Source organism: Cinclus cinclus, chromosome 2 (assembly GCF_963662255.1).
Source record: "Cinclus cinclus chromosome 2, bCinCin1.1, whole genome shotgun sequence".
Taxonomy (NCBI): domain Eukaryota; kingdom Metazoa; phylum Chordata; class Aves; order Passeriformes; family Cinclidae; genus Cinclus; species Cinclus cinclus.
The window spans coordinates 53085286-53229464 of record NC_085047.1 but is presented as its reverse complement, the minus strand read 5'-3'; the positions used below and the strand labels follow the sequence as shown (position 1 = coordinate 53229464).

Below are 144179 nucleotides of genomic sequence, written 5' to 3'. Positions count from 1 at the left end.
GCCATGTGGTGGTGCTTTTAAGGTCTTCCAGTCCTAGCTCAGCATGTGCTCGTTTTCCAGGATAAAAAAGATATTTTTTTGGTTTTGTTTTTTGGTTTGGTTTTTTTTTTTAGAGTGGTTCTGATACAAGTTTTAAGGACCACAAGTACATCCTTCCTTGGCTCAGAGAATCAGAAAGCTTATGCTACCTGTGTTCACACCCAAGACCCTACTGGTCAAAGAAGTCCTGGGCTTCTCATGTCCTTGTACCAGCTAGTCAGGAAAAGCATGGATCATTGATTGAGAGCTGGAACCTTGGAGGACTCCAGCCTCCTTTAGGTCTTGTAGCATGCAGGTTGACCTTTTGTGGCTGCTTTTCACAACCCTGAACTGACATGGAAAACCTGTTTGCCAGCTATCAGGGTGAACCTGGAGTGTCTCTCTTCCTTTCCCGGAAAGAGAAGAGAGCAAACTATCCTCTGTATTTTGTCATCTCTTTTATAACAGGACAAGCGTGCTCCACAGGTGACTGTCTCTCTTTATTAACCATGCAGCAAACACCAAGACAAGGAACTTCCTTCTTAAGATGGATTTGCTGAATCCCAGCTGTGCAGAGCAGGCTATGGAAGTACATCATAAAGGTTGAATAAGCACAGAGGTCAGTAGATACAGGATAAATGGTAGCTATAATCGGCAAAAAAATGTACATTAATAAAAAAACAACAGCAACAAAACAAAACAACAAAAACATGCATACACATGCATATGCTCTGAGCTGCTGTGCTAACTTTTAAACAATATGTATGTAAATAGCATGAACTCAGAACTTCTGGGAGTTTGCCAGCTGCCACCTCTGCAATCCAGTTTAATTTCACAGAATCCTTCAAAACATAGAGTCTTACACAAACTCTCAGTAACTATTTAAATTTTTGTCACTTTTCATCTTAGGTGTGTGGTTCTCATGTCTATCAGAGAGAGGCAGCTGCTGCCAAAGAACCCAGCAACTTTCTCAGTGATGGTTAAGTAGTGGAGGTGACTATTAACCCAGGTCATAAAGCATGAGAGGAGCATTAATGCAGCTCTGTTATCCAGTCCAAAATGTATGGTGAGAAGTTGGCCTGGCCTGAGCCTCACTACTCCCTACATCTCATATCTCCTAGAGAGATGTAGGCATTCTGCCAGTAAGGACCTTCCTGCAGTAGGCTGTCTGTGAGATTCATGAGAATTCAAATTTCTTCTTCTTCTAACTATCATTTAATTAAAGTACCCACTCACATCAGGGTTAGCAGTTCTAGTAGAATCAATGCTTTCCTGTGTTTGTTAAATTAATGGATAAACTTTCACCAGTGATCCTACTGTAGTGCCCTAAATCAGGGGAAGAATATCAAAGATTTAATCTGTCCTGTTCCCTAGCATACAGATGTTTTCAACAGATCAGTAGTTTGATATCAGGCTAGAAAGTACTGGACTAAGATAAAGCACCAAATTTGCATTCAGTGAAAATTATATTTTATGTTTTTTCTTCAAAAATTAATATACTTTAAATTTATTTTTGTGAGTAAATATTGTATTCTGTTCATTGATTTGATAATTTTATTTGTATCATAAAAAGTAAGCCGGACCAATTTACCTCCTTTGAGTAAAGGAGTGAACAATAAGATTATAGCAGAAAATGAAGGGTCATATTGTGTCTGATTTAAGTTTACTCCTAGTACATTTCTGTATACCAATTTAAATTAAAAAAATATTTCAGTGGCAAATTTTGAAAAGTGCTAAAAAGGATTTTTGCAGGGAAGGCCTGTGGCTTTTTGTTTTTTTTCACCTAGGTTCCACAAATTTAATTGTAGTTGTAAACACCAACCACCTACATTCTTTGTATAGTCATTGGAGACAGACAGAAACCTCCCATGAATAGACTAATTAATCCAATTTATACCTGGCATAGAGGGGAATGTCATCAGATATTTATTGTTGCTGATTGTTGTTTGATTTCACATAGCCGAAGTAAGGCAATATGAACCTTACCCTAGTGGTGTCAAAAACCCAAAAAAACCCAAACAAAACAAACAGTTTCAGAGGAGACAATAAATGGACATTGATTTTCTCCTATGGTGTCTTAAGATCCTGTTGACTTTATCATAACAATAGCAGATGCCTGCAACATAATTTAAATATCCTGTTGTCTGTTCTCAAAATTTTTAGGAGTTTGTGAATGGGTTGAGTAGCTGAAATACAGCTTCTAGTTGTGCCAAGGGAAATGGGAGTGTCAGCTGGACTCTTGCAAAAGAAGAACACACAGTTCTGAGTGCTCACATCCTGCCTCCTCCAAGAGCAAGGTGTCTCTTTTCCAGAGAGAACACATTGTATCTGTGGAGCAAGGGAAAGCAAGCACAGATTCTCTCTCTTCAAATGTTCTCAGCATTGCCAGTGCCACTGTACCTTAGCCCACTGAATACAGACATTATCTCTCACTGATGAAATAGTTTTAACTGATGTCCATGTGGAAATGCTCATTCTTATTAAACACTTCAAAAGCAATCCTTCTGCTGCACTTCAACACTGATTGCTGAATGGATCCCACCTATCTTCCACTAAAAAAAGCCTCAAATGTCCCATTTCTGCCTTGTTTATACCGACAACTTTTTATTTTTTCGTTTGGGAGAGGTACTGGCCATTCCTATGGTAATGATTTAAAGTTATGAGAGCTGCAGTCAATCCCTTGGACTTGTTTATGCTGGCACAGTGAGTTGGCTTTTCAAATTTGGTGTGTTCCATAGCACATTTATACCTGCAACACCACATGTGCTTTCCCTATAGTGTCTTTAGCTAGCTAGCAGATACACTACAGCAGGAATTTTGGCTATGAATAAAACCAAGTCCAAGTTGCCTATGAAACCGTTGTCTAATTTGCCTTAAGCCTCTTAGCTGCAAAACTGTCATTCCAAAAGCAGTAACTAACAGTTTGTCTTTGAATTCATCTAGACACCATAGCATCAGACCTCTGAGTCTGTATAGCCTTTAGAAAGAACTTGGTAACTTCACAGAGTGATTCATATGACATATCTTGAAGGAAATTAATTGTTCTCTGCAGGGAGCACATTTCTTCCCATTTGTAATGAAGGAAAATTGGGATGCCAAACCAGCCTTAGATATCAGTGTTTTGGATTCCCGGCTTGGTGAATATGTGTCTCAGCTTTATTTTTCACATGTTTTAAATTGAAGTACTTTATTGTGTCACATAGTGATTAATAAAATTTCCTTAGTGTAATATCAAGAATGTGTTGCACTACTTTTTTTTAATCTGTTAAGGAGCCTGGTACCTATGGCACAGAGATCACGTATTTCAACTTGATGACATAGGCAGGTATTTTCACTAACTCCTAGTCTGCTCTTGTATTTTCGCATAAAAGGCATCATGCTTCATACAGAGCAATTACAAAATAATATTTTAGTCTGTCCACTTACATAAAAATATTTTATTCGTGATTGTTTAGCTTAGTGATATTAAATTTGAGCATATTTGTTTATGCACTGAGGCTAGTTGTACCAAATACTGATGTGATTTGAGATTATTACATTTATTTTGCTGCAATGTCTTTATGTAGAACTAAACTTTCACATAACTCTTTTTGTTTTTCTTTCTTTTTTTTTGTAATTTAAAATTTGCTTTTTTCAAAATACTTAAACCAAGCAGACTGAACAGACTGAAAATCCCTTTTCAGCGTGATTTTTCCCAAAGAGGAGGGAAGCAAGGGATGCTCAGTGAGCTGGGTTGCATTTCAGTTCTTGGCCACTAGTTCATCCTCAGAGCTGCACTGACTGAAATAGCTTGACTGCACAAGCTGGATTTTATAAGGATGGGTTAGGATCAAAGGATTTCTCATTCATTCCCTCTGTGCTTCCTGTGCACTCACTTCCTAGAAACCACCTTCCTTTTGCTACTGCTTGTACTGGCTTTAAACCAAGTGGGGACATTTTTTCATCTGAAAAATTCCTTTGGATTAATTGCAGACAGAATTTGGCTTTACAGGTTTTTTAATTAAAAAGATTCTCCAGTGTATAGAATCTAGATGTTATGTCATTTTATTTTGTCAAAGAAACACTAATATCAAAGGGTATTTCCTTGTTTGGCACCCTTAGTGAGGAGTTTTACCAATGTCTCCTTAACTTTTGTACTCCAATGTGCATTCACCCATGTCCAATATTAACTTTGGATTTCCCACTCACTTGCTCAGTACATTAAGTCCAGAAGTTGTAGGTGAGCTCTAGCTGAGACTGAAGAGGATTTCATTTTGCTTTAATGGTGCCAAGGTCTGTGGGAAAGAAGGGATGAACTGCCCCTGAGGAGAGGTTGGGCCAGCAGTACCTGTATCCTGAGCAGGGTCTGTAGGTGTGTGTGATGCAATGTGTTCAAGGAACTCATTTTCTGGTTAGTCCTCAGAGCCTCTAAAGTTCTTCCAGCCATTGCTACTAACACCTAAGAAACAAGTAATTTAGGATATAGTATCTTGCACTACTCAGGTTTCACATGTCAGGGTCCTTATTTCAGAAAGAACCATTGCTGATTAGTGATTCTTCTCAGCAATAATCTATGATTAAGCTTCTGTAAAAAACAAAGTTTGCTGAATGTGAGCAATATAGCCAGGGCAAGAGTGGGACTTTGAGGAGGATAGAAATAAGTTGACATTTCAAAACAAAATTGGACAAAACAGTAAGTGTTGTCATTTCAGAGCAATCAAGGAAATAAAGGACAATGAAGACCATGACTCTTGAGAGGCCTTAGCACACTAAGTCAGCTCATGCTCATCTTCCCATAATACTTCCAATGACAGTTAGATAATAGCCCATCTTTAAGGGCTTGATTTTCTTTTGGAAACATAATGGGTTGGTTGACATGTGTACTGGGGCAACATGCCACTTTAGTCATCTTACTCCATTAGTGCTTTCTTGCTGAGTTTCCTACTTACTGTTACTTTAACACTCTTTACTTAAACCCATTGCTGAAAAAAAAGAGCCTACAACAAAAATTACCTAAATCAAACCACCACTCATGACAGCAAAGCTTTATGGCCAGCACATGATGGAATTCATTTTATTAAATAATATGCTTCCTTCTAATTTAACTTTAATTCAAGATAGTATTCAAGCATAAGTTCTGGTGTTCTACTGAAAGCAGCTTCCAAAGGTGCTTCCTGTTAAGCATTGGCTTCATTCCTCTTCTCAGTATGAGACATTTCCACAATTTCCTTAATCCAGGTTTAAGGAGTATAATTTGAAAATTCAGATGAACATTTTATATGTGAAAACAAAGAAAAATATCAATAATACACAAACCAACATCTCTTGAGCAATTTCTCAGGTGTCAGAAATATATTTAAGATGTTTGTGCTTTGTATGTTTACATTCTCCCTTGGAAGTATGACTTTGGTTTAGATGATGAACTCATTGTTCAAAATTTCTCCCCATTCCTTTACCATAACTCTCTGAAAAAACTCCTTTTATGACATACTTTTGTTCTATAAGTACCTGTCATTTAAGAGAGCCATTTTATATCCAAAGATGACATGTTCAAAAACTCTTTTAGCCGCTTTTGCATATCACAAAGGTTCATAAAATCCCAAAAGCTTTGTGCTTTTTCATTTATTTGTGCATTTATTTATCAGACATTACAACAATGTGTGCTCTTTGGTCTAAGGGAAATATTAAGATCACAACTAAATTTAAGATGGCAATAATGGTCAAATTAATTTGAAATTTCACCACTCTTATATGAAATTTTACAAAATACAAAATAAAAAATTGTGCCTTCTCATCAATCCTACGTATGTAAAGATGATGTAATTTTAGAAAAATTGTCCCCTTAGTTTCAATAGAATTACAGTGCTTTAGCAGCTTCATGTTTCTTCTCAATAATTTAGCTGTTTATGAAAAATATATTGTGTTTACTTTCCCACTCTGATGCAGTTAATGCAATTATGAGTTGTGGAGAATATAATCCAAAATCTATTAATTGTTGAGTATTTTAGAAAAATATGTAGTCTTGAAACATTCATCTGTTTGCAATTATTGCCATGGTTGTAGCCAGCATTTGTTCTGTGTAATATAAAATGTTCTCCCTTCTCTGTCTAAATACCTTTTTCTGTTGCAGTTTACAGACTCATATATATGGAATATTCATGGAGGGAAGCAGTGAATATTTGTTTTAAATATAGCTGCTATAATTGACAAGGTCTGAAATCTCTCTGTGTGATTGAAAGAATTCCTGCATCTTTCTGTTGCTGGGAAATTGACTTTAGGAGAGAAAATCAAGTAGGGAATGACATGTACAGTTTTTCAACCAAGCTTCTTTTTTTAAGAGTTTGTAAAACATTGAGGAGCCATTCTGAACAGGGTTTTATAGAATTGCTAAAAAACTGATTTCCATTTCAAGGTTATAACATATCAAATGAAAAAAAAAAAAGAAATCAGTCTTGGACATCTCTACTACAAACAGAACTCTAGTGTGCTATTATATATTCAGTATGTTCAAGCTGTTATTTCCAGTAAATCCCATAAATTTCACTGAACATAAGGTAACACGGGTTTAACATTTTATCTACTTATGCCATCCGTGAAATCAGACTTTGTATTATGATGGAATGATTTCCAGGTTTATGGATGCTCCAATTGAATTCTGTGCCAAAATATTCACATTTATAGATCCTTACAGTTTTGTGTGTATATGCACATAGAGCTTTATACACACACATAAGAGAAGAACACATGCATATTTACATGTAGAGAGAAATATTTATGTGCACAGTGTAACTGGCACACCTGAAAAGTCAGTATTTGCTCTGGCCAGTGAAAGAGTTTCCCAGAGTTTGGAAATACAGCCTGTTAATGTGTCTATCTTGTGTGAGCACTCTCTTGTGTAACAGAGCTGTATTAGTATCTCGTTGCCTGGGAGTATTTATCTCTCCGCCTTTGTTCATAAGACTTAAAAACTATGAGTCCAGCTCTTCACCAAGTATGGCTTCTTTGCCACCCCAAACAGAGAAGTGCTGTGAACTTAACTTAGTGGCAACCTACCAGGACATGGAAAATGTAGAGGCTGTTATTTTTCTCATGAATTTAGAGACTCCCAGGAAGTGGAGGCTTCTTAAAAGCCAGCAGCTTCTGTCTGTGGAGCTGACAGCTTTGACACTGTGCAAACTTATACACAGCTCCTATAAAGGAGTTTTTTTCTCAAGTCTAGTAGCAAATACAGCTTGACTAGGATTAATCCATTATCTTTGACTTTGTTTATTATCCAGAAGGAATTTTTTTTTGGTAGACTTTTATGTAGAAGTTATAACTCATGCAATTAAAAGCACAGCAGTCTATTAATCAGATTCATGTAAGTTTAAAAATAACATTTTTAACTGATCCTTAGGTGAACTGCACATGGCAGCTGTCAAGGAAAGCAACTGAAAGGAGGCAGAATACTCTTGTTCCACACAGTTTCGAAACCTCCTCAGAAACCTGCTTTTGAGTGTAAAGATCAAAGTACACATAATATAAAAAGAAAATGTAGCTCAGAGAAGCTGTGTATGTCCCATCCCCAGATGCGTTCAGGTTGGATGGGGCTTTGAGCAACCTGATCTAGTGAGTGTTGTCCTCTGTGCAAGGCAGAGGGGTTGGAACTAGATAATCTTTGGTGTCGCTTTCAACCCAAAACTTTTCATGATTCTGTGATGTGGTACCTCAGAATCCTTCCTGCTGGATGTTTCACAAGGAGTCACTGCAGTGGCACAAGGCTGTTTTGTGATCTCCTTCATCTGAGTGTAAGAATTGTTGTGAGAATAGAGCAGGAGGATACCATCACAGTGAAAAAAAATGGGGTTTCAGAGTAAGTAGTGCATATCATCTAAGCCAATGTAGAAAAAGTCATCCTGGACTGACAGTTCCAGTTGCGCTGGGACATGCAAGTGCATGTTATGGTTGTGGTCCTTGTTGATTCATTAATAAAAACAGTAACTTGAAATCCCTCATGAAACTCCTTTTTTTTGGTAAATACACATAACCTAGATTTTCTCTTAAACCTCTTGATCATCTCTGCACTCACCTGTCTACAAAACACTGAGCAAGTTGCCCCATTTTTTTTGCTTGGACCTATGAAGTAGCTGCACAGGGTGGCTGAGCATAAAAGAACTGGAGACACCAAAGCCAGCCAATCCATTTGACTTCTCTAGGTAACCATGTTTGAGTTAGTCACAAACTGGTCCATAGAAATTGCTTTTAAGTTCTTGATCTCATACGTTTAAAAGAATATTTTTAAGTTTTCAGAATTGTCACACAAAAAAATTAAATTTCTCCTGAGTCATTCATTATTAATATCTGCCATCTGCAGATAATTATTCCAATTCATGCCAGTGCTAGCTGGTAACTTATGCAGTGGAACTGGTAAATTCCTTGATCAAACAAGGGCAAGTGCTAAGTCCTACCAAGACAAAATTGATGAAGTGTGAGGATTTGACTTGAGCTGCCCGGTCATAAATGTAGATGGCCAAAAACTGCACACTAAATAGATTTGCCAGCTTAAGTGAAACCAGTAGCAGCTGTTCTGAAGAACAGATAATATCCACACTCATGCTCATTGCAGTCAATAAAGCAGCTCATTTCTTCATTGCTTGGGTGTTATATTTTCACAGACATTTTAATTTCACAGTTCTTTTCTTTAACAGCGTAGTGCTTATCTCCTTTTGTTATATAATTGTATTAAATTTGAATACTTGTAACTCTTTTCTATGTTGTACAAAACCCCCCAAATTATTCAAGGCCTGTCCTAGCTCTGGATGGTAGACAAACCTGAGGGTATTGAGGTTCCTTCTCCAGATGTCTAAGCCTTGAATGCCAATACAAATAAACTGAATAGTCCTTTTCAGGTAAATAACTTTATTCATGTATACAAGAGTCTGTAACAACCTCTGAAAGTAATTTTTTAAGCAAAAGATCCATCAAACTTTATTATCTCTGGACTGCTGAAAATGGATCTGTTCCTAATCTGAGGGCTGAAGTTTCAAAAATTGTAGCAAACATTTTCCTCAGTTACCTTAAGGGGTTTCATTAGTGGTCAGAAACATGACTGCGATTTTGCTATAATGCTAAGACCAAGGAGATGACCAATATCCAAAATACCTATTTCAAGTTTTATTTTAAAAATATTTTCAAAAGGAAAGAAGTTGCTACAGGATTAAAGATTCAAACTCTTAGAGATGCGATCAGAAAGCAATAGTAATTAACACCTGTTTGAAGGAAGTTTTAACAGCTGTTTAATTCCAGAAGATTAAGAAACTGTTCAAGTAAAACACACAGACTAGGAGGAAGCACACTGCAGAATAGACAAATACTGGAAAGATTTCCAAGAGGTTTTAGGAGTAGATAAAATTATGGTTTGCTGAAGGGGAGAGGGATCACTACAAGTAGATTTTAAGATTGAGTAGTACAGTAAAGCTACATCACAGTGATTCAAAAAGGTACAAGAGTCACTTTCTCTGTCATTTCTTAGTGCCAGTTAGTGAAAGAGGTAGTAGTAATTTGGGAAACTGTAGTTTTTAGGCAATACCATAAGTAGAGCTATCTTTAGTGTAGCAGTACTGTTGTACTTATACACATTAACTCTTCATTTCTTTCTGACCTATAGTATCTGGCACATGTAAAGAGAAATCCTATAGTAACTATTTATTTATCATTTCCTTAACCCCAGCCTACCTAGCTAAGTCAAAGTTTGCTGTGGCACTGACTTCAGCTTTGGTATTTCTTAAACTACTGGGTAGTTGTAATGCCTTCGATATTGTAGTAGCAGTCAAGGTGGGGAGACACTGTGAGTGGTGGGAAAAACTGGCTTGATGGGGTGTTGGCAGTAGAGGATGGAACATTTTACCACATACCATTTTGGAGATTTCACATGAAAGAAATCAAAGGGGACATGAGAATGTGCTTAAAATTTCCTGGGAAAACAGAGAAAACAAAATATGATAATACCACTGGTGCCTTAAATAACAGTATCTGAGTGACACCGAAAGTCAGCTATGTAGTATTGTGGATGTAATTGCTGAACTGTAGCAGTCCTGGCAGCTTTTGAGAATCAAATGAATCATGTATTTGGGTGGTATAAGAATCTTAAGCCTATTTAATTTTCTCTAGCTGTTGAATAAGAAGCAACACAGACCAAGAGCTACACGGTGTCTTGGCAGTCAAGTAGGAGAGACTCCAAACAAAGAAAAAGTTGGAACAGATCCCTGAAAATGAATATACTGTACTGGAACAGTTAGATGAAGCTGGGCAATGAAAACAATCTCTTTTTTTTTTTTTTTCCCAAATAAAATAATTTGAAAGTGAAAGACTACCATTTGAAGTGTCAAGTGATCTTGATGATTGTGTCTTTTTGTGTAAAAATTGTGTTGGTATTTCCTCTAGGAAAAGTGTTGATTTTGATGTTGATGTTACTCAAACTGTTGAGTATCGGATATGTAAATCTCATTACTTGTGCGAAGTAACACAATGAACTTGCGAACTGCAGTGGGTTACAGTCTGGAGGATAATAACTTCAATGAAGAAAATAAGCTGTGTTGATGTTATTGGAAATTTTTCAACTGATTTGAATACAGTCACAGTCTTTTAAGCCTAGTAATATGTGTTTAACAGTGGCAGAAAAAGTATATCTATAGACAGGAGTACAGTAACAGAGTACCTTCACATGCTGTAGTACTTGGCAGAGTCTTTCATTGCCAGACACTGTTTCTGTGTGTTTTGCAAGTCTCTGTGGGTTTCTGTTTCATCAAGTCATCCAATCCTCTATGTACCCCACATAAAATGTTAGCATTGTCACAGTCTTTCAGCAATGAATTCCTCAAGTAATTGCTTGAAGTCTCATCAGCTCTTTCTTTTTCTTGAACCTCTCTTACTGCCTGTTTGATTGTCTCTGGATGTCATACCTGAAAAGCCAATGAACAATTAATCCATGTCTGTCCTTTTCTTGACGCCCATAATTGCACAGAGCTGCAGTACACCTTCCATCTGCCCTCCTTTCACAGAGCGAAGATTTGTACCTTATTTAGTCTTTCTGCTTCTGGAAAGTCTTCTGGAGATTTAATAATTCTTCTGCTCTTGTATGAAGGTTTTCCAGTACTAGTGGCTCGGTTTTTTGAGATAAGTACCCTAGAAATACATGTTCAGTCCTGCATGCCACTCTGAAACTACAGACACATGCACATTTGCATTGGTATGAGTGAAGCAAATTCTGTTTGACAGGAAATCGGCATGCTAATTAGAGAAAATTCTTCTCACCTTTTGCGAACTATGACTCCAAATTGTTTGCCTTGTCCCTTTTTATAAAAGAAGAGTTACAGAGTACTTATTTTCTTTTCCTGAAGCCAGCTTGGCAGAGGTAGCTGAGCCATGGAACTGGTCAAAACTCATTTGCGCATAGACAAGAAAGGAAGATGTATAAAATGTCTTGTGTTTTGTTTATGTCAGTCTATTTCAGTGCTGGGAGCATAACTTTTATTCTGCTAATTGAAATAAAATAAAACAGTGCTGCAAAACCTGAATCATTATCTTGTAGAAAAGTTTGCTAATGCTAGTAATCAGTCCTTTAGTTCCTGTACATGTGTTAAAATTCTGCTTATTACTCACTGAAACATATGGATCTAATGGAAATTGTTGAAAAACTTTTGTCATTCACTTGAATTTTCACAGTCTCTGCCCAGCTGAACTTGTTGTTCTGAGTTTGTTAAAAATGTGTCTCAGGCTGTGGAACTGTAGAATTTAAGAGAATAGGAATTTACTGAGTCATATAATACTGAAAATAAGAGTTGGGAGACTACTCGCTGAGCCATACAGAGCCCACTGGTCTTTTCTGCCTTTTGCGCTCTAATTGCACATATCACGAAGTAAAAATTTTTTCTCAGATTTAAGTTTATAATTTAAGTGTATGTGTTTCTCTTCATTAATGAGATTAAATGATGATTTAAGCTCATTTCTCCCACATCTACCTGAAAAAATTTACAATTTATATAATATGACTGTTGAGCTGCATTTATAATCAAGTTTCTCTCAGCTGGCAGTGACAGAAACATAACCCAGCCATGGGCTCGAACACTTCTGATTTTCACCAGAGTAATGTTTGAAAGCTCCACACATGCCAAAGGGTGAAAGGTGTTATCTTTGTTATTGTATATGAACAGACAAAGTAGAGGGAAGCCTGAGTAGGCAGAAAGCCCATGGTCAACACATTTCCAAATTTTGAGGAATTATTAAACGTGAAGGTGTTTCACTGTATTATAATGGATTTTTAATTACGAGAAATACAAAAATACTTTGATTCTATCATGCTTCTCTGTGACAGAGCATTAGAGATGATAATCTCAGAAATGCAACAGAGTCTGTATCTCGTGTCACTATATAGTCTGAAAACAGCACCATTTTGTGTTTTTCATTTTGTCATGTTGCTGGGTTCTTTGCTCAGCAATTTCACTGCAAAGCTTGTTCTGTTCTTGATGTCTTTTGATATGGGCTTGAAATATTCGCCTGATTCCAGCAGTGCTCATTCAGCATCTTGATCTTACTGACATAGATCACAACCTTTGACAACTTTGCAAACCCTTGGGATGTCACACACTTCCTCTTTCAGCAAGAAAAAGACTCAGCCTGCATCAGTTCATTTGGGTCCTTACCCAGGCTGCAGTCCTTCATGTACTATGCCAGCATGGGTCCCTTCCATGAGCTGCAGTCCTACAGGAAAAGGCTGCTCCAGTGTGGGTCCCTCATAGGGTCACAAGTCCAACCCAGAAACCTTCTCCAGTGCAGGCTTCCCTGAGGGTCACAGCCTCCTTTGGGCACATCCACCTGCCCCAGTGTGGGTCTGTTCCATGGACTGCAGGTGGTTCTCTTGCATCCTGATTGACCCAGGGCTGTGCAGCACAGCTGCTCCACCATGGTCTGCACCACTGGTTGCAGGAGCATCTCTGATGCAGAACCTGCAGCACCTCCTCCCCCTTCTCTCCCCTGACCTTGGTGTGTACAGGGCTGTGCCTCTCACTCCTCTGTCCAGCTGCTGTGGTGCAGCCATTTCCCCCTTCCTAAATATAATCTCACAGAGATGTTACCACTGCTACTGATGGGCTTGGCCTTTGCCAGCAGAGGGTCCCTCTTGGGACTGGCTGGCACTGCCTTCTGTTGGGCATGAGGGAAGCTTCTGGCAGCTCCTCAGAGAAGCAAACCCAGTGGTTTCCCCTCATCCTCATGAAAATCTTGTCATGCAAACCCACTACTGCCCAAGGCTTACCTCCCCTAAGCTCATTATGCTAGTTCAAAACCGGCATTTCTTAGATTGCATCTTAATGTCCCTCCAGTTAAAAGGTCTCAGTTCTGATTAATCCGTTTCTTCCTTTTGTTCTTGAGGTCATTGTACTTACCTCCAATGGTCCAAAGCAGATGTTGTTTACCCAAAGAATCACAGCTTCTAATGGCATAGTTATTATTAATAAAAGCACATTATAACAGATGAATCAGTCAGTGATTAATTAGTTTATCTAGTTTTATGAACATGAATAAAGAAATAAGCATCCAAAATTTTAGTTATTCATTGGTATAAAGCTAAAATAAGCATTTTTTCATTTTAAGGCTGGTTGGGGTGAAATATATACACATATATTTTGGATTATCAACAGAAATTATTAGCTGTTGCATGAGATTCAAGAGCGAGTCATAAAGAAAGAGGGGAAGAGAGAATTCCTATCAGCCAGTGTAAATAGAACTGCTCTGCTTCATGAATACTGCTAGAAGCGTATCTAATGAAGGAACAAAGCACAAAAGCAGACATTGGAAATATATTCCCAAGCAAGGCATCTAGATCTTGCAGTTGCCATGTATGGTCTGTTTACACTCATCATAAATGTTAATGCTATGACTGCAAGAGAAGAGGGAAGAGGGCAGGAAAACCAGCAGGAGTCATAACAGAGGCAGAACGTGGAGTAAGTAATTCTTCCTGAAATGGACTGCTTATATTACTGGATATGAGTCTGTATCTCATCCTCATTATCAGACTATGCATTTGCAAGGTGTAAATAATAACTACTGCCTTGGAAAAAAAATATCATACTTTATAAAGGGACATAAAAACTGGAGATGAGTATGGTTGGACTGCACATTGGATGTGGCTGGCAGTAACAAGAGAAAATACCAAAAGGAAGAGTCATAACCCATGCTGAGTTAATGGCGGGACTCAGTGATCTCATCTTCCATGAGTCTGTAATTTGGAGTTTTTGTAGTTCTTTTGGTACATGGTCAGAAAAGTTAAGAATTAAAAGATCACATATATAAAACATACTTCCTAGAGTTACTTCCAAACCAGAGACTGTAGCAGTCTTACAGCAGTGAACTATTTAATAAGCACTTTATTATGGGGGTGGTGCTTCTTCTGCCATTTATAGGCAATAAATACTATTCACTTTTGCCTGAGAAAGAATACTTAAAATTGCAAAATAGTTGTCATAGTGTAACCAAGAAGCTGACTTTTAGAAATTGTACAGCATTGCTTGTTTATAGCTAAAGAATCTAACGTTAAACAATTACTTTTTATGGACAAAATTTCTAGGTCTTTTAGCCCAAGGCATATTTAAATATGTGGGAAAAAGATTTCTTGCAATGAGAAAAACTTTAAAAATTTGCACAGCTTTATTTGAAAATAATTGCATCTGCACTGTTCACACAAGTGATACAAAGTACCAGAACATATCTACTAATTTTTCCTAAAAAAGAAAAAAAAGTAATTCTTTTTTAAACTGATTTTTTTTTCCTAAGGGAAGTGCAGGCTTGTGAAATTGATACCATCCAAGTAATCTGGGGGAAGACATTAATTTTGTGTAGAGCTTCATTTCCTTAACAATTGTTACAGAAGGCTAGCATTTTTCTCGCATAGTGTTACCTCCCAATATCTGTTTATCTCTGAATGTTTTCGCCTGATATTCAAAATTGTTTCAAACATTTCACAAGAGCATCTGGTCTGTAATTTTGAAAATCTCTGTGTGTTCTTTGTTTAATTCATATAATGATAGAATCACAGAATGGTTTGGGTTGGAAGGAACCTTAAAGATCACCTAGTTCCAAACCCACTACCATGGGGCAGGACACTTTCCATTAGACCAGGTGGATCAAAGCCTAGCCTTCAAGACATCCAGGGGTGGGGCATCCACAGCTTCTCTGAGCAACCTGTTCCAGTCCCTTACAACCTCATAGTGAAGAATTTCTTCCTAATACCCAATCTAAACCTACCCTCCTGCAGTTTAAAGCCATTAATTCTTGTCCTGTGGCTATCTGTCCATGTAAGAAATTACTCTCCAGCTTTTTCATAAGCTCCCTTTAAGTACAGGAAGGCTGCAAAGAGGTCAACCCTAAGGCTCCCCTTCTCCAGGCTGAACAGCCCCAGCTCTCTCTTAGTAGAAGAGAGTTCCTCACCTCCTCACATCTTGATAGCCCTGCTCCAGACCTCCTCTAGCAGATCCATGCCTTTCCTGTGCCTGGGACCCCAGAGTTGGATGCAGCACTTGGTGCAGTCACAGGAGAGTGGAGTAAAGGGGCAGAACCACCTCCTTCATCTTTCTGGTCATGCCTCTTTTGATAAAGTCCAGGTTTATCCCAAAATGGTGAGGCAGATGTAAATATCATACATTGTATGCAGTGTTTCAAAGCAAAATACTGCCTTATGAAGTGGCCACAGCAGGTGGTGTCATATGACCACAAGCATTCATAGTTGAACAGAAGCTTCAAACTTCAATAAATAACAGTAGATACAATTCGTAGAGCCACATTTTTGTTTTTGTTTGTGTTTGTTTGTTTTTTTCTTTTTTAATAGGTAGTACAAGTATTTTTGAACCAGACCAGAATGTTTATGTGAATTTTTGATGTATGTATAAGTAGGTCCAATGGCTTCATCCTAAAAGCTTTCTAATTTGTGAATTTTGACTTCCATTTGAGTTTTGAATCAGGTCAGTCTGCAGCTTCTTCATAAAGTTCAGCAAGGGCAGTATTGGCATAATTTCCACCAGCTGGAGTGAGACTAACATCTCTTCTGTATGCAGCTCTTGTCCCAGGTAAAATCAGTTTCACAATCCTAATTCTGTGAGTCACTGGGCAACGTGACTCACCCAGTATCACCCTATGGTATCTTGAGTTCCAGCCCGATGCTTTGCTCGCCAGGTAGCTGAACAGAAGTACAGCTATTCTGAAATCTTTTGTTCCCCTTCCTAAGAGTCTCCTAAGCATGTTACATAAGCACGTTCTCACCCGCACAAGAACAGCTGTGGCTATATATGACTGTATATACAGTTCTATGATGTGGAGTTGCTTGCAGTTCTCTTATTCAGTTTTGCAATACCTGTGGTGTTTTTGGCCCTTTCAACAGAGGTGAAGGGGGTATGACCAATTCTTCAGGAAATAAAACATATTTTTCATCCCTAAACAGGTGCTTGGGAATTAGTTTATGTTCCCAGTAATCTCAGAGCCTCCTTTACTTTTAATATTTCAGGATGAATGTATTAAGGAGGAGGAAAAAAAAAATAAGATGTTGTAATGTGATCTGTGAGTTCAACAATTCCACAATTTTTTTATGAGAGGCCAAACTTAGATTCACTGATTTATTTCCTTTTAATTGCCTTCATTGAATGTTTTTCAGATGAAATTATCTATAATTTATATTAGAAGTTGCTTTTATATGGTGGCTTATGAAAATAAGAAGTCTCCACATGCACAGGGAGAGATTCTCCTCTGAATACTTTAAATTACTTCATCTTCAAGGATCTGAAAATGTGGCACATTTCTTGACATCTTATACATAATTTTGTACCTAAATTCTGGAATGTATTATTCAGTCTAACTGAGATCCTTGTGTAGGGTAGGGTGTAATGTAGAAGTGAAACAGAAAGTTTTTAAGTAGATGTAGCCAACAAAATGACCTGAAATAATGGTCTCCTAAGAGGTTTGCTTCATGCAAAATGGTACAACTCCAGGAAATATGATAAGCCTTTGAAAAGCCAAATACATTCAATGTTTTATATGCCCTGTGCATTCACAGCAGGGAAAAGTCTTCAGAGTACTGTTAAACCCCATTAAACCTCACTGAGATTTAAGTAAGTGCTGGAGTGCTTGCTGAATCAAGGATAGTCTTTTAGCTCTGTCTGCAGGAATTTTTTTGTGAAAATACATTTAATATTTATAGTCATACTGATGTCCCTCCTCTAAATTTGATTCATCACAGGTGCCATTTTAGACCAAAAAAACACTGGCCCTACTCATAGCAGCCATGTGTGAACAAATAAAGAGATGGCAGAGAAGAGCAAAGTTAGAGTGCATGTCCCTTGGCATTTCTCCCCAAAGTCTTATACCCTGCCCCAGAAGATTGCACTGAGGTTACTTCACTCAGGCCAAAGATCTGCTTCTGTGTGAAGCTCGGAAAGGCAACTGGCACCTGTGGGCCATCCTTACCTGAAGGATACAGGCAGTAGAAGGCTCCGGCTCTTCATGCCATGCTCCTGTTCAAAACCTGCCCTTCACTTTGATAGACATAGTTAAGATAAAATAGGAAACATGAGAACATTCAGACAAACATTAGGCTTACTGGCCTGAAAAAGGACAGAGTTTTGTTGGTTTTTTTTTTCCTTTTTGGGAGAAGTGGAGGAAGGAATGCTTCCCTGCTGGGAGGGGATTTCCTTTTGTTGCTTTCTCCAGTGTTCTTAGCAGCTGAGGAAATCATGCTTGGTAGGACAGTCTCATAGGGTGCCACTTGGCTTTTATGGGTGAAATTCTAGTTAGGATAGGATCAAATGCTGTTGGCATAGAAGCATAATTACTTTTGAGGAGCCCTAGGGAGGTCTGTGGTTGGAGAGCTTTTCATGACTTGTTCAGTCTTTCACTGGTAGCCTGCATCGTGATCCAGCTATCTAAAACCCAACTCCTTCACTACAGATCATTGGCAGAATTTGTCTCTGGACTGTGCTGTGGCTGTTTGCTAAATTGTTGTGGGCACTGTGCTCATAGAAACTTGGAGAGATGCAAGCCTGACTGAGTATGATGGGCAAAAGTTTTTACCACCTGAGTTGGTAGTCTTCCATGTTCCTTTCTCAGGAAAAAATATATTTGCTGGTCCATCATGCTTGGTGTTCCACATGTCTTGGAGACATTGTCTCCAAGTACATCTGCTCCTTTCTGCGGCACACACAGCCATGAGAACCATTTTCCCCTGTCCACCACAGTTAGTGTGTCCCCTCTGAGCCAGCCTGGGATTGTTCCCAAATTCATTCTGACACATCAGTACAGACATAATGAAAGTTCCTAAATCATGTTTCATCCAGAGAGGTGGATATTTATTCTAAGCACAGGTTATAATATGCAATTTAAAATTCTTCCATAACTGGTAAGTCTGGATAATTCTGCTTTTATGTTATCTCTCTGAAACTTCTTTAGCACTGTCTGGACTACATAACCTTGTTTAGTGATAACTGTAGAATTGCTGCCTCTTGTAAGATGATGGTGTGTTTGGCAAATTTCATCTAGCATGTCTGGTGCAGTCTTGTAATAAAATATAATTTGGTCTTTACAATTGGAGAAACAGATCTTTCCAGGTAATAGTTACTTTCCTTTGCTGTTGCTGATACCACTAAATTGTTTCTCCTGTCACTGCATGCCCAAGGGTGTCTATAGATCTTAAATGCAACCAAATACAGCAAAATGGCCTCATCAATATCTTGTAGGCTTTGAGGGTGAAGGGAGCCAAAAGGGCTGTGATTCCCTGTGGAGACGTGATTTGTGAGATTCCACAGGGGTGAGGGAGGAAGAGAACAGAAGGACATGGCCCCTTTCATGGTGTAAGAAGAAGCATGGGGTTGCAGTGCTGTTGATGGGCAGCTCTGTGGCTCTTGACAGTTTTCTGTATCCTCCCCTTCTCCACATAGAAAATCCATGAGGGACTCTTCATCTGAATGGCAGCCAACACTTTCAGTCAAATAAAAGCTAATCTTCCCTTTCACATTTGCTCTAAAACAGCAGAGACAGGTCTTCATTCCCACTCCCTGAACCATCAGCTGCCTTGGTGTCACTGTGCAAGTCAATAAAAATTCAGCCTCAGACTTTATGTGTAAAAGAGAGATAACCTCTCGTTCAGGAAACAATTTCAGGTGAGGTTTGCTGTCAGCACTATGCCTGTCTGGGGAGGGTGTGATGTCCCACTGGCGCTGCTGTAGCAGAGACGCAGTGCCGTACACTTGAAGACAGACTTGAAATTAAGCATGTTTGTTGTTTCTGTTTACAGCAGTTTTTTAAGACTTCTCACAGGGTCTGTGAAATCTAGAATTGTACTTGCTAGGAAACAAAGTACTATAATTCTCTCATTATTTATCATGTTTTCATGAGTAGTAACAGCGGACTGTAGAACCTCCCTGAATGTATATCTTGCAATGACTGTACTTTGAAGTCATCACTGCCACATTACTTCAGTGTGTATATGAGTGTCACTGCCATATATTACAAACAGGGAAGGACTTTCCTGTTGATCAAAATAGAATATTAATTTTAATAGAATATTAAAAGGAATGCTACAGGTTTTCCCTTTCAAACATCTAGCTTTTGCCTCTTCAAATGTCACTTATTAGAGCAAAGTGTTCCAATAAGTGTATCATGTGATTAAAAATATTAGAATCTTACCTTTATTTGAGCTGTAATATTGGAGTAAATTAGGAAAAATAAGAAAAATGTAGCAAGCTTTATTCAGTATTTATTGATTTGCTCTTCTCTCTCCTCTGTGATTAATCCTCAATATGTTGTTCCTAATTAACTTTTAAGTTAGATAATGTTTAACTGTTACATTCTTCACAATAACTGTGAGAGAAAACATCTGTCTTTTGCTGACATGTTCTCTATGAAAAGGCTTTTGAATTTACTGAGACTGTTTGTTATTCCTGCTTTCATTTAGCTGATTTGCAATTCACATCATCCTGCAGCCTCATCTATCCTTCAGGCCATGAAAACCAAAGTACAACTGAGGTAAATTTTACCAAGCAAACCAAAGCCACACAATCAAACAAAAAGTAATCTTCACACCCAGCTGTCAGCAAAAACTCTGAGAAAACGCTGCTCTCAGTCCAATATGTTTGCCAGTTGCTGGTGTGCATTTCTGCTGATTGGGAATGTTTAAAGGCATTAGCACAATGCCCTTAAGAACATAGTTTAATGTTTGCTCAGCCCTGGACTGTTCACATAGTTTGACTAGATGATTGTTGTAGATCCCTTTAAACAGAAATAATTCTATTCTATTCTATTCTATTCTATTCTATTCTATTCTATTCTATTCTATTCTATTCTATTCTATTCTATTCTATTCTATTCTATTCTATTCTATTCCTGTCCCAGTGGTTGCATCTCTTTGCCCAAAAGCAAATATAGAGAAAATAATACATAAATCTTATGGCTGTCTTACTTCAGTACAAGGCTGAATACAGCTGAAGCACATTTTTTTACCCACCTCTGTAGACAAGAAACAGGGTGCTGAGGAAGATCACAGCCTCATTTGTGTTGTAGTGGTCAAGATACCGAGGGAAGACAAATTGAAATCGTGCAATTCCTCTGTATAGAACTACTGGGCAAGTAGAAATGCAGATGGACACAAGCCATATCTGGCCAAACGTGGGCAGTGTGGTCCCCAGTTCTGACTTTGTTTCTGTACCTGGAGCCCAGGACTCTGGAGGAGGTTGCAAATGGTTTCACTCCAGCCTCTCAGCGTGTGTGAGTGTGACATGTGACAGGCCACCTCTGGCTAAATTCTCTCAAAGCATGAGGGCATCCTCTGGCCTCAGTGGGTTGGAAGCTCTCAGTTCCCATAAGACGGTGCAACATCACGTGTGAAAGCATTTTGCAGTGAGCAGCACAGGATGGTTGGCAGATGTTCACAGGCAGCAAGGATGGTGGCAGACCAGCATGTTTTGGGCATTTTAAGAATCAGTAAACTCCTAAATAAGGCCTGGATGAACATTTCTTGCACTATGGAGATAATTTGGTGTTGCTGCTGTGGTGTGTTTTACAGCGCATCTGGGTTCTTGCTAATGCTGTCTTCTGTGCGGGGGTCTTTACATGAGCAAAACAGCTATTGAGGAAATGAATCAGTGTTGCATGTTTTGGCTCTTGGTTTACTTCAGGCATTTAAACATGAGCACGTGAGACTTTTTAAAAAAAAATTTTGTTCCATTAAGTTGTAATGAACCTTGCCTGAGGGTGCTTTATGCAGATCACCTGAATATTTTATAGCTGCCATTTGCATATTTCATATAAAGAACTCTGAATCTTTATGTGGCATTTCTGTGACTTTATCAAAAAATATTAAGTTCTTCCTTGCAAGAGCTAGTGTGGAAATATATAAGGGACAGAAATTTCTTTTAATGCAATTTGGTATCTATGGGATTTAATGACTATGTGAGTGCTTTTAGTGAATTCACATACACTGTATTTGTAACTTTACATTCTGATCCAAAAATCTGTTTGGTGTCTCTATTCCAATCCTTTATAACATAATTAAAATTGATTTTTGTCTTTAAATATGTAATCGATAAGATGAATGACAAGAAATGTCACCACTTTGCATAATATATATAAAAATATATTGGTAAGTATTCAAATATAAATATGTAAAAATATAAATACTCCAGTAGGAATGCAGAACTGTTGTATAGTAAGAGAATCTTCAGTGATCACATTTTATCAGGTCATTCATATTACAGTTTGGTCTATGTCCACAGTTTTGATATTGTGTGCTTAGAGCTGCAGAGTTAAAAATGTTTACCTCTCTGTGTCTGAAATCTGATGTAAAAAAATTGTGAACATCATTAATTCTGCTAATGAGGTTCTTGAGTCTTTATTCAGTGTAAATAAAAGTCAGTAAAAACCAAGAGATAGTAAAAAAAAGACAAATTGAAATTTCACCCAGCATTTAGCAGAAAAATTGTTATCAGAATTTTATTTTGGATGAAAGCTTAAGGGGGCAATTATTATTCCAGAATGTTGAAATAATCAGGTTAGATATCTTTGGAACAATGTCTCTGAAAGTTTTAGTTATTTCATTTTTTGTTTAATTTTAATATTATTTGAATGTTATTAATATCAAGATTGTAACTATTTTTAAAAATTCTGATTAATCAATGTATTCTCTTCCCATTTCCATCTCTCAGCATTTTACCTTCTTGAGTAATATTGAAGTGGTCTCATTTAGAATACAGGTCAATTTTAAAACTTTGAAATCTATTGTAAAAAGGCAGTCTGTCATTAAATAATGACCCCACACTAAAAGACTTTGTTAGTGTTACATCATGCAGATTTCAGTTTGTTTTTTTTTTTTTTTTTTGGCAGCACATTGTTTAATAGTCTTTATCTAGTAAGAGATGATTAGCATATTCATTAGCTGTTTGAACTGTTTATATGATGACAGATTTTTAATGTAATTATTGATATAAAACATATTAAGTATGGAAGTCTGTAAAGAAGAGATGGGCCAAGTAATACACTCAGACTAACCAGTATTACTAACAAGTATTACTTGTATAAAACCAGTTATACCAGCAATAGTGTAGTAGTATGCATAATACCAGTAATACCAGTAGTACCAACAAGTATTGTGCATTTCAGGCTGGCTTTCTGGGCAGCTGGAGCAAAGTTGCCACCTCTGGCACCTGTTATTAAATTTTCCTACAAAATGACTTTGTGATCAATAATAGAAAATATAAACAGAGTAGTGAGAGTCAAACTGAATGCAAATTGCTCTATATTTGCATGAGTTTTCAAAGAAATGGAATACCCAGGGCTCTGTGCCTCTGAGTTGAGGGTTGTCTCCTTCACTGAGAGGAGGAGAGAAAGAAAGTACCCAGGCAGCAGTCTGTTCACATTAGCTTTATTTTACTGAACATTTCCTTGGGTTGTTTCTGTGCTGGGTAAGACAGAAGAGATTAGCTAGTACAATTTATCTGTTGTAAGCTCTCTCTTCTCTTAGAGAGGTTAAATTAAATAGTTCCTGCAGCTTTGTCTGCAGCAATATTCCGTGCCTGGAGCTACACCAAGGTGGAACAAGTAGCTACACTGGGAAATGTAAGAACAAATTTTCTAATGAAAATTTAACTTTGAAATAATATGAAGAATCATAGAATCACAGAATATTCTGAGTTGGAAGGGTCCCACTGGGATCATCAAGGTCCAGATTCTGGCCCTGCACAGGACCATCCCCAAGAGTCCTGTGCCCTCATATGCCCAAGAGTGTTGTCAAAACTCTTCTTGAACTCTGGCAGGCTGGCACTGTGACCACTTCCCTGGGGAGTCTGTCCCAGTGCCCAAACACCCTCTGGGTGAAAAACCTTTTTCTAATATCCAACCTAAACCTCTCCTGACACAGCTTCAGGCCATTCTCTTGGGTCCTGCCACCACAGAGAAGAGATCAGTGTCTGCCCCTCCTCTTCCTCTCATGAGGAAGCTGTAACTTGCAATGAGGTCTGTCCTCAGTTTCCTCCAGGCTCAACAGACCAAGTGACCTCAGCCACTTCTCATTTAGCTTCCCCTCAAGGCCCTTCATGTCTTCAAAGCCCAAGAAAGAAAAAGAGAGGATGAAATACTAAGAAAGAAGTTTATTTTTATTGGCAGATTTGACAACACTGTGTCTCAGATGTGGTCTACACAAGCTGGAATTGTTTTGGAATTCACCCTTTATTTCCCCCATTTCTTTCAAGCGCATCTGGTTCCTGTGTCACACCTTGAGGAGATACATATTCATATCACAGGCTAGAGGTCACGTTTGATTCAATAACAGCAAATAAATGGGGCAGGAAACATAGGTCTGACCAAAATACAGAGGAGAGATGTGTGAAATCTACACATGCTACATAGGCAGCAGTAGGATCCCTGGGAAAGAGCTGTACAGCTGTGTGCTGGCATTCTCACCACCTAACACAAGGACAGTAGATGCCTCCTGACATTAATGAAAGACTGAATCCACTCTTAGCCTACCAGCACAGCTTCGGTGTCTTCATTCAGAAAGGCTACAGGGAGAGGTATTTATTTTAGGTTATTTTTGCCAGGTTTCTCTTCTTTCATACAAAGGAAGTCAACAAAGCAGAGATTATTGCTCCAAATTTAATTAGGTATTTCCACACCATCTAGCCTTCAGTTTATTGTTTCCCCAGTAACTTTACCAGCCTCTGCTGCTCTTCTGCTGAAGTAGAGGTGGTATATAAGAACTGGAGCATTTGGAGATGATCCAAAATGTGCAGTCAGTGAGTAAATGTCACTGACTTGTTAAAAAAGCCCCACAGTAATCTCAAATAAAGACAAGAAGTAAAGAATTTTGACGTGATCCAGAGAGGGAAGAAAACCTTTAAATAATTAGAAGCCTTCAGTCATTCTACACACTTCTTACTTAGCCTTGGAGACATGTCTTTCAAATATTTTCCTCAAATACTTGGGTCATTTATCTGGACAAGAGAGGCCATACTCACTAGTAAATACAGTATACTTTTAAAAACGTTATGGCAACAGACAAGTGTTTTTGTTGACATAGACGGCATCATTGTGGGGGGGATAGTGGAATTGTTTTGGAGAGTCCTCTTATAAATGAGACTTATCCCACATCCCATTCTTTATGAAGTATATTTTGTCCAGGGTGCAATCTCCTGAAGGGAATTGGTGATGGATCTGGTGCTGTCCTCCTAAACCATTGTATTCTTCCTTCATGGTGGTGAAAGTTTTCTTTCTCCATGCTTTCTCCAGTCCACAGTGGATTGCACCCTTTTTCTGCCAGCTTTCTGCAGCTGGTTTTCCTGGGTGCTGGCATCTGAACTTCCCAAGCTATTGTAGTGGATCACGATTCCCCTCCCTGAAGGTCTGGATCACTCTGTGACCCCTTGCTGACCTGAATTAGTGACATCTTCCCACATGAGCACCTTTCCTTTGTCTCAGTCTGTTCTCATCCTTACTGTTGATCAATGATCTCAATCCATTGCTATCTTGTAATTTAAACTAGCTGTTCTCAATCCATTGCTATCTTGTAATTTAAACTAGCTGTTCAGTCGAATTTAATGATAAAATCAATGGTGGCATTGTGTCCTGCTTTAACAAAGGTAGATGCTTCCCAGAATGAATTGTCTGTCTGTGGAAGAGCTTTCTATGCTTCAAACCAAACAGGAAATATGCAGTAGAGTTAGTAATAAGCAGCTGTTTTCACAGCTTATTTTCAAGGGTATGCATGTCATGTGGTTGACCATGAACTTTTTTTGGATCCAAAAGGAAGAAGCTGTGATATATTAGAGGTGTTGAGGTTCTGTTACATGGCAGCTATGCTTTGTGTACATGCTGCAAGGTTAGATGTTTCTAAACATTTATTTTTCTAGTTTCCTTTGTGTTCTTACTGTCTCTTTAAGGCAGTTGTGTGGGAATGAAATGTTTAGTGCTGAAGGATCAGATCCAAAAATAGAAAAGAAATAGTTCTGAACATAAGCAACAATCTGAAGTACAAAGCCTAATGATAAATATAATTGTTAAAAATAGGATATGTTGGTAGAAGTACTAGTGAAGTATTTGTTTCTAGCAACAACTTATTTCTTCTGTCTCCAGTAAGATAGGTCCTGGAGACATTGTATGAAATAAGGTGAAATTAAAGGTTGTAAATTAAAGTCCCCTTCTACCAGGTTTTAAAAGCTGTAGTGCACACTCCATTGCAGCAGAAAGTCTGGAGGGTCCTGCTTTCTGACTGCTCTCATGGCCAAATTATTGGCAAAAAAAAAAAAAAAGGTAAAATTTACAGAACCTGACATCTGGAATTTTCTCCTTCTAAGCTATACCAGCTGAAAACCCTATTGATAAAAGTATGGGGTTTAAAAATCTAATTAATTATTTACAAGTGGTGGTTGAAGGTGGCTCTTCCTAAATAACATGTGTGAATAATTGTGATGATGTTTTGTGACACGTGCCTTCTTTCTGGAGGAGTGGTATTTGAGGCAGATGTTGATGGTTCGGTTTACAAGGCAAAGGGTCGTGGAATGTTTTGAGTCTTAATTTAGGCCCAGGAACAAACCCTGCGGCTGCTTGGGAAGAATATTCTGAGCTGAGAAGCAAAACATTCCACAGTCCTTAACCAACTCAAAACATCAACATCTGACCTTCACAGTGGCATGAATGAAAGATTTAAAAATCCAAGAATTGTACCATTTTATATCCGAGTTCCAGTGCGTCTGACATTGTCATTTGGTGATGCAGTAATTTTAAGTTACATGTTGTACCAAGGACATTATGTTCACCTAACAAGAAAGGGTGAAATATGTTTTCTAGAGTCATAATTCCTTTTGTATAAAGAGTATGTAAATGGTTACACAGTTTCTACTCAAAGTTGTTACTATAAATTCATTTTATAATAGATGAAAAAAAAAGAAAGTCTCCCTGAAGAAGCTATATTACAGTCTCACAAAACTGATAAAATGTGTCAAGCTTCAGAGTAACCACTTTAAAAGATGAATTAAACTAAGATCTACTTTAATTAAGTTACAAATAATTTAGCAAGTGTAAAAACTGGGCATGTCGCACTTTTTATTTTACAAATATAATTTTTGAAGTTGTTATAAAGGTTAATATAAATTCCACTGTGTAAAACAACTCTAAATCTATAGATATGTGTACTACAGATCTAAATTGCCATGTATACAAACACAATTTAATACATGATTAAACTGTCTCCTGCTGCCTTTCATAACTCATGTGTCCCTCACGGAAAGAATTTGTAGGCTAAATCCATTTTCTTGATGACATACTAAAAGTCTTTCTAATTCTTTTACGCATGTCTAAATCCAAACAAATCAGTGTCAGCCTCCCTCATAGCCCATAAGGTCTCCAGGAGGAATTAGTCTGTTCCTAAACAAAGTATTAAAATGAGGAATCTGTAGCAGCCTGTTTCACTACACTGACTGTAAAGGAGGACTCTCCTTAGTTAATCAACTAAATTTAACTAAGACTACTGTGGAAAACTAAATTTAGACAACTAAACTTAGGTGGGAGGAATTCCTCCACAACAGTTTACATGCCAGTTAGAAATGATGATCTCACTGTCTTGGGCAAAGATGAAACTCACTGTTTGCCTTGGTGGGAGTGAAGACACGGAATCAGGACATGGGAAGCTTTCACAATTGCCTGATTTTGTGTCTGTCTTGAGAAGCTACTGGTGTTAGTCACTCCAATATGTTCATCATGCATTTCACTTTCAAACTTCCTGGTACTCATTGCACTGTCATCTTTTCATGATTAGATTTTTTTTTTCCTTTGCCTGTGACCTCTATCTTGGGATGAAATATCTTGATCAATAACTTGGTTATGCTCTTAAATTGGGTGACCCTGGGTACACTTGGAGCGTGAATTGATGGCCAGAGAGCAGGAAAAGTACAGAAAAAAGTACAGGAAAAGTACAGAAAAAAAGTCTCAGTTTTTTTCCCAGTATGTTTCTGCCATAGTGTGTGATAGAGGGCACTTGTAGTTCCCTTTGCTTTTCCTTACGTCTTCTGTTACAATCCAGAGTAATTTGTGCAACAGCCACCATGGTTGCTTTGTGTTTCAGGTGTTATCTTCTAGGTATTACAACAAAATCAATTATATAAATAAGGAGGTATGTTTTATTTGTTGGCTATACCAACAAATTCTAGATGGTAGAAGTTGTAATTCAGAACATCTTATTTTACCTACATTTTTCTCTTCGTTTATAAGCTTGGGGTAGAGGAGTTGGAACTATTTTCCATTTGGATGACAAAAGCTTAGAACTTTGCACTTGGTAACTAATTTCTTTGAGATAGAGAGTTATGGTGTTACAGGGGTGGCAATTATTTGTAGTGCATTAACTTCATGCAACTTGACAGCCTTTACACTTTATATTGCAAGTGTGATGAAATAGTCCTTGGAGTTTGATTATTCTGCAGAAGTCCAACTATTAAAAAAGGTCATAACTGTAATCACTTTGAATGTTGTTTAAGCAGCAGGAAATATCTCAGATCCCCTTTATCTGACACTTTTGTCTCTATCCTCCACCTGCATTTTGTAAAATATGCAAGATTCAAGTCATAAGAATGTATTTTCTGACGAAACATCCATGATGAAGATGAGTTTGGTCCAAATGATCCCTGCAGTTTTGAATATTGCCATGTCTCCTGAAGAAAACATTTGAGAAGAACAAAGCTCTCTCTTGTGAGGAGCTTTTAGTAGATTTCTCTTAGTAATAATCAGAAATAGTATCAAAATACAATGTAGCTCTATTTAGACATTTGTGGGTGGTGTGTGGAGAACATTGTCTTAAGAATATACAAAGCATCTTTATTCACACTCAGCATAATGGTAACAGTTAAGCAGATTTGCTTCTGAAAGGGCTGCATGGTAATTAATTCAAGCACTCTCACAGTTTCCTTGATGACAGAGGTGGTTCTGACTTGCAGATGAACATAAGCAATTGGAAATCCCTCAATCGCTGTTCCTAGGAGTCTTCTCCAGGTACATTTATAAGTATAAAATAGTTTTGTTTTGTCCTGTCATATGAAGCAATATTTCACTATCAAGGTTGACTTGCAGAATTTCTGAAGAATAGTTTAAAACACCATAGTATTCTATGCTTCTTGGTCCATTATATATAACTGTTACAAAATTAGAAAAATAGCCGCAGAGGTTTGATTTCAATCAAGAAAAAGAAAAAGAAAAGAAGTAGCTGGAGACAAATTATTCTTGACTTGTTGAGGTCAGTACAAATCATGGATAGAGTTTAAGACCTATGATTTTTAAAGTCTGTAGTGGCATCCAACATAGAATGACTTTCCTTTTTTAACAATCATATTCTGCTTACTTAATCTGTACTATAGAATACATAGAAAGCATAAGTCTAAATTCTTTTGAGTGCATGTTCAAAATTAATATTATTCACTGAGAGAACAACATTTTGCTATGGCAAATGATAATCAGAAAGTTTATAGGGTAAAAATCACATTGTAATTTTCAGTACATATTCTCCATTTGTCGACCACTTAAATTTGAGCATACTCTCATTACAGTCCTCTGTTATGATTCTAACTTTATGTTTCGTAAAAGGCCTACCAGAAAGTTTATATTTTATCTCTTGAGCCTTTATTTCTAGGCAGTCCTGAATGCAGAACTGAGCACTGGATCTTTCAGGCAAGTGCTCTAAGCACTAGTCTTTGACATTGCATTCTTGTCCCTTCTCCCTATTGTAGTCAATTTTTAATTTCTTTTTCAATGGCAAAATTCAGAAAGAATACTGAAAAGTATGTGTTTCAGATCAACACTGGGATTAGAATAAATATCTGTAAGCCTGTAAGCAACCTCAGAATGCTTTGTTCAAGATTTTCATTCAAGTTATCTGTACACTGAACCATTTTATAAACATCAAGAATAATGTGTTTTTCTGTTTTGAAAGCAGTGATCCAAGATAATTTTCCTGGAAAATGGATTATGATATTTTTACTTTCAAGAGAAACAATTAGTATCTTACTTGTAGGAGAACAATATCCTCTAGATCTGGGAAGAAGGATGGGAGGGTGGGTTTGAGGCAACAGTCTTTTCACAAAGAAGTGGTGTTTAAATCATAGAATCATAGAACAGTTTTGGTTGGGAGGGACTCAACACAGAGAGTGAGAACTTAGTCATGCACTAAAGATCATGCTGCCATATAGATAACTGAACCCTTCCCTTGATTAAGTTAGGTGTATCTTAAAAAAAATAACTTCATGTATCAGCCACAAGGACCCATGGAAATAACTGAAATACTGTCAAATATCAATGGGCTAGGGGGAACTTTCTTAGGTATTTAATGATCAGAGCAATTTATGTCAGCACTTAAGTCTTTAAACTGAAAACAAGAGATTGAATTATTGTAGGTGCACCTACAGTAGTCTAGAATCATAACATTAAAGTACCCTTTTAGGTGATTTTTCCCTCCTGCTTTTCCCCCTCCTACCATGCTTTGTTTGGCACTGCAGACAGGCCTGAAACCTGTGGACTAGATTCCTCTACAGGATCCAAAGACAGATCACTGACTACAGATGTGTTCCTGCCACACACCAGCTGCTAATGCTGAGCTTGCAGGACCAGGATAAAGCTCATCTGAGGTAAATCACCTCAGATTTATTTAGAGAAATACAGGAGTCTTAGCAAGGAGCTCTGCTCCTGTGATATTTACTGAGGCAGATGCAGTCTTAGGGCATCTATTCCTCTAGGGATGACAGGATTAAAAAATAATGCTGAAGCCCCAGTGCACTGTCATGGCCCACTCAAGTTTTGCACATGCTTTTGAGTAACACAAAGCAAATCTCAATAAGCAGTCTCTCAATAAGGCTCAGTTCTGTCATATGCAGATCTGTGTGGTAGCAGGTGGTTTTCTGAATATAGCTGAGACAGCAGGGCTCATGTCACACAGGCACAGGTACACCTGCTCCTGCTTCCTCTTTGGTGGTTGCTCTTGATCAGCCTTGCTTTGCACAGTAAAAGCAATGTGGCAGAGATTAGCTAATTTAGCAGTCACTCACCTGCTCTCATCAAATCAGACTGGACTTGTAGAAGTACAGCTGGTCACCAGCCAATTCAGTTCCTCACTTCTACCTTCTCACCTGACACAAACTGAAGCTTTGCAGATAGCCTACAATCAGTGCTCTCAAGAAAGCTGGCTTAATTTCCTTTATGCTTCCTATTTTTGGTTTAGTCTGGTTTGGGTTTGGTTAGGCAGGTTTTTTGGGGGGAAAAGTGGTTTGGATTTCCGGATTTTTTTGGAGGAGAGGTGTGGATAAAATCAGTTTATTAAAGAATGTGAAGGAAAAGGTAAGGATAAAGACTTGCTTCAGGGACGAGACATGATATTGAAGCTATCTGATGCTGTCACACCTGAAAATGTGACAACAGGAATTTGTGACTGCAGTAGAAAGCTTTGCCCATTATCCCATAGCAAAAGGCAAACATATAGCCAGTTCACCCCAAATCTTTCTACTTGATAGATGTCATAGATGAAAACAACTTGGATGAGTGGTTGTCAATAAGCAGACTGTTAGCAAAGTTTGCTTAAATAGGTCAGGGTTGAGTATAATTAGAAGTAATGGGGTGTGAGATAGCAAAGTGAAGTACCAGTGAAATATCTGGAAAGCATTTTGAATAGTGAAGTGTGTTGGACTGTGAAACATTCTCTCCTAGTGTTGAAATACTTGCATATGTGTCCATCATTTATATTTTGTGCTGTTTTGCCTTTCTAATGTGATATGATAATCATGTATTTATGAAAATTATTGGGAAATCTTGGCAACTCTGATTTAACCCTAGCAATATATAGCTCTAGTGGGGCAAGCAGTGAGCCAAATATCATAGATTAGAAATAACCAGATGGCAGCCCAGAAGGGCTCTGACGTTTGCTCAAATGTGGAGTAGCAGGGTATCAAGCTGTGGGATGATAACACCTGGTTGCCTGTTAGCACTTCGTGTCAAGGCAAAGCTTTGATTGTCCCAAAAAGTGGAGCAGTGCCTGAAACAGCCTCATCTGTGCCAAATGATGGTTACTAATGAATTACATCTTCATTTTCTCATCAGATATTGATTTATTGGGAGACATTCTTTATTTTACTAATAGTAGCAACAAGCGCATGGAAAACACCTATGCAATGAGGTGAAGCTGCACAGGCATCTCCCATCCATTGCCAGATGTTGCCAGCAGCCTTGAAGTCTCAGTTCTTGCTGACCCTCTGACACCATGGGGAGAAGACACGTGCTCCTTTCCATCTCTCTGCCCCCATGTATGGCTTTTCTATAGACTGTAGAGCCAGGAAGCAGTTTGACAGCAACCCCCCAGTGCTGCAGCTGCCTTAAAGCAGATGGTCTGCATTCTTCCTTCCCCATCAGATCTAAATTCGGTGTGCTCCTGGGCTCCTCCTAGTGTGTAACCTGGCAGATGATACCTGCCCCAGAGGCAGCCAGTTCCCAGCCTATCATGACTTTGACCTGACCCAGATCAAATCTGAAACCTCAGTGTATCATCTTGTGGCCCTACACACAATATCCAGGTAAGTGAATTCTGCTCACCATGTGGTATTTGCATCCAGCAGGTTATTCATGGAGGTGTCCATAAGTGTACTAGGTGAGAAAACAGTCTGTGACCTGTTGGAGCTGACTGGCATGTCGATCCCTAAGGCAAGTCAAATCACTTTGCAAGTGCTGCTATTTTACTGACTAAAGCTGTGATAAAGTTGGCTAAAAGGTATGTGTCTAGTGGAATCTCATATGGCATCCTTCATGGATTCTACCTGTGGACAAAGAGAGGTGTTTTCTATTTGGCCAGTCCCCAACGCTGTCTCAGGCATGTAGGATATCTTAAAGGTCATTCTCTGTTTAGAAAACTAATCCCATCCTGGTTACCCATTGACAACAGAGGGAGTTTGGAGAATTATCTTAAATGTTGATGTCTACATTTAGACATTTAACGTAGGTGTCTTAACCCTGAACTGAAACCCACCCACAGTTTTATTCTCCCAAAAGAAGTAGTCTAAGGACATGAGATTGCCTGAAGCAAAAACTTGCCAGTAAATGATTGCAAAATATATGCAGCACTTTGAAACAGCTCTCATCCAAACAGTGGCTTGCTTTTCAGAAATAAATGAGAGTATACTTTTAGGGTCTACTGCCACTGGATAACTCTGGTAACTCTCAATTCTGTGTTATTTACCATATTCCAATAGGCACATTCTGTTGCATGATCCACTGCCCATCTCTTGTGTTTTTTTAATGTTACAATTTCTTTTCTGGCCAGCTCCCATCACCTGCTAAACCACTGCTAAACAGGGTTGAAATTTTTCACTCTTACTGATATCTGTAAAATGCAGCATCTGGTTGCTGTTGTTCAGTCAAACTGAGTAATTGTTTCTGAGAAGAAGAGTTTTATTAACAGCTGTTATTTCTACCTTGAGGTTGACCTTATGTTTTGAGACAATTAGCTTGATTAAGTTCTCACTGACATGCCACTGTGCAATGAGCTTTGGAACTACTCTGTAAAGGCAATGTCTAAATTATACTACCCTTGAATTAGTCCCTTTGCCTTACTATTTAAGCAAATGAGAGTGATTAGTCTGGAAACAGTTCTGCCTCTGGAAAACAAATTGCTTGTTTTACCATGAGAATTGTTACTGTGAACAATATTTAAACCTCAGTCAGCATCTCCTTACACAACCAGCAGTAAGTGAGCACTCAAGCACAGTACGTACCAATGGCAATTTAATTTTTCCCTTTGTTCCAAGCAGAGAGTGTAGAGACCTGAGGGATTCATGTTTCAGTAACATGCTATCCCTGACATCTGACAGTCTGAAGTTTTTGCTGATGTAAGAAAAAAATCACTTTGAATATTTTGATTCTTAATTTTTCCTAGAAGGACTCTTTCTATTCGCAAATCTTAATTTTAAATGGAATTATTTTCAGTTGTTTGTCTGATTTTTCTCCTTAGAGCACTGGTAAAATAGCATCGACTCTTTTTATGGTGGATGGTATTATGTTAACAGTTTCTGATTATTTGTTAAGGGTTATTGCATGTCTGAAGCCATAACTCTCAATGGAAAGAATGCCATAATTTTAGATTTCCTTGAATAGAAACTGCTGTTGTTTGTAGTGCCCAGAACATCAGGGCACTAACCCACTTCAGCAGTGAGCAGTGTCCAGCACAGCTGGCTGTGGGTGGCCTGGCAGGTACTGTGAGCCCTGGGAGGGAGCACAGCCCACAGGGACGAGTGGAGGTCCCTGCTGGGGACACCACTTCAGTGGCAGGGAAGCAGTGGCTGGAGGGGATGTTGCTCTAAGAACATGGGCTAGGCTGTGCTTTCAGGGAAGATGTTACTGTCGGGCCAGGATAACCTGTTGCTTATTTAGCTAATGCATTTCCTGTGCATGGAATTTCTAACAGTCATAATTAGATTTCCACCATTGTTTTTGATTCCATGCATCTGCTAAAGTATCAACTGTGAGTAATTTTAGACTGAAAATTAGTATTTTAAACAGTGTATTTTGCAATGATACTCTAGAAGATACATGGAGCCAATAAAATAATTACTTTCAAAGCAGAGCATCAAGAATTGTTAGTAGAAATACATGGCCTTGTTACTAACAGCTTGTATTATCTTTGTGTTATGCTCAGCTTTGTATATACTCATCTTTAGAAGAAAAAACAAAATTGCAAATGGAAGCTCCATCACTAGCAGCCAAGTTCAAAAGTATGCAGTATGTAACTACAATGTCAGCATGATGGGGGTTGCAGAGAGTGTAGGATACACCTGCACAATGAGGAATAATGCTAACAGCTTCCACATATCACTTTGAAGCTCAACTTCTTGACCTTGTGGTCAATTTAATCATTCAGAAAACTAGTTTCAAGGAAAAGGAGGTATTACTTCCCTTGCCTGTTATAGCAAATGGTACATATATACCCCTAGAATATACGTGATCTTCTTTGATATTTCAGGATATTTAATGAGATTTCTAGTGGCCAGCAATGGTTTGATATGTTGTTATAGCACACCATCTGAAAGGGAATACGTGCCACCACTCATGCTGCACTCTTATGTGCCAGTATTTGTATTTTATTTAGAAGGGCATTAGAGTGAGGAATAAATTTCCTGAGAAGGGGAATATTTCTAAAATAAATTTGGCTCATAGTCTGCATTATTGCAGTCATAATAGGCATTACAGCTGTATCTACCTTACAGTAGTGATAGGCACCTGAGTATCAGGAGAAATTCCTGATATTTCTAATCAAGGTAGGGTCTATCTTCCTTTGTACGTTTGTATTCATTTGGTTTTGACCAAATGCAATTTCTTATTTTCAGGTTTTTTCTTTTTAAAACAAACCTGAGCATCTTTGGTTCAGAGAATTCTTCAAATGCAAATGCTCAGGCCTAGATTCATACCCAGCTCTCCAGTCAAAAGAGGTAAATGGAAATTTTATTGAATTGCCTGCAGCAGGATTTTCCTTCTTTTTTTCTGCTAGCTCTAGAAGGAGACCAAGATAAATGCATTCCAACTTAGAAACCTTAGTAGGCTGTCTAAATTTAGGTAGGTTGCATCGAGGTATGACACTACTGAATGTGGTTAGGATCTAAAATGTTTATCTCTTATATTCACTAGTATGAGGCATGGGTGGTTGTCATTCAACTCACTTGGATAAAAGACTAAACAGTAAAAGCTTCTCTTTTTAGCCACTTGATAATTGCCTTTTTTTGCCTTATGGGCAAATATGAACAATAAAATAGAAAGAAAGGAAGGCTCATATTTATATTCCACCTATCCTAGTAAAATAAAATGGTGGTGGGTATATTTAGAACAAAGTCTTCAAATAAAAAGTTAATGATGTTCACAGGAAACATTTGACATTCTTAACTGCAAGAGGTCATGGACTCAAAGACTTACTGACTACTAACAAACAGAGGCAGAGACCTGTGTGATAAATTTAAGTAGAGAAAACTGACTAAAGCTCAAGCTCTGGGGAGGAAGATGATAACTGGAAGAAAAGAAGTTCTTATATATATGCATCACTGCAGAATTAGGTACATGCATTATGAGCTTTCTTTTGCTTTGCCCTTGAGACCAGGTACTCCACTATTGTGGGAAGCAGAGTACAAAAGGTTATTCTAATCTATCTAAAAATGCAAATTACACGAGCATTTACAGAATAATTTTTAAAAGTTTTTTTTTTTTTCATTTTGCAAGAATTTTATTGACTGAAAACAGCTGAGGAGGAAAAGAATATGGTTTATCAGCAGATTAAAGGTTGATGACTGGAATGTAGTCTTGAACAAGGTGCTTGTAGGTCTGGAACTTAATCAAGTAAAATATCCAAGCATGAGATAGAGAATTATTGAAATCATATAGGGCAGAAAAGTGTGTCTTGGAGTAACAAGTACACTTTGGTCACCCCAAAAAGGTGGTGTGGCACAGGTGTAGTGCAAACACAGAAGGGCATCTGGAGGTTCAATTCAGCTGACCACTTGTAGACATCTATTACTAGTTGAATCCCTGAGGGTACCAGGGCTTGAGGTGTGACATAGGAGCTAGAGGGGACCTGTGCCTTTTCGGGAGAGCAACTGGGGACAGATAGGGCATCCCGGGGTGTTTCAGGTGGCACCAATGTGCAAGGAATAGGCTGGAACTGTAAAGGAGACATATTTGTGCAGCCTGGCCAAATGAAGTCTAAAAAGGGATAGATTTTTCTCCAACAATGCTGGAAGAAAGATAATCCTGTCAGCAGTCCTTAACAGCTGAAGATTATTTAGGACTGAGGATATTGTCATGCTGGAGGAATGAGTCTCTGTCCACCACCACTCACAGAAGCAGTGGATCAAGCAGGGGGATCCCAGCTACTTCTCTAAAGACAGGGAGTCTGATCTTTAAAGGGTCAGATTGTTGGCAGAAGTTGCCTGTGTGAGAGGCTGGATTTGGTGGCTCAGGAAGCCTTTTCCAGTTCAGGTTTTTCAGGACCAGGGAAACAGTGCTGATTTTCTCTCAACTTGCCTTGTGTTAGAGTTCAGATGAGGTATTTATAGTAATCCTTAAGTTTGTGAATCTCTCATAATATCTGAGTTTCTTGATAGTTAAAATATTGTTTCAGATGGCTTCTGATAATCAACCATCTTTTTCCTGAAATATTAATGTTACTTGCTGTTCTCTTCAGCTTTTATTTGGTTATCTTAAATAGGTATTCCTACAATGAAAATCCAAGTTATGCTGGCTTGTGTTTAGATGAATTTGTACCCTCTGGCTTAAGATGAAGAAAGCATAACACAGGTGCTTCAAAATGAAGTTGTTTACTCACTATTTGCAGACATAAGTCTGGATGATTACATTTTAAAGATGAGTAAAAACCTTGGCTAAAAGAGTGCAGAATTAATCTTCTGCCAGTTGGAAATATTGACAAAATGCATTTTTTACAATGAAAGTTTTCTGTATCAATTATTTCCTATTTTCTTATCAGTCAAATATACCTTTTTCTGTGAATAAGACGCTGGAATAATTATATACTTGGGAGAGGATTCATTATTGAGGAGAAGAGACATATATATAATACTTCAGAAAGCAATTCAGAAGGAAGTGTTGAGGAGATAGATTTGTTGTTCAGATTTTCAGGTGATCTTTTTTAAAAGTTTTTGTGTTGTAATGCAGCAATGTACCTTCTTCTGACATTCTCCCAGACAATATACAAACTTCCTGAAGGGTACTCAAAGTATTTGAGCTATTACCAATCTCACATAATTGCTGCTGGGTCACAGATCTGTAGAGCACTGTAATAGAAATGCCTTTGTCAGCCAGGGAATCCACATGACAGCTTTCTGGCGCCATCACTCTCTAGCAATGAGTGTTTTCTTATTGTTACTATGTATGTTTTTCACTCCTTCTGTAATTAACAGGAGACATTTAGTCCTGAATTGTTTTTTGGACATATGTATAGAGGAAAATTTGGCCATGCAGGCAAATTTCTGGAAAGAACTGTTCCTCTGAATTTAAGAAGCATTATACAATACCTTGTCAAGCTATTCGTTAGGGCACGTTCTGTGCAATACATTTAAGTCCCAAGTGACATTAAATTGTCATTTTATGACTTCTGACAAATAGGGCTTGTCTTTTTGAAGTCTTTATTGCTACAAGGGCAGGAAGGGGTTAGCCATCACAAAAGTGTACAATTTATTGAGGAACAAAAATACCTTTTTTTTTTTGTTTGTCAGGCTTTGGTCCAGATAGTAAATAGGTTTCACTGTTAGACAAGTTAACCCACCAAATTATACATTTGACTGATTTCAGTTGAATTCTTTTGTTGGAGTTTATTACCAATGGGTGATCATCTTTTTATAGACTTGCATAACTACATTTTATTTATCTAACTAAATTGTGGAACATTCTTTGCTATTGAGGTTAAATGGTTTGCTTTGATGTCAATTTGATTGTTAAAATTCTTTTTACTTGAGTTTTTGGATTATTGCAGTAGGTGAGCTTAGGTAATAAATTTTCCTGATTTTATTTTCATGTTGTCTTTTAGTAAAATTAAAAATACACCAGCTCAAGTTGTGTATTCATGAAAATTAAGCAGTGTGAGGGCAGAACCACTAAGGATGTGAGTGGAAACAGACCAATGAATTCCAAAACCGGAATATTTTCCCTAACTATCCTTTATTTATTTGGTGGCTCTTGATTTTTTTTTTTTAAGCTCAGCCTCTTCTGAGGCTCCCTACAAAATAGACATACCATTCACAAGGCAGCAGTCAGTACTAAAATGCTTATGTGAGGATATAGGTAGGAACACAAATCTCTTCATAGCTGGCTCTCTATTGGTCCTAAATACCTGAAAAGTGTTTTAACTTATCCTCGGCCTGGCTTAGCTTGTACATCTGAAAATGGACCCACAGTGGAGTGTTTTTATTAGCAAGTCTTTACTAAAAGTATTTGGGTAGTCTGCCTAAATTCTCCCTTTTCTGGCCAAACTACACGCTGCCTTGTACTTCATCCTAGGAAGCATGGGATCACATGTGGTTCTGTGTAAAAACACACCCTGAAACTTAAAAAGTCACAGCTACTTGTAGCGTAATTCCCACAAGTAATGCTCCTGTACTGTATTTCCCAACCTAATCTGCATCCTCTCTCCTTTCCTCCTCAAGTGAACTTGCACAGTCAGACACTTTCTGCCCAACCCTTTTCTCAACAGATTGTGTACAGGTTTCTTCTCCCATCCTCCTCTCATGACCACCCACCCTCTCCATGAGCAGGGACAGCGTGCTCCCCATCTCCCCTGAGAATGTTGCCATGCTGTGTGGCTGCTGCAGGATCACAACCACAGAGCATCAGGTCAGTGCTACTGCTGGAAATGCTGGAAGGCAGCTTTCTGCACAACCAGATGACACTGAAGTATTTTTATCTTGAAAATTGTTTTGGAGAGCTCCTTGAATTTACCCAGGAGAAAAACACCAGCCAAGGAGACATGAAGGTCAACTCAACTGGACATTGCAGTCATTCATTAAGATTGTTATCTGTGTTATTGCCTTCCCTGTCCTTCCCACCCTAAACTGGCTGCCTACTGGGTGCATCATTCATGCTCCATCATTTCAAAGAAGTTCATGTCAGTCAGTGGAAAGCAGTCTTTCTCTCCTTTGCTCTGGTAGCAGGTTTAAACATGTCGCTATTTCCCTCTGAGCAAGAACAAGTAGTTCAAGCTTCAAGGCCATTCCCACAGATTCCTGAGGACATTTATATATTGCTACCCATCAGCAAGAGGCAACCATGCATCTTGTATTTTTCTGAATTTTTTTTTTAGTTTAAACTGGGAAGATTTAATTTAATATTGTCATCTAATAATACTTCTGTGACCTAGTGATTTTTTTTTCTCCTCATGGTTAAGCTATCAGATTTTTGCCCATAGGGTAAATGAAATTAAGCTCGGTTTTAGGTGTATGTGAAGAATCAAGTTCTTGAATATCTCTTATTTTAAAAAAAATGCGTATTTGCAATACTGTGTGCTTGACCACAAATCATTCTACTTCCCTAAGATCTGTCAATAATTTCTGATGTCTCTCAACAGACTTATATTTTGATATTTCTCAAACTTCAGTCTGATAGTAATCTTGTAGACTTCAAAGGTCATTGTTATAAGAATCTGACATTCTCAACCAAGATTTGGTGTAACATCAGCCCTGGAAGGTAAAAGTCTCTTCCCATTTGGCATTAAGTAAACTTACAGACCGTCTTTATGTGATATATGAAGCACCATACTTTAAACACCGAAAAAATACTATGAAATTGCATCCTGTCTTTCACAAAAAAAAAGCCAAAACAAAGTAATCTGTGTCACCTCATCAAAGGTATATCACATTCAGCATCTCAGACTCAGGCTTTCCTAGGTCTTGATCTCTTAAGATGCTGATATAAAATGCTGGTGGGGTTTAATCCACTATATAGCCATTGCACCTTGGACCTTAAAAGTTGTTCTTGTAGCTGATGTTCTGCCTTCCTGACTGTGAAGCCTGAACACATGTAAGCAGATGACATGACAGCCTGCTTCCCATCACCCACTATAGCTGTATGCTAGGCAATGTTCTTTTCTTTACTGAAACTTTGATTATAGGGCATTTTAGACCAGAGCAAAACCAAGAGGTTTAGCTCTTTTCCAAATTAACAGCCTTACAAGGAACATGCACCATACTGAGTTATTCAGTGTACATCCAGTTCGTGTGAATCAGTGTTAAAGTCCAAATTGCCAATTTTGCTATTGTTAGCTTTCAAATCTGAAACTGATTGTAGTTCTAACAATGACAAATTCCTTTCAGGTGAGGACCCCACATACTGTATTGCCAGCTATAAGAATTGTAAAATAAACAGTGCTAGAAGGCAGGCATGATCAGTGAAATTCCATCACTGGCAGCCAAAGTTGTTTGAGCAGTCCCTGGAATCCATCCAGTTGCTGGCTCAATACAATTAACATCTCCCTACACTCTTTAAAGGCACAGTATAGGAGTTAGCATGGACCCCAAATTATTCCCAAAAGAAAGTTCTCATTCAGCTGCCCTGTTTTGGGGTGAAGTATGTTTAATGGTATGGGCACAGCCTATCCAGCTGACCCCAGGGCTAGAGCATGTTAAAGTTGCTGTCTGTGCTTATATGGTTATATGGCAGTATCTGGACTGATGCTGAGTTCAGAAATCAAAGGCTTATCTGCATTACTTTTCTTTTTGTTTAAATGAAACAGTCTGTTCTGGTGACTGGTGGAGAGGGAACTTTATGCTGCATTTGGACTGGGATTTAGCAGAGCTAGGGTTGTTTTCCAAAATTGTCTTTGGACATGATTTTTACTGCGTATCAAATAGGGTTCTGTGTCAGATTAAAGCTGGTATGTCACAGATCTATTTGAGAAAGAAAACTTGATACTTTCATGAACCTAGAAAATGTCAGAAACTTTCCTTTGCCATGAAAAGTGCATATAAAATAGTTTCAGATCACAGAGAAATCAGCACATTATTCACTTGTCATAAATGTTCTGGTTTCCTGAGCAGGGTGATGCCATAGTTACTTGTGAAGTTTCGCTTTTTTTTTTTTTTTAACAGATAGTCTAAAAAACAAGCTCATGAACAAAATCAGAAGTGTGCTTTTGATTATATAGAAGAAGCTATATATTGCTATATTTATCTATCCATATATACTATAATGCTATAGTAAGTCTAACAGTAATCAGTGCTGGAAATGAAGTACCTTTAGAAAGGTTGTCAGTGAGGATTTCAGAAGCTACACATGTGGATACTAAGAAGCATTTACATATCCCTGGCACTGCCCATCTGCTGAAAGAGATGTGTTGTCACCAGAGTCTCTCTGTCCCTGGAAGGTTTGCAGTACATCTGTGAACAGTAATATACAAGTGGCTCATCACAAAGGCCTTTGGTGCCTGCTGGTGGCTCATTCAAATTTTCCTCCTGCACCTGGCTATGACTGTTTGGGGTAGGGGGACAACAAGCAAGGGAAATACAAGGCAGGGTCCCCTGGAAAAATAGGGAGGATACCATCATATGTGTAGAGGGAGCAAATATGGTTGAATAAATGCCAAGGAAATCCTGATTGCAGTTTTTCTTGAGCTTTGATGGGGAAATATCTGTGATAATAATACGCATGTGTATGTATATATACACAATGATACAGCAGCAGAAAAAAATCCAATTATTGATTTAGGATTATTAAAATTAATAACATCAGCTTTCCTTAATTCATATTACATTATTAAATAATGATAGAGTTGAAATGGTAAAGGTTTGCAAAGAAGGTAGAATGTTACCATTCTCCCTGAAAAACAGTACATGGAAGAAACAGTCACATATCATTTGAAATAGTGGTCTGTAACAGGTGCAAACAAAACTGCCTGTTAAAAAAAAAAAGTTTTCTCATAAGAATCACTTTTCTGTGAAACTATTATGATTTCCCTTTTTTATCTATTTCTCCTGCTCGGGTGCTGCTGATATTTCCATGGCATGGCAGGAAGCACTATATAGAATTATTTTGTCTTTATTTATTCTCTGAAGTACTTTTATTGCATGTCAGTTATATGGATTCTGTAGAAACTGTAATTACACTTTTTATAAGTTTGTACTGTAATTTTTTTTCTTTCATTCTCTTCACACTGGCCAAGTGTATTTGACCTCATGTTTCTTTAGACTTCTTCCTGCAGTGACAGTCAAAGTAATTGGAGACTTTTGTACTGCTGCTGGCTGTTTCTAGGTGTTACAGGTCCATGTAAATGTCATATGCATGCATTTACATGTGAGAGCGCAGTAACAGTTGTTACACAACACTATCTACCTGTAGATAAAATAAAGATAAATGTTTTGGTTTCGGAACCATTATCTTCAATGAACATATATCACCTTCCAGGACTGTACGGTATCAGCAATCAATCTCTAGTTTCTAATTGCATGTAAACATGGACTTTTACTTATGAAAAAATTTATTTATGGATAATTAATTTCAGGAATTGGTGCAGGCAAGAAATAGAGATTAACAGGGGACAGCTATTTAGAAGAATGAAAATGTATGTTTAATATCTCTCCTCCAAAAGAGACAAACTAAATTTAGATCTACTTCTTAAGAATCATGGAAAGGTAAACAAAGAAAGTTCCAACTAATATGTTCCTTATGGCTTACAGCAAAGCAATAAAAAATCTTCAGCAGATTTAACATAAAATAAAGTAAATAAACAAGAAACCCCCAAATCATCCTCATGAAATCATGATAAATGCCTTCTGTAGGTGACTGTACTCTTCTTCTACAATGAACATCTCTAATGCCCAGTTTCATTGATACAAGTTAATTCATGGTTTGTCTCACAATAAATGGGGAGACAATAATATGTTTATTCATGTGCTTTCAAGAGAGAGGAACCTTTAGCATCTACCTCCCAGTTGCAGTCCCTGTTTTCTTCAGGTGTCTTGGGGAACTCTGTAGATAGTAGGAAACTGAATAATGTGTGTACATTGTTGTGGGTTAGCTTGACACCTGCCTGAGAGGTATGAAATACAGCCTGTGTTGAGACCTAAGTCACTGTCTGGTGGCAGCTGGAGTCAGGCAGGATGCCATTCCACATCCAGCACCCAATCTACTTGAGTTTGGGAACAGGGAAACTCAAAGTGTCCATGGCTGTCATGGAATATGGCAGTCCACCTTTCTTGTAGCTACATCCTTGTGAACTACATTTATGTCTGTTTATTTGGATCTGAACATAAAAATTTTCATCTCCTTGAACTGAACTTTCAGTTTTGAAACAAAAGAATGAAAAGTAGAGTGATAAAATACAGTGCATTACGAACATTGTATCTGTTCCAGGGTTATAAAACTCTGCAAAGGATATGAACTTTATTTTACTTAGAGTGAAACTAACAGAACACAATCCACAGACTGTGCAACCCCTCGTATCCCAGACTGTAGACTGATACCATCCTGTAGGGAGAAATGGGAAACAGCTTGCAAAGGATTGTAATTCCTCAGCTCCTGTATATGGATGTGGAGGAGAGTTCTTTCTCATATGTCTTCTTTAACTTTTCCTGCCTATGTTAAGCTGTATTGATCTGTTCTGGAAAACAAAGAAAACAATTCAATTACAGCCTTTGTACATATCTCTCATTGCACTGTTTAAGAAGAGTGGGAGCAGATTAATTACTATGTTCCTCACAGTGTTTAGTGAATTTGTTTTTGATGAATGAAAACCTCACAATGATAAAAATATATACTACAGCTTGCTGTATAATCTCAACAGAGATTTTGATTTAATGACTGAAGAAAGTGGAGGAAAAGGCAGTGGGTTAATGTTGCTTGCATGATCAGCTGAGAAAATTACAAGAAGCTACAGTTCTTTCAGTAATAAGGTATTCAATCTCCAACTGAACAGCAGAGGGAAATATCTTTTGTGGACCTTGTTCTTTGAGGTAATTTTTTTTATCTTCCTTCTTTTCCCCCCGCCCCTTTTTTTCCCCCTTTTTTTCCCCCAAGTGGAAGATAGAGAAAATAGTTTAGTTAGTGAGATTTATTTTTTGCAAAGTCCTTCAATAATGTATACAAAATAAAAATACAGACATTGTATACTTTACTATATCTAAGAGTTTATAGTTGCTTTATAGCTTCTATGTTTCAGTATTGATTCTAGATTTATTAATGCAGTATTAATTCTAGAACTGAGTAGTTCGGAATCAAAACCATGACTATTATCTACCAGTCCTGGGAAATTTATCTCCTATGGACTTTGTTTTTTCTATTAGGTTCTGTGTTTTAATTTATAAATTAGTAAGCTCTAGTTGAAAAAAAAAAAGTGAATGTTTTTCTAATAGCATATGAGATTGAATCAAAGTCTTAGTAGGGAAGGTCACCACTGAGCTGTGCAGTCTGTGCCTGCCACAGTTAAGTCAGGGTATTTGAGTAGGACTAGGAAGATGTAAAAACTGCATTTAGTTGTCCACACACAATTCTCAAGCAACACATGGGTTGTTGTAGGATGTCAGAGACAATCTCTCCATTGGAATTACGTTTTACCCAGTTGGAGTTGATTTCAGCAGGTTTTGAATTGTCTTTCCGTGTGGCCCATACCTTCTATATTCTTTATGTCCATTATAAGCAATCCATTCTTCTCCCCAGGTTTTGTTAACCTCCCCCTAGTGGGACAGCACTTGGACAATAGCAGCACCATTAACTTATCTCAAGTCCCTGCAGTAGTGCTTTACCTTACAGTCCAAGTTCAAGGTATCAGTGGAGGCATATTTAAGGGCTAGAGGGAGGCTTTGGTGGTTCTTGGAGTCACAGGTTATCTTTCCCATAATTGGGGTGGTCTTTGTTTGACCAGTGATATGTGTATTAGCAGTTGCTTCTCTACACAGTTTTCTGCTGTGGGAATTTTTTGTTGGGATGCACTGACCAGGATGTGCTAATCAGATCTCATCTCTGTCAGACCTGGGGTGGTCACCATCCTGTCACTCCCTTCTGTGCTTTTCCCATGGCAAAGTCTTTCTGTGGATTTTACAGTGTTTGAGACAGGCGACTACTCTCTAAGTCCTTGCAGAACTGAATGAAGAAATTAAGGATGAAGTAGAGCTACACTTTTGGTGGTAAACTATGTTGTATCATATAATTTCTGGCTTGCCACAGATTGAAAAAAAAAACATATAAGCAAATGATATTCTAATAGATATACTTTGACTTGGTAAGTTATCAATAAGCAGTGTTCTGGCTTCCACTCTTGCTTACATGTTCTACATGTAAAACAACATTTTGTACAAGTTTCAACATCATTTTTAATATGAGTTCTAAATACTTGCATATTGCAAATATTCATTTGGTGTGCCATATCTCCAAGCTCAATTATTGATTTTATCTTTATTTTCATGTTGCAGAGACAAAGTATTAGAATGGCATAAAATATGGCCCAGTTCTACTACAAAAGAAGCGTCAATGCTCCCTACAGAGATCGTATCCCTCTTCGCATTGTACGGGCAGAATCCGAACTGTCTCATTCAGAGAAAGCCTATCTGAATGCCGTGGAGAAAGGAGATTACGCCAGTGTAAAGAAAGCTTTGGAGGAGGCAGAAATTTATTTCAAGATCAATATTAACTGCATTGATCCCCTGGGAAGAACTGCACTCCTTATTGCAATTGAAAATGAGAACCTTGAGCTCATTGAGCTGCTCTTAAGTTTTAACGTGTATGTGGGAGATGCTCTGTTGCATGCCATACGGAAGGAGGTGGTTGGGGCCGTGGAGCTGCTGTTAAATCACAAGAAGCCCAGTGGAGAGAAGCAGGTACGTGCAGGATTTTCTGAGTTTGTAGTCTGGTCTAATGTAAAGAGGAGAATTGTGCAAAGGGAGTAAGAAAAACCAAACCAGACATCATCCATGCATGCAGTACTTAAAATCAGAAAATCAATTACTTTGATGCTGTATGCATTGTATTCATCTATGTTGATACATCATGAAGTCAGAAATTGTTTTGAGTCAGAAGTCTAACTCTAGTTTAAGTCTAGTTCCAACATCCTGCCATGGGCAGAGATCTTTCCATAAACAAGGTTGCTCAAAGCTACTTTGAACACTTCCAGGGATTGGATACCTAGAACTTCTCTGGGCAACCTGATCCTGTGTCTGACCACCCTAACTGTAAAAAAAATACTTCCTTCTGTCCATTCTAAACCCAACTTCTTTCAGTTTACAACTGTTGCCTCTTTCCCTGTTGCTACAGGCCTTGGTTAAAAGTCTCTTTGTCTTTCCTATGACTCCCCTCTGTAGAATGATAACATTATTCCTGCAGATATTGCTGGGAAATCTTTAATCATTCAAAGAAACAAATAATTCAAAAGAGAATAGAAGTGTTAATACACAGTCCATTTGAATTAACTATGAAGCACCCATAAAAGTCAATTAATGTATCCATGTAGAGTTCATCATATCCCAGCTCAGAAAGGCAAAACTGGTAGACATGGCCCAGTTGTTCAGAATTTCAGTCCTGCCTCAAGTAGTCATCCATCCTATGAAGTACTAAAAAGGTGCAAACTTCCCTCCCTTTCTCCCTTGTCTTCTCTCAAAGGAAAGAATACATATGAATCTCATTCATGATCTGAGACCTACTCTGCTTTCCCTTGAACTCCCTTGAGACAACTCTGGGAAGTATTTAGCCTCTTGTAAATCTTTCTCATTTTAAGAAAATAGTGGAGACAGGATAACATAGCCCATAAATGATGATATTCCTAGGACTCTGCTAGGAAGAAAAACCTTAAAGTAGCTATTCTATTGTATTCTATTTTCATAAATTTCAACTTTTGTGTGTTATAGGTACTCTATTAATGCATTTTAATGAATAGTATGTTAAAATGATTACAGCCCTTTTACAGAAATTCCTTACAATATATGTTAATTACAGTATAATGTACTTGCCATGGATAGAATTGCAGATAATAGATAAAAAGTATAATTTTTTCTGATAAAATAACATTAATTCTATGCTTCTTTGTTTAAGAAAGAAATATACTAGGTCTTTCTGCAAATGTGTGTGCCTGCCTTCTTTCTAGATAGTAAAAGCAGAGCCCCTGTAAAATGGCAGTAGATTTATGTCAGAGAAGGGGAAGAAAACTATATTCATATTATGTTTGTCTCATTTCATTATTCCTCAACTGATAGTGAGAATACAGTACATAGGAATTTCTCAATGCAGTGTACCAGGACTCTGAAGGATCAGTGCACAGCCCCATCCCAAACCAGTTAAGACCTCTGTGCCAGCCTCTGTAGTGGAAGTTACTGTTTGAGGGCAGAGTTCATGCCATTTGATGGTAGCCATCCAAAGGTGTGTCTTGTCTCTGGTCTGGCTTCCTGGGCTCTCCTTAGCAATGGAGAAAAATTGAGAACCCTGGAGAGCTCCTCCTGCTTGTTATCAATTACTTGTTTTAAGACAGCATAAACTACCTTTTGGCCGTGAGAGTCTACAAATTCACTTCACAATAGCTGCCTAAATTTCAGACTGCTCTTCAGACTTTCGGACTACGTTTTTGTATGTGCCACAGCTGCTGTAATGAAAATTCTCTAATGCAAACAGTAAAACTTGTATTAGGCAAACTTCATGCTGTAGCAGACAAAATATAGACCACTTTTTGTGTGAATACTACCATGTTAAATTATCCACAAACTGCTTTGGTCCAGTCTAGAGGATTGTTCTCTGTGCTGAAGGTTAAGCATGTTTTTTCAGTGCCAGAGTCCACTGCTGGCTGGTGTGAGGAGTGCTGCTCCTCCTACGCTTTCTTGGTTTCCCTTTTTGCACTTGCTGGGGGTCTTACTGTAAAGTGTGAAGAATAATCATGAATCATTTGAACAGAGACATCTCATTTTGTGTCTGTACAAGGCTAGGTTTGCCCATTGCCACCATAAGCACTGCTTGCAAGCCAGTGCTTATAAAAATGGCATTATACCAAACATTTTTTAAGCATGCTCTTTCATGTATGCACTGGGAACCCAACAACAATTAAGCTTCAATGGGTGTCATGTGCATAATAATACACTGATAAACACACTGGTTCATTTCTTGGGAACATGGCATGCTGAACAGAGTATAAATGCCAATGGCATTTTGCAGTAATGCCACAATGAATTTAATATAATAAAAGGTATTCTGCCTGAAAAACCATTTCAATGGGCTAAAGATATAAAATCTGAATACTCAGAATTATGTGCTTGTATATACTTTTATTATACGCTGTTTTCTTCCTTCAAGTTTGTCTCCCAACCCCCCTCCCCGCCAATGTCTTTTGAAACTATTTCAAATTACAACTCTACTTTTGATTATTTGTATTTCTAACTATTTGACATATTGTTTAGACAATGATTCATTTTCAGACTCTAGGCTTTTAATAACATGACATCTTTGGCTGTTTGGTTTTCCTCCTTTAAATAAATCTGGTTATGTGTGGCAAAATCGTGTCGCCTTGAAGTTAGTGGGAGTTTTGCCATAGATTCAGCGAGGTCAAAGTTTCACCTTTTTTTTTTGGGGGGGGGGGTGGTTTTTTGGGAGTTTTTTGGTGGGTTTGTTGTTGCTTAAATACTTCCACAAGAAGTATTTAACAAGAATTTTATTTACACAAGAAGCACAAGAAATAATGTCCCAAATATTTAATTAGTGATAAAAATTATGAGCATTGAAATTCTGGGAAAAAAACTGATATGAGTCACAATAAATGAATTAGCTCTCACTATTTTTTATATTCATGTGATAATCCCCTATGTATGATGCATAGCTAATTTCAGCTTCACCTCATACAATAATGTAACTATATTTGTAAAAACCAATAATTTTTAAGCATAGAATTTCTTATACAATTCAAGTGCTCATTGTCAATGTCAGAAAACTAGAAGAGCAGGTCCTCTTGTATCAACAGAAAGCTACAAATTTTCAGGACTGCTAAAATGTATATTTTAAAAGAACTTTTTATCCTCCAAAATTTAATGCTGTAAACATTTTAAGTGTTGCAAAAGAAAAGGGACAAATGCAACAATATGTTAATTTGGTCCAAGAATCAATGCATGTAGTTAAAGTAATCTGGTTTCGCGTTTTTGAAAAAGTTTTATAACCAACATCTCCAAATTAGGAGATGCCACTGAATCTTAATTTGCACCTTCTCCTAAAAGAAATTTAAGAACACACACACACACACACAAAACCAAAACCAAAAAAACCAACCAAACAAAAAAAAAGCCACAAAAACACACCACTCCAATTATGGAAAACCCTAACAAAACCCCAATATAACAAACAAAGAAACAAACCCTACTCCCATTTCCCCCCCAAACCCACAAACTATAAAACAATGTTCAGATCTTGTTAAAGTTCAATCTAAACTCTTGAGTCTATTGATCATTCAGCTTCGGGGCTCTACTTAATTTCTATAGGTGATGTGCTCAGCATTTCAAAGACCACATAGGTTACAATGGCTTTAACCTAATTACCAATCTATGGATACATCTGGTGCCACCTGGCAAGTACAGATGAGGCATGGAGGTTTAGCAGTTCTGAATTGTCTTTCATCTCCTTCTGTTTCTCAGTTTTTAAGTGATGTTTTTCCAGAGTTGTCCAACTCAGGAAAAAGGTTTTTTTTGTCACTTGCATTATATTCATTATATTTTCTATACTTTTTAGCTGTACCAGCTGCTTGAGCACAAGTAAGAGAATAGCACAAATTAATGTGAATGAGTTGAGGAAACTTGTCCAAGTACTTTTAAATTACCATTCTTCAAAGCCATATGTCCCAAATTATCTGCCAAGTCACTTGTTGCATACCCTGATGGATATCTGAATGCCAAATTAAGAGGGGGGGAAAAAGTTGTTATTTCAAATTTAGTATCTACAGAAAACATTTTTGTCTTGCTAAATTGCAGCATCCACAGATGGGCTGGGGGTTAGGCAGCATAAAAAATTCATACCTTTATCTAAATCATAGCATACTCTACTGCTTAAGGAACCTAGGCATTGGTCATTAGCTGGGTGGTTGACCATCTAAATATTTGTCTATATTCAGGGAAGACTGAAGCAGAGGTGTAGCTGCCTTCTAAGGATGCTACAAATCACGTAAGTGAAGCTGAAATCCCAGTTATTAGACTTGAATCCATGTAGTATTGTATTAGCTGACAGACTTGGTTTAGGGCTTGGAAATCTGACTGCAGCATTTACAGCATTGTCTGACTAGCAGGAAAAAAAGCACATGACAGTGCTTTTATGCCTTCTGTTCATTGCTACATGTCAGTCTGCTGATACTTGAGGGTATTTTTAAAAGGGTGGACACTCTGGGGATAGATGTGCAGATATGTGAAAAAAATACTGAGTTAATGCCAGACTGGCATTTGTAAATACAAGGGAATTGCTAGAGGAAGGAGGACCTTGAGACAGGGCAGGATGTGATCATGGTGATATGTGCCTGGCTTACAGGCAGGGAAAAGTAGAAATTGCTGGCAGAGTGCTGGAAGTAGGAAGCTGGAAATAAACTATATCCACATGCTACAACACTCAGAGACCTTTTGCTCTCCCAGAATAAGTAGTAAGGTCCCATCATAAACTACTTCATGCAAAAGTCTTGCCTCTACTTACTCTGCCAAAGTCAAGACAGGAAGCCAGTCTTCAGCTTGTCAGTGTGTCAGCCTCTAAAAATGCAAATCCATGGCATATGCAACTTTTTTTTTTTGGGGGGGGGGAGTTTAATGAATTTTCCTGGAAATTTCTTAAAGGCCCAAGAAAGGGTGAGTTCAATCTGTTGTCTAAATATTTGGGAAAAAAAATATTTATTAGAAGAGACAAAAACCCAAACCTCTGAAAATTTAAATACAGAGACATTTCTGAAGGACTGGAATATTCAGCATTTAGATTACCATTTTCTCTTCAGACAGACTGTGAGGAGCCCTTCTTCATCACTATGTAGGGGCCTCTTTAGTATTCTCTCTGGTCATGTTAGAGTTTAGGTATGGTCTGTTCTAGCCTTTATCTATAGATCCAGCATGCCTGCAATGGACTTCACATAAATATTAAGCTTGATATTTCTTTTTAATGCTCTTTCAGATTTTCCCCTAATAACTGAACTGGGAGTTATATTGATCAAGAGGAGGCAGAAGGAAAGATTTTATGAGCACTGCATGATGCCTGGTAGTTTGCTAATCTAAACCTCTTTCTCCAGTAACTTTGCAAAATACCAGTCACAATCTCTTGTGGGATATTCTTTGTCTGTTGAGATTCAAGCATCATTTTTGCATTGAAAATGTCTCCCACAGAAGTTTATGAACTAAATGTCTTTTTTGAATGTTGTGATTAATGACAGTCTAGCTAGTAATGAGTATGGAGGAGGCGTTGCAGAGATTTTTTTGTCAGGCTTGAAGTACACATTCTTGAGGTGGAACATGAGGGCAAAAAGTTGTTTCTTTCCACTGCTAGCTGCCTGAGTGGGTAGCTGAGTATTTGCTTCCCAGTGGTGTCTGATTAGTTAGAATTTTCTGACATATTGATAGATGAATGAATGGGAGAGTCTGTAAAGGATATCTCATTTTATGGATGAAACTGATAGAGTAGTTTATCCACATATTCAGTCTATCATAAAACCATTTGGACACATGAAAACAACATGTAGCACAGGTGCATTATAAAGGTAGAGCTGACTAATTGCATATGAGATGGAAATAAGAATTTATAGAAGTATTGTTCTTGTGTTTTTAGAAGGTTGCTGGCTGTTTCCAAGTTCAAAAAAAGCTGCACATAAATGTCATTATGTCTTGACAATAAACCCAAACTGTCTGTGTTTATATGCGTCAAAGCTAAGGTGGGTGGATGAGTAGAAAAACCTGTGACAATTACAAAAGAAATACTCCAGAAGCTGGTATGCCTGTGCCATCAGAGAGAGCTGCTAGCAATTTCAATATTGAGGTAGGCAATGTGTTCTACAACATGCACCACCACCTTGTAACAAATGCTAAATCATAATATTCCACTGCTGAAGCAGTGGCAAGAGACAAATGCCAAAACACAGGGAAACATGACAGTTACTTGACCTGTAGAAAATGATGAGCCATTTTTTAATTGGCAACATAAAGAAAAATTCTGACTATCAGGATCCTTTTAGGTAGATTTCTGTAAGGTGGGGTTATTGAGGATGACTTTTCCCAGCTATGAATCTAATCCTCTGCTTTAGCAGTTTGCAGAAACCAGAAAATTTTGGTGATGACAAATACAGATTTATTTTAAAGATGGCTGGTGAACCAAACTTCCACCTAAACTTGAAGTGTTACAAATTCAGAAATATTAAGTATTTTTCTGTCATTATTTGCTGACATTTTCACATTTTTTTTTAATCTCATGCTAGAAGTGAAATTACTTTCATACCATGAGGAAATGAGTGCAGATCATCAAAAATATTTGAAAGTCTAGAATAAGTCAAACCCTTTAGAAAAAAAAATCCAAATCTTCAGAAAGTTAATTAAAAAATAAGGTCTGCATAAAAGTTGGATTTGTCTTCAAGAAGTCAAATTTTCTGTGTTGATTTCTTTTGCCTTCTTTTCATGTTTTTGAGCCCTTCTTTACAGCACTCAGCCAAACTTACAATCAGAATAGGGACAGCATCCAAATTTAAAAAGAAGATGTCCAAAATTTCTGCCTTCTACAGTGAGTGGTCCTGTACTGTCATCTTCACAAGCCTCCATGCCTGGCATCCTTTTTGCCAAACATACCTGCCTTCACTTCCTGACAACTCATCAACTGCAAAGATAGTTTCATCTAAAGATTTTTAGCAGTCTTTCAGTGCCTGAAAACAGATTAAGAACAAGCTTTGAGGGCAACAGTATAAATTCGTTAAGAGTGAGAACTTCTACAAACAGACCCTTTTTTGATTAAGGTAGTCTTCTCTTCTAAGGTCTAGAAATCCCCACTGCCAATTATTTGTACATTTGGTGATGCGAGTTGACTTAGGAAGTTAACAAATTGCTAAGCATTAAAGGAGCAGTATAAACAAACTGGTATCTTTTCTGCTTAGAGCAGCCTCTCAGGGAACAATTAATGCTTTGGCCCTTGACAGAGCAGATAGAGATACATGCTCTGTATAAATATATGCTATATATAAATATCTGTATTCAGATATATGTATGTAAAGGGGTGGAAATCAGCCCCCCATTCTGTTTCCTGAAGCAGAAGGCAAGGCAGCAGTGGAGCTCAGAGTCTGTGCAGAGATGTGTCCCTCCCCGTCCCCTGCCTGCCCTGCAAGGGAGGGAGACCCTCCAGAAGGACCCTCCATGTCATGTCTGTGTAGTTCTCTCTCATTCTCTAGAGTGTCTTAAGCAATAAAATGCTGTTTGAATCAGTCCATTTACTGCTCACAAATAAGCCAGATAGCTGAGCTCCCAGTGAGGTCAGTGATGAGCAAGAGGATTTGCTGACCAAATACAAGTGTCTACTGTAAGGTAAGAAAAAGTCTTCTCTGGACTCCACTCACTGCATCAACCAGGGGCCCAGCTCAGTAGCTCACGTGTAGTGGGTAAGTTAAATATGAAACATCTTAGAATATCTGAGAGACCTATTGTGGCCTTGCAGTTATGTGACAGAACCTGTGGGCAACTGAGATGAACCCTAAATTTTCCTGGGTATAACAGGAGCATAATTCAGATATAGAGCTGTCGTTAGGTGTTTAAATGTGAAGACAAATACCCTCCTGTATATTCTTCTGCAACATATCCTCTTTCTGACTGTGCCCAGTGCAGAAAACCAGGAAATATTTTAGAAACAGAACCACCTACTGTTGAAAGAAGCTCAAGGCACTGCAGTTTCTGATGGACTTAAACCTTCAGGCAGTCCAAGGCTGAACAGTGGTCCACTGAAAAATATTTTCAAAGAGACACAATTTTAGAGTTCTGTGTATGAGGACCCACTGTGCTCAAATGCAGTTACCTTGTACTTGCCTGTGGAGATACTTCTTAAATAATGCAGGAGTAGAATTTGACAGACTTTTTCAAAGTGTGCATTACTCTTTGAGAGTCAAGTATGCAATCATATATAATAATCTATAAACCACATTACTTTACAAACCTTCAGCCATGGGAAAACCCTAGGAAAATTTATAAAACAGAAATACACCACTGTCAAGAAGATTGCTCACATATGGTCTTCCACACCCCACCATTATCTTGTCAAATTTCTCTGTGAGCAGTGAAATTTATGAAATCTGATTTCCACCTAACTATATGCATCATGATTGAATTTCCTCTTTCTGATGTTAGGAGCACTCATCAAAGCTTTTGAAGAGGCTGATACACTCATGGTATCGTTTTTGCATGAATTCTCTGGTGTCAATTAACATAGCTGCACTCACACTCCAAATTTTTCTTCAGAGCTCAAACATCCATATCTTTTGGGAAACTTGCAGGAATTTATTTCTAATATTCCTTCATATTAACACCTAGCTGGAGCAATCCAACAAATTCAAAAGTCACAATGGACTGACTGGCAAAGCCATTAATGTGATAACAGGGGCTTACTTGTCTTAGGAGGCTACCAATTTAGCTTGTCAATTTGCTGGCTGTTTTCTGGGTAGAGGATCTGAATGTCACATACTGCACTGACAGAAGTGTTGTAGTTGTACTTTGTGTCTGTACCAGGATCCATATCTTCACCACAGATTTGCAGGAGGCAAAATTAGTTCCCCTTTCAACTCAGCTACTAAAACACTACCAAGTGTTGGTAATAAAATATTATCTAAGTTTGCAGGCTTGTCACAGTGTGTGAGGCCTTCTGGCAGGGAAAAAAAAAAAAAAAGAAACCTGAAATATCTACCCTCAAAGTGTAACTTTTCATATTATGTACTGCTGAGATACAGTTGAATATTTGCAGAAAATGCAAAAAAGTCTGTCACCATTTTATTTCCTACCAACTTGTTTTATGACATCTACTCTAAGTTCAAGCAATATAGCTGATGAGATAAAATTTCTCTTCCCTGCTCCTTTATTTATTAAGTCTCTACTTACTACCATGCTCTGAATTTAGTAAAAATGTACTCACATATGCTCAAAGAAAAAAACAAACAAACAAAAAATACCTCAAAACATTTCCATATCCTAAAGCACATTAGGAATACCTCTTAATGCATGGATGCACCACACGTGTAAGATCTGTACAGATCAAGATCCAATCAATTGGTGAACTCAAGAGGAATTCAATACTAAAATAGGCCTAACTTGAAACAAGGAGTATTAAGGGGTTTGAACAAATCCATTCCCCTTGGCATCAGTTTCAAAGGCTTCCTTCTAGCAATGGACCCTTAAATACCTCTAACTCAGTCTTCTGCCCCTGGTCTCTCACTGTGTAGGGCAGGTTGTAATAATACATGTCTCCCCCATTTCTCCTTTAATCTCTTTGCAGACGGAATTTAAAGGGAATATTTTAATTTCTAGCAATACTCTCTTGTTTACTTACATGTTTCCAAAACCTCATAAGCAGGAAGACTGTTCAGCTGATTCTTGTGTGCAAGGAGGATCTTAACGCATCTGTTGTTAAGGAATTAAATCCAGCTGAGAATATCATCAACCATTCAGTTTTCAACCCTTTGACTCTCAAATACATCTTTCATTCCCAGCATATCCTACTTAGTTCTGTGAGCCTTGGTCTCCCTCGTATACTTCAGAAGAAATGTTCTGTTTTGCATCTATGAAATATAGGAAATTTACAGTATGGTTCAAAATGTAGAGCTTCTGCTAAATAACAAGCCACTGAATAACATACTGGGAATAATGTACTTATGAAACAGCTTACTGTGAAGTACTGTGATGTTCCTCTGCATCCTCTGAAGATTCTTTTGGTTCTTTTGTCTCTGCCATAATCTTTTGTGTTCCTTTCTCTTAATATTTTTTTTTAAATCGAGAAAACATTTTCCTGTAAGTGTTTCTGTAAGTGTTTCCAATTTGCCTGTTTCCCACTTTGTTCTTTGTGAGTAGAACCCTTCTAATTTTCTCAGACACTAAATATACTTCCCAGCCACGAAGATATCACAAATTACTTTGCAATGTTAAATAATTGTTATCAGCTGCAAAAAAGTTCAGCTAATTCTCACCCTCCCAGACACTTGTATCTCTTAAACAGTTTGTTGATACCAAGGGAGGCCACCAATCTGTTACTGTCTTTTCTGCAAAAGCTCCTTTTCAGAAACCATCTCTGTAGCCAGTGGGATGGCTTTTCTTGTTTCTAGATCTAAGAAGCTCAGGGATAAGCAAAGGATCCTGCTAAGATTCTAAGAACTCCTTTTTTTCTGACATTTCTCTGAAAACCTCATTGTTGAAGCAAGCCAATTTCTTTCCACTTTTCTAGCTGACTATTGGAGACATTTCAGCACAAGAAAAATGAGCAGGGAAAAGCAAGAGATTTCCCACATTTTACTAATCAGACCAAAGACACAGTCTCTCAGGAAATGGAATATCAGACCTAAGCTTCATTAAAATGATTTTGTCCTTATGAACCATTCTGTGTTTGGGAAAATTATCTATGCATTTGTTTAAAAAATCTGGATGGGAAGGCCCCCCCAGATCTACTTTGAACATTCAGGACAATTCACTATTGACTTTACTCATCATGCAAACTCTGGGAGAGGTATATATGAGCTTTATTATGATGGAAATACATAATTCAAGTTCCCCTTTTATCCTTTCAGTAATATGATATTTCTTCTTTCTCAGATCTCATGTTTTTTTCTGAACCGTTTCACTTTTCTTCTTTCTCTGTCCCTTGAGTGAAAACAACTTTTGCTTGTCACTCCTGATTTTGAGCAGTCAAGAAATGTCCAGAACACCTACTAGAAACACTTCTTTACCTGTTTGAAAATTGTGGAGGGCAAGAGTAAGTTCCATAGCTGAAAAAAAATTCTGAATATCCTGGCAGTCTTCTATTGAGTGTCTACTTTTAGGCATTTTCCCACCCTTGCTCAAGCTACTGGCATTGACTGATGAAACAGCACATCCATTCACTCATAATGCTCACAGGAAAACATTAATTGGAAATGAGCAGTTTTGTGTACAAGCAGTATTTTGGATCAGACTTCTTTTAGAGATACAGGAATGAGAGATAAAATTTTAAAAAAAGAGAGAAATAAAGCACTGAAGTCCTTTGATATCAGTCCCACCCAACAAATTCACATCCTAAACCTATAAAATCCAACATATTTTCCTCTGCTTCTGTCTTGAAACTGTTATCAATTAATTTTACAACATTTCCTTTCCATTTCATATTCTCTTTTTCAAATTATATAAATGTATAGTTTTTTTACAGCAGGGACTACCCTGAAGAGAATAGTCAAACATTCTGCTTGTAAGTACCTAGAAGAAAATATAGACATGAATAGCAGTCTACCAAGATTTGTCAGGAACAAAGATTGTCATAACAATATAATTATCATTCATCACGAGATAGCAAGCTCTGTATGTTGGGGAAAAGCAGTACATATCATATAGCTTGAGATTTGTAAGATTTCATAAACTGTCACTCAAAATACAGTCTAAGAAAACCACACTCACAGGAGTTGCCAACAGTACTTGGTGAAACAGGACGTATGAATTCAACAGAGGGGTGAAATGAGCAGTCCTGCAGGGATCTGTCCCTATCAGTGCAATTATTCATGATATTATAGATAAAATAGAGGGCCTGTTAATTCTGTAGACAACTGACAATGTGGGGCGGTCTCAAGGCTGTTGCAGGACACAATTAGAATTCAGGTTTCCGCAAGCAAGAGATTATTTCTGTGAAAAATACAATAGTTCAGTAAGAAAAAAATGTAAGGTTATAAGTGGAGCAGAAATAATCAACCGGGTATGTACAGGAATTGAAAACAGTCAAGATAACAGTTCTGCAGGGAATATTAAAACAAGACTAATATAAAAAGACTGGACAATATCATATATTGCTGTTCAAAAATCAGTATTACATCTGATACCGTCAGAACGAGCAAAGATCATAGAATTGTAGAATCACAGAATCACCTGGGCTGGAAGAGACCTTAAAGACTATCTTGTTCCAGTCCCCATAAGGAAAGATTGAATGAAAAATTAGAAAACAGAAAATAAGGAAAGAAATAAAGTATTCTCTGTATTCACATTTCATAGAACAAGAATTTATGGGCATAAACTGCACAAAGGTAAAGCATATGAAGTATCAGAGACATTGTGAGGAAATGGTGTGACATATCCACCCACCACTGCAGATCTTTAGGAACAGATTGGTCAAATTCTTTCACTTAATGTGTTACATAAATGCTTTTTGTGCAATGTGGCTGTCATAGAGACTGGAAGTGATCAGTCCATGATGTGACTTTTGTGACACACAAATTGGTTCTGTAGTAAGATGAGCATGAACATGCATTAGAAAGCTTGCATCTTGGGGTAGGTTAAATGTAGCTGATTAAAAAAAATAAATCCAAGGTTTTGAAAACTGAGCTTGTGCTTGGAAAAAAATGGATGAAAATAACTCAAATTTGTAAATTTAACTTTTCAAAATTCACAGACTTGTCAAAAGGCGAGCACTGAAGCCTCCTTATATGTGATATGGTTTCTGTATTACTACAAACATCCCTGTTCCAGTCATATCCCAGCAAAGCTGGTAGTAAATTTTCACCATAGTAAATTGACATGATATTACATAAAACATTGTTCTAAGTGGGGGGAAGATATCCTTTGCTAACAATGGTTCATATTACCACCAAATGAGGGCATTCAGGCCTGAGCCTTGGAAATGTATTACAACATATGGTGTACATTGAGAAGGGCTTACACAGAGGCAAGAATGTCAGCTTTCCCCCTTACCATTAGAAGACAGACTAAAAGCAAGCTCCTAAGGTAAGATATTAAACATTAACTGTTCATAGTCTCTTTTCATACATCCTGGAGAACCGGCCAAAATTATGAATGCAGTACTTTTGACAAATACCTGTCTTGTATCCCAGCAGTGCAAGTTAGGAGACCCAAGCCATGGCTAGCTGTGTGTCAGTACCAGCATGAGATAGCAGAGCAATCAAGTTTTGAGCTGGTTAGCACATGGCTTGTTTCTGAAGAATAAATTATTTTGAGCTCTATGCTAAGGGGAGTGTTTACCTTACCAAATTTCAGCTATATAAATTAGATATATATCTTGGGTTGCTTATCAGATCTCCTCTCTGCTAGACATCTTTCTTGCATGATATTAAATATAGTATTTTCAAAATAAAATATTAAGGATATTCTTTAAAATTAATAGTTAGAGTTGTCACAAACATATAGTATAATCACAATGATTTAATCTGGTAAAATGTGGGATTGGCCCTTCTTATTGTTAGATTATAGGGAAATATTGGAACAAAGGAACTGTTCAAGATAAAAAAAATTGGAATACTTTGTTTAAAAATGTTCACACAAAATGATCTGATTTTTAATTATTATTTTTGATATACCCACCTGGCTTTAATTCATAACTGGAATTACATTAAACTCCAGAGAAAAAAATCTGGAATATAAGCATTACACACCTTGCCAGCACTGAGGTAAAATGTGGATATGAAAATGTTAAAGGACACAATTTGTAATTAAGTATTATGAAAGTATGCATTCTTAAGAAGTTACAATTTTACTAAAACATTTACATTTGGTCCTCAGACTTATTAGTCAGCTTACAGTGCATAAGACCCCTGTTTTCTACATCTGCTATATGTCTGTTTCCTACAAAAAAAAAAAAAAAAAAAAAGAGAAAAAATAGACATGGAAGTAGAATGCTTCCATAGTGTGTGGTACTTACCTTAGGAAATGTAATGAGTCCAAGGACAATGAACAAGTAGAACCCTTTGCAGGGAGGCCAGGGAAGTTGCCTTTGGAAAGCAGACAATGACAGTGTACCAGCACGTGTCACACACACTGCTCTGAAAGGATCCCTGAGCTCAGCCTGGCCACTTCTATCCACTTTGCCTGCCTTACATCCTTGATGGCCACACAGCACACCAGCTGTACAACGCACAGAGAGCACCCTGGGATGGGGAAAAGCACTTTCAGACACCCAGGAGCCACCCCTGCAGTCCTGCTGTGTGTGTGGTCTTGTGAGGGTAGCTTCAACATGAGCCTCAGGACTGTGATAAGTGATTTAAAGTTATCTTGAGATGATATCTCTAAGTTATTCAATATATCTGGATGTTTATTGGTGTCTTAGTCTGTGGTAAAGGAGCTTCAGTAGGAGGAATTTTTTGTACCCTTCCCAGGGGAGCTACTTCCATTGCCTCATTCAGGATGTATTTCAGGTGATACAATAATGATACAGTAATAGCAAACCAAAGAGAAGCACTCAGCATGCCAGAATGTAAAGCATGGAACTGTTAATGCATAGGGATAACTCATGTGCTGTGGGCTGTACAGAAATGTAGAGATCAGCGTTTTCAAGGTGTTTGACTGATGACAGCTACAGAAAAATAGTGATAAAGCAGCTGAGACTTTGATGACACACTTTTACAGGAAAAATTTCTTTATATAACTTGGTACTGCATGGCATATGTATTCATCTTATCTGTCATATATTCACTTTTTGCTTTTGCTTTAATTTTTTGCCTCCAATCTTGCTGTCATGATAGACATGACTCAGAAATTTTTTCCTTTAACTGCCCAAAACCAAACAAAAGACAAAATAATTGCAAATAAATAAACAAGAACAAGAGTCAGGGAACCTAACTGTTTGCCCAGGAAAATAGATTTCCATAGATTCTGAGCTCTTGCACTTAAACAGCAGGTAAATGGACTCTGCAGTTTTCAGTCTCTGTGTTGAGCTATTGCAGTAATGAGAGCTATTGTGAAAATCTAGATGGAAAAAAGGACACACATGCGGTTTACAATCTTCCTTTTCCAAACTGACTGTTATATTTTTCTGTTTCCTGGATGTCTAAGAGTTCATGAACAATCAGTCTCTCCTTTGATGTCGTGGGGGCAGGAAAATGTTTCAGACCTAACTGGCAATAATTTCACCTGGATCTCTCTTCCTGTCATAGCAAAGGAGCTTCACACAGACCATGCATAGAAATACAAACACATTGAAGACGACTATTCCACTTGGTATCTAACAGAATTGTTTGGTATCCAAACCAGACTAACTCATTCCCACTTACACTGAGTGCAGGGAAAAGAAATGCAACCAAAAAAAAATCTCATGCCCTTGAGCACTGAAGTGTTCAGGCTTTGAGCTATCCTTTATTTTCTGTTTTGTTTTCTTTTGTCTACTAATCACATAGACATTCGTAACAAATCTACATAGTCACCAAACCTCTTTGTTCAGCCCTGTAAATAGTCTCGAAGTAGAAATTCTTCACAAAATGTAAGAAGGCAAAAATTATTTGACTTTGCCAAGTTTAAGCAGCCTCCAACTTAGCACTCCAAAATATATTATTAATTCCAAAATATATGTTATAGTTACGCTACTACTGAGCTGTGGAGAGTCAGTCACAGCCAGTGACTGTAAGACCTAGTATCTTTCCATCCTCCAGGATTTAAGGAAGACTTGAATGTTTTCTGCAAGTGTTCTGTCAAAGCTTCCAAATGTGTGGCTAATATCAGTGTGTGCTGGTTATTTAGTTTGGTTTTCCTTAAAGAGAATTATTTTTAGTAGTTTGAAAGTAAAATTCATTGTAAGTCTGATAACTTATGAGCAAGTACCCCAGGTCAACTGTACGATGTTGAAATTTCCTGAATGCCATGAGAGTGCTCAGTACTTCAAAGTACTTCATTTTGTTTCAGATGAGGGAATAATTTGACCTTATTACTTTGATATTCTCTCTTTTGTTTAAATTAATACAAAATCTTAAAATAGGAGGTAAAGGATCAGGGGTTAAAGTAATGATGTAATTGAAGTCTTAGGGTTTGCCCTTTTAGTTTAAATTTTTCTGTAGGCTGAAAAGATTTAGCAAATACTTCCATATTTGGGTAAATTCCGATGCAATGAATTACAAAATGTGTGCACTAGCCTTGAATCTGAATAAGCTTAAGATGAAAGGTTTTGATAAGCTACGAGAAAAAGCAAGCAGCTTGTTAGGAAGTGGCCCCCATGTACAAGTCAGTCACTGTAATGGCATGTCTTTTGACGCTTTGTCTTAATTTTTCAGAGTTTGCAGCTGATATGTTTAAGATAGCCTTCAGTTCTGGCAGGGTTTGAAGCAAATGTTACTTTAGTACTGTCAGAAAGTAAAAAACTAGCAACATGTGAAGTGACAGAGTTATACTGTGAGCAGTCAGTGAGTTTGAAGTTACAGCTTTCTGACCTTGAGATTTCTGCCCTTGCAGCTCTCTCCTTTGCTTTCTGGTACCCTGAACCTGAGGCCCAGGGAGAGTCTCACTGTTTATAAAATACACTGTCAGAACACAACACATGCCTCTCTGTAAATCTTTTTCAGTTCTATGATAGCCCAAAATCTCATTTCTACTAATGCCAAGTTTGAATCTCTAGCACCGTTTTTGTGCTGTTTTAGTCTCAAAAGCACTGGCCACAGCTGCAATTTAGAGAGCGTGAAAAGTGTGTGTGTATGCACGTAGTGTTCTTTATTTTGCCTATATAATATGTAAGTAAAAGAGAAGACAAATCTAAGACTGCAATAGCCTGTGAGAATTGGGGCTGGAAACAGGTTTCACTTCCCCCACTGACACCAAAGACAGGAGAGAAAACATGTATGGATTTCAAGCCCAGTTCTCACTGGATAGGAATAAAGACATGGTCTGCCACCTGGGTATCCTCAGGTGGGCTCTGTGCAGTGTCCAGCCAGGAGGTGACAGATGTACCCTGGAAGAGACCTGACAGAGCAGCATGGGCAGAGCCACTGAGTCCTCTGGGAAGCTCTACGTCCAGAGTTGTGGGTTTTGGCCTGAGACCAGGCACAGCACACAGAGCTTCTCTTTGTTCTTGTATCCAAGTGCTCCCTCCATCCATATATTCTCATCCATCCATATATTCTCATTAGAATAGTCTTATCTGGGTTCCTTACCTCATGAATAATATTTAACCCATGTTTCCCTGCTCCTGCTACACCATTAAATTTGTACCTCGGAATAAAGAAACCAGAAGTGAAGTTGCAGAGAAGGTGCTTGGCTCAGAACTGCTGGTTGTGAACATGGACCTGTGAGGACAGCTGCACCCTCTGCACGGGATCCTGAGGGTGGATGTGCCAGCTCAGTCAGCCCACAGTCCTGTGCTAAAACAAACTCAGTGCCAGTCTGACTCAGTGCCAAGCCAAGCATGCATGTCGGAGTGCATGAGAGGGGAGAAAAGGGATTTCTGCCTGTTGACTCCTCATACCTTAGAATCTGGCACAGCTACTTGAGATCAGCAATACACTATGGTCAGGCAGGTTTTGCTTCCATAGGGATGTGATTACAGTCTTGAATGCCAAATTGCCAGTCATGACTTTCCACCCCCATTTTACCACTCCCACTTCGCTTATGTTTTTTCCACCGGGTAGTGAGGCCATGGTGCTGTCGTGAGACTTGCATCAATTTTTTTTTTCCTCCCTGTGATGGCCATCTATTTCTCTAGCCTTCAGATAACTTTGAGTCAAATCTTTTCCTTTTTTCTTCCTCCTGAAAGTGCTTCACTCAGAGCATCTCTCTGTGGTGCTCTGTGGATTGAGTTTTGTGCTTGGTTATTGAGCTGTGGACCAAAGGCAATCTGTAAGTGATGATGCCAATATCTTTTTTTTTTTTTTCGATTGACATTGGCTAATTACACTTACATTCTTAATCATACTAATCAAATTAATTGTCTTGACCAGGGAAAGACTCTAGAGCCTGGTAGCGCAAAATAAAGAAACAAGCTTAAAATGGAAAGCCTTACAGTCTTCTGATAAAGAAGACTGACAAAACAGAAATGCATATCAGAAGAGGCTTTAAAAATGGTCTCTTTCATCTGCTAAGTACCATGTTTTCCTATAAACAGAATGTTTCTTTGTGCAGGTGAATGTAGAACTGAGCCTTAAGACATTAAGCTCTTTGCAGCAAGTATCTTTGCTTCTCTACACACCCTTATTTTCAACAATCTTTTTAAGAAAACACATATTTTCTTCTCATTTACTTGACCATTTTATTTTCTAAATCTAACTTGCCTGTGTCCTGGTCATTGCTTTCTTCAGAGGTTCACAGTTATGCCCACCATCATTATTTCTTTCTTTCCAGTGAAACTGAGATAAATCAGCGAGAGGCAAGAAAAAATTTCCATCTTGCTCATTTTGAGGGTCCAGGGAGGAGCATTTGTGTCTAACTTGTCCTTGTTTATCTAATAATTTGCTCTAATAAATCATTGTCCACGGGTTGTTTCCATATAAACAGGTTCTATGAGAAACCACACCCTGTTTATAGCAATTCATTAACTGGAAAGACACTATCTTAGCTAATTGAATTGTTATATTTAAAGAGTTTCCTTCAACTCTGGACAGAAATAAAGACCCATCAGTACATGCATTACCTGGTAAACCATTTTTGGCTTAGTTTTCTGTAAGTCTTGTTCGTTGAGGAGGCCTGTAAAGGTTTTTGCCTTCTTTCACAGGTGCCACCAGTGCTTCTGGACAAGCAGTTTTCAGAATTTACGCCGGATATCACACCTATTATTCTGGCTGCCCACACCAACAATTATGAAATCATCAAGCTCCTTGTGCAGAAAGGGGTGTCTGTGCCCAGGCCACACGAGGTGCGCTGTAACTGTGTCGAATGTGTCTCCAGCTCAGATGTGGACAGCCTCCGCCACTCTCGGTCCAGACTCAATATCTACAAGGCTCTGGCGAGCCCATCATTGATTGCTTTGTCCAGTGAGGATCCTTTCCTTACGGCTTTTCAACTGAGCTGGGAGCTGCAGGAACTGAGCAAAGTCGAAAATGAGTTTAAGTCAGAGTATGAGGAACTGTCGCGGCAATGCAAGCAATTTGCAAAAGATCTCCTGGATCAGACACGGAGTTCCAGGGAATTGGAAATTATTCTTAATTACAGAGATGATAATAGCTTGATAGAAGAACAAAGTGGTAATGATCTTGCAAGATTGAAACTGGCAATTAAGTACCGTCAAAAAGAGGTGAGTGTGCTGGAGAATATTTAAGCGTATTCAGTAGTAGTAATGTGATAGATAAGAGCCTGAAATACATCCTTTTAACTGAGACAAATTTCTGCTTATCTTTTCTTTTTTTTTTTTTTTTGTTCTACTAGGTTTCTGCTCTTTTTATAGGTTTAATTAGATGAATTTGAATAGTTGTTACAGTTTGATACTATCAAGTATCAGAATTTAAAATGTTCTCTTCTGGTATAGATTCTGTGAAACTTTTTTCTCTTATACCTGAATAGATGTAGCCATCAGCAGTTGTGCTCTGAAGTGTTCTTCAGTAATAGGGTGAGAAATATATAAAGAATACTTTAACTTGGACCACGTCTGTCAGAAAAAGGCAGCTATGTGTCTAAACACATACTAGAGGCACCTCTGTAGAGAGGTTTCTTCAAAAAGTATCCTATTATAGATACTGAAACAGAAGATTAATAGCCGTGCATGACTCCTGGAAATCTTGACATTCAGATTCTCTTTCACAAATAATTCAAAATGGAAACACCTGGGTATTGATGCCCATGGTAGTTTAAAATTAATACATTTGCTTCAACAATGTGTACATTCAATTGGAATCAGAGGATGTCTGCATATCTTGTTAAAAGTACTCCGGTTCTTTTGTGCATGCAAAAGCAAAAGAACCAAGATACAAAAATTAATTAGAAAGACAGTTACCATGATGCTTCCAAACTTTCACCTAATCCCTGTATATCATAATGTCAGAATATGTTGTATTATTTTATTAGGAAACAGTACATAACGAGTCAGCTGAACTATGGAAGTTTATAGGCAGAACAGTTCTAAGTGTATAGTATTTGTTCATACTCATTGCAGCAAATGTTTAAGAAACCTCTGTGTCAAATTGAGCTAGTCTGTCTATCTCTGCTAAATCTTGGTTCTGCAAAATATAGCAGCAAATGTATTATTAAGTATGTTAGAAAGGTTTGGAGAAATAATAACCAAACATTTAATGGTTCTTTTGTTCATTTGAAATACAATTTATTCATCCTAAGAAGCTACCATGGAGGTAGGGAACTACTGAAGTACTGGTGGAAGAAAACCTCAATTGGTCTTTGACTTCGTAAGTCTTCTAATAAGCATTTTTTCTATTGCATCATTTTATATTTTATAGTATAATGTTTCAGGCAACATATTCGCTGCCTTTATAAATTATTTTCAGATCATACTTTGCCTGATTTAACAACCACCTATTTCTATTTCTTGAAATGCCAATCCCATTTTACAGTCATTTAAGAAACTGAAGCTTGGACTTCTTTTTCTTGCAAGGATTCATGCATTGAAGTAAAATTCTGATCTCTTATTGTTTGTTTGTTTGTTTTTAAGCCTTAACACAAAGCTTGAATTTTCTTAATTTGAGATAGAGACAGTGATAGGCATATGTAGGGTGAAATGTTTTTCATAGTTGCATCTGATTGCTGTGCCTAATTAAGTTGCAGTAACACAGCTGATTACATAATTTATTCTTCATAATAGAAAACATTAGGCCATACTGATTAAGTGAAACAATTCCAAATCAGTGGCTCTTTTATATTTTACACACATTTTAAATTTCTATAATTACTTCCCACTATCCCTGCCATTTGATTCTTGCTGCAGTAAAACCAAGGTTTACTAAATATGTTCCAAACTATTTGAATTCCCTGCCCTACAGAGTCAGGTGATTCTTTCAGCTTGAGCACTGGAACTCAGCCAGGAGCTCTTGACAGTACAGTATTTTATTAATATATTCACTGCTATTATAAATTATTTTCAGATGGTACTTCTCCAAACTTAACAATTACTATTTCTGTTTATTTAAATGCTCCCCCCACCCCCCCCAAACAAAAGAGCAAAACAGATAAGAATACACTGTCTTCCCTTCTTATCTTACAACCCATCCCTAACATCTGAACCTTTATTCATGCTGTTACTAACACCATACTGGGGCTGTACTCAGAGCTCCACAAGTAAATAATCAGGTCCGGTTGTCCAGAATGTCCAGTCTCAGCCCAAAAATAGCAGCTAAAAGTGGCAAAACAATGACATGTGTGTCCTTTTACTTTTTTATTTTTTTAATGATTTAGTGCTCAGGAGTTAAATATTGCCTTTTTCCTTTCAAGCTGAAAATAATGCCAAAAATTATTGTCAGCAATTCCTTTTGGCATTTTAGGCAAGAAAGCATGATGAAATGTATTAGATCTAAGCCTCGTAAAGGGGTGAAGTAGGCTTTGGATAACATAACTTGTTTTTATCTCAAGACACAGGATGGTGTAGAACAGCAGATTGAGGGTACCTGTAGAAGCAAGCAAGTGGATTGTGAAGAATTTTCATAATGTAAAGAAATTAAAATTGACAAACATAAATAAAGAAAATTACCAAGCCAGAGTTTTTGAGGACTTTCTAAAATTACATGATGTTTGAAGTGTAGATCTAGAAATGCCTTGTAATGAATAGAGAATGTCCCTTGAAATTCACATAATGAAGCAGTGCTTTGTGTAGTGGTCTGCAATCCCCTGGTATCACCCTGTGTTTGTGGAAATTAAGCAAGTGCATTCATCTTTAGAGGTCTCCATGTTCTCTACTTTGCTGCTGAAGTGGACCTTCCACAAACCAAAAACTTTATTCCAATTGGATTTGAGGTTCTCCACAGTGAAAGTTACTCATCTCTGCATTTCCATTCCTTTCACACTTGCCATAATACTGGGATTCTCATTAATGTGCTGTCAAAAGGCATCTCAGTGATATCAATCCTCAGCCCATGGAGTCAGGTCAGAGGTAATCTACAGCGTATTGTCAACAAATAAGAAAAAAAAAAAACATCCATCTTCTTTATTAATGACTGATGAGGTTGAAAGATTTATAGTCTCCAGTTTATCTTGCAAGGTAATGTCTGGAAAGACTGTGGATAATATAACTCTGTCCAGAGTTATGGGTCAGAACCAGGAGAGTATCTGCCAGAATATGTGGGGTTTTTTAGCATAGCCCATGGGACAGAACATCCAAGGTGCCATTTTTTTTCTGTTCATTTTGCATCACTGGTGCTGTTTGGCTGTAAGCAAAGATGAGAGGTTTCGTGAAGTCACACAGCCACCCTGTGCTGGGCACAGACATTTTGTTGTCCAATTACATGCTATTTAATATTGTCTCAAGTAAGGGAGAGATTGGTTTTATGAAGCCACAAGTTCATTGTGATAGATTCTAAGCACACAATGAGCAGTGAGAAATAAGTTTCCCTGGTTTCTAAACCAAATGAAAATGCTAACTGAATTAGCTGCACCTCCACGTAAGGATGTGGAGGGCAAATCCCAAGACCTTTATGTGTTTCATAAGCAAATCTGAGTTCAAATTAATTGCAAACCTCTGGTGCAGCAATGCAGTTAAGTAGAAGAGAATAGTAGCTCTCTTTATTGATTGGTAGATAGTCATCTTTTCCACTCATTGCAAATGCATGTTTTCTTGTCTTATATACCAGAGTTTTTAACAGAGATATCACAGCAAGAACCCAGTCTCTCTCATTGTTCAGTTAACCTTGTTTTAGCTTTGCTTCTGTTTAGGTATTAAGCACATAACTACAAAAATGTGAAAAAGTGCTTACTGCAATTCTTACTGATTTTTCCTTACATGTAAAATAAAGAAGGGGAGATTAATAGGCTGAATCAGTATCATCTGGTTTCACAGTAAGCTTCATTAGTGCAATTTAAATACTTATGCTAGCCATTTATATCTCTTTCATTTTTGCTCATGCTGAATATCCCATTTCATTTAAGCTATAGCTGTATAAGCTCAAATTCTGTAAGAGGATGAGGTTATAATTATTGGTAGTACTGTCTCATTTTGCTTTGTTATTTGACATTCTCATATCAACACAGAAGAAATAGGAATTTTTAAGGATGTAACTGTTGAGCTTTTCTCTCTCACTTCTCAAATGAATGAACACTGGCTGGTTTTGGTTGGGTTTGCTTTTTTCTTTCTTTTTTTTATCTTTTCCATTCTTAGATTATGCTGATCATCTTTCCTTCAAAAAATACACAGTCTGGTAAATTTGGAATACCTTATACTGTAAATAGGATGTAAATAGGTTAAATTCTGCACATTTCAAATCAGCAGTCTGGAAAAATTTTAATAAGCTATTTTTTTTTTCTGCTTTAATCCTTAAAACCTAAAGTAAATGTGTAGTTTATCTAGCCAGTGTTATGTGTCATGTTGACACCTATCTGAAGAAGCTAGAACCAATTTTTCTGAAGGTTTTCTGGTCCTGAATTAACCTTTTTAAAGGTTTGATTTTAAAAAAATCTAAGTTTTAATTTCTCTCCCTGTTTACTAGACATGCATCTGCTTAACTAGTAAAACTCTCCCAAATACCTCTACTTGGACCTCTAGATGCTGTCTCTTCCTAGGGGCAGGGCCTGTTTTTCTGAGGTGTGAGCAGCTGCAGAACATGTGCTAGAAAAGAGCTGAGTGAAAAAGGGAGTGGGTTTAACAATTTGATGTGTTTAAAGTATTAACAAAAGTACAGGCTTTATTAGAAAGAATTTCAGGGAAATCAGCTTCAAAGTAAATAAGATATTGAATACAATAATATGATATTCAGATTTCATGGATCAACTAATGTTTTCTAGGAAAGTGATGCTGCGGGATGAAAAAAAATTGTTTGGTTTTGATAATGAAAACCATCTGTTTGCCTCTGTTCAAAAGGACTTTTTAAAAAGGAATCATCAGTTCTTCCTAGTTTTCTATGCAAAATACAGCCTCAGTGAAGTGAAAATGTTTCAAAATAATGTCAAAAATTCAGTGAAATTTTCAATGAAAACATGCCTAATAATTTCAAATCTTTTATTTCATGTCAGTGTCTAAACACTTCATTTCAATGAATTAAAGGATTTTGTTTGTCTGCAATTACTTCTACAGCCACTTGGACTTTTAACATGTTTGCCAATTAAATTCTTATAACAAATATCATCCATATCATATTATTACAAAAAAACAGCATAGGCGTGATAGAAAGCAAGAATTACTGATTTTCAAAACTATTTTCACCATTTCTAAAGAAAATAATTTTAAACTATTAAAATGAAAAGTTGCTATGTTCTTAGTAATATTTTTAATGTTTAATTATAATGAATTTCACATTAAAAGTCTTTCAGATGCAAAACCATGAATTACTGACTCTGTAAGCAGGAATGACTTTGCAAAAACATCATCGTAAGAATTGTTCTGTGTTTAAAATTAACCCACACCTGAAACATAAGCAGAAACAGAGTGGCCATGTATAGTAAGTCACTATGTATATGAATATTTGTCAAAAGTCTGCAGAAGTGTACTCAGAAGTCTCCATGTAAAAGATAACAAAAACTCACAAAAACCAGACTCTGATAATATTTGGACATTTCTGACACCAAAGGAAGATATGTTTAGTCTATGAATTGCATAAGTGAGAGGAGTGATATATACACGTTTGGGTCCATGTCTCAGGAAGACCCATTTCTGCACACTCTCAGCTATAGTACTCAAAAAATCTCATAAACATTTTTCCATGCAAGAGTCAGGTTCTCTAAACCAGGTCATAAGTTTACTTTGTAAATCATGTAAAAGTCTCCATGTTTATAGATAAGAAGTCCACAGATTGTTAAATAGTATGAATTAGATAAGTAAATTATTTGCTACACCTACAGAGTCTTCTAATTGGTTACAGAATCCTTTCAGTTTGAAAAAAACTTTAATTCTAATGATTAACCCAGCACTGCTGAGTCCACCACTAAACTATGTCCCTCACATGAGATATCTCACATATATATGTCTTTTAAATACTTCCAGTGATAGTGACTCAACCATTTCTCTGAGCAACCTGTTCCAGTTCTTGACTACCATTTCAGTGAAGAAATGTTTCCCAACATCCAATCTAAACATCCCCAATGCAACTTGAGGTAATTCCCTCTCATTCCATCACTTGTTTCTTGGAAGAAGAGGCTGACCCCACGTCACCACAACCTCCTCTCTCCAAGCTAAACAGCCCCAGCTCCCTCAGCCACTCCTCATCAAACATGTGCTCCAGACCCTTCTCCTGCTCCATTGCCCGTCTCTGGGCACGCTCCAGCACCTCAGTGTTCTTCTTGTAATGAGGGGCCCAAAACTGAACACAGTATTTGAGGCCTCACCAGTGCTGAGTACAGGGGGATGATCACTGCCCTGGTTCTGCTGGCCACACTATTGCTGAAACAGGCCAGGGTTATTTTGGTCACCTGGGCACACTCTGGCTCATGTTCAATTGCTGTTGACCAGCATCCCCATCCTTTCTCACTGGGCAGTTTCCCAGCCACTGGCAGTTTCCCATCCTGTAGTGCTACTTGGGGTTGTTATGACACATGTGCAAGACCTGGCACTTGGCCTTATTGAACCTCGTGCTGTTGGCCTCAACCCATAGATCCAGCCTTTACAGATCCTTCTGTAGAGTCTTCCTATTCTCTAGCACTACAACACTCTCCCAGCTTGGTGTCCTCTGCAAACTGACTGAGGGTGCAGTTAATACCCTCATCCAGATCACTGATAAAAATATTAAACAGGACTGGCCCCAACACTGAGCACTGGGGTCACCACTAGCGACCAGCTACCAGCTGGGTGTAACTCTATTCACCACCATTCTCTGGGCCCAGTCCTCAAAACAGCTTTTAAATCCATGAAGGGTATTCCCATCCAGGCCAAGACCTTCCAGTTTCTCCAGGAGGAGCGCTTCCTGAATGAAGGAAGGCTGTTGAATCTTTGACACTCTTTCTCACAGCGCTGTGAAGAAAATCAATTAGTCAAGAAGGACTAAATGGAGTGTAGGTGTCCCTGTGGAAGGTGTACTTATTGCTGCTAGGAAAAAATGTTCTTACATTACAGGGAACATCTGCTTAATACAGCATTTAGTTGTGGTGAAACAATTTTCCTAGAATATGTGAACAAATTCCTTATACAGTCAATAGACAGAGGTACGCACAGAGGGAGATCCTGTCTGTTCAAGATAAGACGTCTAAGTTCATTCCAGAGACATCTCTCTCTGCTTCAGTGGCTGGGTAAGGAAAGAGTGTGCTTCATTTAGAAAAGTTACTTCACTAGGCATTGAAAATGCAGAAGCAAGTTAGACAATTTACTCTATCAACTGCAATTTCTATGTGTTAAAAGAGACTTTGAATTCTGGAGGCTCAGAGCCCATGTAAAGGGAAATTAATTTCATCAGTAAGTAATTAGTGATGTCTCAGAAGGCATCACTAACCTTTAAATGCTATATGCTACACACAGCTTACAACCCTCTCATCACGGTTCTAGTTAAACTATTCATGAACTAAGATCAGCGTCTTCTTATTTAAAACATTTGATTGAAGTAATTAACTCAAGAGGAAACTTTCTGTTAATGAAGTACAATGGAAATCTCTCATTTCAATTCCTCTTCCTCATCTTCATTACAAGAAACATTGCTGGGATATCTGCCTCAAACAGGAAAGACAAGTAATGCACAGCCCTTCTGTTGAGACTGGCAGCAGCAGAAGCTGGTTTGAAGGAGTCCCTGCTAATGCACCTACAAGCTTCCCTACAAACTTGGGGTAGATTTAGGACCACGTCACAAAGTTCTGTCCTTCTGTCCAAAAACTAACTAATCCATGCCTGTGCTGGATTTAACTGGCCTAAAATAAGAGCAGCTTCTTAAATGAGGCACATTTTGAACATGCTGACACTGAAGCTTCTGCATCCTGTTGCAGTGCAATTTTTTCCACTGCTTGGCTCTTTGACTTGAGTGTTTATTGAACAATAAAATGAAGCAGACAAAACAAAATTTGGGTTTGGGCCTCTCCATTCTTTTAATCTATCTTCTCTTTGTTCCTCCAGATGTCCACAGGGAAATCCTCACTTCCTTCCTTACCCCATCCTTCATTTAGTGTAAGCCTTAGCTATTGAGATTGAAATAGCAAACAGTGTCTTCATCCATTGCCCCATCAATATGGGCACCCATTGTCAAACAAAAGGTTTATGAGAAAAACACATGCTTGTTAGATGAACTCACTCTTGTGCCTCCAAAGAGATCAGATCTATTTGTAGTCAGCTGAGCAGAGAATATTACTTTCTAAACTTTCCAGCTCCAGGAGCTAAAGTAGAAAAATTAGGAGAGATGTTCAATATGACAGTGGTTTGACAAAGTGGAACTTGGATTTTAAAAGTCATATAGGGTTCAATTTTGAGTACGGCATTTTAATTTCTAGGGTATTTTTCAAAGAGGAAGGAAAATGTTTACACAAAACTATCAACAAGTCCTTTTTGCAGAGACAGTTGGCTTTCTTCTATAAATAATAGGATCATATTCTTCAGGGCTGAAATATGTTGGTTCTTGAGATATTTTACAAAACTAAGACATTTTAAGAAAAGATTTCAAGAAATAGAAAACTCTTTTTTTATTGAGAGAATAGTCTCACTTGCCAGTGAGCACTTGCAAACTAGCAAGGACTTGATAAATAAGGATTTTGCAGAATGTTTTGGAGAACAGGGAAAAACCAAGGTGAATACATATGAATAAGAGAAGAAAGAAATCTAAGGGCTGAATATCATCTGCCATGTTCTTTATTACATCAAATAATGGCTTTTATTCTTAGAGTGTGTTTCATTCCTGAGTAGTATTGGATAAATGTGAGGGCCTTTAACATCTGTGGGAGAGAAATACCAATGCAGATCTTCAGAAAGTAAAAAAAAAATTGCTGAAGGTCTACAAAGTGCAACATGGCTATGCTGTATTGGTCAAGTGCAAGGTCTGGAATGTTAGGGTTTTTTTGGTGGATGAAGAGGACGTGTTTTGCTCTGCCTGCTGTGCATAAAAGACAATAATGTTTAATTATCAGGGTAATGCAGTTTTTTAAATTAGAAGTTGTTCTAAACAGTTGACCTTAAGGCTTTGTTAGTAACCCTTTTATGGTTCATAAAGAGACATGACTTGGTTACATAAGACAAGATGAAAGTGTAACATAATGTAAAAAAGGTTTGACACATTATTAATAAAATTAGTTCAAGCATTTGTTTCTGCCTTCTTAATAGCACACAGAAAGAAACTAGAAATAGCCATTCCTGTAGTGTGCTTTTGCTGTGAGTTCCTGACTCATTCCACATAACCTCAGGTATTTAATTCCAGTACCTATGTCAGCAGTCCAGCCTTGGGTTCCTTCATCACTGGTGGGAAGAGACAGACATTTCCAGGCAACTCAGTTCATCCAAGAACAAAATAATTTTTGTCACTACCTACGTTGCTTGCAATTATTGTAAAGGTGACAAGGGAAAACTAGATGTATTATAAAGGCTAAAAAGAATAATTTATAATTTCTGGAAGGTAACTAACAGTGGGTATTTTTTAAGCTTTGATATTCTGTTATACTTGATATTCTGTTTCTCTGAGACCAAGAAAAGGCCCTTAAGCTGAAATGATGAACCTGTTTACAGGAATCCCTTCCAGTGCATTGTGTGATCTAAAGGTCTGCCTGGGGAAGTAAGCATGATGCAAAGCTGCATTTCAGAGTTTTGGTCTCAGGGAAAAATCCTCATTTTTACATAAAGATTCTGAAAATCAAATGGAAAGTTTTGCAAGGGAGAACTGTTAGAGTTATGACAGCCTGCAAGATTGCACTTGTGTTAAGACATTTCTTCATCATTATTTCCAAAGCTGAAACCTGTAGTGAACTTATTCAAAATCAGTCAAAATCCTGAAATAAAGGATAAACCTTTTATATACACTGAAAAAATACTTTCTTTCAATGCATGTGCCCCTGTTCTTAATAAAACTGTATTATTCAAATCACATTAAAGGTATGTAGCATAATAACACTAAAATGAGGAGTAATAGTAATTTTCATAGTTAATTAAAGTTTTGTCTTCCTAACCTGGCTATGAAAAAGCCCTTTTTTTTCTGTACTAAATTTAGGCAAAAGTAGCCTGGCAAGATCAACACTATTTCTTTTCAGACAGATCTTTCCAGGTATGATCTGCAAATTACAGTGCACGAGTGATGGTTAAACACGACCTTGTAAATAAAGGCTATATTGGTTTGAGGATGCCTTGCTTTTCTGGTGCAACTTTCAGCTGGAATAAAAATACCTCTTGTGGTTTCACCCCATCTGACAAGTAAGCACCATACAACTGCCTGTTCACTCTCCCCCAGTGGCATGGGGAAGAGAATCAGAAGAGTAAAATTGAGAAAGCTCATGGGTTAAGACAACGGCAGTTTAATAAATAAAGCCGAAGTCACCCGTGCAGGCAAAGCAAAAGAGGGAACTCACTCATCATTGAGGTCCCTTCTAGGCTAGGTTTTCTGTGTTGGGATGGCAGGAACTGAGGAGACATATGCACTGTTGCTGGTGTGCTTGGAAGTCTGTCATCAAGTGTACAGAGAACATACTTGCCTCTCTTCTCCTGTGGTATTCAGGAATCTGGCCACTTTAGTCTTTCTCATAGGTGCTTGCCAGTATATAATCTGGCATCTCTGCTGAAAGCATAAAGGAAGACTCTAACTAGATTTTAAGGGTACAGAAATGGTATTTTGATTCTTATTAATATTGCAGCAGCACTCCAGGGATATTTAACTTCCCAAATAGCTCAATGAGTTTGAAGTAATCAAGCACTATGAATTTTCAAGTGATTGAGGAAGGAAAAGGGAGGAGCACTGTAAAATTATTTATTACATCAGAAGATAGAATGTTTAGAATGTTCCATTTACAGATATTCTTTTCACAGAAACAAAACACAAATACTTACATTAGATGAAATAGTACCAAAACCAATAACATTAGACAAAATAGTACGTACCAAAACCAACAATATAATCAAACAAAGAAATATTTAGCAAATTTATACTATTATTCTTATATCAACTTGTCAACAAATATGATGCTTCACTTCAAAACATTTAGGTGAAAATTATTATCTAATAATTTTCAAAAAGAAAATGAAGGAAAATAAGTTCCCTTCCCTTCCTCCTTTCCTGCCTTCAAGAATGCAATCAATGTAAATTGACCCATCATATACTCTGCCAATAAAAACATAAATATTATTCTCTCAGCCTTGGGTCCTTTGGTTTTTATCCTCAGTTTCCATGGAAAAGCTGGGGCTTGTAACAATTTTTGCAAACTCAGTACTTCAGAGACAGAAAAACATTTTCCCAAAGCAGTAGTGATAATACATCTGTCATCAAGTCCTCTTTTCCAAAGAAGAGGTGAGTTTTTAGCTTTGTGAGCTGTCAAGGTTAGAGAATTAAGGGGTGTGTGTGTCAGATCTCTTGTTGGAGTTTCTAAAATTCCCCAGAGAAAAACACTAATGTTGGATTATCTTTGAAGTTCTAGTATGAAGCACTAAAGAAGCTCACAGTTAAATTTTAGGGAGCACTGCAGCTGTTTCCCTTCACATATAATTTAGCTGATCATGTAGTTTTGTTATGAGGTATGGAGTATTTTGGCTGCCATTCCTTTCACTATCTCACTGAGGCATTTGGATGCTGAAGAAATCACCATTTTTTGTGTGATTAGAGGCTGAATTTGGGAGAGCTATGGATTCTGTCAGGGTTGGTACTAACTGGCATAGAGTAGGCAGCAGTAAGTAATTAATCAAGTAAGTAATAAGATCAAGGTGGATTCTCACCACCATGATCTCAGCAAGTAGGTATTTTGGGTGTAAATTTAAAAGGATTGTGTGGTAAAGAACAGGTTTTTGTTCCTGACTACAGTGTTCAATGGTATTAGTACAACACCTTTACAGATGCAAGCTGGATTTTGTGGAGAAAAAGATGACTGAAGATGACATTAGCTCAAGAGGCTTCACCAGAATGGCCTCTGTGGACCCAACTGAAGCAGAAGTCTTCAACCCAACTGATTTTGTTAAAGCCTATATGTTATATATAGGATGGTTAAGGCACCCTTGTGATCTAAATTTAAATTGCATGTCACATAGGAGCTCCAGAGTTCTTTTTTTATGTTTACTTGGGCTTTTGCCTCTCTGTATTCACATATGATTTATTATAAAATAAGTTTCGTTATTCTTAATAGTAATGGATCACTGATTCTCAAATAAACTTTGTTTTATAGAATCATGCTTTCATGTATATGATCGGGAAACATCACAGAAAAGTGAAAAAAAAAGGAAAAGAAAATATTTCCTCAGAGTACTAGTATCTTTCACAAGGATTAAAGAGCAGCTCTTTCTTAGAAATGTATCCTTTATGACTTGCTGGAGCACTGGCCAGGGCATGTATGTTATACAGGCAGTGACAACAGCCTGTGAAGTATATTTCTCTGACAGTGAACAAATTGCCTTTGATTTGTCAAGGAAGAATGTAGCCTCAAACCTTCAGAGACTGAAACAACCTTTGTTTATATCCTTCCAAATATGTTTCTTCCACCTCTAGCTTTTTTTAAAAATGGTCATTTTCTTCTGAACTTTAAAAGAAAATATATTCCTTTACCTGGTAGTATAAGCCGATGTATTATGCCCTATGTCCATAAGAGAATGCTGTGGAATCTGGTCAAACAAAAACATCCCCTGAATCATCCAGTTACTAAGAGCATGCAATAAGTTCTAGAAACACCAGTCTAACACAGAAATGTATAATGTAAATCAATAAAATATTGAGCGAGGAACTGGTCTTTGAAAGGTTGTCTGTACTGCTAAATGCAAGCAGACCATAGCCTGACTGAATGACTGAGTGATGCTAAGGGATTTTTGTGCAGAGTTCAAAAAGTTGCAGATTTCCCTTGAACAGACCTGTCTGGAGAAATAAAAAATGGACCCAGGCAAGAGACAATAAGTAGTGAGGATGAGTAGGGTCAAATACTCAGTCACTGATTTGTTTAGTGTAGATGAGGCATGAATATCCTTAAAAGTGATGCTTGTGTAATTCTCAGTTAAAATGGACTCTTCATTGATTTCTACATCCTTCTGGTTCTTCACCATGAAAGCAAGCAGCAATGTTCAGACGTCTTTACAACAGTGAGAGTAAAGCCAGGTTGGTTTTTTTTTTGAGATACAAAACTCTAATGTTTTGCCACAAATTGCAGAGCTTCATAAGGGGAAAGAACAATCCAAGGACTGTAATTATTTATCCAGTGTGGCAGATGCTGGATACACAGATTTTCATTAGTGGCTGTAGTAGGTATCTTCCCATTACATGAAAGCACTGAATTTCTTAGATCTGTTCACAAGAGAAGGTAGTTTTCTTCAACCACAACCTGTTCTTAGGTGTTAAAGAGCTTTTGGAAAGCAAGACTTTGGAGCAAGCAATTATAGTCCCCTGAAATATTTTCCAAGATTAATATTTTGTGTTTAAATTGCAGAACTGCACATGGCTGCACTTGATTGATAAAACTAATGCATCTGTTAGAGACTCACATGCATTTCTCCTGAAAATGCTCACTGAGCAACCTTGCCAAAGACTTATAATTTCAGTTTAGTCTTTGTGCAGGAACTGGGTGATTAATCTGATTTCTCAGCCCTCAACATTCTTAGATAAAAACACAGCCAAGTGAAACAAGAGGAACCAAAAGATAAAAAGCATTAAAGTATTTGAAGAGAGAGAAAAGCAGATTAAGTGACCAAATACATTCTGTTCCTAAGTATTTATGAAACTGCAAAGCCAGATCTACACATTAATGAAGAACTTTTAAAGGAAAAATACTCTGTTTATTGCTTTATTTAGCTTGAATGCCTTTGAAATCAGTCTGTTTTTATTTTTCCCTTTTCCCTCTAATTTTGTATTCAATCAGCCTTCAAATGAGAGTTATGCTTTCCAGGAACTGGATTCCCACCGATTTTGGGGAACTTTGGTCTCTTCAGTTCCACAAAAGCTTTGCATGATAAACAGTCACTTCTAAAGAAACTGGGAAACCTTGGAGTTCAATTATCTTATCTCTTGGATAGAACAGTATAAGCACGGAGTCAAGAGCATTTATGCTTAATATCCATTTTTGACATAAGGATGCAGGATGGCACCTCATAAAGCTGAGCTAACAGAGTGAAATCTGAATTTGCCAGGCACAAATGGGAGGTGATTACCATTGTTATTACAGAAAATATTAAATAGTGCAACAAAATATCACTACACAGAAACAGTCAAAGAGCCTGAAAATGAAGAAAAGAAGGCATTAAATTTTTTAGTGTTCAGGTTTCTTTCAAATAACTCAATATCCTGCTGCAATCTAAAAGGACAGTCAGAAAAGGAAAGTGGAACTAAGAATGACTCTCTATCTTGTTTTGGCTTTTGCAACAAGCTGAGCAAATGCGGAACAGAGTGGTCTCCAGTGATGCCGACAGAAATTCTCACATGAGCAGGCAATGCCCAAAGGAAGAATCTCTCTGTTCTGGTTGCTTTCCTGCCCATCCCTCATTTAAAGCTTTTCTTAGCTAATTTTTCTCTGATTAAACTCTCGCTGTCTCTTGTTCTTTAGTTGCATTCAGCATATTTGCAGCTCCCTTATGAATTTTGAGAGGTTGGTTTATTAATTTGTAACTTCTCCTTCTGGCGATATTGCAGCTACAGAAATAGACAAAGTGGTAGAATGTTCTGGAGGCGAGGGAGCTCACTGGTTCTATCACACAGTGGAACTACAGCTAACTTGGATCCTAACCCCTACTGCTTGACCTCCTAATGCTTGGAGGCTTTACCAATACAGGACACAAAACCAACCTGAATGTAAGAAAAAGTAGAGTCATAGAATGAGTTGGGATGGAAAGGAGCTTTAATTGTTAATTTCTCACTCGTCCAGGTGTGTGGATTTTGCTTTTTACATTCCCTGTGTTGCTATATTAAGTTTTTTCAAATACATATTGATTTTGGCCTTGTAAAATGAACTTGAACATCTGAGATTATAAACAAAACATGTTTATAGTCTCAATTTATTCAGAATGAATACTGAGAGACTGATCAGCCATTATTTCTATTCTCTTGTGGGGTAGTGCATTTTGTAGAAACTATTGGTACAGACAGGAAATATACAGAGGTCTATGAAGGGTGCCTTGGGAGTAATAGGATTGAAATGACAGGGACTTAAGCAAATACATGCCCAGACATATTTATCTTCTTGCTTACCAGTGCTCCCAGGTGTTTTCTGCAAAGTTACTCCCTAGACCATGAATTCTGGCTTGCATGGTTGTGAAGGGTTATTCTGTCCCAAATGCAGGACTTGATGTAGAAATGTCAGCTTTATTTTCTGTTTGCTGTGGAAACATATGGTATGTGGAAATGCACCAGCCAGGTGTGCAAAAAGAGGGATCCAGTATAACAGATGTAAACTCATATTCTATTTTCTCTTCAGATACGTACAGGGCTTCTGTAATTGTTTTTCCCTACAAAAATGTCTTGAATTATGGTGGTTCTAACACTTGCCCAGAGTGGGAGCTAGAAGTATTATACGAACATCACAATTCTGAAGTTTTGAGCTATTTTACACAATCATCCCAATGCCCAATAACTGATTCATTTTCCCTTACCACTGGGAAGTCTAACAAAGCTATTTATGCACAGCTGGTTCCTAACAACTGCATTCTACTTTCTACTGCCTTTTCTAAGCAATTAATCAGAATCACTGCAATTATAGATAAGTCCTGACTTATTTAATAGATATTTAATACGTTTTTTTCCTTCTGTACTTCATTTTACTGAGGAGTAATGAATCAAAATAAGAGGTTCTGCTTGTGTTGATGTAGCAAATGAGAAATTTAAAATGGTCAAAGCTGCAATGTCATTAATCCTTTTAACAAAGCATTTCAGGTTTTACTTTTCTGGATTCCTTTTATTTTGTTTCCTTCCTCCTCATATTTGAAGTTACACAATATAATAATTAAAGTAAAAACCCCTGGAATTGTATTGTATTCTTGGTGAGAGGAATGTAAGCTCTGGATTTTATGATGAAGGCATCTGTGCTGTGAATTTTTTCTGCTGTAGGGACCTGATGTGACTCAGGTTGCCCTGACCGTACACCAGGTCTTGTGTTCTGGTGCTCTGATCCCAAGTGTCCTGGTTTTAGGAATAGAGTTAACGTTCTTCTTAGTAGCTGGTATGACGCTGAGTTTTGGGTTTTGTGTGAGTATAATGTTGATATCACACTGATGTTTTGGTTGCTCCTGAGCAGTGCTCACCCTCAGTCAAGGACATCTCAGTGTCCCGTGCTCTGCCAGTGGGCAGGTGCACGAGAAGCTGGGAAGGAGCATGGCCAGGACAGGTGACCCAAACTTGCCAAAGGGATATTCCATACCTTAGAATTCCATGCCCAGTATATAAACTGGGGGAGGCTGTCTAGGGGTGGGGCCAATCTCTGCTCAGGCATGGGCTGAGCAGCTCTCAGCTGTGGGTGGGCAACCACATTCTGCACCAGTTGCACAATGGGTTTCATTCCTTTCTCTCTTTTTCTTGATCATTAGTATTGTTGTTGTTGTTTTATCTTTCTTTAATTCAATTTTTCAACTGCTCTTATTTCAACCCATGCTTTTTATCTCTTTCCAATTTTCCTCCCCACCCCACCCCAGAGGAGTGGGGTGGTGAGTGAGCAGCTCTGTGGTATTTTGTTGCCAGCTGGGGGTTAAACCATGACAATGAGTGAGCTCATGGTCCCTTAAGGACCGGTCACATCTGGACAGCTGTCACAGCTGCAGATAGAGCTGAGTAAAAGTTGACCAGTTGTTTGCATGCTGCACAAATCATGACTATTGTGATGATTTGCTCCAGCTGACACAAGATTTAGAAGAGACAGACCTGAGAAGATTCATAGGATTTGGTGCAAGAATCAGGGTTTCTGGCCTGAGGCAGAAACTCTCAGTATAACTGTACCCAAAGGAATCCAGAGCATTGTCCCTAGCTTTTGAAAGGAAAATGTAGAGCAGATCTAGTTAATAACATCAAAGCATTTAAATTGAAATTAAATGTTGTTTGTCTTAACGAAGCAGTCCTCACAGAGTAAGTGCTGAAATTCTCAAATACAGTCTTTGGAGGAAGATAAAAAAAAGAACATGCAGTGACATGTCTAAAGGGAGAATCAATCTACCAAATTTAGGAGTCTTCTTAGTGAGATTGGGAGTTGAATCTGTTATTAGTGCCAATGCTTTTCACAACCAATAGATAGAAAATATTGACATGTGAATTTGAAATAAAAGTAAATATAAGAGCTTAGATTTTCATTAAGTATCTGTGAAAATTTGTAAAATATGAAAAGTAAAGTATTCTAGAGAAAGAAAAAGCAATTGAGCTTGAGTCTTGTCAAATAGGAGCACAGTCACTAAGAAGTGTGTGTGACAAAGCAGCAGAGCAAACCTTTTTTACCAATGTGTCTGTAATGGAACTACAGCATAGCACAACAGAGAATCTGACCATGACTTCAAAAAAGTATTAATAAGAAAGTTTATGATAAATGTTTTTGGCTGTTTCCTCCTCAAAAAAGTCGTTAACATTCATCTGTTGGCGAATGTTATTAGAGATAGTTCTTTGTGCTACAGCGTAACTTACTTGTATATGTCAGAAAGGAAATAATTCTTTTTTAACATATTTCATTTCTAGACAACAAATTACATCCTTTTTTTATATAACATACTCAACCACTTATTGATGTCAGATTGAGAATTTAATTTGGACCTCAGATTTTGTTAGACTGCTTTTGAAAATGTAAAAATGAGCCCCTGGTCGCAAGGTTTATTTTATATCTTTTTGTATTCCTAGTACAGTGAAATATATACTTGAAGGTAATATTGTGATATGGTAAGGAGTTGACAACTTATTGTGATGATATATTATTTATAAAAGTATCATTTCTTTAAAGACCATATATAGTTAATAGTATCAGTTGCTATTTCTTCATCATTTCATTGACTGAGAGATGTATTCTAGCAAAACCAAAGATCAGATTTAATCAGAAGTGAAAATTAAATCCTGTGTTATGTATATGCTTGGATCAGGCTCTGTTATTATTTATACCAGATTGTTTTTGCTGGCACTGTGAATAATTTCTGCTTTTCAACAGTCTCAGGGAAGAGCCAATTCCCAGCATGACAACTAAGAGAATGAATACCAGAACATTTTGAGATGGGCAGACTCTATGAAGGAGCTAAAGATGTGAAATCAGCAATAATCATATAGCAACATCCCTTGTGTAATTACAAACTGCTGGAAGCTATTGGAAGTCATCATAATGTGAAAATATAAACTTGCTGATTGCTAATTACGTAGAGACTGTGTCAAAGTCAAATAGCATAATACTGACAGTACAAAAGATACTCAAGAATAGTAAAAAAATAACTCCAATCTCTCCAATTAAGGAAGAAAATTATACTACAGTGAAAATACTTTGGCATAGGCAGTGCAGAACTGGCAAATTAATGTCACAGTATATTTCTCTTTGTGCTAGTCACAAAATACCTGTGTAAAATAGTTTTTATTTTATAGTTCAGCAGGGGACTTACATGTCTACTTAGATTTAGTATGTGATCATCTTAGATGTAATGCCATCCATTTATACAGGAATTGTCCTTTGCTGGAGCACGTCTTTCTTCCATCCACTTTTAGTCTACCTTTCTAAGAGAAATGTTTCTAATGGTTATAGTATAAATGTGAATTGACCAGAGAATATTGTCATTAAGACTTTATCCTTATTTTTCGCTGTAGAGAAGGGCTTTTCAGTGGATAAATTAAAAATGTAATAAGAATTTGGAATGAGTAATAAAATATATTATTCACAGATTAAATTACTTGATTTATTCAAATATTTGTTACCTGTGAGTAATGTCTGTGAGACAGGCTACATAGGCAACATTTACACCGTGAGTCCCAGGAAGGTTTCCCTGCCCTCAGTTCCTGTATGCTCTCAAAAATTTACTTATGAAGCATGAAAACAACATCTTCCCCTCATTTCCTCCTGTCCTCCACAAGGACCAGAAGGAACAAACTCACCTCTTCTGTGCAGCTGAACAACAAGACTATAGGGTTCAACACTGTGCACACTTTTCTTCCATATATATATAACTTTTCCCTGTTCAAAACCTTCCTTCATTTTTTGGTTATGTAATAAATGTAGCTGTAACTGTTGACCATATTTCACAGCATATGATGACAATCTCTTTGCCACAAAAATGAAAGAGGTAGTCAAATCTGTGAGAATTAGTTTGGACATTTTTAATAATTTCATACAGTTCATTGATAAATTAAACTTCAAAATAAGTTTTAGCAAGAGATTTAGGATAATTTTCCAGATATCCACAGAACACTTTGGATTGGTTTGTAATTAATGTGCAAAAGTTATTGCAAATGAAGCTCAGAACCATAAAGAAAAATCTTCAGTGAAGAGCCAGATATTTTTGTTGTTTCAGGACATTGCTAGCCAACCTTGCCAATGTATTGCTACATTAAAAACACACTAGCATGAAGGTGGATATTTGGACCTCTCAGAAATGCATTATATCATCTGTAGATAAAGACAGTGTGTTGTGTTTTCTGTTACAGATCTTTGCCTGCAGCACTAGAACTGCTTCCCTATGCATACAGCTCTTTAAATGCAGACATAGTATTTTATGTGCTTGCTCCATGCCATGCCATGCCATTCCATTCCATAGTTGTTTCTTATGTATTTTGTGTCAAGCAAGTAATTTAAAGCATGTTACCAAGGCTGCTCCCTCTGAGTCCAGCCACAGCAAATGTATAATCTGAGTATTCTTCTGTAATCAGAGGATCCAACCTGTGCTAGAACTCACCTGTCACAGTCATATTTTTGAAGAAAAGTGATTGCTGATTTCTTATGAAATTATTACTTTAAAAATTGTCTCTTCAGTGTCTGGGATTTGAAAATTTTCTGCACTTACTAAAAAATTTCCTGTGCCTCAGAACACCATCCTTGACACATTGTACCTTAACCACACAGTCTCAACACCATAAAATCTGAGTATTAGAAGACAAGAGGCATTTTTTTTAAGCCTGCTCAGAAATGCTTTGTCTATTAACACTGACAGTTTTGCCTTATTAATGTTTAAAGTTTAGAACTAAGCAGTGCAGTGCCCACTCCATCATGGAGGATCCTCCACATGGTGCATTCAGCCAGGATCTCCTCATGGCATGAAGTACCTCTGCCTCAATTCTGGTCTGCCCAGTCCCAGGGCAGCCTAGTATTTGAACATTGGAAAAACTTGTGACTTTTGCTTAGTTTTCTCTACATTGCAAACAGGAACACTAATTCCCTTTTAGCCATGCTTGGCAAGGAGTAGGTCCCCTGCATCTGCCTTTGCTAGCCACTGGCAGCTGTTCCTTCGCACAGGTCCCCAACACTGTGAAAGTGGCCAAGGGTGTTTAGAAAGGGGGCACAGGCAAGACTTAGGAGCTGATTACTTTAGGTGAGAGGATACACGGTGGGAAGGTATGAAGAGGAGGAAGCTAACATGGACCTGGCATTCTCTGGGGCAAAAAGAGAAAAATATTTTATTGAGGAATTATTCCATGAATCACACTTTTTCACTACTCAAGTAAAGCACTAATCTGTACCTACTCAAGCTAATTAAATTGAAAAATATTTTAGAGAAAATAAACTTGGCAAAAACATAACTTTGAAACCATCTGCTCTGACTACATACACTATTATTCCAGACATTTTTACCTTGAAAGAGACAACCTGAAACTTTGAAAATGCATTTTTCCTAATGGAGGAACACATTCTGTTGCTCTTCTTTAAGGCTATTTTCGAGATCCTTACAGAAGGAGTAAATTTTTTTTTATCTTTCACAACAGTCAGAGGCAGCTTCACTGTTGGTGTCTGGTAGGCAAATTTGTCTCTACTGAAGGCTCTGACATTTCATTAATGTACACCAGGTTTGAATTTGGCTGAGGTAATAAATTCTGACAAGATCCAGACATATATAGAAAGATGCATGCTGACTCTCATTTCATTCCAATCTAAAGAGCATTTTTTACCAGTAGTAATCCCAGTGATTTTAGAAACCATTTGAGAAGTTACCTGCTATTCATCCCCAGAGGAACTTGGCTCCTTTGGTTATAAATATTATCAAAATAAGGTAGAGATCCCAAAATAGTTACATTTGAATCGAGTTCAAATCTGAAATTATTTAGTGAAAAAAAAGGTTTTGTAATAAGACAAAAAAAGTTTCTGCATAGCCTTACTAAGTATTCAGCTAATGATTTAATCCACTGTATGTATGTAATACATTCATAAGCATGCGAATGTATTGGGTTTGCATGGCAACATTTTGATAGCTGGGCTGCTTAAGTGAGATGCTGCCAGAAGATTTCTCCCCTTTCTCCCATGCTCAGTGCCAGACACTCCAAGATGGACACACTTCTGGCCAAAGCTGAACATCACTGGTGATGGTAGTACCTCTGGGATAGCAGATTTAGGAAGAGGAAAGAAGTTAGTGCACAGGAACAATTTCAGGCAGGGTACGAGACAGTGAGACTATGTGAGCAACTCAACTCTGCGCCCAGGAGAAGGAGGGGGAGAGGATGTTCCAGGTGCCAGAGCAGAGACTCCTCTGCAGCTGGTGAGGAGGACCATGCAGCTGTCACCCTGCTACCCATGGAAATCCATGGTGGAACAGACATCCACCTGCACCCCTGGGTAACTCTGCACTTGGAACATGTGGATGCATAAAGGAGGCTGTGACCCACTGGAAGCCCTGCACTGGACCAAGTTCCTGGCAAGACCTGTGGTACTGTGGAGAGAGTAGTCCAAGCCAGAGCAGGTTTGTTGGCAGGACCTGACTCCATGGAGGACCCATGTTGGAGCAGTCTGCTCCTGAGGAAATGTACCCCATGGAAGGGACCCAAGCTGGAGCAGCTCATGAAGAACTGCAGCCTGTGGGAAAGAGTCATGTTGTAGAAGGTTGTGGAGAACTGTCTCCCATGGGAGGAGCCCTGCAGTGGAGCAGGGAAAGAGTGTAAGAAATCCTCCCCCTGAGGAGAAGTAGTGGCAGAGACAACGTGAGGAACTGATCACAGCCCCCATTCCCATCTCTTTGCACTATGTGGGGGTAGAAATAGAGAATTCAGAAGTGAAGTTGTGCCTGGGAAAAAAAAGAAGGGCTGAGAGAAAGCTGGTTTTAAGATTTGATTTTATTTCTGATTATTCTACTCTGGTTTGATGGATAACAAATTAATTGCCCCAGGTTGAGTCTATTTTGCCCTTGATGGTATTTGGTGAGTGATATCTCCCTGTCTTTGTCTTACCCATGAGCGTTTTGTTATGTCTTCTGTCTTTCCTCTCCCCACCTGAGGAGTGGAGTGATAGAGCAGCTTTGCTGGGCACCAGGCATCCAGCCAGCGTTAAATCACCAGAGTAACGGAAGGAAAATACTTATTTTCATTCCCTTTTTTTTATTTTTTTTTCTTTTTAAATGCAAGTCTGACCCTCTTTGATGCAACATATGTTGCATATATGTTCTCCTATTCTATGCCTTTTATGTCAGCTCTTGTGTGATGCTACTGTATCTCATTTTTATAAAAGAAAACAATGGGGAAACAGGAACTAGTGATCAAAGAAAATTATGACATAAAACCTTGATATATACTTCTTTGAAAAGCTATCTGAAAAAAAAAAAGTATTTACTTGGTTTGTGGGGATTTTGATGAAGTTCAGTTTAAAGGATCATATTCTAAAAAATAAAATCCCGTCATGGTAACAGACCATAAAGTATCACACAGGATAGGTGTGTATCCTGACAAGGGCTAGTGAAACACTGGAGGATGTTAGCACTTAGTTCACATTATAAGCATTTTGTAATGCATCTGTAAGAGTTTTGTCAGTATTAAAGCATTTAAAAATGTGATTCTTAGAGAATTACCAGGGAACATACTGAGAACAGTTTGTTCATGGCTGTGGAATTCAGTTTCTTTGTTTGCAGACCTCAGTTGTGCTCCTTGGTTTCATATCAGCTTCTACCTCATACTCTGTGAATTCTCCACAAATGCTGGTGATTAAATAATAGAAGTATTTATGAGGTTGCTTTTCAGTTTCAAGTCAGATTTTGAAGTCCGTGTGTTTCTCAGTCTGTTGACTCCTTGTGCACTCAACCAATGAAGAAGTGAAGCTTTATTGTGAAAAGTAGATGTTTGTTTCTTGGCACTATACTTTTTGGTATTGAAGGAAAGGCAGGTTGACCCAGCCCTGTCTTACTGGTATAATCAGTATGAGTCAGCTTGCACAGGCTGTGGATTTCTTTTAATCTTTTTAATCTCTACCTACTAAAGGTACATAGAATGAAAAAAAACTTTACAGTGGTAGCAAGAAACTAACTCTCTTTCTTTCTTCTCTCTGTAGTTTGTTGCTCAGCCCAACTGCCAGCAGCTGCTTGCATCCCGCTGGTACGACGAGTTCCCTGGATGGCGGAGGCGACACTGGGCGGTGAAGATGTTGACATGTGTTGTGATAGGACTCCTTTTCCCAGTCTTCTCTGTGTGCTACCTGATAGCTCCCAAAAGCCCACTGGGGCTGTTCATCAGAAAGCCATTTATCAAGTTTATCTGCCATACTGCGTCATACTTGACTTTTCTGTTCCTGCTGTTGCTTGCCTCTCAGCACATCGACAGGTCAGACCTCAGCATGCAGGGACCCCCACCAACCGTCGTCGAGTGGATGATATTACCGTGGGTCCTGGGTAAATGTATTACTAAAGAAAATACAGTGAAAAGTATTTTGACCACTGTGGTTTTGCCAAGCATTCCTGAGGCAGGATACAGCAGAGTTCTGACATGAATTATTGATCTACCAAAGCAGGCAACTGGTCCATCTCCTCTAGTGCTTAGCAAGAGTAGTTGGCAATGTAGACAAACAGTAGAGTTTGAAAATCCATAGTGTCACCATCTGATAGATTACGGTGAGGAAAAACAACAGATTTCAAGGCTTCCTTCCTATGATTACGCAGTGCCCTGTAACATATATGTTGTTTTCCTTTTAATATCTATTTTTCTCCAGACCAGAAATCGTCCTGGTTCCTGTAAGTGTCCATGTTTAAAAATTTGCTAAGCTACTTTTAAAAAGAATCCCTTTGCTGCAAGAATTATTTTTCATATAGGGAAATGAGGCATAAGGTAATTTCTGTTGTGTTATTACTAAACTTAGTTACCTACAGCATGCTTCCTTTCAAATGACAGATGTACCTATTGCAAATAGTGAGGATCAGCATTTTCAAGAGAGTATTTTCATTAAAATATGCACACAGGGTATTTTTCCGGTGGAAGAACATGTCACTCAATTCAAATCGAATATCCTCTATCAGAAAGAATAAGAAAATTCCCTAGCATTTTTAAAATGGAAAAAAAAAACAACTTACCTCTCTATCCTCATAGTTGAAGATTAAAATTTTCGTCTGGGTGTGTGGATCATATCATCCTTAAACGTGATTCTTCCTTCCTGTGACCCTAGTATTATCTTAGGTGCTCCCTAACTTTGCCTGTCTACCCTGACAGATGGTAATTTCTCTCCGTGTGCTGTGGTCTCTCCCCTTTTTCTGATTTTAAGAATCAAAACAAGTTGGACCAGGTCAGATCAAATGTATTTGTAAAAAATAAAATTATAGAAGGAGAGCACAAGAATTTAGGTTTGATATATTCATTAAAATTCTCATCACATAGACAGGTACCTGCACAAACATTTCTAATTTTTTTTTTTTGGTGGGATTTTGATACTGTGCCTGATATTCTGGAGAACAATAATTCAGTGCTTTTCCTCTGTATGTACCTTTGTAGAGCACTGAGGGAAGCAGGAGGCAGGTGTACATCTGCTTTCACTTAGAAAAACAAGTGTTCATGACTGAAAACCCTGTCCACACTTACTTGTCAGGCACCTGTCAGAAGGACCTGCCTTCTACAGGTGAGCTGCTTTTTGGGTTTTTCCCTAGGTTAGCACAGCAGTCCTCGCCATCAGCCTTCACTGTGAAGTGTGTTTCCCTTGGCTGGGTAAATATTTCTAATACATTAAAAAGGTAGAATCTAAGATTATTATGAATAAATTATTCAGTCTGGGAGGTTGTCTAGACTGGTATTTCTTACAGACAAGTCTGTACAAGTCAGAACTTATTCTGTAAGCAAGTTTCATGTTTAAATATTAGAAGAAAAATTTCCTCCAGTTCATTTTCCCAGTTTTGTACCATCAAGAAATGAGAAAAGTAATATAAAAACTATTATCTACATACACTACTTCCTTCTAAATAAATGCTGCAAGGCTGAGAAGGAGCCGGAGGCTCTTCTGTGCTGTGCCATGTCCAGAGGAGATAGTAGTATCTTTTCTGTCTGGCCTTCCAAAAGCAGGTGGTCAGTATCTATTCAGCTTTCACAATATCCTGAGTCTAAAGGACAATAAGAACAAATTAAGAGCTGACACATAGACCTGGACATGCCAAAGTGGGTTTTGCCATTAACCTGTCTTTTAATACAGCTGAAAGAAAGAAGCACAATTTGAGAAGGGCATAAGCTAGTTTCTGGTAAAGGCAATTCAAAAATTTTAGTGACTAGCTCCTCCCCATAAAACACTCAGTGGGAAGAGGAAGAACCTCTGTTGCCCTCAACCTCTGACACTGTTGTTTACTTAGGAATATGTTTAATTGACTCAGGGTCCCAAAGCACTTGTTTGAAGAAGCTGTAAACCCTGAGAATTATGGCATTTAAGATGACTATCGTTTCTAAAAGGAACATTAATGTTTTCAGTATAGACTCATGTGGCTGGATTATTCCTGTGCTGAACGAACCCTTCATCTGCAAGCAGTACAGGTCAAGTCAAGGGAGCCTTTTCCATAAACAAAAGTTCATGAGCATGGATAAAGATCAGTGTTTTGATATGATTGGTTAAATAGCTTGTAGTCAATCTAGACTGCGGTGTTCAGAAAAAATCATGCCTTCCAAAATCTCTTGCATCCAAAATGATGCATTTTCCACACTGATCTATAGTGTTTCCTAACTAGCAGTTTCCTGTTCCAGTTTCACTTTTTCTGTGTTCAGCTCTCAGATTTTGATTGCTATAGTGCCTTAGCCTGGCCAAAATATGAGGCCTCAGATTCACGCATTATAATTTAAGGTAATTCCTTTGGTACCTGATTTCCCTGTACCAGTGAAGGAGACACACATCTCCACAGGACGTTCCTGCTCACAGCAGGTGATGAACGTGTCTGTTTTAGCTTTTTTGTTTGTATATTTAGGTCTTTCTCATGTTGTGTTTTTCTGTTTGGTTGCTTTTTGTTGAGGGTCTTGTTTTTGTTCATTTTGTTTTGATGGATTTTTGGTTTGTTGTCTTTTTCAGTCCTTTTGGTGGTGGTGGTTGTTTTTCTAAAGGAATGAATTTCAGCCAAACTCTGCTCTTTTCCTATTCACATACATATAAACTCTAGTCTAGTCATCTTTTAATAAACTGAATATTTTTCTTAATTCCCTATCAATACGCTAAATTTTATATCCAGGCTGCAATTTAGCTTGTTGTCTCATCCCTTCATATCATAAAATTATGCACTATTCTTTAAAATAATAAATGAAGCACTCTTCATGGGAGATTGTATCTATGGTACATAGAGATGTTTTTTGCATTTCTGGATACAAAAAAAAAAAAAATGTCATTTGAGTCAAAACTAGTGTGGCTCTGGGGTTATAATTCTTCTCTGAAACCTGCAACATGACCAAGTAAATACTTCCTGGGGAAAGGATATCCTGAATCAGCAGCTACATGTCAAAACAATAGATTTTTTTTTTCCTTAATTCAAATAGCTCTGGATGTACTTTGCATTTTAATACTACCTCTCTTAGAATTCAGAGAGGAAGAAGAGCTGTTGTAGGTTTCTCATCAACATGAACTTCAGGACACTAATATTTCATGCAACTTAGGAAGTTTCAAGAATGTCCATAGTGACCTAAGCTCTCCAGTGAGCAAATAGTAATTAGCATTTGCCAACTACTATGTAATAGAAGGCTGAATGTGCATAATTAGCACATATTAAAAGTGTCACTAGAGTAGGAGGCTCAGAGGAAAAACTTGTATGGGGTTACATTTCCATGGAGACTATCGACTTCACCTTTTAAAAGTCTCTTGAGAAAACTTCTGCATTAATTTTCTACTTTACATGATTAGATGATTACACAAGTGGTGCTCCAGTGTGTGGTGATTATCTGCAGAACAGTAGGTCAGTGTTATGAGGCTGTCATAACCTTAAGAATTAGTTGTGGAAAAATTTCTCAGTAAGAGGAGTTAGAATCTCCTGTCCTTGCACTTAATCAAATAAGAAACAAGTTTGGGCTTATAAGGAAAATTAATTGTCATCATATTATTAGCAGTTGCTTCACAGTACAGAAACATAGGCCTGTTTACTATACTTGAGAATCAATCACCGTAGAAAAATGCACAGAAAAATCAAGAACATCATCTTGGGAAAAAAAACAAGGAAGAATAACTTTTTTTCTATCATCACATTCCCCATCCAGTTGATGAGTGTCCTTTGAGCATGATAGCAGTGATTCAGAGGGGAAATCAAATAAGACCCAACTTCACCCCCTGTGTGCCTTGACTGCAGCTAATGTAAGGATCATGTTGATCCTGTACGTTCGTCATAGCTGTTCTTCTGCCCTAAACCATGGCCTCAAACCTAGCAGTGACTCTGCTAAGTGTCCTCACAGTGGGCATTTGTTTCACCAGCAAATGCTATGAAATTCAGAGGAGAAAGGCATCAACCAGAAAAATTTAGTGTTCAATAGTTGTGGTTAAAAATCCAGTTTCACAGGGTGGCTGCAGCAAAAGACATTTTTTAGGCAATTTATTTTGATGAGTTTTTTGCTCTTTTATGGTTATATTTAAATGTTCATTTTGATTGCATTGTTCAAAAACCTGCCTCGAGCACGAATGCAGCCTTACTGGATCTCATGTACAATGTGTTCCCCATCCTTTCTGTCAGAATGGTTTATACTATTGGAGTACATGAATCTATAGAGAATGTGGATGTTTGAGAACTGTGTAAAATTGCAAACATATGTGGTTAGCAAGCTGCTGGTGGGATGTATGGGAATGTATGGTCTTGTGAGTCCTTAGCACAAAGTACCTCAATACTGATGGCACAGCAAGACACTTCAGAATAACTGACCATAGAGGGGGCAAGTACAGTGTGCATCTCCTAAATTAGGTCAAGAAAATGTTGTGTAAAAAAATTAAACATTTAGTATGAACTGATGTGTTTAAGGGAGCAGATATAGAGGGTAGTATGGGTGCAAGATGAAATAGTGCATAACCAATAGTGACATATATAGCACAGAGGAGAAAAACAACCCCGGACAGAGCAGGAACACAACTTTGTTTAAGGAAGGATAATGCACATAATGTCCACAAAAGGCCATTAACTCCATACTACTGCTCAACACAGGCTAACTGCAAAGACAGGTCACATTGTTCAGGTTCCTATGCAGTCAGATCTTTAATTTCCCCAGGGACAAATATTTCACAGCCTCTCTCACAGTGCCTGTGTCTTAGTAACTGGTAAACCTTTTTACTGATTCTAGGAGCAATTTCCCATACCACAATATGCAACCATTATTTCCCATCCTTCCAATAGGCACCCCTAGAGTTAGTCTGGCTCCAGCTCTTCAGAACCAGCTATTTCATTAGTGGATGACAACAGTGATACAGAATCACAGAACATTCTGAGTTGGAAGGGACCCACAAGGGCCATATCTGAAGTGAATGGCCCATACAGGGATCAAACTTACAACCTTGGCAATATTAGTGCCATCCTGTAACCAACTGAGCATTGAGAGTATTAACCTCCCATTAGTTTTTTCTTCTTTAGCCTGAGCAAAATCAGCTCCCTCAGCTCTTCTCCTCATCACGTGGTCCAGAGCCCATTTAGCTTGATGGCCTTCCATTAGGTTCGCTTCACAGAGTTAATATCTCTTCTTTGCTAAGTATTCCAGAACTGGACTCAGTAATGAAATTGTTTATTTAAATATCAAGAGAGACACTTGTTCTCCAGACTGCCTGTATCTTACCATAATAGGACCTTTTACTCAATTACTTTAACTCAATTTTTAAGTATTTAAGGTAGATATTTTCTATATAGATGATTTTATTTTATTCTTTGGTTGTTGGTGATGTTGGTTGATAATGCGGCATTTTGTACTTTAGGATTTGATCTAGAATAGTCTTGTTTTTTCCAAAATGGAGGCAAAAGAAAAGTTGTTTTGTTTCTACTATAATAATAATTTTTTAAAAAGCCAGGTCACTTTTTCCTTGGGAAGTACTTTTAATAGTGCCTCTGCCATTCATTTCTACTTCTTTGCTTGACCTGATGCAGGACTCAGACTGTGCACAATTGCTCCCCTTACAAACAGATATTTACCCATGCAAAAGCCAGAGATGTATGATTTTGAACATGTTCTCTTGAAATAGTTGTACTTTGTTAACAAAATACACCCCAGAGAGTGGAAGCCCCTGAATTATGCCAGGATGCCTCTTGTTACCTTCATACACCTTCAACAGCCCAGGTGTGCAACAGAAGAGCTTTATCCAATCTCATCAATACTCAATTCCCAGAAAGGACTTTGCTTCACTGAGCTTTAGATCATTAGCAGATTGTCTCACTTCTTCTTGTGTCTGTGAAAATCTCCTCATCACATAGCAGAGCAAAGTTGAGTTTGTCAGTTGAATGGTTTCATAGCCCAGCAAAAATATGTTCTCCAAGAAAGATGCTAATAGGCTGTTGTTGGTCTTGGCATGCAGAGAGTGACCCCAAGGAACCTCATGCTTCCCTTTGCTTAATGGTAAGGAACAAAAACAGCACAGAGAAACCAACCTTTTCTGGGAAAGGTAAGGCCAAAATTAGCAAGAGATCCACAAAACCTTTTGAGACAAAAGATAGTTCAGGATATTGGCTTTCATATCTCTGTCCGACAAATGTTGGTGTTATTGTTCACAGTGATACTTTAAGCATAATTATAATTATAAACTACAAAAGGCAGTGTCATGGAGATGGCATAAATCTTTGTGAATTTCCACAGTTGCTGAAAAATTGGTTTTGCGGTAGCTCAAGTCTGAGTACAACATAGGGATTTAGACAGGCTGTGTCTAATTTTTTTTCCTTACAACCTAAAACACCTTTGAATAGATTTCAGAGGGAAGTTATTTTTTGTTGTTTGTTTCTTTTGCATGAGACTAAGAGATGTGCTCCTTAAGAGTAAAATTACAGCTCTAGGTAGTTATAAAGGATCAAACAAGATAGATGCAAAGGGTTTTCTAACTGAAAGTTGCCTGCCAACACTAAAACATGCTGTGTTGAACCCAAGATTTTATCCAAAGGAACAGAGAATTTTTTAAAGAGTATTGAGCTGCTGCCCTGCTCAAAGTTGCATGGTTTGCCATAAGTCTTAATTTATGACCAGAAAAGCAGGTCCACTTTTTTGAAAAGATATTTCAGTATCTAATATCCAAAGATTTCAAGACTGGAACTACAGCTTCAAAATCAAAATCTATAGAAAAGTATCTAAAATAAAAGCTAATCTTATTAGTGTATATTTATTGATACATCTACACACTAATCATATGCAGTATGTGATATCTATGACTAAAATCTTAGGGATTTTTAAAAAGTGCTATGAGAATTTTAATAAAAGATGTTATTTTTCTAAGAACATTTATGAGTGCTCTTTGATTTTCTAAGACATATTTTCATTTTGCTGCTTTGAATAAAACTTATTTTATTATATGTAGGGTTTATTTTCGATGAAGCAATTTTTTTCATTAATGTTCAGAAAATTTTGTTGCAAAAAAGAATTAGCTCACAAATTCAATTTCTTTTTCTGAATTCATTTTATCTGATCAATTTTAGTTGATTTCTTGATTCAGGCAAACTAACCTTCAGTCAAATGGTTGCTATTGATCAGCTTGCGTGTATAATAATTGGCAGTGCTTTACAAAACCTCTCCATGGTGTCTGTCATTTCCATGTGGTCTGTGGGATTCCTGCCCTGAATTTATCTATTTCATCCCATTAAAATCATGGGCATTTAATTAAATGTGTCTCTGTCATCTCAGGCTGTTTCAAAATATCCATGTTATTTCTCTTTTACTGCTCCAGTATGGGGTTATAAACAATGCAGCAAGTGTTTGAAAGTCTGACCCTCAACTTTTTAATTTAAGTCCTTGATTAATGAAGTGGAAGAGCTGCATAATGATGATAATTTCATTGTAAGTGGCAATAAATGATAACAGCATGGAATGGATAGGTGAGGGTCTAAGAGGCAGGTGTTAAATCTGGTGGTGTGAAGAGATAGGAAAGACACGGAGCAAAGAGACAAACAGAATATAGCAAAGAATATCCAGCTGAAATAGTGAAATCTGCCATGAGTGGAATTATTTCAGGTAAATAAAGGCATCTGGAAGTTAAACACCTGTTTTAATTAAGCCTGATCCTCCATGGCTCCCTTTTCAGCCAGTGGGAAGACTGACCCACCTGCAGACGACAGAATTATTGCCTTGAAAAGATTCTTGTTTCCTCCCAGGGAGCAAAAGAGGGCTTTGGGCAAGCAACCTGTCCCCCAGTCTGACTGTCTAAAATTCTCTTGCTTTTAGATCTACTCCCTGTCTTTGGCTGGTTTCTCTTAGAAGTTTTTCCCCAATACCTGTGTGCAGGCTGGCAGTGTCCCCTCTGCTTTGTTGAGACATCAGCTTTCTTGCTTCTGAGTATTTAGCTCTAACGTGAGCTCTGTCAGTTTGCAGCAATGTTGCTGCTTTGGCACATTAATAGCCAGCAGTGCCTGGACTCTGTATCTCCTTGCTACCTGTAGCAATATGTCTATTAGACAGTCGTGCCACTGCATGTCTTGTATCATGTCAGGTTGTGTTTGGAAATGCCCTAAAGCCTCCTTGCATAATAAAATCAGGTAGTATCCAGCCATTCATAAATCTTCTGAATAGAAAAGTGTACAAGGTCGCAGAGATAATTCTGCTCTGATCTCTGGATAAAGATTTCTGGTATTCAAATGTCAGGGCATGAACAAACAAACAAAAACAAAAACCAAGCAAAAACCCCATAGATTTTCCAAGTCTTTTCCTGATTCTCCTAGTGAAAGTAACAGAAGAAAAGTGGCATGTTGTTCAGAGCCTGTGAATGTAAGGGTGGTCTGACTTCTTCCCCCCAGACACTTCCTTCTTGTAAAAAGATACAATTCTGATCTACAAAAAGATTGCAAGGCCTCTGGCTGCTGTAAATTAAACCTAAACAGCAGAGCTGGGAATCCCTGAGGTTTGTTGCTCAGAATACCTTCATCATTTAAGCTCACCGGGCCTTAGAGACATCTTCAGTCTTGCATAAAGGATCTGGGATTTCAGAATACACTATTCTAGGATAGCCCTTCAGGCACACTTGGGAGGATTTACAGAACTCTGTAGAGTCCAATTCTTCCAGCATTCATTGCTCCAGATGAGCCCCGCTAAGAATCCCTGGCCATGGAGACCATGCTGCAAAGACTCTGATCACAGCTTTCATGGTGAGGTTGCCCTGGAATTGTGAGTTTGAGCAATCAACCTTAGGACTTGGTACCAAGATTTTCTTTCAAAAATACATTTGTAGGAAGTTCTGTGCATACACAGGCTGTGTGTCTTTCTTAAGCATAGTATCCATCTATTCATCAGCATAACTTCAAGTTCTCTGGAGTCACGTAGGATCTCAGTGACTGTATTTATATACTGAGTTTGTACTTAGGTGCTTTGGCTGGCAAGAAGAGCAAACTGTCACATCTCTATTACAGCCAGAAAAAAAATATGGTATTTCCAATTTTCCATTACTATTTACTTGAAAAGAACATGCATCAGGATGAATATAAAAGTTGTCTTGAACCAAGAAAATAATTAGAACTGCCATCTTGACAATGTCAAAGTATATTCAGAACTTTCAGCTGCCGTCCAAATTGCTGGTAGCTTGGATTAATTGTGTTTCTAATTGAAAATTATCAAATTTACAACAGCCATATACTCTCTTCCACTATTTTATAATAGGTCAGTATTTCTCTGTTAATGTCAACTTTAAAATTACATTTCATTTTCTGAAGCCCAGGAAGTGCTTGGAAAAAGTCTGGCTTTTCACTCACAAAACAGATCAAGTGCAGTAGCATTAGTCAGCATTTCTTTTTCAGTCTGTACATAATCCCATTATATTTTAGGTAGTGCTGTCAAAGCACAAAATACTGAGCAACAGTCTTGTAGAGAACAGCTCCATTGCAGTCTGTGTCAGTTCACATCTTTGGCTGGTTGTGAACCATATAATGTCTTGGCAGGATGCTTCAATTAAACTAAAGCCTATTGTTAAAGCATTCATTTTATTTTGCATCCCAACCTATTACTGCTGTCTTTTCAAAGTGTATTTTAAAGTGAATCCCTAACTCTGATTAGCTACAAAAAAAAAGTTCATTTCATTCTGTGAATTTGTGTATTGATTTCTGCAAAACCTTTTTATTTGGGGATCTTCTGTCAATGCAGCTGTTTGATTTCAGTGCCACAGCAGTCTTGCTGATGTCAAGAGCCTGCGACTTTTAAGTGAAAATTTCTTAAATGAAAAAGAGCAAGGCACTGTTTTGTGACAATGACACTTAGGGGCCATATCTGTATTACATGGACTTCAGCTCAGAGCCTGGAGCCAGGTCTTCTCCTGCAGCACAGTGGTGATGCTTATGTGCTATAACACAGCTGGAGCAGCAGTGATTCAGATCAGTGTCTGAAATGTAAAGGGGATACAGCAGCACCCAAAACAGCTGCTTTTATGACCTGGTGATGGTTAGGTCTTAACAAGTTATACTCAAAAGTTAGTGGAGGAGCAAGCTGGGACATTTGCAAGCCCGTGGACGGTGTGATGAAGGTTGGAGAGGATTGTGGAGGGGAAGGGGAGGTAAATCTGTCATTTCACTGTCTGAAATGGGCAGGCACGTAGGAGCCTGCCTGAGTAGCCTTGGGATGGCATTTGGGCAGCTAAGAGCAGTATAGCAGTGTGGACTGTTAGAGGATACTGACCCCTGCCATGCAATCATGTTCAACTGTTCTCTCACTGCTACTTAGCGCAGTTGATTGCACCTTTAAAATAAGTGTTCACTTTGTAGTGGTGCTATATTTTCTAGGTTAGTTTTGTCTGATGCACTACAGATAGAGTTGCAGTCAGTCTGTCTAGGCTGTTGTAGGCAGTAGATTGGCCTATCCCACTTTCCTGTCCTCCTGTTCCCAGCAAGGTCCTTCCTCAGATCATGTTGCCCTAGGTCTCCAGGCTGCTGAAATTGTGATGGCAACATGGCTGCAAATTAATCCTATGAAATGGATCAATCAGATGGTTCAGATAGTCCTGAGGCTTGTGATTATTGGTGATAACACAGAGAAACAAGATGGAACCATATTATCTGAGGTTTCAGGGTGATGTTAGTGAGGAAGGGAATTTTTCCTTTTAAAAGCAATCAGGAGACAGAAAAACCAGGCCAGTACACTAAAAAATTAAATTTTAACAACTCAAAACTCTACTTAGCACAAACAAGACTAGGCCAGGAATTACTTCTTGAGGATCATGTTTGAGAAAAATCCCAAGTTTTCCATCCAGTCAACCAGAAGACCCATTGAGGCAAAATGTTAAGATTTAAGGAGAATTAAGCTCATACTAAGGAAATGAAGAACTCTATAGGCCACTGCATGAAATCTGTTTATCATTTTCTAAAAGTGCACGTGAATAAAAACCATGTTGAATTAACTGTATCTCAACACAAATATGTGAGAGATTTGCCTTATTTTTGGTGAATTTTGTCCCTCTAATGAGCACAAAGTAAGAACTTCCTACTAGAAAATAATTAACTGTGAAAAATTAAAAGCTGTGATGCTATTGTTATCAAAAAATCTCTGTAGATAATAGTGTGAAATATGCATCTAAATCTACTGTGTTGTCTTTTTAATATATTATACAGTAATGTGGAGTATCTTCTTCAGAGTGGTTTTAATTTTTATAGCATTAAAGAGTCTCCACACAGTTGTGTCTGAAGCTGTTAAACCAGGTTCATGTCAGACACCTTGCAAGATTTCCCACTTGGATTGAATTTTTCTGTTTCACTGTGTCTAGCATGATGTGTGCTCTGCACACCTGAAAACAGTTTCAATTCCTTCATGTCCCAAAGGAAGGTATCAACAAAAGACTTTCTTCTGGAGATACTACTCTTTCATATGGAAAAGGGAGACTTCAGTTCAGCATTAACAATAAGAATAGAAATTCTCTTCCTTATTATGTGGGTTCCAATCAAAATAAATTGTGTCAGATTGACTTGTGCTGTCATAAATTTTCCAGTTTGAAATACACTGAGTTGCTAAGGTCTGAGTTGACACTGGTAACTTATTTTAAGACCCTTTCTATACTTTCTAGGATACAATGAGAAAGAGATTGAAGAAAACCAAAGACATTATCCTTGTACAAGCAGATTTTTTGGGAGGTGTTTTGTATGACAAATTAATTCCATAAGCAGTGAAAGGTGAAATTTCATCTAACTAGATGTGTAATTTGGAGACTTTACCCACCTTCCCTTTACACTTGATGTAAAGAGAATCAATCTATCATGAGTTAGGTGTCTAGAATAGTCATAACCTTTTTTATTTTAGTATTCACGCCTAATGAATTATGTTCTATTTACAGGTTTTATCTGGGGTGAAATAAAACAGATGTGGGATGGTGGACTGCAGGACTACATTCACGATTGGTGGAACCTCATGGATTTTGTAATGAACTCCTTGTACTTGGCAACAATCTCCTTGAAAATTGTTGCATTTTCAAAGGTAAACTGTAACAAAAACAATCAGCAACATTTTAAAGATAAATTAAATCAGGCTTCTTCAATCTTTCTTCTGTGTTTGGAGGTCCTGAGGCTTAGTAATGCAAGTGATGTATGATGTGCTCCATTAATCTTCTGCAGCAATGACTATGATTGTCTAAGAAACTAGACAAGTATAAGAGCAAACAAAATATTGGAGTTTATGCTTTTCTCTTCTTGTCCCACGCAATCTTTACTTATTTTGTCCTTAACTTTCATATCGGTAATTTCTAGAGAAATGAAAATTACCTGTAATGTTTTATAATGTTTGCATTTTTTCTTAATCTTTGATTTTTTTAAGTGAGAAATTATTTCCCCTAAGACAATATTACACAACTTTCAGAAAGTTATACTGGCAAAATATGTAGTCAAAATTGCTGGGGGGGGGGGCGGGTTCTAAAGAGCAAGGTTTTAATTTCTTTTGAAAATTTATTATAAGTGCAAAGCAAAAAAGTAAAACTGAATGGTATAAAATGGTCACCTGAGGGTGGGTAAGTTTGTTTTTATGTTCTTTTCATGGACTTGTGAATAGTCTTATATTTCTACTGTTTTAAGTATCTTCCAACATAACAGCCCTTCTCTCCAAAGGCACAGAACATGTGTGAAAACTTTGTATGCATTCCTCATGAATACAAAATAGGATAGAAATTCCTCATAAAATTAGATATTTTGAGAAAAAAAATGGTCTCTAGTGCAAGGAAACCACATATGAAAGGAATTTAAAGCATTTTTTAGTATTTGTCATAGAGTTCTTGTCACATCCAAGTAAAGATAAGTCCATTTCTACTGGCTACTGGGATCAGCATTGTACTTCAGGTTTTTCAAGTTCCCTGCTACCAGCAATAATATATAGCTGCAATAGTACTATTCTGTATGCATGGCAGGAGAGCCCCTCCTTTGCCAAGATACTTCTGTCTGGGACAAGGAGAGAGCTGTCAAGTAGCCAGTTATGACTTCCTCTCCTCAAGCAGCAGCTGTTCTTGCTGCAGCCCTGCCACAGGCATAGAGGAACTTAGGAACTCTAATTTATGTCATCTTGTGTCTGGTCACGAAAGTCCATGTGTCAGCCAGTCAGGAGCAGGGATGAGCAAAGACCTGGGATGTATTGACACATTAGCCTTCTTTGACAAAAGGTTTCTGGGGTCTCTGGCTGCAAACCTTTGGAAATCTCACTCAAAAAAACTTGCATCCTGGAAGAGGAAGGTGGTCCAAAGAGTGATGAATTGTCTTTTAAAAGCCAGTGAAATCCCTTTTTACACATGGAGATACTTTATCATAAAGTGACTAGAAAACAAGTAGTTATTTCACCATCCCTTGTAACAAAGCACACAGTTCATTTAAAATAGATGTTTCCAAAGCATTGGAGATGGCCAATTATTAATTCACTTCAGAATAATATTAATTAGAAGACAGTGTAATCCTTTCATCTCCCAAATGGTTTCTGCTTACAGTAATCGGATCCAAGGTGACAGTATCTGGGATAATGTGCATCCATTACTCTCCAAATTAGTGTTTACATTTTAATCATAATGAATACAGTGCTTAAAAAAAGCTGTGCTAGTCATCTGAAACACATGATGAAATAATGAACAGAGGAAGACAGTGTGATTTAATACCCTACCACATTCTTTTAATTGCCTACAACAGAGTTCCTTGCCACAATGCCAGATGAGATTGAGGGGATGCCAAATGTAACCAGTACGTTTTAATGTAAAGCTTTAATTTTCTTTTCCTGAGCACTAATAGTTAGGTTTTTCTAAGTTACAGCTATTCTGTCTTTATTGAACCAATTATATAAGGATTTATTCTATATTCTACAGATCCAGCCACCTAAGAAAACATTTCAACAAGCTCCCTTGAATAAACTCCTGTGTGATAAATATTCCCAGAGTAAAATATAGTGTTTATTGCCTATTTAAGGCACTCTGATGCAGTAGTTAAGTAGATGGATATTATCTAGAGTAGCTGATGGAGTTGTGTAAAATTCACCAAAGTGTATAATTCCAGGATGAGAGAACTGCTAAATAACTCAGTTACTGGTTTCATTGCCAGTATTCAATAAAATAAGGGCATCTTAAAATTTTCAATGGCCTATGGCTTTTAGTCTCTGTATCAACATGTTAGGTCTTCCTAAATTATCCATTATATCCGCTGAAAATGCTCTCTCCTCCATAAAAATATCACAATACAGAGCTCATTGTTACATTTTTTTTTAAAGTACAAGGTGACAGATTTTAACTAACACATTTGTTTTTATGGAGGGTTTTAGATAGAAATCATTATGCTTTAAGAAAAAATGGTTCATTTTATATTTTTGAAAATAATTTATATTGTTCTGATTTGTAAAGTTAAGTGCAGTGCCAACATGTGTGCAGAATCTGCTTGCTTTATCTTAAATACTTGTTAAACCTTTGCATTTGACCTAGTGCTGCTTGTTTCCAATTCTGATAGAAATCAGATACAATGCCATATTGTTGATATATCAGCCATTGACATGAAGATCTAGTAGGGAAATAAATTCGTATTCAGGGCAAGAACTCTGAAAAGTAGCTAAAGTACGTTATTTGTCTCAATATTTACTGACTTAATGGTCACTGTGTCAGGTCTGCTTTGTTCAGTAGTAAAAAGATTATATATCTCTCCTGCCATCAGTTCTTCAGAAGCTAATGTCTTCTTACATGTTTGCATTGTAAGATGGTTTTGATTGATATTTTACCAGATTCACAGACTAAATATCCATTTACATAGGAGGATTATCACCTCTCCACCCCTGAGAAATTGCAGACTCAATTCCTCACTGTAATTGCCATTTTAAAGCTCTCTGCTAGGCCATCCATCTGCCCCCTTACTACTGATGTTTTGAAATTCTACGTAATGAATGCAAAGATTGGTACATACATTTTAAAATAGGAAGAGTTCACATTTACATGTGACTTTTCAGGAAAGGATTTAAAGTACTTTTCTTGAAATGGATATTATTTAACTTGTCTCTTTGTGACCAGAAACAAGGGGGTCACCTTAGAGAGGTCCAACAGCCCATTAAACATTCAGGTAGCCTGATCTACATGTCTGTTTATTCTCTCCTGGTTCTTCCAAAAAATCAAGAGTTCATGTCTTTTGCTTTCACAGGGAAACAGTTATCACTCAGCTTTTTTTTCTCACAAATGGTTCAGATTTTGAGTTTGCATTTTCATTCCTTTGAGTAAGGATGAAGAATTATTATCTTGTACTCCCTGGCTGACATCAAAAAAGTGTTATATATTTGCCTTAACACTACTGTTTATATGCTGCTCAATTTATTTTCTGCTCTTCTTAATTTTCTATTGATCTGCCATGAAAATTTTGCAACCACTGAGCCAATAGTAGGTGTTATTTTATCAAATTAAGTGGTGATTGGCTTTGTTGCATGTCAAAAGTTTGTGTTTGCATTTCAAGGAGAGACAGAAATTCAACAGGGTCACCAAATGAAGGGTTGCAGAGTACCAACATCATGATTTACAGCAAACTTAGTGTTGTTATATTTTTGCTTAACATTTTCCACTCCCTAGAACAATATTATTTATCCTGTGTAGAACAGAAGGACTTCAACAATCATGACTGAGAGAAAAAAAAATGCTTTAATTCTCCATGATTTGGCTCTAAGATACATTTTTTATTCTTTTTCAATGTTCCTGGTTTTAGTATGCCTAATCTTTTTGATACTCTTCTGTGTATTCCTTTTCACATGAAAGCTGCTCTAGTTAGTAGAATCAATAGGGGTTTGTTGCTAGAGACCTCTTGCATTCATTATATTCTTTAGATTATTTGATATCTTCTTGCTGTTAATATATTTCACAGACAATTTCCAAACTTATCTCTCAGGCCTTCATCCTTATCACTTTTTTTTCTGGCAAGTATTTCCAGTCTCTTAAATTGTTTCTTCAACACTAAAATAACAGCCATCACTCTCTGCTTACGACTGTGACACCTCTTGAATTCTATCCAAACATGCAGGAAGCACTGGGGCCCAAAAAAGGAAGAGTCAGTTATGCTAAAATATCAAAGTTGTGCCTTTGATTTCCCTTTTACAAATAAAAGGTCATTTGATCTTTTCTGAATGTTTGAACAGATCAGTTTTGTGTCTTTATTCAGGACATCATAGGCAAAGTCCATTTTTCCTCATCTTTCTGCTTTACATAATTTCTTCTAGAAAATATGACATTGGATACATTTTGCCAGACTACAGGTGTAAGACAGTCTGCCCCCTTCCCCAAACATCAATGAGGAGAAAATGAGAAAGTTAAATAGCAACTCACCTGTGTGGGATATTTGCTTTCCCACTACTCTGGAAATTCTCATTTCTCTTTGCTGACTGTAAAAGTAGGCAGCAGAGTGCAGCTATGGCTATCCACACGTGACTTGTTAAACTTGATTCTTTTTGTCTTGGTATATCATGTGCTATACTTATTCAGCACCCTGTAGTTCCATGTATTTCTCAGAAGGGTATTTCCTTGCATTGCTCCCAATCCCTCACATCTGTAACTTCTCTGGAATCTGCCACTACTTGCCCTCACCTCAAAATATGCCTGCAGTTTGATGCATTTGATTCTCTACCTAAAACTCCATCTCTTCCCTGTTTCATATGTGTTCTTTACATTTCTCCATGGCTGTATTTTACTTGATTGCCCCAAAAACACCTTGTGTACTTTTTCCTAATCTGGGTATCTACTGCACTGTTCGGTACCAACCTTTGCTTGTACAATTTGCTTGGACAATTCCTAGTTATTTAATAGGTGTAAGTTTTCAGCTGTGAGGGTTGTAAAGTGCCATGAGAATTTGAAGTAATGTGCTGCAAAATATTATTCAAAGAAAGACATTAGAGGAGTCATGCTGAGGAGTTTTCAGCTCTCTCTTCTCAAAAACACTGAAAATATTATCTTCTGCTTCTTATTTTATCTCTTAGGTGTTGTCTCCAGTAACTAAATTCTGTTTTCTACTGCCTGTTTTTCATCACTGATCTTGAGTCAATCAGAACTGGATTAAAGAGCCATAGTGGATGGGGCAGATGAGCATAATCATTAAGGAGAGGATAGTCTAATGAAGAGAGTACTGATCTATGATTCCAGCAGGTCTAGATTTAATTCACTGCTCTGCAGAGAACAAATATCCCAGATGAACGAAATGTAAGGATGAGTAATTCTTAATTCTTTAATGGGCTGTTTTTCAGTTCTGCAGATCTCATCCCCAAATCCACAAACCTGTCAGCTGCTATGGCTGTTTGTATATGAGTAAATGGCATTATGCCAGGGATTGCTCTCAGGCCCTAGGACAGTTCCACATGCACTACCAGTTGATCAGAGAAACCCTGATGTGGAGCCTGTGACAGCTGTTACTGCCCAGTTACCTTTCACACTTTGGATTGTAGAATCACAGAATCATAGTATGGTATGAGTTGGAAAGGGCCCTTAAAGACTATGCAGTCCAGTGTCTCTGCAATAAGCAGAGATCTTCAACTAGATCAGGCTACTCAGAGCCTCATCTAGCCTGACGTTGAATATCTCCAGGAATGGGTTATCTACCAACTCTCTGGACAACAATCTGTTCCAGTGTTTCATCACTCTAATCATAAAAAAATTCTTTCTTATATCTAGTCCAAATCTACCCTTTTGTAGTTTAAAACCATTAGCTCATTGCTATTGCTGAAGGCCCTGGTAAAAGGGTCTATCTCCTTCTTTGCTATGAGGCCCTTTTAGGCATTGGAAAGCCACAAGAACTCCCCAAAATAACCTTTTCTCCAGACTGAACAGCCCCAAATGTCTCAACCTTTCCTCAGAAGAGAGGTGCTCCAGCTTTGTTACCTTTTCACTGTACACCTCTGGACCAGCTCCAGCAGTCTATGTCTTTCCTGTATTGAGGATGCCAGAGCTGGATACAGCACTCCAGGTGGATCTCACCAGAGTGGAGTAGAGGGACAGAAACCCCTCCCTTTTCCTTCTGGCTGTTATAAGTGAGTTTCAATAATTGACAGGAACAAATTCAATTAGATCTAATACAATTTATTGAGCAAGTGACAGTAAGCAAAATAGCGCTGGGTGGCCAGGGAGTCTTTGCTCCACCAACAGCGCACCTCTTTTCACTCGATAGTCCTGACTTATATACTTTTCAACTTTCTGTGTTACGTATATCTTTCACTGCATTTTGCACATGTGCAGTGTGTTGCTAGGGTTTGTTTTTTTTGCCTTCTGGTGGTCGTGAAGATGAAGGCCCCTTATCTTTCTTGATGCCCTGTGGATGAACCTTTACATACTTGTTACATAACTTTTAGTTCCACCTATTTTTTCTTTATTCTACCAGACGTCTGCAGTTAGTTCTTTTGTCTACAGTTAGATCTTATGTCTGCAGTTAGACCTTGGGCAATGTACTTTTCCATTCTCTTCTCTTCTCTTCTCTTCTCTTCTCTTCTCTTCTCTTCTCTTCTCTTCTCTTCTCTTCTCTTCTCTTCTCTTCTCTTCTCTTCTCTTCTCTTCTCTTCTCTTCTTTCTCTGTTAACTAGGTTCAGTGAACAAATACTGATTGTACTCTGTTACACTGGCCACACTTCTTCTATATCCCAGGATATGGTTGGCTTTCTGGGTTGTGAGCATGCATCTACCTGTACCCCAACTCCATCTCCTCACAATCCATTCCCCTGCCTGTCTTGACATTGGGAGATGCCCCGACCCAGGTGTAGTGCCTTGCACTTGGTCTTGTTAAATCCCATGGTGTTCCCATGGGGCCACTTTTTGAGCTTGCCCCAGTCCCTCTGGAAGGCATCCTGTCCTTCAGGCATGTCAACCACACCACTCAGCTTGGTGTCATCTGTAAATATGCTGTGTGCACTCAGTCCCTCTGTCTATGTCATTAATGAAGATGTTTGGCAGTCCCAGTCTCTGTACTGATCCCTGAGGGATGCTGCTTGTCACTGACATCCATTTGGACATCAAGCTGTCGATCATCCAGCCAGTTCTTTATTCCACTGAACAGTCCACCCTTCAAATCCATCTCTCACCAATGTAGAGAAAAGGATGTTTCAAGGGACCGTGTCAAAAGCCCAGACAGATGACACCTGTAGTCCATCACTTGTTCACTGATGCAGTCACTCCATCACAGATGGCCACTTGGATGGTCAGAAAGGACTTTTCCTTGGTGAAATCGTGCTGGTGCTTCAAATCACCTCTCTGTCCTCCATGTGCCTTGGCACAGCTTCTAGAAGGATCTGTTCCATGGCCTTCCCAGGCACAGAGGGGAGGCTGACAGGCGGTTGTTCCCAAGGTTTTCATTTCTCCCCTCTTTTAAAATGGGTGCAATGCTTCCCTCTTTCCAGTCCCTGGGGACTTCACCTAACTGACACGACTTTTCAAATATGATGGAGAGTGACTTGGAAACTACATCAGCCAGTTTCTTTAGGATTCTGGGGTGCATTTGATCAAGTCCTATGGACTTAACATATGTTCAAGTTACTCAGGTGTTCCTGAACCACTCTGAGAATGATCACTTTCTTTGTAAGGTGAATGTGGTGAAATGCTGTGATGCCTCTTTATGTTGTGTCCCAGTGACACATGGAGTCCCTTTCCTTTCTCCTCAGGGCATGCCCAGAAGCTCTGAAGATGCATCTGTGTGGTATAGAGTGGGTAAACGCAGATAACACCATAGTTCTACTTTGAAATCTGCTTTATATTATATTATCCACTTTTGAGAGGGCTTCCTTGCATAGATTCTCTCCTCTGATATGTTCTATAAAACAGATTAATGAGACAAAATAAATAATAATGAGTTTGCTACAGTAGTTAGGCCTCAGTTAAAATATCTTTCATCTTCAAGAACTTTTTTTTTTTTGTGGAACTGGAATAGAACTCACAGTTTCAGGGGTCAGAATCTGATAATGAGACACATAAGCAGTTTGCCATGGTTCATTAATAAGCATCTTTTTCATCATTGGTCCAGTATTAGTGATTAAGTGATATACTTACTCAGTGATTGAGTGTTTTCTTCCTACTTGCCAGAGTTTTTGTGGGTTTCTATCCATCACTGCCAGCCCTGCACTTTTCTTCAAAGAAATCATTTACTTGCTTGTACAGCTGCAAATTTCTAAAATTATAAAAAACAAGGGGCTCAACACTGTTCCTTTTGCTGTGTCAGAATTTGTAAACTCCAAAAATTTTTGCTACTGTAAAAATTTATTGTGATAGCTGCAAATTAATTGAGGAGCTTATAAAGAAACTGACATGCTTGTTTATGCAGCAAAATAGAGGAGTAATTTTTTCCTTTCTGCTTGTTTTCAGTATAGTGGGTTAGTTCCACGGGAGAGCTGGGACATGTGGCATCCAACCCTGGTGGCTGAGGCCCTGTTTGCAATTGCAAACATCTTTAGCTCCCTGCGCTTGATCTCATTATTCACTGCGAATTCTCACCTGGGACCTCTGCAGATATCTCTAGGAAGAATGTTGCTGGACATTTTGAAGTTTCTTTTCATATACTGCCTTGTGCTGCTCGCTTTTGCAAATGGATTGAACCAGCTGTACTTCTACTATGAGACAAATGAACCTGGCAACTGCAAAGGAATACGATGTGAAAAGCAGAATAATGCATTTTCAACGTAAGTAGACAATTATTTCTGTCCTCCCCCTCTCCCCAAATTTTTTAATCACTTAGATGCTGTTTACAGAAAAGATCTGTTTTCTGTTGGTGTTACAGTGGTGTCCTCAAAAACACATCTAATATTACCCTAATAATAAAAAAAAAACTAATAGCATTTCATCAGTCTAATAATATTCACCTCATACCACAGTGAAGTCTGTACAATTTGAGATATCTCAAAAGATAAAAGGTAAAATAGAGATAAGAGGAAAGTAAATGAGATTAGAAGTTGCATAAGGTCACCAGACTTTTCTCATCCAGGCAGGTGTTACTCTGCATTTCTTCCATGTCTACCTATGGGCATTAAATAAGTCTGGTGTTCTAAAACATGCGAATGTGATAGGTTGTAAAAACACATACAGTCCAAGATTCTACTGACTCTACTCCGTACAATCAAATTTCTAATTTCTGTTATAAACAGTTTCTTTTTCTTTCACTTTAAAATCAATTTTGCTTAATTATAGTTTTTAGTTCATCTATAAAACCAAGCCACTACCAAATGAATGCTAATTCTCTTGTCCTGCACCTTCCAGCCTGAATCAAACTATTGTTATAAATGTCTGTTCCCTATTATCTTCTCTGTATCTAGGCTTTTTAAAAAACATATTTATTACCAATGACTTCCTTCTTAGAGGAAATAATTTTATAAAAATAGCAGCCTTTATATCATCTTAATCAAGTAACTTTTTCAGGCACAGCATTTTTATGTTGTTTATTAATAACACCTATGCAGGTCTAAACTTTATGTGATCTGAACAGAATAGCTCACAGAAACTTTTCAGAGCTCAGCATTGAGGAAAGCAATTTTCATCTGGGACATAGTGGGGAGTGCTGGTACTAGTGTCAGAAGGTGGTGCCATGGCAAACTGTGATGCTTTATGTGCTCCATATTTTCAAGGAGCAGAGTCTAAGGACCATTCCTATGACACTACAGTAGCTGAACACAGAAAAAAGGGAAACTTTTTCAATCTATCTAGCTGCAGAGGATTATTTTTTAAAGCTCATTTAGGTATAAAAATAATAGTTTCTTATGAAAGCAGCATGTTTGTCTTTTTTGTGTCTCCCTTCTATATAAAAGAAAACATATGCTAATAATAATAATGTCTTTCTAATTATTCAACTCCTTTTATCTCAGTGACTCTCAACAAACCAGAATTGCATAATATGAGGATACCATACTTCTTTCAACATCCTGGAGAAAAACAGTCACTGAGTTACTTTTGGATCCTTACTCTACCCCTTACAGTTAAAGCAAAGGGTCTAAATACTTCAAAAGAAAGTGTCCAACATAAGGCATCTGAATCTTTATTTATCTCTCTGAAGCCTTTTGCTTGCAGGCTTATTTATAGATTACGTATTGTATACCTAGAGGCCCAGATTTGAAACACTAGGCCATTGTTTCACTAGAAAGATATTCCCACTATGTTGGCTATATTTTGATAACTGTCATTCATCTCAGTCAAATCAAGAACTTTTGTGTGTTTTGGGAGAAACTGAACAATCTGCATTTTAATAAATGTGTTGTTATTATACAGCTATTCCTTCTGGGGTTTGTTTTTCAGGTTATTTGAAACACTGCAGTCATTATTCTGGTCTATATTTGGACTCATCAATCTCTACGTGACCAATGTGAAAGCCAGGCATGAATTCACTGAATTTGTTGGGGCCACCATGTTTGGTACCTATAATGTAATATCTCTGGTTGTTCTACTCAACATGTTAATAGCCATGATGAATAACTCTTACCAACTCATTGCTGTAAGTTCTTCCTGGTTTTTAGATCATGTATAATATATACCCTCTCTCTGTTCCCACATTCAATTTTTCTGGCAGACAAACCTTTCAGAGACAGGATGTTGGGACAAATATTGCAATACACTCTGATTCTTTTGCACTGTTCTGGAAGAAGAAAGAAACCATACCCAAGCTGGATTGGGTAGAGGGAAATTTCCCCTTGATACCAAATGGGGAAGAGGTGGCCATGATGAAGAAGCCAGCTCGTGGGTTGAGAAGGATGTCCTGGTCCTTCTGCAAGTGACATGGGCTACAGCCCTGCCCAAGTTTCACTCTGCAGGACTTCTTAGAAAAAGACAGCCCAGGGTTGTTTTATCACTGCTTCATTTTTAATACATTATATTTATTAGCATTTGAAAGGCTGCTTTTTTTTTTTAATCTGACATGGATATAGAGTTAATAGAAATAGGGTGCCCATAATCCAAGGACAAAAAGGAAAAAGGTCAGGTCTTCTCATTTTACCGTGTCCTGATTCCTCCTTTAATGAAAACTGTCTTTACTCCTTACCAGAGCTATTGATGTAGCTTAATTTCTAAACTGTCTATTAAGGAGACTAAGAAAAATAAACACTGATTCATCATATGATAATTCAAATATGATCATGCAGAAAGCAAACAAAAGAAAGCTGCACAGTCTTGAGATTTTAAAATGTGCTCTTTTTTCCAATCTGGAAATTACAAGTGTTTCCACAAAAGAAAAACTGACCACCTGTGTTCGTATAACTAGTTGTCAGTGTCTAGCAAACCATATCACAACATTGTACCACACACCAAAACTTGGGCTGTAGATAATATACTTTTCCTGCTACAACTTCTAAATTGTTGTTTTTGTTACTGTATGGCCAGGGCTAAACCTGTAGCTGAAGTTCTTGGCTATCCAAATCTAATTTTAGCGATTTAAACTACTTGTTCAGATGCTGTCAGGACTGAAATATCTTTCCATGGCCTTTAGTTTTAATTTTCCAAAAAAAAAAAATCAGATTTATACAATACTATATAGGTTCCAAAAGAATTAAAATTTCAAATAAAAATAAAAAAACCCACCCCACAACCTATCCCAAATATAGAATTCTGAAGTAGTAGGGGAAAAAAGATACTTGACTCAATAGTTTTAGTGAGCCCATGATTTGTTGGATAACCTGTTTATGACTTTTGGGGACTGGTAATTTCTAAGAAAATTCATGAGTCTTACTGACTTGTTGAAAGTGTTGCAGAGTAGCATAATTAGACTGATCTATGCGGAATAATGGTGAGCTGCTATTATAACAAAATGTTTCATCCAGAAATGTAGTATTTCTCTGCTTGTAATTGCCTTTTCTGTTTTTTGAGAGACTTTCAATAATTTAACAGCTAGTAACAGTGAAAGAAGTGCTTATAAGTAGAGATATACTTTACGTACTGAACATCTTACTGAGGTAAAGCAGCTTAGCTTTACTTTGTGTTAAAAACCTTCTGTCAAAAGGTGGCAGTATTTTAACAAGACAATTCATTAGTATTTCAAGGTCCTTCTAGTTTTAGTTTTTTCAGATTTTTGTAGAGGTTTATTTCACCTCCTTAATTACAGCAACATCTGTGCTGATGACGTGCTTTTTGTGTGCAGGATCATGCAGACATTGAATGGAAGTTCGCTCGAACAAAACTGTGGATGAGTTATTTTGAAGAAGGAGGAACTCTGCCCACTCCTTTTAATGTCATACCAAGCCCAAAATCTTTGTGGTATCTGATCAAATGGTTATGGAGACATCTTTTCAAGAAAAAGATTAGAAGAAAGCCTGAAAGTTTTGGAACAATAGGGGTAAGCTGTGTGGTCTACTCTGCCTGTAGTCCTCCTCTTTGCTATATAGATGACTTTTTCTCAGCCTTATAAAGAAAGTGCCTGAATTGTCAAATAATTTGCATGTGAGTTAGAGAATAATTCTAGCAAAGAATGTTCACTTTTTACACTAATGTCAATATATTTGAAGAGAAATCATCATCATATCCCTGTACAATGACTGAATGAACCATGACTGTGCTTCATCTACAGATAGTTCAAGAAATATTAAGAGCAATAAAAAATACAAGAGATCAAATGTTTATACTTGTCTGCCAGTGTCAGAATTGTTGGTTGTTAAGTTCAAGTGTCACAGTTCAGGTGTAATTGAATACCATGATCCAGAGAGTCATGTGTGAAGTAATCATCATTGGGTATTCTCTGAGAGTCTGTCTCTCTACATGTAATGAAATGAGTTTACCATAAAAGCATTCTTACCAAAAGCTGTTCCCATTAAAAAAAAAAAAAAATTGAAAGGTAACAGCATTTACATGTTTTCTTGAATTTGAAGGAGCTATTTCAGAATCACATTCTGAAATCATACCATATTCTGATACTGTTGGTTAGCAGTGACATTTCTAGGAAAAAAAAAAAAGAGGGGAAAAGACACACAAGACAACCAAGAATAGTCCTGCATCTAGATTCAGCAGATGCCTGTATAATATCTCAACCACTTACTTTCTCTGGTAGCTGCAGTGGGTAAAGCAGATTTTACCTTTTCCCTTCTGACTTCATCTACTTGAGATACCTCAGTCAGCAACACAGCTTTTCTATACTGTCAGTGCAAATATTCAGACAACATTCTAACCCACCAACAACTAATTCTCTCTAGTTATGTCTTCTTCATTTTCCCATGAGCAAGTCAGTAACTCGGTAATTAGACTGAATTTAGCCAACTCTAGCGTGGACTATTTGGGATAAGATGTGGATAATGGCATTTTCTCTATACCATAGTGATTTGATGAATATAAATATTTCAAGTCTGTTAGGAACTCAGATAGCCAAGCATTAAGTGAGAGTAGAAGAGTCAAATGTGGGTAAGGGGGAAAAGAAAGGGGTATAGTCCTTGTGCTATTGATTCTTACAATAAAAACTTCCATACATTTCAAAGAAGTCAGGGGTTATGATACAATTCTTTGATGGACAATTACTATACCAACCTTTTCTTTGTATTTTTTCCCCATTTCTTGGTAAGTGAGTAATAAGTTTTTCCTACCTATTCTGCTGTCATATCCTGGAATGCAGTTTAATCTCTAGATGTACTTGGAGGAATAATTTCATATGCATGTACAGATATACGCTAAAGAGGAAAAGGGGCATATAAAGGTAATTCACAATTATTAATTTTTTTCCTCTTTGTAGAAGAGGAAATAGATTTTTTCCTCTTTGTTGAAAGCTTAAAATCAGGCTTATTGTAATATACTGATATTGTTGGCCAGTATTTAAATTGTGAAAACAAAATTATTCCTTGTAGCTGTCATATTTTTACATATCAATAAAAAACAGCCAGGAAAAGAAGCTAATCAACATGAAGGTGACATTGAAACAAACCAATAATGGACTGAAAGAAACACATACTGAAAAAAAAACATTGTTAAGAAAGACTAACAGTGATTCATATATAAATTTTAAAAAGAACATGACCTAGCATGAATGGTGAATAATTTTAAGAGTGAAACATCTCTGTATGATATAGGAAGTGAAAAATGTAAATGCAGAGACCAACAGAAGGAGAAACTATGAGATGTTGAAAAGAAAAATTCAAGAGAGAGAGTGATGTATTGTGTGTGTGGGAGAGTGGGCAATGCTTCTAGGCATTTGTTAGACATTTGGTAGGGATGATTAGTTAGTGTAAACTGAGAGAATGATATTAAAATGAATGGTATGATGCCAGTATATAGCAGAGGGTTGATTAACACAGTATTCCTGTTTGACTGAGACAGATACTGAATACCCTTATACATCCCAGGTAAACCTTCAGGACAATATTTCTTGTCAGACCATCCATCTGGGATAAGGAAATATTTTTTTTCCTTTTTCTTACCTTCTCAAACTGTAGATTTGGGTGTAAACTCATTCTTGGATAGATTGAATATTAATGAAGAAAAATACGGGGTGCTCCTAGCCCTATGCTGAATGGTATGATGAGAATGGGATTCAGAAAGATCATCTCTACTTCCTGCACCTACCAGGAATAAAAGCATTTTGACAAAAATGTAGAAAATCCCGGTAGGGTACATAAATGCCACCTTCAAGAAACCCACATCTTAGATTTCGGAAAACTGGTGCAGCAAAGGGTCAAAGGGGAGGAAGTCTATGCACCAAGCTGCTGAAACATTTTTCTGAACAGAATCTTCTTTTTGTTTTTAAGTTAAAATACTCCAAACACCAAACTTTTTAATTAGTATATTTCAGTTTCAAATGTGCTTTTTTTTTGGAAAGACTTTTCAGCTTCAGGATTAAATTTCTGTTTGAAGAAAAGAGCAGGTGCCATTTAAAGCAAATATCTTGGGCTAGGGAGACCCAGATTAACTTCTATTCTCCAGTGGACATTGAATTACTTAGTCCAAGCATAAAAGCTATAATAGAAATTTCCTTCTCAGGATCTTTAAGATACTGCAGGGCTTAAGGTGTTCTCTTGGGAGAACAGAAAAAAAGGAGCTGAACGTAGCTTCTTTATGATTTGAATGTGAACCACTGATTACTGAACTGTTTGGGAGTGGTTGACATTGGTGAGGGGGAGATGTGGGACATTTTTAGTTGATTTCTGTGGGGTTTTTTTTAATTATTTGAAAGTGGAATCCCTAAAGCATATGGGACATATCTATCACTGGTTTCCCCTGCAGAATAGATTCTTAGTTGGAATTAGAGCTGAAACTCCTCTGAAGCAGAGAGCTCACCAGCAGAAGCCATCAAGGCAGCCACACATCCAGCTGCCTGAAAGAGTGAGTGGCTCTGGCTGACCAGGAAGATTCAGTCCATCATGTGGGCATCTCATAAAACTGCAGAGTTCTTCAGCTAATTCCTCAGCATAACACGAGCCCCATTAGGGTTATGTCAATTTGGGACATTTTGCCATTTCCAGACCTGGTTATTCACCCAAGCTCCAAAATTGTGTAAGATGTGCGTATGCACTCTGTGCTCTGATTTTCTCATTTGATAGATGCAAACCACCAGATAAGTGCTCTTAACTGCACATTCTCCAAGAGGTTAAATCATCGATCAACAAATGGGCACACCATGGTGATCTCATAGTTTGTCCTGAGGGAGTGCACTTCTTTTTGGTGTTGACAAACTTCCCATCACCCACAGCTCAGTCTTGATTTCCTAGAACTTTTTCAATAGTCCCAACAAGATATATCACAAATTAAATTTAGGACCTCTATGCCCTTTCAACCAAAAATTAAGGAAGGGTTTTCTCTGTTTTTTGTTTAAGGATCTCAGATGACTTCAGCTTATTTGTATCTCCCCTCTGTAATAATTTTGGCCTCTGAGATACAAGATAAGCTTTGTTGGGATCTGCTCCTTTTCACTGAGTCCTGCATTATAAACTGTGTCTCCTTCCCTACAGCTAGGACTGGGAGGGGAAAAAAAATGCTATAGCATGATTTTCTTGTATTTGCTATATGGATGGATGGATGCCACATTGCCTGTAAGGCAGAACTCAGATTTCAAAACATTCTGTTCTGGAATCTCTAAATGTTAATTTTCCTATTAGGAAACACTAATCAGCAGTGACGTACCGTGGTGTTTTCTAGTAGAAAATGTAAGTGTGCACCCAAAGAGCGAGTCAGTGCTAGAAGATATAAAATAGATGATAGGCAGAAAGGACCTGACAAGGAGTTATGCATGATCTCTGCAAAAAGTCCTCAGTAGCAAAAAGTCAGGAATCATGAACTAGGACTGAGTCAAGGATCAAATGTGATGTGTCAAGAATCCACCGTAAAATTTATATATGTGTACACTTGAAAGTTCATTACATTCAGGCAGAATATGTAAAGAAAGGGTTCAGGGTCAGGATAGTTTACAGCACAGATTCTCATGAAACAATTTATCTGGCCCATAGGAAGAAGAGAAATGCTAGTAAAAATAAGTATAACACGGCTGCTTGGGAGGATCATCTACATTGCTGTTTATAACAAAGCTATCATGAGCACAAACACAAGTCTGTAGTGATGTGAGGTGCCTCTGAAAAAAGCCAATTAATTTGCTTCTCCTTGGATGTAATTTCTGTGATTCTTCTGTCCTTTGTTATAGTGGGACAGCTGAAGCAGTGGGTGGTGAAGTCACAGGGAGGTTTTTCAAGGGAGAGACTTTTTCTCCAAAGCAATACAATGCCCAGCCATGCTGATGGCAGCTTCTCTAGCCACAGCTTCAGCTGAAGGAAGGCCAGGATGGTATATGTGATTTACTAATATTTCAGCTCTGCTATGAATCAGACAGAACTCTTCTACCATTCAGAGTTCAGCACATTTTTATATTCTGTCATTTTCACATATCCCAGGTATGCAGCATTTTCTTCAGCTGTTATCAGTTATCTCCTGCGCTTAAAATTCTGAAATGTGTGTGCTGCCCTTTACATGTATCTGTATCATCTATATCTATAGCAGTTCTATTTATTTTTTAGCTCACCTTTGCAAAAGCCAGATTAGTGAGATAATTCTATTATTTAGACTGAGGTTTTCCTGACTGCACAAGGCTTATGAGTGTGTCAAGGCTAATCCTGTTGGCCATCTGAAATCCATTGCTATTTCAGAAATAAAAAGATATATGGGAAAAAAAATCCTAGTCCCAACAGAACAAATGGTACTGTTTTCCTCAAATTACGTTATACTTTACTTCTGATCAGTCACTAAAAAGTGTTTTGCCTATAATTTTAAGGTTTTGGGTTTTTGTTTTTTTTTGTTTTGTTTTGTTTTTTATTTATCTGATGTTTAGATAAACAGTTACCTCTTTTCTAGCTATCCAGATTTTTATGCCATTTTCTGGGCAACCTACATGATTTTATTATCATTTGTCACAGAAAATCTCCTTTTCTCTTCTCCTATTCTTTATTCACCCGGTGAAAAATAAAGCAATTTCTAAGTCAATATAAGCATTTTGTATTTTCTCTGTAATGTATGTTACTGAAAGTTGAGCGAAGAAGTAACATCTTCCATCTGGTGTGGAAATCAATAATCTGGAGTGTTCCTCATATGGCCGAGAATAATTTAATGGAGAAGCCTCTCTGTCAACACACATAAGTTCTAATACTTTAAAGGTGATGCTTCTATTCAAGATGAGGAATATATCCCACAATTTAAGACACTAGTTCCATTTTCTGGACCTTTATTACTAAGCGGTTTAAGGTCAAATGCAGATATTGGATTTGTACTCCTGCATTGTGAAAGATATAATTTTAATATTATAATAATATTAATAATTAATAATATACAATTAAATATATAATTTTAATAAAACACATAAAAATAAGTAACACAATTTTGTTAATTTTTTTGACTGCTAAAAAGATCTTCTTTTTTAAACAGTGCAAATTGCTAGGAATGACATAAACAGGAATACCAAAATAATTTCACTACTAGTGGAACTACTATTAAAGATTCCTAAAGGATATTAGTGCCCCCTTTTGGAAAGTGACAACAGCATCTCCCTCGATTTCATTATTGCATTCAACGTGCATAACCATGTTTCCCACCTTGTTGCTATTTTTAGTCAAATTAAACTTTCATCCCTTTACTAGCCATAATTGTCAATTTCTTCATGCACATAGAACAATGGTTGCTAGAAACAAATTTTGAACCACAAATCAGACTATAACCAAGTTAAAAAAAAATCAGCTGAGAACTAAAAAAGGGCAATATGAATGTTAATGACATTTTATTTCTTGTGAATAGCCTGGTTTTCAGATGTGTTTAGGGAAAGGTTCATTCTGCTTTCAAAAGGAAGCAAAATATGATTAGGAACTGGAGATGGAACCTAAACATTTAAACAAGAGCTAGAGAACAGTTTCATGATAATAAATTTGATAGTTATGTGTAATTCCCAGTGGAGTAGGTATATGGCTGCACATAAAAACATACAATTAAATTAATTTTCTTTCAGCTTCTTGGTGGTATGGACTGAAAACAATTAAGTGCATTAGCACTGTTCTGACACATTATTACACAAATCTTTTCACATAGTTATCCCAAACTGTACTTGTTGGCATTACATTAAGTGGAAAACTCTCAGCGTCTGTTTATGGGAGTTTCATAATTGGCTGCAAAAGAAAAAAAAAGGATAAATCTAGGTAGTTCTTGTTACAGGTACAGAATTAAACCTATGCATTTATTTTACATGTCACTGTAAAATAAAGCAGAGCAGACAGCAGCTGCAGGTAGTACTGTGCAAGACAAGAATCAGCATTTTTTTTAACTTGGGTGTTGTTCACTTTACCTGAAGTGTGTTTCAATCACACTCTAAATTGTTTTTCCCTTCACCTGCGAGTGAAGATCTGTTGTTGAGAGCTCTCTTAGCCACGGACTCCCTGGGTGCTCTCACAGCAGAATTAAACATCTCCACCGTGTGGTCAGCTGCAAGAAAGCTGAGATATTTTTTTCCTAAAAACCAGCTAAGTTCGGGTGTTGCGAGGGTATGAGCCTTCCCACGGCTGCATTGTCCCCTCCGGCCCTGGTGATGGGCAAGTCTGCCCATTCTTCCATCCTTAAACACAATAAATATTCATTTTCTCTTTGATGAAGAACAGATAGAGAGACACAGTCTGGAAAAATACTGAAAAAAGCATTCTCATGTACAAAGTCACAACCCCAGTGGCTGTTCAGACTGATTAGGAAATAATGATTTTCCCCCTTTCTATTATTTTTTGCTAGCCTAACCACCAAGCCACTGCATCCCTCAAATTAATTGGAAACAAGAAATCAACCGTGAAGTGCAAACTGACTCCAAGTACAGGGGAAAGGTTCATCACTTCTTTAAAGTAAAAAACAAAAAAAAAGGTTATTAAATAACTTGCTGTGCTTGCCTTATTATGCAACTGGGGTCAATTTTAACAAGTCCCTTGGATGCCCTTTCACCCTGTTTTGAGCAGTTGTTCAGTGTTCTGTTTTGTAGAAATATAATCTATGGTCAGACACATTATTTTCTTGTCAGCAGCAGATATGAGATTCTAAGTTAAAGCTGTGTTTCTTTCACCAGTTAGGGATAACTGTGGTAGAGGATGGGGATATGCTACTCATTATGCAATTGAGGACAAAAGAAATTCAAGGGAAAAAAATAATTCAGGCTTTTTTTTCTCCTCTTCTTCTGGGCCTTAGATATGGCAGTATAATCTAATACAACACCTGCTTGAAACCTACCACACTTCTTTTTGCTGCTCCTCTTCAGAGTTACTGTCCCTTTTACCCTCTCTCCTTATCAACGCCAAATTGTGTTGAAAGACGTTTCTTTCTTCCATACACCTCTCTATGACTAAATGTTTTTTAACAGAGAACTAAGGGGGAACTTTCTCATAAATACATTTTTATGGGGCAGGTTTTGGTTAGCTTTATCTTAAATGAGACATTAGGAGCCATAGCCAGTGTCTTGCTAACACCATGGCTTTATGAACCCCACTGTTGATGGATTTCCATACAGAATTTCCCTTCCTGTAACTCATGTACATTGACTCCTTTCTTTGTGTGCCTCCAAGAAAAAATCTAACTTGACATAAGTCAAGCTATTTTAAATTCAGTAAAATATGCTTCAATCTGTGCAAGTGAGTGACATGATCCATTGTTCCACTTCTATGTCAGATCACTGACCTTGGGGTTCTGCAACCCATGACCTGGCTGCCCTACCACATCCATGCTGATGCAGGAATAAAAGCATTTTGACAAAAATGTAGAAAATCCACTTTGCCTTCCCACAGCAACCTTCTCCTTTCTATAAAGCAAATGATAGCCTTTTTTCAAACACTGTCATTTTTCAACAGGTTTTGAACCTTTTCTCTCAGCTTGCTAGATACTGTATAATGCACAGGCCTGCTGTTTTCTGTGACTAAGTATTTTACTTCCAGACAGGGATTAATTTTTTTTATATACTTTTCTATTTTTCAGAGACGTGCAGCTGACAATTTGAGGAGACATCATCAATACCAGGTAAAGGCCTATATTTATTCTTTGGGCAATTGTTTTTCTATGCCTTCAGAATGTCTTCATGAGGAAAAAAAATGAAGTATTTAATGAGAAAGTGGAAAAGGAAAATAAAAGGAAAAAAACATAAAATCTGTACTTATTTCCTATTCAGCAAACAATCTTAGTATTTTTGATGTTCAAACAAAAACATTTGAAAATGTAATTGCGTTCTTTTTGGAGCAAAACAATATTGTCTAGAGCAATAACATGCTATCCCGCATTTTGCCCATTGTAACATGGATTGCCTTTCATAAAAGCAAGTTCCTGCCTGCCAGAAATCATCAGGACCATATGTGCAGTGAACTGACATGCTCCATCAGAACCTGCTCTTCATATCTCCAGCTTTAGTCCCCCATAGACAACTTCCTTAATAGCCCCTCTCTGTAGATCACCTCTAAGCAATTCTTTTTCATCCTTCCTTCTTCAGCTTCTATTTTTTTTTAGATTATTATTTCACAATTAATAATTTCCAGCTTCATTTTGAATTTTTTGTCACATTAAAAGAGCTGCAAGTTAAACAAGGTGTGAGCTATAGGCTTGGCAGTTAATTAATCCCATATGGGAAATAACTAGGTAAGCTGGGACTTTTCCAACCTGAAGAAGAGTCAGCTGTGGGAAATAAAACAGGGATCTCTAAAATCATGAGGAAGGTGAGCACAGAGCAGTTGCTTGCCATTTATCTGTGAGCTGAATATCACATATGTATAACACTGCATTAGTGAGGCTGTATAGTCAGTCTTTTGAGGGAAGGGATTATTCTCCTCCAGCCCTCACTTGTGAGACTGTATCCAGAGCAGTATGTCATGTCTGGGCCCCACACTACAAGGGAAATGTTGCAAACTGGAAGGGATAGAGGACTGTCTGTAAGCTCAGTTTCAGCCTGGAATAGGTTAGGGGGAATATAACTGCTCTCTTGAAGAGCAGAGTGGGTGGTTAGAGAGAAGGAGCCAGATTTTTCTTCAAGGTACAGTGCAAAAGACAAAATGGACACAAGTCGAAGGAAGGGAAAATCTGTAAGGTAAGGAGAATTATCTTCACTGAGGGTAGTAAAGAGCTGGAAAATGTTGCTCAGGGAGGCTGCAGCATTTTCACCCATGGAGATATTTAGGACTTGACTGGGCATGGCCCTGAGATGACTCAGACAGCCTCCAGGTATCTCTTTCAACCTAAATAATTTCTAGGATTCTTAGAAGACAACAATGAAAGCTGCCAGACAGAAGGTTAAAAATAAAACCCCAAATGGAATCTTACTCCATACTGTGCAATTCATTGGCAGAGGATTTCTGCATGCTGAAAGCACATTAGTTCAAAATGCATAAGAAAACCTGTCACGGCCAATTAAACCTAGGACTATCATTTTTGTTCAGAGAGTCACTGCATCTCACAGCACAGGAGGCTTGAGAAAGAATAGCTGGAAATAAAGTTGTACAACCACGCCAGACTTGCTCTCCTCATGAGGCATCAGCAACTGCTCACTGCCAGGCTGGATATTGCTGGCAAGAGACATACCTTGGGTCAAACCCAGCATATGCCTTCCCAGGATAATAACCATTAGTAGTTTCCATCAAAAAGCAAAGCAAATTTTCAATCAGACCTAAGGTTTTCATAGTTTTTGTCATGTCCCTAAGACATGAAAAAGCCCAAGCAACATCTGTGAGTGGAGATTTATTGACTAATACCAAGAAAGCTAACAAAATATTTTATATTTTTAGGAAGTTATGAGAAATCTGGTTAAAAGATACGTTGCAGCAATGATAAGAGATGCCAAAACTGAGGAAGGATTAACAGAAGAAAATTTTAAGGTATGTGGGGTTTTTTATGTTTATAGGTGTTTTAGTAATTAACTAAGATATTTTAAGACTGTGAAGCATATTTCTTACGCTCAGTTATTCAGGTGGCATATAACTTGCTTCCTAGAGCAAGATCTTCAGTCTTGAAGGTGCCAGGTATGCCAATATCCCGACAGTAAAGTTTATTACTGACCCCAGCATAATCCCTTTCTTTCCTTTTTTCTTTTTTCCTTTTTTTTTCCCCTTTTTATTTCAAAAGGGAAGTCAAATTAGCTTTGATGTTCTGATGTTTCATCTTTCTTCCTAATTTTTAGGAGTTAAAACAGGACATTTCCAGCTTTCGCTTTGAAGTCCTGGGTTTGTTGAAAGGAAGCAAGCTGTCTAATTTGCAGACTGCAAAGATGAGCAAAGATACTGCCTCTCTGTCAGAAAATGAAGAAAATAGTGAGAGTGAAGGAAACAAGAAAGGAAAGAAGAAACCCTTCAGCCTTTTTGACATAACAACGATGATTCATCCACGATCAGCCAATATCACCTCTGAAGGACATAACGTAAGCAATGGCTCAGCAATGATGGTGTCAGAGTCCACTCAGGAGAAACAAAAGCGTGTGAATTTTGTAACAGACATAAGAAATTTTGGGTTGTTTCACAGACGATCAAAAACAAACTCTGTGGAGCAGAGTACAAATAAAATATACACCGTTTCTGAAGAAGTTTCCCGGCAACAGGCAGAAGAACAATGTGAGAAAACTGATGAACTGGAAGAGGGAGAATTGATCATGAACTGTGAATTAAACTTCCGAAGTTCTGGCAAAAAATGCGTGTTAGCTGAGTCACAAAATACCAGTGAGTCTTTGGATTCACAGGTAGAGGGAAGTATTTGTGCTTCAGAAAGAGAGAAAGTGGAGTTACAGAACTCAGAACCTGCCACTCCACAGGATCAGCTGGATAAGGCGTTGGAGATTAACATTGACTCTGATGGGAAACAGGAAACAATTGTTCAGGGTGACTATGTGATAACAAGGTTGTGATGCTTACAGGAGGAAGCATTTACAAATATATATATTTTGCATAGTGCTTTTGGGGGGGGGGGAATGTTTTAAGAATTATATTAGCTAATGCAGAATTACACTTTATAATACTCAACTGTGGCACATGATCTTGTAACATAGTAGTCAAGAGAAAGAAAATATGAGGACTTTCTGTTTTGTAGCCTGCTTTAGCTTTCACGATTTGTTTTACATTTTTTAATAAATGGAAGCATCTTGTATTCTTGTACTGTTGCAATAACCCACAGAAACTTTTTAGCTATCTTTTTCAAGTACAACAAATGGAATTTCTCTCATATGATAGTTGACTCCTATGATAAATATTTTTCTATGCAAATAAAAAGTAGCTTAAGAGACTTGTAAGGTTTTATTTAACTTTGTAGGTTCTTAAAATATTCTGTGCACCATAATAATCATATATGGCTCCTGCCAGCATAATTCATGGCAAGCTATTAGAGTCATTTATTTAAACCGCTAGAAACTTGTGTCAAAATCTATAGAGAATCAGAAGATAAATTATATTCTTTTATTTATTGAAGGAATTTCAATACCTGTAAATTATGAAAAATAGGTCTATTTGATTATTTAATTACAATTTTCCCTCGCAGCAAGAGGAGTATGACTGTCCTGATGCCATTGTTAGAAATGCATTTGCAAGTTTTGAAGTCTCTATGTAGAAATGTTTCTTATAGGAAAAGAAATATCTGTGGCTTACTAAAAATTGATGATGGATTTCTCCCCAAGAATCTTTTATCACCAGAGCTACTGCTTCTTTGACCATTTTTTTCCCCATGTGGACAACCTATGCACTTTAATATTCAGCTGCTTAATTAGCTTCTGCCTTCACAATACACCTGCATTTGCTAAGGGAAAGATATTTCAGGAATAAACAAGCATACAATGATTCCCTTGAGTACTTGAATAAATACGGCAATTTGTTGAGAAGTTTTACAAGGCATGCCTTAAGGGAGTTTCTTTGACAATTTTACAGTTTGGGGGAACCTGATTGGATGTTTTATAGTAGCTACCTAAATGTAAAAGAAAATCTAATAGTGTTTTTCATAACTGCTGAGTGACTTATTGTCTTAGTTAAATCCAGTATTTTTAAAATTAAACATTGTGGGGTTTTTTAATCATTGGCTGCTGTCCTACATTATTAAAAATTTCATTTTACAACTGGCATAAGAATAGCCACCCCCAACTTTCAACACCATTCTTTCCCCTTAAATATACCACAAAATTGTTGTTATTTCATTCTTAACTTCCCCAGCCCTGCCATGATAGGTTTTGTAGTTCATATTAGGATGTATAAAGGAACTTCTAGATGCATAGAGTACATTTATATTTCTGATGGAATCTAACCCATGTTAACCTGTAGGACCTGACCTAAAGCCATGTCATTTGGTATCTAAGTTGTCCTGGTACTGAATTGTGTCTTGGAAATCCAGGCAAACCCTTCTCATCCCTATACTTTAAGGTGAGTTTTCCAGCTCTACTTTACACGTGTGCTACTCTTGCTGATCTCACATATTGAAAGCTTCCTTCTTCCACACCTGTTTGTGTCACGGCAGATACAGTTACCAAAATGGGAAATATGAGTCAAATTGGAGAATAGTTTGTATAGCTTTGCAGCAATGTGTTCAAATAATATTTGGCTGGTTAGTTTCCATCTTGGCCTCTTGACTGCTCTGTAGATCCTCTCTCCTTCACGTCTCTCTCCTTGTCCACCTTTAGATTGTAAGCTCCTTGGGGCAGGGCCTGCAGCTTTTCTGTCTGGAAAGCACCTGAAATATTACAAGTATAAAAAGAAATAAATAATAATAATAATGGTGGAATAACCTCATATTATTTGTATTAGGTCAGCTCTTTTAGGAAGTTCTTTTTTGTACTGTAACACTTTTGCTAAAAATACCATAAAGCAAATGTGTCACGTTGTCACAGAATTTTCTATATCCTAGTTAACAGTCCTTCTCCACCACTGCTTTCAGTTTCTCATTCTTCATCATGGTTTGTAATGCCTTCAGGTCCTAAGCTTACTCCATTTACACTAGCCAATTCAAAACAGGCAGTGCTTGCTCAAAAGAGCTTTGAACACATTCCAGCCACATAATTTCACTCCAGACAGAAATTGCCTGAGCAGGGTATTTGTACTGTAAACATCACCATTATCAGAACAAGTTAACTACAGCAGGTCTAAGAGCACTGTATAATATTCTGGCAACATAAGAGTCTGTTTCTCCTGTACATGAAGATCCCAACACTACCAGGAGAGTTCATGTGAACTATCAGCCACACCATCCCATCATGACCCCACTGTGCTGGGCATCAGTCTAAGTCATGAAGCAGATACGAGACAGAACAGCAAAGACAGTGCAGGTGGGGGGGATACTTTACCATAGGAACACGATGTATTGCATAGCAACAAATGGTCAGTCTTTTGGTGCCTTTTTTTTTTTTTTTTTGCTTCCTTTACATCCAATTACTGCAACATGGGTCTGTTAAATAAAGCATACATAAAATCAATATTTGCTCTATTTTTATGTTGTTCTAAGGCATCAAAGCTTGACACAAATAAGGACCCGATGTCATTCCATTTAAAAATAATGCCAAATAACTATGTCTTTGACAACAGATGAACCCAAAATAGATCCAAAATTAAATGGTGGTGGACTTTTATTGCTTTTCAGGCAGCCAAAATAAACCTCTTCCTCACTGGATGCCTCTGAGAGGACACCTGTGCCAAGAAAGATCAAGATATGTGCAGAGCAAAGTTGGTAATGCCACAACACAGATATTATTAAGCTTTGCAAAGCCGATCTTACTTTCTCCTCAAAAGAAATTTAAAAGTTCAAACCTACCTGTCCCTTCCTGCAGCTTCCATTAGCATCAGTACAGGAGGAATACAAATGAACTGGGATATGAACCCAGTCTTTTGAAGCAGAGCTTGAAATTGTAAAATGTTTCATGCAGATAGAAAATTTACTAAGTATAAAGGGGATTAATACCAATATTAGGTTGCTTAGAATGTTGAGAAAACATTTTTATTTTTGTAAGGACAAAATCTGACTGCCCTTTGTGTTTTCTTCAGCTCCTGGAGAAATAGTGCAGACAGCCCAGCAGGGCTTTGCTACCTTAGCATAGCTCAACAGGAGGCAGCTTGAATTCATGCAAGACAGTGCTTCACATAGATTCACAGTCAGAGGTCAGGGGTGCAAGTACTGCATGCTTACATTCAAGACAAAATTGCAAAAGCTCCTTCTGACTCTGCATGCTTCATGAGTGGCCCTCAAAGGCACTGCAGAGCTGAGAACATCAGAGGATTCAGACTGTGGGGTCCTGTGAGCTGGCTGCAGGTCACAGCTATATTTGTATGTGGTACAATATTGCCAGAGACCAAGCCAGGTAGATGCCTCTTCTGGGGGTAGCCACAGCTCTGCAGATGGTTTTAATCTTGTTTTCTTCATTCATAGATTGAGACCATGATATTGACTGCTATGAGCTAAACACAACACACAGCACTTTCTTTTTTATACATCAGGATACAATGAGAATTTCTATGACTTTCCCAATATGAGGTTTTTTTGTAAATAAGTACTACCTAGTTCCAGGAGAATGCATGTCTTCAAAATAGTTATAGCTGTTGGGAGCTGTAAAAGGTGAAATTTCTGGTATTCAGGCACTCAAAATGCTTCAAAAGTATATTTGATACAAGAGTGTCTTCCTTAATGGCATCCTTTGACTGATCTTTGAGGAGGAAAATTTTTGCTTAGCTTCCTTACAGAAGTGAAGCTTAGAAAAAAAGACACAAATAAATTATTATACGTTCATCTTAAATTCTATATCTATATTGCAAGCTGTAACACTCCATTTAATCTTAAAACCTCAGATGAATATTTCATCATATTCTGAGTAGGAGCACAAAAGAGAAAATAAGCAAACCATGCTTAAATATTGTGAAGAGGCAACGAACTTTTGAATACAGTTCAAAACATTTGGTATCAAGTATTCTTCTGGGAGTATAGAGGTACAAGTAGAATGACAACAACATAATCCATCTTCATTTTAAAGCCTCTTAAGACACCAAAAGCTTTAGTGAATAGGGTAACCTCACAAAATAATAGTACTGGCAAATAGTAATTGTAAATAATAGTGCTGGTAATGATAGTGATAGTGAATGCAGTAGTATTAGTAAATGTATGTGTAACAGCAGTACTATGTATTTACCCCTGGGAAAGGAGAACTCCTCAGTACCAATCCCTGCTCAAAGTTTGCCTGTTTTCCATGTCAAGAAGCCATTTGATAACACCACTAAGCTGTCCTTGGGCACATCTGTTTTCAACACAGGCACTCTAATCTCTTCTGAGAAAATCTTATTTCTCTGTATTTAAATTCTCTCACTAGCTGAAGTTTTAATTAAGGACCCTACATTCACTGCAGCATGAACAGCTTAGAGATCCTTTGAGACAGTTTATGGCTAAGTAGTTGGATATACACCAAAATAAATTGCTGCAGTTAAGGATGAATTTCAATCCTCCAGATATAAAAAGGAGTTGAACTCTTTGAACTACATCAAATCAAGTTCAGTAACCACTGCTTTAGTACTTGAAAAGTTGCCTTATTTGTATAAGTATTAAGAATGAAGCAGACCTAATTTCTTATTAATATCAAAACAACAAAAAAAAAGGTTGCAACCTTCAACTATCATGTATTTAGAACTGTAAGATAACTTAGTCATACAATTTCATCACAGGTCCCTCCAACGCATAATTCTCTTCCTAAATTAATGAAATCTTCTGCTGTTGCCAAATACAGCTGTGAAATGTTTATACACATGAGTCATTTCAACTTTTTATATTTGTAGTTTTGGGCGGCCACTATCTTTTAACTATATAATTTTTTTCTGACTACTGGTTTTTCTGACTACACTCATCCCCGTTCAGCCTTGGGTTTCTCTGGATGTAGTCTAAACCTGTTATGTTATTTTTATTTCACTTAAACTTTCTGTTCTCTTTAGTTGATTATCACAAGTGCTGTGCAGCAGCAGGTGTTGCACCACTCATTACTGCCACGGCCTTTTCATTCTGGCCCTTAGTTATTTGTAAGCAAGTACCTTTCTACCATGGTACCACGTTAGTACACCCAAGGGCTAATGTAGCTTTCAATTTCAGACACTTAACATCAGAATAATTGTCTTTGATAGAGATCCTTGCCTCTTTTGTGCATTTAAGAGGGATTGTATATCATTATCTATGAGCAGAAACCTGGTTCAAATAGCTGATAGTTGAAATGAATACCAGTTCAACATGGTGCTTCTTCAGTATCTTTTCTCTCACTTTTCTTCTTTGACAGTGCAGTTGAGGATGTCCTTGTTAAAAAAGAAGTCTCTTTATGGCAACATAGTCAGTGTTGCCCTTTAAGAGTATGAGAGCTGTGCTTGCAGTGGGGACAGAGGGAATGTTCAAGATGTAAAATAGTGATTCCAGAAAGGCTGGTTCTAGTCTGAAAATGACTAAGAGAACTTCATACAAGCAGAACTCATGGCAAACTCTTCCACTGCGTGGAATCAAGAGTGATTTCATGAGAGCTGTCATACTTTATTCAATGGAACTGAAAAAGCAGGAATAGCCCCATCCATATTTGCTTCGTATGCTCAACTTGTAAATTCACAATAAAATTACTTCATAAATGCTTAAACAGGCAATAAAAGTCCATGGTTAGTGAGCAAGATAAAATAATGTTCTAAGAATCCATGTGTTTCAATTTAACAGTTTAGTAAAAAGACTTTTTCTCCTGTAATAACAAATCTTCGTAGAGTGAAACACTGTATTCCTGAACTCCAGTCCCCATTTTAAAAAGAACAAAACAAAACCCTACAATCCCAAACAAAAAAATCCAGACACATTTCAGGTTCTAGTGATTCAGGAGGTTTTGTAGTATAATTAGTACCTTAAGAACATCTGAAAGCATTGATTTAACCTTTCATAAATTCAATGGACAGCATAGACTGCTCCTTAAATGTGGCCAAGTGACAATTTCAGCTGCATAATATCTCATTCTGGTTAATGATTTATGCTTTTAGCATACAAAATGGAGTTTACAAAACGGGTGATGCATACCTCATCATTTTTTTTGAAAGTGTCAACTTGTCGCAAATACAATAAGCATTAAAACATATTCAGAGAAACTCAGAAAGTCTATACAGATGCTCATTTGGGCAATAATTTTTATTCATTTTTCCTCTGCTTATCTTCACTATCTAATGCTTTGTTTTTACAGAGAATGTGTAACTCCACTAATAAAGATAAGTATCTTAAATTTTTCTTCTACCTGTTTCTGAAAGTCGACAGTAAGACCAAATAATGTAGGATTTTATGTTGCCTTTGACCTTGTGTCCATAGGATTAAAAGATAGTTTACTACTTTTATTTGGAGGAATTACATGCGGTATTCAGATATGTTGTTCAGCCATATCCAAAACATGAATTCAGCTAGAAAAGCATAGAAATAATCTTTCTCTATGACTAATTTAACCATCCTGTTCTATATCAAGAAAAAGAACCAGAGAAAAGAAAATTGAAAGAGGTCAACTTTTATGAAATTGGAGTAGTAAATATCAGCATTCTTAGTTCCCCTCTCTTTTATTAAGTAAAATTAGAGGGACTTTTTTCCTGAGCATTAATGTTTTAAAATAATAGAGTTGCTTCTGTGTGTTGCTTTGCAAGAGACACGGAAGTTTATTCTTTTCTTAATTATTAAGTTTATTCATGAATGAGTTAATCTCTCATTAATTGAGAGATTATAAATCAGGAGAGATTATGAGAGGCCTCATCTGAGGACTGGATCTACCGATGTTTTTTTTTACAGGATTGCAACTTCCCAAGATCTAAAACTCTCTGACATTTCCCAAGTGACTTTATTGTCCTTGAATTATACAGCTCTGATTTGAAATCAAATCCACATGGAGGAAGCACTGGGATTTCAGCCACAGGGAAATGTGTTCTGCTGACTTTAAGAGTCTATAATAATCGTTTGTTTACCCAATCATCGGGTATGATTTAAAGCCTTTGACAGCCATGTCTAAACAATAGTAACAATAACACAAAAAATATAAAAGCACAATATATGTGAGAAAGTATTTCAGTATTTAAACCTGTCTAAAACAGGCCAACTCAAAACATCAGTCCAAACACCCAGAGTTTTAGGAAGTCAAACTCTAAACCAAATCTGGCTCATAAATCCCTAGAGAAATGAATACTGAGAAAGTTTATTCATTAAGGACCATGTATGGTGGGGAAAGAGCACTTCATTTTAGAAGCTACTTCTTTCTTTGCTTGTTTGTTTGTTTTCTATTTCTGCAGAACATAATGTCTGAAAACTTAAATATTCCCACACACTCACACACTGGAGCTGATGAAGAGAGAACCAGATGTATGATACTGAGCCAAGAGTTACCCGGAATGGTCAAGAGAAGTAAGTCATGAAAGAACAAACAAAAGCAATTATAAACCTGAAATGAGCTGTAGTACTGCAAAAGACAAAATTCTTTACAATAAACTAGGAAATAAACTATTTTCATGGGAAATCCATTTCCCACATAAACACAGTATTAAAATGCCATTTAAAGTGTTTTCATTAGTCGATTTCTGCAATCTCACCTGGGATTTTCTTATCAATCTTCTGTGACATTGTCACCAGTGCCAAGGGAACATAACTTATGTGCTGATTCTGCCAAAATCACAGAATCATAGAATGAACTGGAAAATACTTTTGAGATCCTCAAGCCCAACCTATGACCTAACTTAACACCTCCTCATCAGCTCAGTGCTGTCTCATGGCACTGAGTGCCACATCCTGTCTTTTTTTAAGTGTCCAGGGATGGTGAATCTACCACCTCCCTGGGCAGATGATTCCAGGGCCCAGTCACACTTTCAGTGAAGAAATTTATTCTGATATCTAACCTAAACTTCCCCCAGCACAGTTGAAGACTCTGTCCTCTCATTCTGTCAGTGGTTGCCTGGCAGAAGAGACAGGCCCCCACATGCCTACAAACACCTCTCAGGAAGTTGTAGAGGTCTCCTCTGAGCCTCCTCTTCTCCAAGCGAAACAACCCCAGCTCCCTCAGCCATTCCTCACAGGGTTTGTGTTCCAAGTCCCTCCCCAGCCTTGTTCCCTCCTCTGGATGTGCTCAAGGGTCTCAACGTCCTTCCTAAACTGAGGGGCCCAGAACTGGACACAGCACTCAAGGTGTGGCCTCACCAGTGCCAAGTACAGGGGAAGAATGACCTCCCTGCTCCTGCTGGACACACTATTCCTAATACAGGCCAGGATGCCATTGGCCTTCTTGGCCACCAGGGCACACTGCTGGCTCATGTTCAGTCAGCTGTCAACCAGTACCCCCAAATCCCTTTCTGCCTGAGCACTGTCCAGCTACTCTGTTCCCAGCCTGTAGCACTGTAGGGGGTTATTGTGGTCAAAGTGCAGGACTCAGGACTTCATTTAAACTTCATGTTGTTGGACTCAGCTCATCTATCCACCCTGTCCAGCTCCCTTTTCAAAGCCCTCCTCCCTTCCAACACATTGACGCATCTCCCAGATTAGTGTCATCTGCAAATTTACTGATGGTGGACTCATTCCCCTCATCCAGTTTATCAATAAAGATATTACACAGCACAGGCCCCAGCACAGACCCCTGGGGGACGCCACTGGTGACTGATCCCCAGCTGGATACAGCACCATTCACCACCCCTCTCTGTTCCCAGCCATCCATCCAGTTCTTAACCCAGCAAAGAGTGCTCCTGTCCAAGCCACGGGCTGCCAGCTTTTCCAGGAGTGTGCTGTGGGAGACAGTGTCAAAGGCCTTGCTGAAATCCAGGTACACAACATCCACAGCCTTCCCTGCATCTACCAGGTGGGTCACCTGGCCATAAAAGGAGATCAGGGATTTTCACTGGGAACAATTTTGGCGTGTTTCACTCATTTTCACTGTGTTTTCTTTGCCTTGCTCCAGAGTCCAGCAACATTGCTTTTACTGTACCCTTGGAGCTAGGGTTAGGTGTACAGTTGGGGTTAAGAAACCCACAAAGCCCAGAGCTCCAGACACACTGGTGCTGCAAAAAAGAAAGCAGAGCACCGCACTGCCTTAACATTTCTCCCTTCACATCTTTCTGCTTGGCATCAGCCTCAGCCCAAGGCTGCTTTTGCTGCTCCACCCAGGGTTAGGGTAACACCTAGGATTAGGGCTGAAAAAAATTACAAATCCCAGAGCTCCAGGGACACTGAAACTGCAAAAGGCATGCCAAGAGGTGCATGGGACTGCCCCAAGCTTGCTACCTACCTCCTTGCCTTACTGCTTGGCACCAGCCTTAGCCAAATGCTTTTTCGAGACTTCCACCTAGGGTTAGGCTTATGCTTAATATTAGGGATCAGAAAACCACAAATGACAAAAGGCATGCAAAGGGTAACAATTAATGCCATCTCATTTCATTTGATTGCAATGATTGCATTTCAGAATTTTCCCTTTTTTTATTGTTTTATTGCATTTTATTTCATTATATATCCTCCCCAATCAGTTTGTTTCACTTTGGTGTCTGACTTTGAGATTTTATTTTTACAGGGAATTCTTTATTTCATGAAAGGAAGTGAAACCTTGTGATTACAATGAGGATTAATTTGTCAACTTTTGGTCCATTTCCCTGCACTTTTTGTCATCCTGTGCCATTTTATTTTGTTTCCTTCAGTGCTGAATATTTTTTTTTTCTTTTCTTTAAGCATTTCATTTCATCAGTTTCTTCTCCTTGTTTTTCATTTGACTTTATTCCCTGATTTGGGGATTTCAGTATAGTTAATTTTGGTAAGTTTCAGTTATTTTTCAATGCACCTCATTTCATCAATTTGCTTGTAGTCACTACATTTCCAAATTTTCTTTTTTTTTAAATCATACCTCCCTTCCACAGTATTTGCAAGATTTTCTTTTCCATTTTCAAAATTTCATTTCCTTTCCTGAAAGGAAGTTCTTCATGAAAGGAAAGGAAGTGTTCTGATAGGAGAACAAAGCAATGTCTGGGGACTAAATATACACCATATATCTTGACTGATATATTTACTGAAATACATGGACCTGTTTTATTTTTCATTTCATAAACTACGCAGCTCTAGCTCAGCTATGGAGAAGATATTTCATGAGAACCTCTAGGGCAGCTGCTGAGAAGATACCTCATGAAAACCTCTGTACTGAGAAAGTAAAATTAATCAAAACCTTATGGAGAAGAAAAACCCTTAAGACATCTTTCTGTTAATCCAAACAAAACCACTCTTGCCTTCAAACAAAAATAATTAAATGAAAGACTAAAACTTTTATCAGGAGAAAGAGATATTTCTTAACAGTGTTAAACTTAATTTTTTAGACAAGTAGGACTACCCAAATTTTGACAGTTCACCATGAATGCTCAAGAAAAAAGGATGCACAACGTATCCCAACCTTTATCTTGCTGAACACGTAGTTAAGACCTGGGGTTTGTCTGATGTCAAACTGTTTGGAGCCAGCTGGAATAGCTGCAATTGGCAGAAGGCAGCCCCTGGCTGCTCCGGCACCACCCAGCCTGCATGCCCATAGTCAGATGTCCACCGTCATTTAATCACTTCTGCTCAAGGATGTTCCTTTTGGAGATGAAGGGCAGCAATGTGCTGGATACCAGCTTAGTTGTCCAACACCCAATTCTCTTGAACCTCTGTCTGAACTTTTAGCTGGGGAGGGGGGTTCTGCAGACAGCTTTTAGACATTGGAAGGGTCACTCAGTGTGAATTTACATGAACCAGACCAAAGTCAGAAGCTATTGCTCATGGCACCTTCAGCAATGAGGAGTTTCCTAAACTCAACGTGCACATGGCTGCCTGGTACACAGGGCTTCAGATGCTGGGTCCTGCCCTCTGCCACATATCTTATGTCTACACCCACTTCAAGAGGTTTTTTCCTACAGCTCTGATGTTATCAACCAGAACTTTAAGGCAAGTCTGGGTAAGGCATCAACATGAATGTACAGCTGCTCTGGCAATGGCAAAAGAACCCCACATGTAGTCAATCACAGCTCTTCTTAAATGTTAGCAGTATGTTTAGAAGTCTGCTATCAACTTTAATCAGCACAAACTGATTATAATTTATTCTGACAGCCTCACTCTCAATTGTATATCTTTCTTTTTTCTTCAATCTGGAAATCTTACGGGCTTCCCTAAAGTGCATGTAGGTCTACTTCCTTGCCACTTCAGCCATCCTTTTTCTGCCAGAGGGAGCTATATGAAACAGAAGGAAGACTTAAGTGCCTTTAAGCAATGGTGTGAGAGTGGTCAAAGAATTTAGAAGCACTTCTAAAAATGACAGAGTAAAGCATTTGTCCTGGTTTAAGGACAGGTGTTTGCCAAGGAAAGCAGAAGCTTCCCCTTGGACTGAAAGAAAATGTGATTCTTCCGATTATTATAATTTTGGAATTAAGAAAGCTCTCAGGCAAAGATATGGGGGTAGGAATAACAGTTCTTTACTAGTATATCTAACAAGACAAACAAGAACAACAACAGCTATGAAATTAGCCACAAACAGAACAGTAACTCAGTCCCAGTGTTTTTTGGCTGCAGGCACCTTTTCCCTGAGCTGCAGTTCCCGGTGCTGGGGGCGGGCAGGTCCCGCAGAGCTGCAGGAGGGCTGGGGGTGATGGCAGCGCTGTCCCAGGGGGAGAGAGAGATGGAGAGAGAGCTCTCCGCTCACGGTGTGGGTCCCGATGCTCAGCAGAGTGCTGGATGGTGGTAGTTCACAGCGAGAAGACAGCCGGGCAGAGTCCGATGGAGGTTTCCCGACGCTGGGATGGGACACAGGCGGCGATCGTCCTTCTCGTCCGAACTCCGCAGGGGAAATGGGCCGAGGCCCAGCCTTCCGCTTCCTCTTCTGGCTGTTTGAATCTCGTGGGGTTTCTCTCTTCCCTCCCGTCCCCTCCCCCTTGTCACCAGGGCCCAGTCAACAGGTATCTTAGCATGACAATGGGGAAAATTCCACAGAGGGAAAAAAAAAAAAAAAAGAACTAACCCTCAACAGCATTATGTTTTTCAGTTTTAAAATACATGCTTACACCATCTGCTAGAAAGATCAGTTTTAATATCCCCAGGGCTGTTCTCCCAGTTTTTGCTCATTATGCTCTTTAACTCCAGGGTTTAATTTCAGATGGGAGAATTATCATATCCACATTAAGGCCTGTGTGAGCAGAACACAGGAAGAAACTCTAAATTAGTTTAGACACAACTTAGTACTAAAAAAGAAACCTCGGAGCTGATGATTACTCATGCTAGAATTATCTAGTGTTAGTCAAGCTATAACTGGGGATTATTGTTCACTTTGAAGTAACAAAAGACTTAATATTGGCCAAGTATTGCTCTATACATCCCTGGTGACATGTCCACATCAAGGAATGATTGTGTCAAATATATGTCTGAAAAAAAGCAACAGGCCTCATTCCCAGGGACAGGGGGACCCATGATATATATCACATGTTCTCTTGGGTTGAAGTCATCTTTACATTTCTCAGGCTTTATCAAGACTCTATAGCTCAGTAGAGAATTTTCCCCTAAAATGGGGGGAAAAAAGCAAAAAAACCCTAGAAATTCAGTCTGAGATAAACTCTCCCTAAATTAGACATTTTTTCTGCACTTTATACTTGACTGCCATTATACCACTGGGACAGAGGTTTGACCCCATATTGGGGCATCCTATATTCCAGAAGTTCTCTTTCAGTCTCTCAAAGTGAAACTTCGGCCATACATGCTGTTAGATGCCCTAATCCTTACTTTAAAATAGATTGCCTTTTCAGAGGAGTTCTGGGGACAGGCTTTCCAAATAATTTAAAGTTGCATAGTATTGCAGGTAGAATTCTCCCCATGTGTGAGAATGCATCCTCTAATTTGCTAAAGAACTTTATCAAATTTGGATCTCAGTGATTTATAAATGGAGTGTCCATTGAAATTTAGTGGAATGTGTTAAATTTTTGTCCCTTATCTGTTATAACTGAAGCCATAAACTGATTTTTCTTTTGCTAGTAGAGTCTAAGAACCTAACATTTTCCACATCATAAACACTAAACAATGTTAGCAATCTGATTTTTATAAGAACTCTAGGCACTGGTTATTTGCTTGGATAGCCTCAGGATCATTCAGACACATAATATTATAATTTCCTGATATTGATAATCTACATCTATGAAGTGAGAAATCAGTAGCTATGAAATGAGAAAAACAGTATTTAAGAAGTTGTTTCCCATGTGTCAAATAGTTTATTAGATATTATTTCATTAAAAATCAGCATATTCAGTGAAGTTAAAATTTATTTAATGATTTGACAGATTGGTACCATCTGTAGCATGTAATTTATCCATATAGCCCATACTGCAAAATGCATAGACTCAACGAATCACTCAAACAATCTGGTATAAATTTTTCTGAAAAATTGAAAAGGAAAATCAAAACCTCAAATATATATATCTCCTTTTGCAATACTTAACTTCAGGGAAGATATGGCACCCAAGATTTGTAGTACAGTATTTGGGCTTATTCTTTAATATTTTAGGAGATATGAGAAATCATAAAACTTATCTTTTTCCAGCTACAGGATAATTAAACAGTAATTCTGTTCATCAGCAGTAATTTTATACACAGATCTTTCCGTGAGCTTTATTTAACCTGATTTTAATTTTGCTACATCTCTGATCATCTGAAGACATGGGTGCTTGTTTTATTCCACAGTTTTTACTTCTAAAAACCAGTGTTACAGTCCAGCTCTTATTGTTTTTTAATGTGGCAAGAGCTCATCTGATAGTGAAATGCTTGCTTGTAATAAATGCTGCCTGCTAAACAAGTAAGCCATGTTACTGAAAGATACATCAGGCAAGGTCTGAACTGCACTTTTTCTCACTGGTTTGACACCAGTGTTGGTGCCAGCCCATACCAATGAGCTGTGTCATTTAATTATAATTTCTAATGTTCTACAAACACCACAAAATAAGTAAGACTCACTCAAAGTCATGGTCCTTATGACATGAAAAGTGACTACTCGAGTGATTTATTCTTGGTTCTTCACAATACATCCATGCATTGACTAGAGAAGTGAGGCTGATTTAAAAAGACTGATCTGTAGTTAATAAGTTTATTTTGTGAAACTATGGGCTATTCTTTGTAAAAAAAAAAAAAGAATATTCTCTCATTTTGATTCAGCTTGATTGTGAATAAAATAGCCCCTCACCTCAGTGACTAAGATAAGTAAGGTGTTTCAAAAGCCACTGGATTGTATTGCTATGGTTACTCACTGAACCAGTGAAATAATAATTGTGTCCCTGACATTGTACATAAATGTTTCATTTTCTCTCCAAAATACAGTACTAATATCCTTGATCTTTTTCTCAAATCTCTACCCATGTCAAGGAGAAAAATCAACTTTCTGTAACCTTGCAGCATTAAATCTACTGACTTGTCAAGGGAGATTGCATTAGGAATGATTTTGAGTAATTTTGCTTTGCATGTCATAATTTTTAAACCAAACAAAGCTTCAATTTAATAATAAAAGCTACAGTAGGTGTCACCTCCTATGAAAAGTCATGTATTCTAGAAAGGATTGAAAAATAAAACTGAAGTGCAAAAGTGGAAAAAACTGTATCCAGATACACATAGTACAGATCAAATCTGACTGTGCATCTATGAAAATTCTAAAATGCAATAAATATGCTCACATGACTTGATGAATTTAATTCTAAATTTGAAAGTCATATCCATCTACTAGGGCAACATTCTTTTTCTGGGTGAATCAATATGAAATCCAGTTAAAAACAGGTTTGACTTTCTTCAAGCTGGTTTTTATGATCTGCTTTAGAAAGGTGACATTACTCATATTTTCATGCCATCTTAGTCCTTCAGAAGACAACTCGTGTGTTTTGAAATATTCATGGTGAAGACAGTCACATATTTTTTTGTCATAAAAACATTTAAGTTTTGACCTTATCACATTGTACACGTAAAATAAAATCTGGCCACATTTGAGGGCTTATTCATTATCTTTTGTTTTATGCAAAGTGCAGGGTCTCACTGGTATAAGACAATACCTCAGCATCGACTTCTTATTAGTAGAGTTATTTATTGTTTCTATGAAGCGAATTCATAATTTTTTGAAAGGTAAAACCTTAATTGCTTCAACTCCCAGAAGAGGTGCTTTGTTTCCGAGAAAAGTTAAGCTTACCAACTCAAAGAAACTACTTTTTGTAGTGAATATTATACAGAGAATCCTTAATTTAGAGCCCATACTGGGTTTTTTTCCATATTTACAATCTTGTAGCCTAATCACAGACTAAAAAGCTCCTAAAATTTATGCCATGAATTATTGCTCTTTGTAGGAAAGAGCCACAAGACAATTGTCCTGTCCCCAGACAGGATATATAGGAATGTAGAAGGAAGGATATATAGGATATATCCTTATATAGCAAGAAGGAAGGCAATATATCCTGTCATGCCTAGAATTAGTTCCCTGACTTTCATTTCAGCTCTGGGCAGTAAACAAAATCTTGAATGTTAAACAAATAGAGAGCCTGATATTTAACACCTTGTGGGAAGATACAGTCAAATCCCTCCCTGCTCAGTTTGAGGGGAAGCTTTGGCTTTCCAGTATGTCCTGAAATGCTAGATTTTAAACCGTGTCTTATAGTTACCTCTGTAAATAAAATTATATTAATTTTTATTTATATTTTTCAAATATTAATACTTTTTTCTATTTTAATATTTCTCATTATTTTATCAGAGATCAATCTTGCATTCAGTTTCACATCAGTTCCATTTTAAAAAATTGTCTGAACAAGAAGTAATTTTAGATTTTGCTAACAACATTAATGATTCTCTTTCCTGAAATCTCTGAGAATCTGACAGATAGCTTTCAAAAAACATCATGTAGTTGCCTAGACCACTTATCTTTTTCCACATTGAACTGACACTACATTCTTTGCTTAACAAAAGCTCTGTCTTGGTATGTCACATGCACTTGAAACTTGAGAAAAAAATGAATAATAAAAAATAATTTTAATGCCGAATCCAATTCCCTTCCATACACACATACACAAGCTCAAACTGAGCAAGTTAAGCTTTAAAGTTTCAGTACACCTCAATTTTGGTAATTATTATTTTCATATCTTCCAGAATGCTGTGTTTCTTGTGTTTAACCTTATAAAACCTGAAAGTATTTGTTTCTCTTCCAGCCACTCCTCAGTATTTTTACACTCCTGTAAAGCAAAAAGTAACTTTTTTATTATTTTATTATCAGTGTTACTGATCAAAGGCCTAACTTAAAAGATCTCTTTCATCATAAATAATGATTATTCATTGCCATGTTTTTCACACCACATGCCCACCATACCACAACATCCATAAATTCCAGCGTCTTACAATTTTGGTGTGTGCCCTTGTATGTTCTAGGTTTCAAAGTCCAGCTCTTACTGTAAAGACTTGTGGCATTCAGGATTATACAACCTGTAAATAGCAAGAAGCTTAGAATTTTGCCTCAACTTGACAGCAGCTATGACATAATCCAAACCACATGAAATAGCTGCCACTTGTGCAGTGTACATATCCTGGGGACCTCTCCTTAGTGTTCACGACAATACAGACACTGCAATTAATGACCTTTTGATTAACTAGAAGTATGATAAATTTTACCTGCACTGGAGTAGTTTAAATGACCTTTGAAATCTCTGAAAGCTTTCCAGCAGAGGGAATAAGTATTTAATTGGGCCATTTAGGATGCATGCTACTGACAATTTGCTGTCATTTCAACCTCAATAAAAAAATATTTGGTTTGCGAGGCAAACAATGGTTAGTTCACTAACTAAATAAACTGAATGGCACAAGCAAACTCACAGGATTTTTCTTTGTTTGCTTGTCTGTGCTTTTTACTTTAAGCAGTAAAAAGTAGAGAGTGGAGACACACAGTGTAGTTCATTATCACACCGTGTAATTATGGGGCAACCTTGAAAAATTAGTGGTGCCCAACACAAACACCCTTGTAGCTTCTACCGTGTCTTTGGTGCCCTCTACTACATTCTCCTGCTGCCTGAATGACTTTTTAACTCCTATTGATTGGCTCCCTCAGCTCTTATCTCAGTGTTGCACTGAAACTTGCCACGTGCTTTACAAGCACAAGAAGTCAAGAATGCTCTTGGACAATCCATAAATTGGATTTTATCACAGGCTGCCGTGTCAGATTTTATCATGCTCTAAGGAAGAAAACAACAATTTTCCAATGGCAACAGCATCACCTGCTGTCAGATGAGGAATCAACATTCCTTTTTCCTGAGGAGTAAGATTAATCATTACTTAATTTTTCAGGGTAGCTGAGCTAAATATGGAGATCAGGATCAAGGAATCAGACCATATAATTCATGCTTATATTACTATATTTTATAAAATTTTGCTCTGTGCACATTATAATTTGTATGTTGGAATTTCTGGTGTCACTTAGACACAGAGTAAGAATATTTCGATGTTTGGAGCAGTAGATTTTTCCCAAAATGCATAAGAAGGATCAGTCCATACAATGAAAAGCTTTTGAGAGATTTATTAGAAGCAATCCTTCCTTGGGTTTGTAAATCACCTCTAAATATAGTTTCCTAAAGAGAAACAGATCCACAAATTGTCATACTAGATAGTTTAACTTTTAGTTTAGAGTAATATCAAGGAACATTACACTTTGAATTTAATCATTATGCATAAAAATGATTTAATAAATTCATAGTGTAAAAAACTGAAATATGTACACAATGTTTCAAAATTTTAGGAATATTTCTTCTTCCATCAAAATTTGTCTATAAAATATCACTTTCTAAGAGATCAGGTTGATTTTACAGCTCCTGTGGACTTGCTTAAAACCAGATACCTACAGCTTCTGAGGATATCAAAGATGAATGTTTCCTTACAATATAGAAGGAACCAAAGTATTGACTAGTTTTTACAGCTCTGAATTACCAAAATAACTATGAGTATTCTTTTCTTCCTTTCTCCATTTCTTCTCTTCTAAATTCAGATAGCTATGAGCCATCTTTGCATTTCTGCATCTAACAGTGCTTTCTGTGATTTAATTCTCATAAATGTTTATATACACATGCTATGTCACACACTCACCGGGTGATGTCATGGGGAAAATAATATGAAGCTATTTTGATAAAGCCCTTAGTGTTGCTAAAACTGGGAAAGACAGGCTAATGTATAGAACAAGTTTAGTTATTGGAGAAAGGTGGAAACATGAGGAGAAAAAACATTTGACAATGTGTGCCAAATGAAATTTAAACTTTAAAATAAAAATAATTTCTATTCAGGAGCAGAATCCTTTTTATTAAGTCCCACAGTCAATGACCAGAGAGAATTAAGTCCAGAATTAGTACTGAGTTCTTTTGAACCATATTGCTATCATGTTGAGATTTCACTTTTAGAGAATGGTCACAAATTGCTAACAAAGAGATGTTTGTTGCTTCAATTTGATGTAAAATAAATTATTCACAGCCCTAAATACTTGAATACAAACAATTTCTAACATATAGTTAAACTAATCCTCTTCAGGAATATTAACAAGAACTGCTTATCATACAATAATTTCTTAGTGTAAACACATAAAACAGGTTTCAGAGAATTACTTTACAGATTTCTTTCCACTAGAGGTCTCTAGACAAATACAATAAACTGCTCAGAATAGCACATAGCTTAGACTTTGCTTCTTGGAATTATTTTCATGCCCTGGAAGATGAAAATCAACACCTGTTCTATTCTTATTCCAGTTATTTCTTTGGATATACTATTTCTGTTTTGGATAATAAGGATTCCTCTTACTACAGTAATCATTCAAATCCATGAAGTGTTTTAATCAATTTTATAATTAGGTATTTAATATTTATAATTAGAAATTCAGCATCACTTCACATAAGAAATATAATAGCCCAAAGCATTTAGCTGAAGGAAGAAAAAAAAACTAAGGTGGGGTAGCCAGCCTGTTAAATTTTAAAAAATTTAAATAAATAAAGTGGCAATAAGCACAAGTGAATAAATCATTGGCTAACTAGAACAGTACTTTAGCTGACAAATTATGAAATTGTTACTCTGGCATGCAGTTCAACATGCCATTATATCACAAGAAAAATAGAACTTGGCTGCAATATTGTTTTTTATATCTAGTTTCACATAAACATAAATGAGGAATAAGATTAATGCAATTGGACTTTTTTCGTCTTTATCCTTTTTGTTTTGTTTTGTTATTACTAAAAGTTTTTAAATTGAAAACGTGCCATTTTTATTGGGTTGATATTTTCAAGAAAGTAATCTCCACTAAAAGATAAGCCTTATCCATTTTAGGATCTGTGCATTTATACAGCACTTACCAGAATAACTCATTCAGGAATTTAGATATTTTTTTCAGAAAATGAATCCTGTATCCATTATTTTATTTCCTCATGCCGCTTTATTTCACTGAACTTTACCTCTGTATTTAATATTTTTTTGCTTATGCCTGCCTCATTAAATATAGTATAATGATGTCACGAGGCTTGTTGGTAAGTGTTGAATCATAACCTACTGTACTCAATGTAGAGAACAAAAGGGACTCTCTGAGATTTGAGGTAGGGTCACTAATCAGAAAACTGGAAAACTATGGACAGAAAAATGTTTGCCCTGCTCAGATTGCTCCATCATTAACTGTGGTGGGTAGCTCTGTAAACAAGAGCTCAGAGCATGCAGCAGCATTAATTGCTACTTTTTTGGTGCTACATGATAAGTGCAGAAGAGAAGAACTTGAGCTGGGCTGAGATCTCAGAGATGAGGGAGGGACTCCTGAGAAAACAGGTTACTAGCACAGTTCTGGGACTTTCTGAAGCT

At 37.6% G+C, this 144179-nt stretch overlaps 1 protein-coding gene across 1 annotated transcript; it reads left to right on the top strand.

The window, feature by feature from the left end:
• The first annotated feature begins 45491 nt into the window (after nucleotides 1–45491).
• On the top strand, nucleotides 45492–124239 carry TRPC4 (transient receptor potential cation channel subfamily C member 4). The gene is made up of 10 exons (XM_062514724.1): nucleotides 45492–45869; nucleotides 64633–65151; nucleotides 88464–88800; nucleotides 100812–100951; nucleotides 109287–109600; nucleotides 111204–111399; nucleotides 113035–113229; nucleotides 121341–121382; nucleotides 123131–123220; nucleotides 123523–124239. Exons 1-10 carry the CDS (start codon nucleotides 45492–45494, stop codon nucleotides 124237–124239), a joined length of 2928 nt encoding a protein of 975 aa, XP_062370708.1.
• Nucleotides 124240–144179: the final 19940 nt, after the last annotated feature.

Coding starts and splice junctions, on each gene's coding strand:
- TRPC4 (XM_062514724.1), top strand. CDS start 45,492: ATGGCCCAGTTCTACTACAAAAGAAGCGTCAATGCTCCCTACAGAGAT. Junction 111,400..113,034: donor ACTCTTACCAACTCATTGCT/GTAAGTTCTTCC, acceptor TTTTGTGTGCAG/GATCATGCAGACATTGAATG. Junction 121,383..123,130: donor GGAGACATCATCAATACCAG/GTAAAGGCCTAT, acceptor TTATATTTTTAG/GAAGTTATGAGAAATCTGGT.